At 42.5% G+C, this 122,835-nt stretch overlaps 4 protein-coding genes across 7 annotated transcripts; 1 reads left to right on the top strand and 3 right to left on the bottom strand.

Moving 5' to 3' along the window:
• Positions 1-213: 213 nt before the first annotated feature.
• On the bottom strand, positions 214-51,047 carry LOC133123749 (zinc finger protein DPF3). Of its 4 annotated transcripts, XM_061234262.1 has the most exons (12): positions 50,977-51,047; positions 34,492-34,652; positions 32,958-33,065; positions 28,325-28,461; positions 26,725-26,820; positions 25,215-25,287; positions 23,462-23,503; positions 21,801-21,941; positions 20,966-21,094; positions 5,449-5,561; positions 5,129-5,210; positions 214-4,942 (listed from the first exon to the last, which is right to left on the bottom strand). In XM_061234262.1, the coding sequence occupies exons 1-12, from the start codon at positions 51,006-51,008 to the stop codon at positions 4,875-4,877; spliced, it is 1,182 nt and encodes a 393-aa protein (XP_061090246.1). In that variant the 5' UTR covers positions 51,009-51,047; the 3' UTR covers positions 214-4,874. The 4 variants fall into 4 exon arrangements, 2 of the variants coding, with proteins under 2 accessions (XP_061090246.1, XP_061090252.1); XM_061234268.1 differs by lacking the exon at positions 23,462-23,503; XR_009708245.1 differs by lacking the exons at positions 214-4,942; positions 5,129-5,210; positions 5,449-5,561 and adding exons at positions 7,942-14,124; positions 16,059-16,944.
• Positions 51,048-54,676: 3,629 nt separating this feature from the next.
• On the bottom strand, positions 54,677-69,041 carry zfyve1 (zinc finger, FYVE domain containing 1). Its single transcript, XM_061217328.1, has 11 exons — positions 67,498-69,041; positions 66,619-67,123; positions 66,014-66,228; positions 64,341-64,447; positions 63,862-63,970; positions 63,657-63,754; positions 59,478-59,595; positions 58,362-58,532; positions 58,006-58,186; positions 57,802-57,918; positions 54,677-57,361 (listed from the first exon to the last, which is right to left on the bottom strand). The coding sequence occupies exons 1-11, from the start codon at positions 67,984-67,986 to the stop codon at positions 57,129-57,131; spliced, it is 2,343 nt and encodes a 780-aa protein (XP_061073312.1). The 5' UTR covers positions 67,987-69,041; the 3' UTR covers positions 54,677-57,128.
• Positions 69,042-81,949: 12,908 nt separating this feature from the next.
• Positions 81,950-84,927, bottom strand: LOC133127502 (rho-related GTP-binding protein RhoV-like). The gene is made up of 3 exons (XM_061240451.1): positions 84,592-84,927; positions 84,180-84,238; positions 81,950-83,707 (listed from the first exon to the last, which is right to left on the bottom strand). Exons 1-3 carry the CDS (start codon positions 84,788-84,790, stop codon positions 83,264-83,266), a joined length of 702 nt encoding a protein of 233 aa, XP_061096435.1. The 5' UTR covers positions 84,791-84,927; the 3' UTR covers positions 81,950-83,263.
• A 588-nt stretch (positions 84,928-85,515) lies between these two features.
• On the top strand, positions 85,516-92,203 carry LOC133134832 (vacuolar protein sorting-associated protein 18 homolog). Its single transcript, XM_061251308.1, has 5 exons — positions 85,516-85,919; positions 86,209-86,350; positions 86,779-86,870; positions 88,049-89,919; positions 90,307-92,203. Exons 1-5 carry the CDS (start codon positions 85,826-85,828, stop codon positions 91,033-91,035), a joined length of 2,928 nt encoding a protein of 975 aa, XP_061107292.1. The 5' UTR covers positions 85,516-85,825; the 3' UTR covers positions 91,036-92,203.
• Positions 92,204-122,835: the final 30,632 nt, after the last annotated feature.

Consider the following 122,835-nt stretch of genomic DNA (forward strand, 5'->3'; position numbering starts at 1 on the left):
ATGAACAGCTTTTTAAAATTATTGAATTGCAATTGTGGTTGGAAGTTGGAATGAAAACAGGGGTATTCCAGGACCAAGTTTGGGAACCACTGGGGCAGAAGGGATTATTGAAATACTGTGATCTTCTTCCACCTAGTGGCTTCTGTGAGAACAACAGGAATCAAATGATTTAAATATAAATTGTAAGAACTGGAAGGACAATAAGACACAAAATGTCAGTAACACTTTTATTGCATACTGCAGATTAAGTGATAGGACCATCAAATATAAAAACTAAGTGTAACAAAGAAAAATCCATAAGTATAAGTATGAATACATTTCACCACACCCTAACCCTTTGGAAGTATATCAAGAGCAATTCTATAACACTTCATCCACATAATTATGATCTGTATCAAAAACACATTTCACACTTCACCCATTATGCATCAGTGGCGGTTCAATGTTTTATCAGCAAACTGTAGGGGTTGCACTCAATAGGAAGGCAAACACAGTATGTTCATTCTGTTAAATTCTGTATCTGTACATGTTATTGTACCATGTCAATACTAACAATTTTCTCGACATTCTAGTACAAGTTTAGGAATGGAAGCTACACCTATCAGGGCTGAGGGTTTGAGTGTGAAATTGCCTTTCAACAAATACCAACACTTCTGTGTTGATGTTCTGGATGTTCTGAAATGACTTCTGAAAATCATATTTTATATTTGCATAACAGTAGTTGTAATGGTTAACTTGGCTATCTTACCAGACTATTTTTAGGTCATAGTAGAGACATTCTGTAAGATTATTGCTTTGGAAAATCTGATAATTGTAAACAATATACAAATTTGGATTACAATATAATAATGTTACTTGGTATGTGTCTAAACTGAATAGAATAGATGGTGACTAGATTGGTGGAAGCTGGCTCTGGTGTTCTAAAAAGTAGAAATATAGAAATATTGGCACTTGATCATCCATTTACATGAAATTAAATCAGACCTGATGAGGGATGCTGCATCCAGGTCTGATTTAATGTTGTTAAGATGTTCTCAGAAACAATGTTGGATCACAATGAAAGGGTAAGTGACGGGCTCTGAAGAAGGTAAGTTTACCAGTACCAATATTGACTGGGACCAGCCTCAACAACTTATGGTTTTTAAATCTATACATTTCCTAATTTCCTAATTGACAGAAAAAATATATGCATTTAATTTACATTTGTCATTTACCAAAAGATAAATATGTTCACCCAACTTGATTATTATTATTTTACGGAATCGTGCTTCTTCTAAGATGAGAACATTAAGCATCTCACTAATCATTATTTTAAATTAATTGCACCTTCAGGGTACAGTATTGTTCTCTTCTTGTTTTAATATTTTCTCCAAAATGGCTATGGCAGTCCCTTTCCTCCCACACAGACCACTGCTCGTGGAATTTGGAAGCTGCTTTCTGGTGCTAGAGTAATCCTTCATGAGCTGTCAGAGAATAGGGGTCAAAGGTCAGGGAGAGGTTAGCGGCATAGACCAGAGCTTGGAGGTTCACCCTTGACCTCTTCCCCAGATGAAAAACACCCTGCGAGCATCCATTTTGCTTTCTGCTGACCTGCACAAACTGTAGCTGAATCCCTCCCTCAGCAATGCTGTGGCTATTTTTACATAGTATAGTTAATATACTGATTAAGCTTTTGCTAAAAATTGATGTAATAAATAATTAAAGTCTTTAGTCCATGGATTATGGAATTAGACATTCTTGAAAAATTAGTGGAGAGGGGGGGCAAAAAAGGAAACTGCCATAGAAAATAGAGCCTACCATTCATTATTCAGACAAGTAGAACAAATAGAAATGTGAGAACGACCAGATGGAAAATACTCATGTAATATGTCAGAGAAACAAGGAAAGTATGAAAGTAGGGCAGGGATGTTACAGGCAATGTGTTAGAATTTGATTGGTGTGTTGCTTTCCTTACAGTGCGAGAGCCTGTTTCCAGACACTGCCGAGAACAGAAATTCCATGGCAGATTTTCAGCAGTAACAAGCTATACTGCACCTCAAACGGTGCTATTACATTGATAAACTAAAATATTTTTCAAAGTCAAATCTAAAAAGGTCCATGATGCAAATACACCATAATACATATTTCAACTCAGGGGTTGGTAGTTCAATCACCATTAAATGGGAAACACAGCTCTGAATAACTAAATACATCTACCACAGCATTCAACTACTTCATGATTGTCTGAAGAAGACAAATACAAAAGTAACCATACAAGTCTGCATATCCCCTTCCAGTTCCATTGCCACACTTCAAATAGTTACTTTAAGTTTCATTAAATATAAAAAAAAAACATGTTACAGACCAGGAGAGAACATTTTGGGCTACTGAGGCCACATGGTGTCACAAAACATCTTACCAAGTATTAGTTTATATTAGAAACTTGACTGTAAACAAAGATCCTAAAAATACAATGGCTCCAAACTACAGTGAAATGTATAATATCACAGCAAAACCTGTATGTTGCACAACTTAAATACAACAAAATATAAAAGGCAACTAATATACATACAACAAACTTTTTTAAAACATGGTTCATAAATTGGTTTTACATACCAAATAAAGATTTGTGAATTATCATGAATAACTCTGCTGTATGTAAGTAAGAGCCAAGGATGCTATATGGCATTTTACTATCTTTTGATGACACATGGGAAAGCTCGTCTTGGACATGTTCCCAATACACAGACGAGTATATAATTTCTGATATACTCTTACAGTACATATGTAAATCCTACTGGATTACAGTGTTACTATAAGATTGAAACATTTTGACTATACAGTTGTGTTCACTAGTGATTTATCTATAAGTTTGCAATACTTTGAAGACACATTAGTGATCACTAGTGATTAATGTATAAGTGTTCCAAAGCAGACAAGCCTGTGTCCCACCTACACATCACTGTGCTAAAGATTTGTCTCGTTATCTCCCACATAAATACAAACCCGTACACTGAAGACACAAGCTCTTATGCTGCCTAGACTATTAATGTTCTTGAGGATGTTTTTTTTTTATACTTATACCAAAAATACACATTTCAATTAAGCATGAAGATCTCGTGTAAAAATAAAATGCCTCGGGTAAATGGTAAAACATTTTTACAATGACATACAAAAAAAACCTAATAAATTCTCATTTTGGTGAATACGAAAGCCAAGGCTCACTGTTTCTAATGGAAAGCTAAAAAAAAAAAAAAACAGAACCTTTTAATAATGTGAATTATTTTTATATAATTTCATCAGTCCCATACAGACCTATTCAGTCTGGAATGTTTCATAACTGAAAATTAAATGTGCCTTCCAATAAAACTCAATAATTACAGTGATTTCAGGCTGGCACTGTCAGGTTTTTTGCACATGCTGCACAGAATGAAAAAGTGAAAAAAGGACAGTTTGGTTTGTCGTGTTATTGCTTTAACTTGAAAGCCAATGAGGTCAGGTGATCACAGTGAATAGCGTAGAGCTGTTTCAGTTTTGCTCTGGAATACAGGCAGTACATTTTATATCTCTTTAGAATTCTCTGTACATCAGCTTTGCATGGATAGTTTCAAAATTAGCCTCCATAGACTGTAACTGTGTACGATGACACCTGCCCAGTTCATGATTTCCACTGAGGCCCATTCATATAAAACCTTTTTGCATCTAGACAACATACAACTGAGTTATCATACGTTTCTTTCAGCAAAACAAGGAAGGGCAACATATGAATTCTGGGAAATTGTGGAAAAGATATTTAAAGTGGTTGGAAGTGAGGCTAGATTTAACTGTCAGAGAAAAATGGCAATTATTGTAGAAACATTAACACGGTTTTTACATAGTCTTAGCCTTGAATTCTCAAGGAAGTTAATGGTTTACGATATCAGCATGGCAACTGCTTCAAATTCCCTTCTTGTGTTTAATATGAACATGTTTGTAAAATGATATTTATGTTGAATATAAAATCATGTTACTGTTGAAAACAGGCTTATATAATCCTCACTTAACAGGAGTAAAATCATTGGGCTTAACTTTAAAGAAAATCTAGTTTCTTATTTGTTCTAAGAGAGCATGTCTCTCCACTACCATTATGTCACTCGCACATCTCACTAGATCACACCATTAATCAATTTAATTTAGTACAAAGATCTGAACAACTGAAGGTTTTCTACAATTTGAAGTCTCGCCTTCCTGCAATGTTTCTGTAACACTGTATCAAATTGACACTGTAGCAACAGTGCTAAAGAGGTGTGGAGGTTATGTGGTGGTGAAGACATTTCTTAATCCTCTGCTAAGCTATGTTTTTGTTTGGATAATTTTTATCAAGAATTTTCATAGCATTGCCTTTATGATTTCTCATACACTCAAATTCAAATGGCAGATAATTGTAACTGCACTCTACTGTACATTTCTTTGGATTCAGTGGCTAATGAATGAATTATGAGGTAGAGTATTACTGCAGAATCTAACAAATTATGGAATGATTTATCCTGTAAAGACAGATTATACAGAACTATGATGTATCACTAGTGTTCGGACCTATAGTTATCTTTGCTTTACCGATTCGTAAAGGTAAGGACTGTAACAGTATTTTTTTCCTGCAGATTTAGGTTTTAATTAAACAAGAGATATTACCGCAATGTGTGACTGTACCCATATACTGAAGGTGTGTTTGTCAGAAGGATTTTACCACTGTATGTGTTTTGATAGCTAGGAATGTTGCTGTGCTGGGTGTCGTTGTGTGTGTATGTGTGTTTCATTGGGAATGTGGTTGTGTTGTCTCTGTGTATGTGTGTTTCATTGGGAATGTGGTTGTGTTGTCATGTAGACGTTGGGTAGATGTTTGGCAACCCTTCCCTCTATGGCTCAGTGAAGGCTGAAGCCTTGTCCTTCAACAGTTCCAGACACAGATGACAACTCCAGCTCCCTGAAGAGAGAGAGACAGAGAAAGACAATTTTTCTAACACGTCCAATTGAACTGTACACCCCTTAAACAGCTAGATAACATTGGTTCCCTGTAAATACATCGAACTGAACTTAGGAGGTGAGAACAGCTTGCCTATCGGATTATTTTGGGATTTGTACGTAGGTGCAGTGCGTTGGCCGACAGTACCTTCAGGAGGCTGAGTCATGGGAGGTTTCAGGCAGTACATGTGGTATCCCCGATCACAGTCATCGCAAAACAAGAGCTGGTCCTGCCAATGAAGAGGCAACAGTGAGTAGGGCGGCGAATCAGGAAACAGAGCAGCAGAGGTCGTATTTGCATAACACGAGCCATTAGCCCAGTGAGCTTTGCAATGTTATCACATCCCCCATTTTCCCATGGGGAGATAACAGCCAAGGCACTGAGGGTAACTGTAGTGTGATTGGCCTAAAACTCTACCCATCTCCTGACACACAAAGCAGGGTGGGTAACAAGAGGGAGGGTCTTACGTCATTCTCCGAGGTGCCGCACAAGCTGCAGGACTTGCACTCGATGCACTGCCATTGGTAGGTGCGCACCGCCTGCATCATGTTGTCTGTGAACTGCAAGCAGGTGGGATGGCCTGGGAGGAGGTGGAGGAGGAGGAAGAAGAGGAGGTGGAGGAGGAGGAGGTGGAATAGCAAGATCACAGTCTGAACCGATTGACTGTGGAGTTGAGAGAAGTCTGCTTCACTGGGTAGTTTGAGCTTAACTGCATATGGCGAATCTGGGAGAAATCAACCTGTTTTAACATTGTCCCCGTCAAGGACACTTACTCAGGAATCACATACAGTGCCCTGGTGGTTTATTCATTTTTGAAGCTAGACTGAGTTCACAGGCTCTTTCTTTCCTTGCACTGCGAGCCTGCGATTGGCCTGTTAAACCAGTAAAGTCGGCAGACTCTGGTGCCAGAAGGCTTGGCAGGAGGCGACTGTTAGCACACCCCATTTTCTGATGTAATATGGAGATGTTTTCATGAATCTGATCCAGTGATACTACATTCCAAGCTCATGACCAATGTCCAGCCCCACTGAAAACATCAGTTTAGAAACAGAAATGGTCCAGAATGCTGATATATACAGTACATTTTCATCATGGTCATATTACTGTCGAACAGCTGCTTCAAAGCTTATTTTCCAGTTTTCAGTTCTATGTAGAAATGTAGTTGTCTCTATGTAGAAATTCACTCACCTGGCTCTGTGTGTACATTACTGAGAGGGGCAGAGATGCTTTCCAGGGAAAAATTGTCACAAATTAATCTGGCTAAATTAAGATTTCCAGGCTGCATGATTCATATCGTCAGGTGTGTGTGTGTTCAGCTATGAGGCAAACAATCGCTCTTGACCTGATCCAAGTCTTTTACACAGTCAAAGTCCAGCTCTCTTCTTTACAATGCCTTTTATGATCCACACAGAAGGTACTTTGCCTAAGAGTCAAAGTCCATCAATTAATCATTTCATTTCTCAATAAAGCCTGGAACGCAGCAGCTTGCAAGCCTGGCTCTGTGTACTGAATCAGGCAGACCAAGATTCTGCTTCCGTTCCCAGCATGCGCCATTTACTAATTGTCCAGGAAGTGAAGGAAACAAGGCTAAAAATGGCCTTCTAATTAGTGTTATCTGGGAGATCCAGGCGCGCTGTGGCCGCCTCTGATGAGCTTGGGGATCTGGAAGCATTTCCCAGGATGCCGTGCAGCATGAGCTGGGTTAGAACAGGAGCATGTTCTATTGTGCTCAGAAAAGCTTCACAATGTCGTAATGAACTGGGGCCTCTTGCTATACCCAACAGACTTGTCTACTTCCACATAGAGATACGTGTTTGAGAAAACATTGTGGTTTTATAACTGCTGTTTGCTTTCACAAAAATAAGAATTACACTTGCTGCTGTAATAAAATTTACAATAGCAAGAAAACAACAAAGAGCAAAACCTTTATGGATATTTCCATTTGAATTTATAACGTATGCATTAACAGTATGGTCAAAATCATGAAGAAAGCATAATTTGGTCACAATACACATACTATGGACAGGTAGCGATTCACAATACTTTGCATGAACCATCACTGCATGTCCCAGTGAAGTGGAATATCCAAAATGTTACACTAGCATGCACAAACGCACCCACTCGACTGCAAAACTGTTAGAAATTCACTGCAAGTGCAGTAACCAAATAAAATACAGACAAAAGTTAAAGGGAAATATAATCAAGACATTGCATGTTAATAACCTACCACACCCACCATGAAGCTATTGCGTGATATCATTGTGTCCATTCATACCTATGCAAACATCTGATATGCAAACACCAGCTAATGTGTCGCTGAGATAAATGACAAGGTCTGCTGTGGATCGCAGATTAAGCCTGCCTAATGCTGATAGGAAAATGGTGGGTGGATTGGTGGAACAGGTTTTAATGACAGTTAAAAGGATAAAGATAAAGACATTCACAGAAATGACAGTGATGTGGTCATAGTACGTTTGTTGTTGTTGTGGTTGTATAACTGTAATTAATGAACTACATGAGGTGATAGTTCAAGCTCAACTAACAGCTGCTGAAATCTTTCTGCATATGAAAAAAAGGTCTGGGGTAAGAGGTGAGCACTAGGGCAGACATGTTTGGGCTGTTGGAATTAAAAAACAAACCATCTGAACTTCATTTTGCTTGTGTTATGATATGATATGATTACCATTTATAAATATTATATGGACACAAACTTTTAATATAAACTCATTTTTACTTCTTCTTTCTGGTTCTGGCCTGTGTTTTCTTCTTCGGTATTTTAACAAATGCACCAGTATGAGGTCATGCCCCCACGTTTTAGAGGGCATTTAGCTTCTAACTGGACCTGTTCAGCCAGGTTCTGCGATTAGACAGAAATCACAGTACCAAGGTAGATCTGGCAGACCACACACACTCACTTACAAACCACTGACCCATTAAAACACCAATAACCCAGGCAAGAATAGGAGTCTCATTCTTTATTTCCTTTTGTTACAATAAAAATAGTTTCACTAACAAAGACTTTTTTTTTTTTACCATTTCAGTTATTTACAATTGAAAATAAAATCAGTTTACAACGGACATTCTCATCTCAATTCAGCTCCACTACAACTTGAAGCGGAACCACTGAGCTGCATCTTTCATTGACTCCTTTAAGAGGTATAAGGACTGTACAATATTTCATTGAAAACCATCTGCTACTGTTAACACATCCTCCGTGGCCTCGTTCAGTGAGGACAACTGTTGCTCACAAGTGCACTAAACCCAATTGTACGAGGTTCATTGAGATTGCTAAGAACCCAGAAGAGTTCCCAGTGCTGCTGCTTAAGTGTCTCCATGTGGGGTTAAATATTTGTGGGCTTGCAAATAAACACTATTCTCAACTGCAGAGACTGGGATCACCCCATTTTTTCTTAGCCAAAGATGACTGGTTGAAACACTTAAGCCCCCGTGGAAAAGTCATGGAACAGGAGAGTAAGAAACTTGGAGGTTCACTTCAGCTTAAGCCGAGTGAGGAAGGCCATGCAGTGTGTGCTTCATTGGTGTATTTGAGGAAACAGTCTGACAGCTTTCTGTGTGTATATGCGTATGTGTATGTGTGTGAGTACACGTGTGCATGTATTTGCATGTGTGTGTGTGCGTGTGTGTGTGTGTGTGTGTGTGTGTGTGTGGAAATACCTGTATTTTGATCTGCATGGCCTTAACCTTTGTCTTTACACAAGAGCACGCACAGTCCTGTGGGTTACATTCTTTACATGCAATTCCGGTGACAATTCAACTGGAAAACAGGTCATCAAGTACTTTTTTGAGTGGACATTTTTCCCCTTGTTTATATAGGATTGTGACACAGACCGTTGCTAAAGTCAAGGAAATAAAATAAATCGTGCAACTGAATGTCTTCACTAAGAATGCATTACACGTAGCCTGAATCTGGTTGATATAGCACATGTTACTGTGGACAATGCGGGGTAATGCCAGGGGCTATCACTGTTCTTTCCTCCCTTTCCTTCAGCACTTCCAACTTTAGGGCGGTTGATAACGCAGCCTGGTATTGCTCAGGATAACAAGCCTAATATAAAACCAGACTGGAGCACTATCATGCACATACCAAGCTTTCCACTGCCATACAAGAGGCTGAGAGAGAAGGAGAAAGTGTGTGCAAGCGCGTGAGCAAAGACGAGCAAACGGCTGCACACTTACAAACAGGCGAGCATGACCACTTCCTGTGGCGCTTAATGCGAAAAGCAGCGGTGCTGTGCTGCGCTTTAGCTTGGCAGCAGATCAACCTGGCTGAGCGCCATGGTGATATACAGCCCTGACAATACCTTGCAGACTGGAAGGCCACATGCAGCTTCCAAAGTGGGTCAAAACTCAGTTCCTGGCGCATATCTGAACTGACACGGGTTTTACAAACAGTTCACAGCTCGCATAGCACCTTGATGCTTTTAAAAACAATCACTAAAAAGCTTGCCCTGTCCAACTGTCACTTTCCGTCACCTCTGCCCACCTTTACACGAGCGATTGGTGATTCCAGATTATAAAGCTCTATAACAACTTAATGACTGAGGATTAATAAATGGGTTTGTTTGTTCCTGCTGTTAACAAGGCTAATTTTATTTGACCTGACAGAATTATGGAGCTCCGCATAGACAGTGTCCTCTATTGAAGGTAGTCCCCCATCAAGGGACCTTGGTCTTTAACTCAGTGTGCTAATCAGATCGTTTGTTATGACAAGGATGACAAGGGCCACTTAAGACATCCCTCCTTCACATTAGCATTGTATGTGGACAGGGGACAAGCTAATAACTGACATTTTATTTGGCCCACCAGTACGCTCCGTGATAGCCCGGGGCGATCTCATAACAGAGTGAAAATATGAACCCTGCAAAGGGATAGACTCATGTTGCAAGGTTTCACTATAACTATAGCTGCAACTGAGTGCTACAGACATGAGAAAACTGCCAAGTCAACTAACTCCTGCACTGTCAAAGCTCTAGATGAGATGTTCTTAACCTGTCCAGAGACGTGAGAAGAATTTGCCAGCCCTCAGCATCTCTTATTATTCATCCGTAAACTGTTTCGAGTCACCTTTTGTAATGCATCGCATAAAGGTTGCTGACATATGCAAAGGTTGTATTGCTTTTTTATGCAATGCTTCCACCACTCAGCTCTTACATGTCAGACTTTTCCCCTGTGTAGCACGTCAAATGGACCATGCCCACGCTGACTGGTCTACACAGGCACCAGGAATGGCTGCCCTGGAACCTGTTGACCTTTTTCCAGTGAATTAACAAGAGAATGTATTTTGACAAGTAGTCTGCAGTATCTTACAATCTTACTGATCTTTTTGTGGTGTGCCATCTCTACATTTCCCATGACTCATCAAAGACCAGATGTCAAGCAGAGGTGAAGACGCTGGTTTCAACACCTGTTCTAGCACCGCTTTGGCCACAAGCTTGTGTGCCGTTAGCTGAGGTGCATTTTGGTTTTCTCCAAAGAAAACGTTTGCAGTTTCCACCTCTAGCTTACATCGAGACAGAATGTGATGTCCAAAATGTTTTCGGCAGCTTTTTTATTTTATTTTTATACGACCATCAGCTGAGAAACATCTAGAATCTGTAAGAATCTGCCAATTACTGCACATTGCCCATCCTGCACTGGCATCCAACATAATCATAGGGTTCACTCCTCTCACTATAGTAAAAGACTGCAAGTAGCATAAGTAAAAATGCAATGTTTATGATCAAATAAAGACAGCGGTGTAGCATAGTGGTTAAGGAAATGGTCGAGTAAACAGTGGGTTTAAACTTCATTTGTCAAATATCCTTTAACAGGAATCCTTTCTAGGAATTACTTCAGTGTATGGGTATATGTAAGGTATGCAAGCCACTCAAGGACAAGCCAATACAGCATTAACAAATACAATAAAATCATATCATGATTTGCTTCCATAGCCACAGATTTAGCCCTTTCCTTCAGTGTCGGTGGGATAAAGTTGAAAGCCTTCAGAAGTTTCCCCACAGGATGATACACATTAAGTCCATTACATCTGTCATCTACAAACCAATGATACATGGATTATTCCTGTCTGAAAATGCAATCTTCCCCACCCACAGAGACCTCAGAGTATGTTGAATCTTAATTAGACAGGAGGACACCATCTGACCTGTCTTAGGACAGCACAGAACAATCCATTTATATCAAGCCAAGAAGTTTTGGATTTACTGGGGTGAGGAATGAGATAACAGAAATTCCGGCTCCTCAGCTTGATGCCTTAGAAAATCTGTTCCAAAAGAACGGTCCTGTTTATGCAAGGCCATTTACTTTCAATGAGCTGATATTTTACAGGGCTCAGAACCCAGAGAGAGAAAGATAATGAGCTACACTTTACTAATCCTGAGAAAACCCAAAACCAACATGGACAAATAAGACAGCAGCAAATACTATGGCTCATGTTGTAATTGCAAGTATGAATGCAAACCTTTCAGTGACTTACAGGCTATGACTCAAAACCTTAACATAACTGTTCATGGTTGCTCAATTAAGAAAATCAATACAGTTATGTTCCAGAAAATAATATTTGATTTGCAGGGGGTTAACAGCTGCATTGTAGTCACATTGCACATCCATTGTTATATTTGACTTTGGATTTCATTCCATGTCATTATTATAAGCACCAAAAAGAATGGAACAGTCCAGTGTTTTGACAGCAGTGGTAATTGAGGACGGATCCATACAGTGCTGAGTTTCCTCAGTTGATTTGTCTTGCAGTTTATCCCTATGGTGGCTTAAGTTTACAAGCTGTAGTATTTAATCATTCACAATGCAATATATGCATTTCCTGAGAGGAATACCCCTTGGTATTTGAATTATTTTCTTTTGCATTCACTCTCAGGATTTATAATTCACTGACTTAAATTCATTAAGAACATTGTCAATATATATTTTTAATCAACATACGGTCTTCCCCTTTCAAGTGGATGGCATTATACGTCCTTTTCTTTCCCATTATAATGGCTTATTTTACAGAGGGTTCAAAGGTGAGTAACCTATGCACTGTGGGGATTAGGATTAAATGTGAAATGGCTAACAAGAAAGAGAAAACCCGCATTTACAAAATATTGCAATTGTAATTCTGGACAGTCTACCAAGAGACAAAAAGAAGTCATGATGAAGTCCTATTGTACTTTTGAACACACAAGAGAACACTAGATTGAATCTATACAGACTGAATGGTAAACCTATTGGAATTTTGGAAGACCCATTTCCTTTTCAAGAGATTTACTTCTTTGACAATTGATTATATTTAAATCTGAGATACGGCACAGTTTACATAACTTCAATAGCTCTAAAATGCCTGAGTATCTACTGAGGTTGAGAAACAAATAAATGTACTGGGAAAACCTAAATGAATCTGGAACACCACGCTAAACAAAGTCAGCAGATCCAGTGTTGTAAGAGATCACCAACAAGAAAATAATTTTCAAGAGAGTTCCAAAATACAGGGTGAAAGACAAAGTGGGTTTGATGCTATTTTCCAAAACACTTCAAATCACTGGTACTCCTATTGTGAAGACTTGTATCACCCACATGGACTCCCCCACCAGCAAAAACAAATCTTTCCCCTTAGCATTATCATGTTTCACAGTGGCTTGGCTATTGTCCATATGTACCCGCTCACAGTCATATCAGAAATATGAACTACGATCCCCATGTTTGGAGACAGGGGCCATTTTCAGCGGGTTCTCAGGAGCCACTCTCTCTGTTGGACAGCTCAGTGACATTGCAGTTGCAGGACTTCGTAGAGCGGAGCAGGGGCAGATCCGGGTGTCAAGGCTTGGCTTCTTGTCCAAGGCGAGGCCAAGCCCAGCGTCAAGCCTTTTGACTCCGATATGTCAGGGCAGATGGTGCGGGCCCAGAGGAATGGGCGACAGCATACAATGGTGGGGGCACACGGTCCAGCAGTGACATTTAGGAACCGCGTCCTGAGCTGTAACCTTTCCTGATCGGGGGCAGCCAAAGCAAACTGCCGGCATTTATACAGTGCCGTGTCGGTTTGCATTTCCCATCTAGTTGGCATTTTCCATTCGGAAGAGACAGGTTGACGTGCCGTCTCTGTGGATTTTTATTTATTTATTTATTATTTTTAACTCTGAGCTGGTCCATTACTCGCTGAGAGGAACCGGAGATGGTCTCCACTTCTTACAACTACCATAAATAAGCCATTACTGGGAATCCTTACAGATTTTCAAAGCAAGATATTTTTCAAAACTCCTTCTGTCTCTTCTGAGAAGCTTCTGCTCACTGACACAATTCTACAAGCGTACACTCTCCCTCCCCTGACATTTCTGCTAGGGATTTCTGCTGTCCTTCTGGAAAAAAAAAATATTCTGGTAAGAATTTATGAGCAGGCAGATTCTCTGGAGGCGATGAGAAGAAGCCAAGCAGTTCACAAGAGGAGATCACAATATCGTATGGAATTCTCCATTTCTACACCATTTAAACAGAGTTTTTAAAGCAGTTTGACTGACAAAGGGTTGCTTCTCTTGCATAACGCTGAACAAAAGGTCTTTTGACTGGCTTTTTTTGCTATTCTTCGTAGCAAATAAGGATGTGGGCAAACAAGGAGAGAAGCATGCAATGCAGGAAATGCAGATGCCTACTGATCCTCTTACTATGGCCTTCCAGTGATGTTACAAAATGCTCTTCAGTGTCTCTTATTTTAACTAAAGATTTCTTAAATTTCTAGATCAGAAGGCTGAAAACAAAAGTGTTTAAAACGGCTGTGGGCATGGCTGCCTGAAACGTGCTCAGATTTATTTTTATAATTCATTTTTCTTTTGTCATAATTGCTTTAGTCATCTTCAAAGTCTGAGTCCCAACTCAGCCTGGGACGGGTAGGGGGTACACTTCTTCTAAATACCAGGGCGTCTGGGACTTTATTGCACGTGCTCGGGAAAGTGTCTGTCTGTCTGTCTGCTTATCTGCAAAGGCAGAGCAGGACAGTGGGAGAGTTGATCTGTACTGGAGGTTCCTGCGGTCCATGGAAGGGGGGTGTGAGGGGGCCAGGGCGCCAGGGAGCAGAGTCTGTGGCGGATTCCTGTTGATTCCTGTCCTACTGGCTGATCACTCATGAGTCAGCGTTCCTGGGAAGGGAATGGGCAGGACTTGTCTTTGAATGGGCAACATGACAATGCTAAAACAATTAGAAAAGGTGAGAGCAACCAGGCTGGCAAATTCAATCATTGCATTTGTCAAGGGACAGTTTACACTAGATATGCAGTAAACTACCGTTTGAAAATTAGTGCACATTCATATGAAGAAACTGGACTCTACCAGGCCTACAAATGGAAAACCAAGCTGACATTATGAATAAGTAACCCACAGTTCATTAGAGTAAAGAAATAACTTTACTCTTGACTATTTGGGTCACGTTACTGTCCTATTATCAATGACATTTGATATGCACTGCAAGTCTGTGTGGCTGATTATTTGGGAGGAGATGACAAAGCCCCATTCTGTCCAACTAGCAATCCCCTGGTCTGTTCTGAACGAGCCAGAGTGGGTTTCAGATCAAATGGCAGAGTTTGTTTGTTTCCCCATCTACACCACTCTTTAAGCTGACAGCAAACTGGGCATGAAAATATATGGTTTGCCTGCCTGGACACTCCTTGAGTACATGTTCTGATATGGACCAGAAATTTGTTGTGTATGAGAAAACACAATATCCATTTATTTATTTTTTTAGCATTTTCTCATAAATTACATTTCTGAACCGAAGACTTTCAGGTGAACTACATATATATGAGGCATGTCTGTGAAATGCTATGCAACTGGGCTTGTAACTAGATTGCTGCAGGTTCAAAGTTCAACAGCATCCAAATGTATCCATATGCATAACCATATGTTTAACCTATGTAAGATGCCTGCGAATAAATGCTAAAGGGTGAATTTGGTTTTTATTTTTATTTTTTTTTAATCATTATACTTTTCAAATCCTACAGTACATGTGGCATGTTTAAAGGCTCTAATTTCTGCTCAGAAAGCTGTTTTGTCTGGCTGAGTCGGCATTCCTCCCAAATGAAACGGCGATTATTTGTATTTGGCAGTCAGCTGATGGCTGTGTGACAGTGATCCACTTACGCAGCCTCATTCTGGCACAATGGCCACTGAAAGGGCTTTTTCAGCAGAGGGTTAAGCCCCGCTAATTAGATTGGTCAATTATATCGCATAGCAGCCTTATCACCCACAGGGCAATCCACAGGGAAAGGTACACGTTGCCGTGTTGACATAATTCGCTAACGCAAAAGACTTTCTGGCCGATTCATACATGCCGACTGGATCTCAAATGGCAGCATTCTGAGGAGAAACACTCATGGGATAGCCCTTGTGCAAAGTGTACTTCTCTTGTTTACAAGAGAAGTATGCAACAAATCTGCAAATACAGAGCTCCCTGGTCATGAAGTTCCTTGGGCTATTGTGTCTTCGCACATGCAACTCAGATGTGAGAACAGGATTTTGCCACTCTCAAGATACATGCCAGACTCCGCAAGAGAACAAACGGCTTCAGCTGTCAGTCAGACCCGGGGATTGAGAGTACAGAGTCATCAGCAGTCTCTATAAAGCTATCAGCTCTCTCAACTTCAACGAGGAGCTCATAGTGCTGGGTTGGGAGATTGATTTGCGGTTTGGGAATAAGCCCAAATCCAATATTCGTAGTTGTCATATTACATTCCCCCATTAGACAAATGAAGACGTGTACATTCTTCAGTCAGTTCTGGTTAAGACAATGCAATTTGCAATGAAACAAGATCATGAATGCTCATGCCCTGTTAAGACACTGGATTCCCACGTTCCCAAGTCTGTCACATGTAAGCTATGAAAACTTTGATAGGCAGTCATTGTGTGCCATATGGTTAGAGCCAATCAGTGGGCTTTACCTAATTTCAGTCAATTACCTCATTACAATGTATTGTCCACCATTGCAAAGGCACTGCTCTCCCCAGTGTTCCTCAAAGCAGAGGGCAGCTGAGCTGGCCCACACAGAAAGCATGAGAAGGAAACGCCGATGGGCTCTTACCTTTCAGCTAACTGCCCTCAGCCAGGCACGCCTTCCCTCTCTCCCTCCACCAGGACCCCCACTGCGGTTTCCCGCTCTCTCCATGGCAATGCCAAGCCAAAATCTCTCCCCCAAGAAGTCACTTATTCCTTCACTTTCACATTATTGCAATCCAGAGGTAAAGACAGCAGGAGCCCTCTTCTTCACCGTGTCAGGGGCCGTGTTCAAAATGGTTCCATTAAGCCTTGTTTTCTTCTGCCCAGACTTCTCAGTCGCACAAAAGAAGCTGGTTCCTTTTGACATTAATTACGTTTCCCCCGATAGTCTTTTTATTCATTGTTTTAAATTAAATCCCACTTCGCTGGCAGGTCTGTCCTACATCACACTGTACAGTTAAATCCAAATGTTCCATAGTTTAGTTTTTTTTGTGTAAAATAACTGCATTTCCCCCTCCAGGGAAAAAAAAAATCCAAAGTACAGATTCTTCTGTTTTACACAGTCACTGGCAGACACTGTCCATTGCTCTTTGTTTTTCAGAGTTTACATAAAAATAATGATATTCCTAACTTATTAAAAAGCAGAAGTTTTCCACTAAAGATAAAAATAACAATTGCTTTCCTCTTCTGAAGAGAACAGTTGTGCTTTCCACTAAAAACAAAAATCAATTAAAAAAGAAGCAGCAGACTTTTGTCAGAGGTTTCTGTCTTTTTTTTTTCTGTCTTTTTTTGTAAGGTTGTTTCTGTTTTCTATCTGCACCGAGGGGATGCCACGCTGCCGTTCGACAAGGGCTCATCAAATTCATCGTCGTCGAAGCCGTGAAATGTGGACGCGTCGCTTTCAGACGTGGCGCCAAACAATTCCTCGGCCCCGCCCATCTTCCTCTCGTCTCTCCCTCCAATGCGTCCAGCTGACATGCATGATGAATATATCAGCACCGCAGTATGGCAACACACAGCAACAACTACAAAGCAGTCAACTAGGCCTCAAGCTTTGTCACAGGCCTATGCGTCTTAATTTCCAAGGACCTGAGTGGCGATAGCAAAAGCAGATAAGAGGTAAGGAGTAGGGGATAGGGGAGGGAAGGAGCGGGGGCAGGGGCGCTGGTGTACCTCATGTGACACTTTGCTAAACTGCAGTTTAGTTATCCGGCAACACTCAGGGATACCAGAGTGCCAACTACTGTGTGTCATGAAGCTTTGAAAGATGTCCTTCCCCTTAAATTCACTGGTTGAGGCACAACAAGCAATAGGTTTAATGGCCTTAAGACATCATCAGCCAAGTCACGCAATGGCTTTTGTGTACTGTGGAGAACAGCATGCTATTTCCTCTTTCAGTTGGCTTGGAATGGGGATTGCAAGAAAACATGGTTTCCTGCAAGATTTTCCCTTCACACGTTTGGTTATAACTGCGAGCCACCAAATGTTGTATTGAAAATAATTTTTGGAACTGTTTTTGTCTCAAAAGTCACTAATCTGATAGCAATATTTAAACATGAACAATGAATAACAATATATCTTATGGAGAAATAATTGATAATAGGTGCAAACAATGAAAACATGAGGTGAAACACATAAAATGGTGCTTCTATCTATCCTATAAGCAATGCGATATACGTTCTAAATTTCTAATGTTATCTAGGGCCTATTCAAATTGAAATTCACACTAACTCAACACAAATGATGGGATACACTGAATGCAGGTGGAAAAAAAGCATTCTCTAGAATGTTTCCAAAAGCTATCAAATAACTACATGCCTTTATGCCCAAATTAACCCAATTAATGTGTGATCTACATTACACCAAACTCTATCTGAGAGCTAAAATGTGAGCAAATAACTCCTCAGATCTGAAAACATGAAATACTGCATTAAATGACTCGCCTGCAAGCAGTAGGGGGATATTAATTTAATTATTCATAAATTACACTGTGTAATATAAAAATTAAAGTTATTCCCACAGAAGAGAGAATTATAAAATGTTTAGTAATTCTATAAGGCGTTGACTGCAAACCGAGCTGAATGTCATTGTCTAATCCACAGGTGTCAAACTCCGTTCCTGGAGGGGCACTGTGTCTGCTGGCTTTAGTGTTTTCTCGGTGCCAGTGGTTAATTTGAGTCACTCATTGGCTAAAAACTTTTTCTCAAGGCCTAATTGGCAGCTGGTTGAAAGGAAACCACAAAAGTCCACAGACACCATAGCCCCCTGGGAACCGTTTGACACGCTAGTCTAACCCGACTCATGCAAAGCCGTGCCATTTTCGTTTCTTCATTTTGTCTGCAGCACACACAAACGCACGTACAGCTTGTTTAGCACTGCATTTCACTGCACCACGCGCTGGTAGCACACCTGCTTTCATTGAACAGACATACAAATGCACTCCACGTATATGTCGCTGTACTGTCCTCTACACAACAGCATACATCTGGATAGAATAGGTTTTATTGCCAAAGGTTGAAAGTTGCACTAGTTTTCAGACTAGAATAAAGTATTTAACCTGAAAGTTCATTTTCAACAAACAATTGGCAGTGTGTGGATAATGGGTGTGAATGTAAGCAAAGTCAGAGATGGTTGCCTGATAAGCAAATCAGTATTAATTCAGTCAGGCAATTCCCAGCAGTGACTCAACTGCAATAATTTAAACTGAATTTGCTATCGGCTATCTGGAAAAAGAAGCCACCAAAAGCGACGTTAACCTGCACAGAAGCCAGGTACGTCTCCTAAACAAGCTCCTCCCTCATCTCTGAGAACACACGATCCCTTAAAGTCACTGTAGTCTAAAACAAACTGCCTCAGGAAGACAGTGAAAGAGAATTAGTTCAGATTGGCCAAATTGAACCATTCCCACATGATTACAAATAAAATGCTATAATAAACTTTCTACAATAAAACATTACCCCTGCCTTCCAAGAGATGCTTTTAAATGGATATGCGTCACACTAATATACTTATCACCCACTTTACAACCGTTTCCGAGGTAACAAATGAGCCTTTGGCCCATGTTGCAATAATTATAGACTACGCTAGGAGCAGTTACTGATTAAAAACACATCTAGTGCTCTCCATGACAGCAATAGCAAGTGATACTAAACTGACAGTAGTCATTACGGTACCTTTGGGCCACATATAATTGAGTGAAAACTTCCCAGCGGCATCTCAAAAATGAGCTCTTACAGAATTGCCTCAGAGTTTAAAGGAAGTGGATGTGCGTTCTGTTAAAGGTATTTTGCATACAAGCTAGCTCTCAAAGCAAGCCAATCTGTCAACAGTCCCTAACCATGAAAAACACACCCAGCCTAGTAGCTCTAGTCAATGCTGATATATGGTGCACAGAGAGACAGAAACTGAGAGAGTCAGACTTCACACTACAGTGTGAACACAAACAAAAGGATGGAAAATGAAAGCGAAGAAACCGAGTGACAGGTGAAAACTAAGTTGCCAATGAGAAAGCCCGTTAAACAAAAACGTGACATGGCTCCCGAATCAGGCCTTTTGAGGCCTATAAAGGCCTATAAAAACCACTGCATCGTTCACCAGCTAATTTAATTTGGCTCATTAAAAAAGATTGCAGACTTGCCTTCAGTGCGTAAAAAAAGGGAAATGAGGTCACTATCAAGGTTTCCATTTTCCTCGCCCATGGATGCATAATCTTCTCTGGGTTAGGGGTTGTAATAAGACTCCGCTTGTATGTGTGCATTAAAATGTATGTTAAATGTTAAATTGATACATTTAGCACAGCAACTACAGAGCTGTAAGTCGTTTAAACATGGTGAGGTTCGGTGGGTAATACTATTGCAGGTGAAACGGGTCCAGCATGTGACAAAACTGCAGAGGCCAGAATACAGTCAGCCACCGAGCCAACAGTCCACACCAACAATAATATGGAAGAGTCTAGAACACATGCGATACACAAGACTCCTCTATGGAACAGAAACAAAACAGCCACTGAAGCGAAATCCACAACCACCATCATCATGCTGAACAAAAACAAGCTAAGCTTTTGAAGGACAATCCTTACATCTGCAGCCAACTGCTTTTGTAAGGATGGTGCATAAATGAATGCAATTCTTCACAAACAAAACTGCACACCATTTCATAGTACAAACATGTACAGATACTTTTGGGACTTTTGGGACTTCATGTCAAGAGGGCTGTGGCAAGCTAGTTGTGCCCCCCCCCCCCTGTCTTGTTTGATGCATGATTTCCATCTGGTGTTTTATAACTGAATCCTGGAGGCAGTAGTGATGTGCGTAATTTACTGAATTTTATCCAAGGATGAGTATTGATCTGATACCAGGTTAAAGGAATTGCATGGGCAACAAACATAAAATAAAAAGGCCTTTAAAGCAACTGTGTGAAACAGCCAATGCACCAGCCTTTCAGTTTGATACATTGCCACGCATCAGTGTAGATCTGACTCGCGTCTGGATGGCAGAGCTTGGACCCCCTGAGGTGGTTCTACCGGGTTCTTTCGGCTTTCTTTAGACCCAAGGCCCTGATTTATAAACATCCAGTAAGAAGAGCAAAGTGCTCCCTTGTTTGCCTCTTTATTACCACACACTCATTACACCTCTGTGAAGACTCCAGTAATAAAACTAGGTCAGTGTGCCACAGGTCAGTGGTGCATCAGTTCAGTTTTGTTTGCGATATCGGCAGCAGTGCTTTTTTTGGGGGGGTTTTCTTTGAACGTTTAAAAGCCAAATAAAACTTTAACTAGGCTGTGTAAACGTGGCTCGGCAAACAGGAAGCGGAGCTCTCTGCCTTCCTAATGGAGATCTCCCCCCTAGCTGAGCGAGGAGGGCTGTAGAGGCGATGGAGCAAATCAAAAAGCACTGGTGAGCTGCTGGCCACAGTGAAGCTGTAATGGAAGGGGGGTAGGCAGAGCTTGGGATGCTGGGATAGCGGAACGAGAAAGAAAACAAAATAACTCACCAGAGCGGCCGCAGTCAGAGCAGGACACCAGCTCCTCCGCTTGGCCCGTTTTCCTGTTGGAGCCGGAGTCGCCCAGGCAGAAGTCACAGTAGTTATTGGGAATAACCGTGCCATCGGGGCCCTTCTGAGCTGTGGGGAGCAGAGATCAGAACCACTGCATCAGCTGATGGGAACTGTTATGGGCACCATGGCTCAGTACATGACCATCTCCTCCTGAACATGCTTTAGCAAAAATAGCAATAGCAATATTTCATACTATTTAAGGTTTAAGACGTATAAAAGGTGGATGAAAGCTCCTTTTCAAAGGCAGCTCTTGCATGTGTGGTAGGGCTCCAACTAAGAGTCACTCATCCGGAGAGTGGTCTAATGCTTTGACCCAGTGTAGAGTTTGTAACATTAGGAAGCAACAAATTGCACATGTTTTACATAAACAAAATCGAATAATTCAATTAAAACAATTAAAACAAAATTCTATGTTTTGTCTTACACTGGATTGGACTAATAATTTACACACACATACACACTCTCTCTCTCACACACACACACTCACACACACACAGAAATACACGATTATAGACAGTATATTTTTATTAGGAGAAATTTCAAACAAAGCCTGGGCCCACATCCAAAATCGATGTCAATGACCTGAGGGTCATTGTCAGACACTACCTGTGAATGGCACAGGTAGATGGACACACAGGAAATGCCTCATGAACACACTGTCAGTCACCCTGAACAAAGTGGTCTGAATGGCACGACGAGCAGCGGCTCAAAGAGTCAATGCGATCACTGTAAATGCCAGCGGGGGAGCTGGCAGACATGGAGCCTTCCTTACGTTTGTGGTTGTCGGGGCAGTGAGCGGGTGGAGACTGGGCTGGCTCTGAGTCCCTCTCGTCCTCACCCTCCTCCTCTGCCAGGTGGGTGTGGGCATAGTGGTAGCTCAGGCCCGGACGGTTCTTGTAGCGCTTCCCACAGACTGAGAGAGAGGTAAAAACACACGGGAACTCTTCAGGACCATCTCCAGAAGCTTTGCCATTTTATCGAACCAGTACCAGTCCTCAAGACCTTAGATCTAGAGCTTTTATCTGGCCAATACGTAATATGGTAATAAAAAAGCAAATGGCCGATTTCTTTCCCAGAAATCCCCTGGTAGCGTCACGGGATCCCAAAATATTTCAACAGGTTTCCTTAAATGTTGCCTGAAACTAGATTACGTTTGGCATTGTACTGTGTTCGAAGATGTTAGTGGAGAGTTAAAAAGGCCATTAGTACTAATAAAAGTATACTGAAACTTAATATGGAGTTAGTATCTCCAGGAATATTTCTTTAAATATTGTGTGGACCAAAACATTAAAATATTATTTGAATGATGCCCTTAAAATGAATTGTAAAAGATGATGTTATAACATTTTCAGCGTTATTTTATAGCAGCTGCTACTCGAGAAAAAAGCATGAAGTGGTCTCAATATCATGCACAGATGATGGACCTGTATGTTTCTTTGTATTTTCTAGGACAGCCCTGTTTCCACCATTTTAGAAAGCTGCAAACGTCCATTGAACTTTGCTTAACCACTGCATTTCGGTCCAAGTGGACAGAGCCTTTTTGTTTTCACCTTGGAAAAAGTAATATTTCACCAAAGCCTGATTGTCCTGAAAGCAGGTGATGGCCCTGGAATGTCAGCAAAAACTATTTCACAACTCATTTTTCTATGACAACACATCACTACATACCTAAATCACTAGTTCAGATGCCAGGCTTTGTTCTACACCACACTGCATAGAGGAATAAGGTGGTTCTAAGCTTTTCTATAGGTCGACAATGGAAAGGGTACATGGACAATAATGATGATATTTATGAGTACAACAAATAACTATTTTAAAATGAATATACAGAACTATCACATTCTGCATCATATAGATGATATTATCTACCACAATACTGAACAAAAGTATACAATTATTTCTAAAAACAATTCTAGATTATTCAAGTTTAGTTGCATGTCGCTTCAATAGTGCAACTGCAATGTCAAGTCAACATTCTGACAGTTCCTGTCCTCTACCCCCTCATTCTGACCTACAGACTAATCCCGAAGATTTAGCCCAGAATAAGAGGAACTGGTTTACTGATTGGGTTGAGAGATTAGGGCCAACAGAAAGACATTAGTGAGGAGCAGAGGAGTGAGCACATGAGAATAGCAACCCACAGGACTTCGGACCAAACATGTTTGTCTCCACAATGGAATTTGATCTTTTCTGCTGGAATGACCAGTTAATCTACTTTGGAAAAAGTGTGGCAGCAGCTGAGAAACAATCACAAAAGCTCATTCTGTAGATCTGAATGGTCCATCGGGTGTGAAAATATTCCAGAATAGAATCATGTTGAGTGCAACCACGTTGATCTCACAGTTTAAAGAAGAACTATGGCAGTCTGTGATGGTGTCCTTAATCAAGCCCAAATTTCCCCACAGAAGAAAAGAAGGCAACAAGGCCAGATACCTGAGGCCGTAGTTTTTGAGTTATGCTTTTGTTTGTATCTGTCTGAAACAAAGAAGACACAAGCAAAAAAAAGAAAAGAAAAACAAAAAACAAGAGTAAGTTTCACTCAGAAGGAATTAGCATTACATGAGAGAACCCAAGCCCCTCCCCCCACCTGTTTTCAAAATGTTAATTGCAGAATGACAGGATCATTTGAACCCAAGGTGACCACAGTCACTTACACCAGATCCCTTTACTATGTGTGAAATTATGCAAAGCATCCACACTTCCTCAAAGTTAAGTACCCTTCTTCTCTAATGAAAAGAGTGAAAATGGTGTAAATGTGTTCAAGTCAGCCATCTTATATACTGTAGCCTGCCCTTTTTATCAGCACATAATGACAGAAAAATCAATCACCACAAACCAAGCCATAAATCAAGATTTTTGTAAATGTGTTTTTCTATCTCAAAGTAGTCTCACAATTCTCACAGTTCGGCGAGATTCAATTTGAAAGCGTTTTTGTTGGCAGATTTCTTGCAGACTTCCTCAACATCTCCACAATATTAACTGGACATTAAATAGAAAACACATAGTTTGACAGAAATGTTTAAAAAAAAAAAAAATATCAATGAATGTTTTACAAGCAATTGAAAATAGTGAGGTGAAAAGGGAATTTAAACCCAGAGATTTTTTTTGGGTTTAAGACCAAATAATTTTAATGAAATCCTGCTGCTGATAATTAAATATATTCTGATCAAGAACTTTTATCTGCAGTAAAACAGATATTAAAAATATAAAAAACTTAAGGGATTAAAGGAATGCCTTGAGTGGTGAAACATTAACATTATGTTCTGTAGCACTGTCTGTTCTCTCTGAGAAGCACTGACTACCCAGTTTCTCACAGAGAATAAAAGGCTGAAGAAGAATATATTTGACAAATTAAGCCTTATCGTCAACTGGAGTGCTGAGAGGAAACAGAATAACACTCAAGCAGGTGATTCCCTGTGTTGAGCTGCCTTTTACAATGCTTTAACCCCTAAATTAAACCAGTAAGAACGTCAGCTTTTTTAAACGCAAGTGCTTACATGGTAGCATGTAAATGCTCAACAAGCACACCAGTGAGACACAATATAGACTGAGAAATTAGGTGACTTAGAGATAACACAAAGGCTCAATGCAGCCTCCAAATAATGGATTTCAACTGGCAGCATAGGACAGTGTGCAGATAGCAGCAGCAGCTTAATTAAAGGAAGACTTCAACATTTTTAATTGGTGCGTTCAGAATATTGATGGGAGCATAAATCGTTCCCTGGGACAGAGAAAACCAAAGTGAAGGAATACCACACTGTGTTAGACTAGTATGATTACACTATTTTGAGAGGAAGCCACAATAATCCATACTTGATACAAAACATTGACTGATCATATTTCAGCAGTAATTCCTTAAGTGCAAATCTTACAGATTGTGGATAGTCTCATTTTCTGCATATAGAAAACTGACTTAAAATGTTATGAGAACTTTACAAAGGCATCCTGGGGGGCAAGCAAAGGATGGAATAATATTTTCTAAAAATAAGAATTACCATAGGATTCTAGAGCAGATTATTGTCCCCAACAGGGGTATTGTCTCATCAAAGTTGCATGTTTAAATAGGCTCCGCTTATTGTACGCTTTAATAATGCAATTCCACATAATGCACTGTTGCCGTCAGCTAGGACTGCCGGTGTGTTTTTGAGAGCATATGTGTTGTCCACCGCATGCAGTAGGCACTTACTGTCACAGACATATGGCTTGTCCTGATCATCCACAGCAGCTGCCTCCGCCTTCCTGCGTCCAGAGCCTCGCCCCTGTAGCCACAGAAACGAATGAGGACAGCGCCCCCACTAGGGACATGCATGCATTCACTCATGCATTCACACAGGGTGGCAAATGTCCAGTCAATACCATTAAGCTCACAGCGTTTGACAATGTTCATCAAAGGACACATTTTTGGTAATAACGGTGCATCTCAAAAAGCACTTTTTTTGTTCTTCAAAATGCATCGGATGCAGATTTGGAAAACCTCAGCTGGGTTTCCATCAGACTGAGGTACTGCACCAACCCTTATTCTGTCAAAAGGAAAGCAGTTTCAGTTTGGAGGAATTTCCCCTGGTGGAAACAAATGGTCACAAATTTCAAACTGACACAACAAAGGAAAAGTGCAAGTGTTAAAAACAACGGTGCACATGACATCTTGACATGGTTCAGTTTCTGCTGGTTCTGTAACAAACTGCAGGACTAAGTGCCCTGCATCCAGATGAATAAAGGCTTAAAGAAGGACTATTATAATTTTGTCAGTTTTGATTAATCATTGTTCGCCATGGATCTGATCTGGACAGAGCAGGGGATTCTGTAATGTGATAACTCAAAATTGGGCATACATCATATCTGCCCCTCTTATCTCATCCAGCTTGCTGGCAGTTTTTCCCATCTTTTGTGGGAGCCGTGTAAAAATGACATATAATCAACCGGTTGAGGTCACTGTGATGACTGAGCATTAGCCATGTCACCATTCCCTGCCAACAGAGGCCTGGGCAGAGATTCAAAACTGCAAGAAACGCTTCCAGTAAAACAGCACAGAGAAGGCAGAGAATGGACGGAGTGCTAATCACGCAATGATGCATCATTTTCAATTTGAGTCAGTGGCAACGGGCATTTTCCATTTATGAGACTGAAATTTGCCGTTTAAAAACAATAACAATGTCTTAAACATTCTCAATTTTCCCTACATCTTCAAACATTTTTGTATTTTATTTGTAACTTTTTTTTTTTTTTATACTGTGACAAATTCAAGGGTTACTTCCCTTGAAATTCAAAGATACTTCCAAGATATTTCACTGTACTGACTAAAGTGCCACAGGAAGCTATTGCTGTATGGTGAACAACCCTTAGCATCAATACCTTCTATACCAACTGGTGAATTCTGCATGGCTTTAAAAGAATGGTCTTCCATTATGGTCAATTGAGACTTCCATACTATCCCTGCCATTGCCAATACAGTGGCTTCAGAAAGTATTGAGACACCTGCACTTTATTGTAGAAAGTGAAAACATGTTTTTAGAAATTCCAGTATTGTCTTGGTATATACCACTCCTGTGTGATTAACCAACTTAACTTAACAACCCATGAACTGTCCTCTATATGAACTGAGCTGGATGATACTGGTATGGACACATGATGTGATAGATCCAAAGGGTATTTTCACAATGGGGACAATTAAAGCTGCTTTTTTCTGAAACATTTACCCGGCCCTTGTTTCTATGCTTCCTTTTCGGAGTGTCCACTTCAAAGTCTTCATCGTCATGGAAACCATCTCCATTTTCTTCTGCCTCTAGGACCCTCTGCAAGGGACCAGAACGATGAAGAAAGGAAGAAAATAAGGTATATACAAATACAAATACAATACAAATACAATACAAATACGCCACCTGTCCAATGGGCCGAGTCTAATTGTTATTAGAGGGCTGCATCCTGACCGGAACCAGAGGGGGCCAGAAGGCATGGAAGGTATGCTGTGCTCAGGACAGGCCTGCTGCCAACCCATAAGTATAAATATAGTAACATAGGAACCCTTCTGCCAGGTGTTCTGTAGTATTAAAACAGATGTATTTGACAGCACAGGATTGATAAACTTCCTAACAAAATGTTGAATGGAAGAAAATCAGTACTGAAGTCCACCTGTTCTGATCAATACAAACTGCGACAAATGTATTAATATTACATTTAACAGAAGGGAAAATGGCACAAAGCAAGCTGGCTAACCTGTTGTGATCATTATGAATACATACTGAAAAACACATATTGGCATTGCGTCTCTGCTGTTTGTTTTGTCTGCTGAGGTGCAAGCAACAAACTTCAAAGTCAAAGTCAGGAAAAACATGTTTAAAAAAAAATAAGCGTGCAAGTTCAAATACAGTGGCTTTAATTTGCTAGTAGAGCATAACGGTACTCTACAAAAAGCAGAAGCTTTGTTTTGCATCATTGTCAATCATTATTAACAGCTGGTAGAAATGTTGCTCACCCCCTCCACAATCACAAGCACCTTCACGAGCAGCTTTCCTGTGGGAAGCACTGAATTATTTTATACTGTGCCGTATGGTGTTGTTGGTTTGTTACTTCAGTGACCAGGCTCTATCTGGTTCAGACTTCAGAATTTAGTTTTAGGGAATTTGAGTTTTTCGGGGCTGGTTCGGGTTGGGCTATAAAGACTTTAGGCTTTTGGCAGGCTCTGGTCTCATTTATAGCCCAATGCAGACCTCTAATTGTTATCAAATGTGTTTTTCAGGGAGAGAGAGTCCCTCAGCCATTACTGCTTTCTACTGTCACTGGAGACTGTGATACTCTGAAGCTGCTTGAGAAGTAAGCGAGTATTTTGAACAGAAGCGCCTGTACATTTGAATCTGTCCTTTTACCATTCTGCATGGTCCAACGGAGGTACAGTATATACCATATTGAGGGATGGGCAACTCTAGTCCTAAACAGTCAAACTCAAATGTGCCCAATTCAGGGTTTGTCAACTGACAATTCCAGGACCAGATGAGGTTATCTGAAATCCAAATAGTGGTTAAATCAGAAAGATTTTGTTACCCTCCAGGAGGATATGTCTGGTGACTCAGAGACATTACATTGCATTATTGGCTCTTATCCAGAGCGACGTACAGACTACAGACAGGGGAGACAATCCCCTGTAAATGCAGGGTTATGGGCCTTGCTCAAGGGCCCAACGGCTGTGCGGGTCTTATTGTGGCTACAGTGGGATTAGAACCACCGGCCTTGCGTGTCCCAGTCATGTACCTTAACCACTACGCTACAGGCCGCCCCCAATGAGTAATCCCATGCCCCCACCTGGATCTCCAGCAGACTCTCTTCCTCCTTGGAGTTGTTGTTGCTGCTCTTCCTCTCCAGGCTCTCGCCTCTCAGCAGTGCCTCTAAGGTGGTGCCTTCCATGGGCAAGGGCTCTTTCTTGGGTGCCAGCTCCCCCTCTGTGGGCACAAGTAGCAGAGGGGGGTCAAAATCACTGGGGTAGTACTACAGGATGCAGACACAAGGGGGTCAACCCAGCCCTCAGTGCCCACGATGAGGCTGCCAGGCAGTCCAACTGTTCTCTTTAAAGGACAACTTTGTTTTTGTCCCCCAAATTAGACCAATTTCTCCTAAAATAATTTTGCTGCTTCTTTCTTTGTGGAGCACTGGTCACCCTGAGAACTGCTCAACACTGCTTTGCTAAAACGGTCTAATGGTGCCAAACAAATGAGCCTTGAAATTCCTTCTAAATGCAGTTTTCCACCAAATAAAAGCTTGATTAGCACATACAAATGTATTTACTAGATAACTGTGAGCAGTTATTGCTCCAAACTCCAAAAAATACTTTATTTGCAGTGTAGCACTTTCTCACTTCCACTGTGGCAGGCTGTATTCATGCACATGGGGGGGGTGTTGGAAGAGTTGAGGCACGCCGCTTCCTCTGCTTGCTGTAGTTCTCACTGAGAACAATGTATGCTTCCATTAAAAAGGCAGTCCGTCAACTGAAACACCAAATACCTGGTAATGGACTGTGGGAAGATTATGTGAATGAATATCCCCATTAGGCTATGCAGTTATTATTTTGAAGGAGATTATTTTACTGCCATTTAAAGGCGTGATTGTGTGGCCCCATTAGACTGCATTGCAAAGCGGAGTAGAGCAGTTTTTGGGGGTGGCCAAAGCTCCATAAAGAAAGATGTGACTAAATTATTATCCTAACTGATCAGCATGGTGGAAATCAAGTCCAAGTCCAAAAACGTTATACTTTCAAACGATTGGTTAATTATTTCTATAAAAATCTAACTGCTCTTGGCTAAACTAACGCACATTTTTCAGTGAGAAACGAGCAGCAATTGACAGACTCAAACAAGTCAGGAAATTTGTTCCATAAGTCTCTCCTGTCAGGCTGACATGGATGTCAGAAAGAATAAAACATGAAACACACCAGGTGCATGAGATGAAAGGATGGATAGGGTGGGGAGGAGACACTGCAGGGTTGGCAGGCTGCCCTTACACTTCTTTTTTCTCTAGTCATAGGGGTCAATTCCCAAACTGAAAATGTAGTATCAGTTTCAATACTAAGGTGCGTATTGTATTTTTCCCCATTCTTTAACACTCAGATGTTTGCACAGAGTTGAAATGGTTAGGAGAGAAACGTATATGAATGACCTTTCTCAGGCTGGAGGTAAGGGAAGCCCTTTAAACCCCAGCAGTGTTTCTAATGAAAGGAGGGCCAGTTCTCTCCTGTGATCTCTCATAACAGCAGGACGAGAGCAAGACGCGAGATGAAAAATATATGAGGTTCCTAGGTGAAGCCTGCAGATGCACTAAGCTGTGTTTATTGAGCACAGAGCTCTGCTGTCCTCCCTCCCTCCACCCCCCACTCCCCCATTGTGTCTGTGCAGGTTGACTTTCAGCTGTCAGCGGCGAGACGGCACATATACCCCCTCCTCCCTCTCTCCAACCCGCCCCCCCGGAGCTGGGGACTAAAATAGAGCTGCCTGTCTGCTAGCAGGTGATTCTGCATGCAGGCTGAGTCCCCACCCCTGAGCACCTCAACGTCCACCTCCACTGCCAGGAGTGCACCGACTCCCATACCAAAGAGAGGGATTCCAAAAAACCTACTCTTCAATCGGTTAAGACTGTTTACCTGCACTGCTCAAGTGTGGAAAATGTAAAACTGTAAACACACTCCAAATCCACCTGGGTGAAGAACAATAGCATAAGGGCAAGAAGAATAAATATTGGAGCAGACCCAGGCTATATTATAGAGGGGAAGTTCTCTTCCCCCCCCCCCCCCCCATTCCCTGTCCCCTGGGAGGAGACTGGGGGAGCAGCATCTCATGGAACTGCGGCCGATAGGATCGACTTCATGTCCGTCATTAATTGAGTGGGAAATGAAATAAAAATAAATGAAAGGCATGAGGCTGATCCTATCGGGAGTAGTTCCACAAGACTATCCTCTATGACAGGAAATACAGAGCGATAACTACTGTTCTGTAATCTATAACTGAACTGCACAGTTCCTTGATTATGTCCCAAAGATCTATGGCACTAAATAACTGGGGAGAGTCTGTGCAATATACTGTAGTGCAAAATCATGTGGCTCAGGTGATTGGTCTTCAGAGTCAGTAACATTTCTAAATTCACCATCAAAATCGGTTCTGTGCTGTGAAACCGATGTTTCAATTGAGGTCAATGGAGTTTATGAAACATTCATATTTAAAAAGTAAATTGGAGCTTAATTCTTTTCTTAAAATCTGTACATAAACATAATATTTTTAACATGCATGTAAGAAACACTGACTATTTATGTAAATTTTTAGTAAATTATTTTTGCAACCACTGCAAGAATTTACTGACATTTAAAATATATATTTACTGGGTTCTATTAATCATTGCTTATTGAGCCAAATGTAGTAATTTTTGATACAAATGAAAAAGTGTAAACAAGAAGGAACGGATGCATATAAAGATTGTATAAATGCTACATACCCAACTGCAACCTGCAATAAGCCTTATGCGTACCACTGTGGATTGGGTGTTTTAACACTATTCCCCTTCAGCCTAATTCGGCTTTGGCTAATGTTTGTTCACAAGATAAATGTTTTAACTTTAATATCTACATGTCTAGAGTGTAAGTGTGTAGGTACTCATTTTGTTAAGACTTTCAAACAGTGTGCCAATACACTACACTGCACCAACCCTCTCTGTTCATACCCAAGCATATCCCAAAGGAATTGCATGTTCCGAGCACGTCCAAGCTGACCGTGTGCAGTAGTTGTGGCTGAGCGGTCACCAGCCTCGTATAGAGGATCTCATTTCACAGAGCAGGGAGCAGTGACTTTTTAGTTGTATTATTACCGTTTTTTTAAATTTTTTAATGAAATGTGTTTTCTAAACAAAAGCTTGTAGGGTAACTAACACTTTGACATTTATTCAGCTGGATACACATGAACACTTGAACTAAAGCAAGTACAACAGCAAACTGCAATCTTCCAGCCATCAAGTCCACTTCCTTAACCATGAGGCCACAATGGCACACCACTCTACCCACCAAACAGATTCGGTTTCAGCTCCATTTTGTTACCTTCTGTTGGAGTCTCATTTTATTTCCTGACTCTATGCCTGAGAAAATCACAAAATATGACAGCACGGATACTAAGCACCACATTTAGGCAAGGAGCTGTGTTTTCTGTCGGTCTTGTCTGAGTGCCTGCCAGCACTTCGCTTACAACCTCTTCCTCTCAGGTTTGAGCTGGGGTTTGGAGCTGGTTTTTCTCCTCATGACGAGTTTGTCACTAACAGTCACTAGTGCTCTGAGGAAAATATATCCAAGGAAGTGTGAGAAAGAATGGTCTTCAGTCGTTCCTCTTATGAAACCCCTCACACACTCCTCCTAAAACCCCTTCTCAGAACCGATCTCCACTCCAGTGCAGTGAGAAAGCTATCGAATGAAGTGTTAGAGAAGGATAAAAACACCATTCTTCCAAATGAGACAATGCTTACATACCGGTTAACTTCAGCTTGGTACTCCAGTATCCTTTTTGGGGGATAAATTGTGTCCTACATGACAAGAAGGCTTAACTTCAGAGAAGTTCTTTTGTCAGGACTGAATTTTACATGTAAAACTTTCCTTAAAAAAAAAAAAAAGAATTGGCAAGCTTTTTGACTGGAGGTTGGAGCAGTTACATGACCTCTGCTGGGGCCAGATAGGAGGCACTGTTGCCAAGCCGACAGAGAAAAGGGACATTGATGAGAAGGGGGTGAAACTGGAGAGGTGGTAATCAGAGGCAGATGGGGCCCAGGCTGTGGCCTCGAGCTGGCCTCAACTGAACAGACCGAAGGAATGTGCAGGTTACACTGCACTGTACAGGAGAGGGGCGTGAGTGAGAGAATGAGTATGAGTGAGTGAGTAACAAGGAGTGAGGGGAAGGGTGGCATGAAGGGTGGCGAACGAATCACAGAAAGAAAGAAGAGAGGGATAAAAAAAGAAAGTGACACGGCAGGGACCGTGGGAGTGAGAGGCAAGACGGGAGTGACAGTATGGGTGAGCGAGTAAAGAAATGAGTTTTAGACAATGGTGTGTGTGGGGGGGGGCAGCTCTGCAGTGAGGCCAGTTCAGCTCTGTACAGACAGACAGGGAACATTCCTTACAGTCACTATTATACAAGTTAATACATTACATTGTGCCCTTCTCCTGACTACACAACAACAATTACCAACAACTTACCAGTCCAAAGGTCACAAGCTGAGTGACGACTCTGCAGTGACAGGTTACATCACAGGAACATTTGGCACGGTAACCTAATTTACTGTATATCCACACTGCACATAAATGAATGAGTAGGTGAAGTGCCATTTTCTTCAGATAACCCTTGCCAGTAAAAAGTGGCGTAAGCAGAGGGAGTGTAATTAAAGAGGGGGTATCCCTGGACGGGGGGGGGTATTTTACCAAGTCTGAGTTCACACAGTCGCAGCTGAGGGTCCACGGGGGTGTGCAACCGCCTCTTCTTTCTCCAGCAGCGGGCCGGATAGGTGTACATCTGTCCCGCTGCCAATCCTGCACACAGACAAACGGACGGCGGACTACTTTAAGGACCACCCTGACACTCTAGGCACCGTAAAAACGATCCCTCATTTCTGCCATTTAGCTTCAATGTGACTCACTCCTTCCCCCAACTTTGTATTATCTTCACACCATATAGGGCCTGACATGTGTATACATTACTTTGTTACAGCCAGGAGCACATTCAGACAGCGTGGAGCTACACAACGGAGTTTGCCTGTACTTCTCTGGCATCCCTCCATCCTTTGTTTCAAATACACATTTTTCATATTTTCTGTTTACAGCTTCCAAGTAGGGTTGATACAGTACATTGCAAGTTATTACTTTCAGTGGAAGCAGATGGTTAACTGAGAAGACAAACCAGCACCAATGTGTTCAAACAAGAGTCTGTCGGCCACAAAGTATAGGGTGGAACCAAGGACTTTGCAGCCTAGATACAGAGTCTATTTGCATCCAATTTTTGGTATGCACACTGTTGCTCCCTCCAGCAGCTGAATTTGAATTATTATCCAGCCATATCTTAAAGCCCTTCAGAAAGTAAACAGGTTCGGGGTGTAGTCAGATGGTAACATGACACAGTCTTTTGCAACCTGGGCACTCACAATGCTGAGGGGGAAAGTTTGTGCAGACTGTAGAACGCACTGCCAAACTGACCCGCCTCTGAGCCTTCAGAAACCGCCCCTCTAACCCTCATCCATGGAGGGGGTTGGGTTTCAGGTTTTTTTTTTTTTTTTTTTTTTTAATGAAGGGTGGACGCCAGGTTATTTATGTAACCTGAAAAAGGAAATTGGAGTTGAGAGACCATGCACAGTATACAGCCGCATACCTCTCCCAGAAAACTTCACTAAAAACTAATTACGGGTATAGGACGTTAAGGGACCAGATTCAGGAGGCCCTTTCACAGTGAAAAAGATTTAAACAAGTGTTTGACATACTTAGGCAGGGGACTTGGCAAGTACCTAAACTGAAATAAAAATTTGAGAGAATAATGCTTGCTTAAATACTGTATGTCCCTCAAAATTAAGCATAATGTCAATAGCATTAGTGCTGGATTCTTATGCTGAATCCTACAGTATTTGATTTGGTTTATCAGATGCTAGAATGGCTTTACTGGTAAACTTCATGTAGCTGGAGGTATCAGAATCATGACGGCTTCCTATGGCCTTGGCATTGTGCTCAGCCCAGCAGAAGACCAGGCTGTTGATTTCTGCTCATTTCCACCCACACCACTTTCTCACAAACAATACAATTTTCAGAACTCAAACAAGGGTTTGAGTTGTGGCAAAACTTTCAGTTCGCTCTCCATGGCAAATCAAAATAATCGGTTAGAAAACCCAAGTCACTAAGTCACCGTGCACGGACAGCTCCCCCTGCCCCTGACCCGATCCCCGAGCTTGACCAGCGCCCCGGCACCACCCACCTGGCCCCCGATGGCGGCGCTCCATCCAGATGTAGCAGTTGTTCTGCGCCACGCCGGTCTGGGAGTCCAGGAAGGGCAGGCGGACGCTGCGTTCGGCACACAGGCGGGCATTGTAGCTGCGACAGTGCTCAATGGCCTCCTTGTAGAACTGATCGCCAAGCCTGCGAGGACACAATGCAGGCCAATGTCAGATTTGGTAAACACAGCACTAAAAAAGCCTTCTGTCTCATCATCATTCACGGTCCCAAAGGACAGATGTTTTCAGACACTGCACTGAACACACAGTAAAGCAACGTACCAACAGACGTCAATGTCATGATTTCCCTGTGGGCTATGTATCGAGTTCAAGCCCTGTGTGTTTGGTACACATTGGCGGTACATATTGTGGACAGTGAAACTGAGCATATTGTTCATATACATTGCCATACAACTGTTTGCCTGTTTTATAACGCTTTATTGCCTAATTTGTCATACTTTTTGCGATACAAATGTAAAAGGACTTGCTGAATGTTAGGGGGAAGGGGAGAAAATTAAAAAAAGATGATCACAAAAGAATGCTTTATTCCCAGTATGTAGTCACAATATATTATTCTGAGATATGACACAAAATGAAGGGCACTCGGTTGCTGATAGTCCATCGAACACGGTATCTTTTGAATGCAGGATGTTTCAAAAGCTGTGTTTTACACCAATTCACATGGGTTCTGATGAAAATAATTATTTTTGCCATAAGCCAATAATGACACAATAAATGTATGTATGTACGTATGTATGTCACTCATAATTTTATTAAAACACTTGTAACAGAAGCGGGATTGAACAGCAGGATTAACGGGGTGAAATAAACTACAAATAATGTTTTGGCATTCTCATCAAATTTCTGTTTCAATTTAATCACATTGAGCAAGCTAGCAAATCACTTTTTTGTTTCATTCAAACACTTTGTCTTTGAATCTTGTAAAGCTACCAACAGCTGTGTAAATAATGATCAATAAACAACCTAAATCTTATTTGTTGTGGTTCAAGTGTGGGTCACTGCCCATTGGAGACTCAAAAAAAGACAAAATATATGTGTTTATAGAACACAGTCTATTTTTTCTAACATTTTGGCTCTTTTTTCAGCTTAGAAATGGCAGAATCCTGCATTAACAACCACAGAAAACCTGACTAGTTGTCTAATTAATTACACATGTAACTGCAGTTGTTATTTAAAAGTGCCTGCAGATTCTTGAAACGCTGAAGGTATGGCCATGTCTACTTGGAGCTGTTATTCTCTTGCCTGCCCCCCCTCCCCCCAGCTTCAGAAATGAGACAGACTGTGTCCTCAGCTGATCCGTCTCCTGGACTCCCGCGCACCCATATTTATCAGGCTTAGAACAGCTGCCACTCACGGCTGCAGTTTCCACCGTCTGCAGGAGAGAGCGGCTCTCTGCAGTCAATCGACAATCCCAGCAGGCACTGCTTTCCGCAGCCGCATTGCTGTTTTCCCCCCCACCCCCAGTCTGAGGAGGAGTGTCGGGCTCTTGCACCGAAAAGGGAAAGGAGGTGACCAGATCGGCTTGACCGGGAACGCGGCTTTCGTGAGGTCGACTGAAAATGGTGGAGCGGCCTGACTGACCGCGGTTTCCACGAGGGTGCCTCTGGCCTGTCCGGTCGCTCCCCGCTGACCGCCAAGCTTCTTCAGGTCTCCATGCCCCGAGCACAATGTGCGGGTAATTTATGGCTTTTAATCACTCAGACGCTGTGAATGCAGATCTGCCGAGGTGGTTTATCTTCGGTGGCATGTGGAAGAGTGGGTATTAAAAGCGGTGGGAAACTCGACCGGGGGGGGAGGGCTCCGGGCAGGATCCCTCGGGAACCGGGTTTGGGCCAGCGCCAGCGGCAGCAGCCATCAAACCGCAGAGAGAGGGGCGAAAGAGGCAGACGTCCTCTGCGAGCATCTCCACTTGTGCCGTTTGGCTGAATCGAATCACCTCTCCTGATTTCATCCAGGCCCTATCAGGCATCACTGAAGGGCGATAAAGTGGGTACTTGAGCTGTCACTCCAGAGAATTTGCACATGGTGGGAACAACACACGCCATTTTGTGGACAGTCTGCCAATCGCCATCCTACCAAAAAAGCTCCAAGGCTGCAGCTTTAAGGCTGTAGCAGCCAATGAACTCAAACAACCTTTCTTTGTTCGATTTATCTCTGTAGTGCAGTACAAAAGTTGAAGCTTTGCAGACAGTGGACTTCTTCAGTGTTTCTCCTGGCATTTCTCGGTGTATTGACACTGGGCCAGTCTGCGCTACTTCAACAATGTGAGTCGGGGGGCCGGGGACTAAACCTCAGCGCCAGATACCACCCTGCCCAGCAACAGCTCAACCCAAGCCTGTCTCTGTCTGGAAGAGACGGCTCCAGCTATAGCTCTGAACAGCATGATTTACCACCACCACCAGGAATGTCCTAAAACCAGTCCGCTCCTGTTCAGCAACCGCATACAAAGAAGAGCAGTGTAAGGGTGGTGTCAGAGGAGAGGTGCAATGTGAATCTCGTGGCAAAGCAGGAGGGAAAAGTGTGGCATTGTGCTAACCCATTGCCTTCTCCCCCTACCTGATTTTGCTGCACAGGCAGCAGAGCCCAGGCATCTTATTATTCACAGCGAAGTTGAGAAATCACACCTCTCTCACTGATTGGGGCAAGCAGAAAGCCTCACATGCCAATCAGTCTGTTGCGTTAATTGGAGTGAGGCGGTTGAACAGACGGGGTCTTCCGCAGATGCTAATAACCTGGATTCATGACAGCGAAGTATGAACTGAGCATAAAAAAAGCACAAAACTTTGACACCCCTCGCTTACCCTGTGCTCTTGCACCGGTGACCCGTGACAGAAAAGCAGACTGTGCTCACCGCCTCCGCCAACAACAGTGAGGTTTGTGGAGCTAATCAATTGGGACCACATGTTTTCAATTATAATCCCCACCCCCCAGAGCAGCAGGCGGCCATTTTGAACAAATGCTGCCCTATGCTCTGCTAGAACCAGAGGTCTCAGGGTCTCCGTGTCTGAACCCACATTCCTCCCCATACTAGGAACAGAGAGATACATGGCTATCAGGGGACTAGGGGTGATTCTGGCAAGCAGAGACCCTTCTGTCTCGCTCTCTCTTGGTCTCATCCCTTTCTCTATCTCTTATTCTCACTCTCCATTTCTCCCCCAAACTCCCTTGATTAGATCTGCACTCCCTCGCCCCACAGATACACAGAAATGTTTGGAATGCTGTGTGGGACAAAGGGGAAATCTCAGACGGGCAGGGGGCACAATGGAGCCCAGTGTTCTGCACCTTGAAGGAGGGAGAGAGAGTCATCGTTTCCCGAGTGAGCAAATGTTGGGCCAGGTCCACTGTCCATGCAGAGGGCCAGAGAGTGAGTGTGTGAGAGAAAGAGAAAGAAAAAAAAAAAAAGAGAGAGGGAGAGACAGGCCCAGGTATACTATGTCGATACAGTGAAAGAGTGTGAGTAAAGGGGGTAAGTCTGCTGCAAATGTGATCTCTAATGGCAAACACAGACATACAACCCAGGAATACAAGGCAGGGAGAGTGAGAGAAAGAGAGAGAAAAAGATGGTACAAAAGTAGTGAGAGTAGCAATTATGTTTTTTTAATGTCTGGAGTCGGTGGTTAAATGAGACCGAGAATATGCCTCAGGCTATGGTATCAACATTTGACAGTAAAATGTTTTCACAAACCCCTGACACACAGTATGTCCTTATAACAAGTGTCCTGAAAAAAAACACCTTGCATCTCAGGTGATAAAATGAAATTACCTGTGAAATTCCAAGATAAAAAGTAAACCTAAATACCAGCAGTACAAAAAAATCAACACAAAGGGCCAGATTTACGTACATGAAGTTCACAGCGCAAAATGAGGCCTGAAGAGGAGGGCATGTTGGTGTTCTGCCTGAAATTAATGTCATATTTGCGAAGACTACAGCTCATTATGCAATCTGGAACTGCCTATGAACTGGATTTTAAACAGCGCAGTTAAAACACGTGTTCAGTGCATTGAATATCTTTACTGCGTGTGGCGATATCCATGTATCGGCTGCCACGTAAAAGCGTATCCAGTGCCAGACAAAATGTGTGCATATTCCAGCTGTGGCACCTATTGTCACTTGAATCAAATGCAAAATGTAATGTCGCAATGAGCTTGAATATTGCCGGGATAGAATGGGAATGGAGGTTCCATGATATATTTTATTTCTCCCAGAAGTGTAATTATTTGTATGGCTGGTTGTTTGTCACAGAAGTCTTTCCCCGATTGTTTTGGAGAATAGCTAATAAAAACACACACAACCTTGTTTTTTATTTTTTATTTTAGCAATGCCAGTTGAGCATGCTCTGTTTCTAACACTGTTCTGATAAAGGCAAAAAGATGGATTAAAAGCAGCATATTAATGCATTTGAAAACTTCAAACACTTGTTACTGTCACTATGGTTGAGCATGTTACAGTCATTTCACACTGCTTCACATTAGATAATGGTTAATTTCATAAATTATTTTAAAAATATTTTCTGTGACAAACACCCAGCCTTAATTATTGCTTGGCTGCAATTATTAATTAACATTTAATATTAATAATCAGTTTGCTAATTTCTTGGGAGTTGAAATAGTGTGATTTTTGTTGTAATGATTATTTCAGTGCAAAGTTATTTCAAGATTCAGAGCCTGAATATCTGTCTCGCCTGCACCTTGGTTTACACCTGCTCTTTAGCGGCGGATCAATTTCACACAAATCGACCCTAGTTAATTGCGTCAACTTTAGTAAATTCAAATATTTTAGCAATACATAATTAGCCACTTATCTCCACCCTTTACTTGCACGATCCACCCTCAAATGCATATGCATTAAGGAGAGAAGTGCACCTTGCGATGATTCACCTAGATGGCACGCATACTGCGGTTCCAGCCCTGTGTGCCAGTTTCATACATAACACGCATGTTTCCTGGGCAGAATGCGTCATATGTGCGCCTGAAAATCGCCACAATAGGCTTAGTAAATCTGGCCCAAAGTCTCAGAGAACCTTTAATTACTGACAATATGTGTTTTAGCAGCTTTGTCTTGTTCAGAATGTTTACTGTTATCTTCACCAACAGATATTAAATTGCTAGGATGATTAACTGTAATTTCATACTAAAAGTCTTCTAAAAGCCATGGCTGACCTTTTAAAAACAGAGTGAATCAACATGTGATCTTCATCGAACACCATTTTGTAGCATATTACGGTAATTAACTTTTAAGTGCCTGGCAAAGAGGCTTTTATCAGCCCAATGGCATCAAATATGAAGAGGTCGTTTACACATGGTTTGGATTGCAGACATTTGAAGCCTCTTCAGATGCCCCTGTGGTGCATGACACACTCAGGGAGCATAGCTTAAAAGGTGTCCCAAGACTCCACGCACACACAAGCCGTAAAAACTAAGCAGAGCGGCCTACAGTTCCCAGGATGGCTCTATCTGTCAGATTGCCCCGCTGTTGTAACGAGATAAGAGGGCTTCTAGCTGTGTCAGGTAGCTTAGTCTCTTGTGGGACACGTTGCCACGGCTTTAGCGCCATTTCTGCTCAGCAACGGGTGCTCCGGGTGGGAAATCTCAGAAAAACCACAGCGATGGTGGCGGAACATACAAGAGACAACAACTGGAACGGCAGTCCCCAGCTTTGCTTCTGTGCGCGAGTTCCCATAGGACAGGCCTGCCCGTTTCCTCTAGGGCCCTGTCGGGTGTGCACTGCGTCTGCAGCGTGGCTGTTCTGTGCCGTGCTGACTACGGACCACTTCAGAACAGGTGTTATACTGATATTCCACTACAGTGCACCATTTCAAATGTGTGTAGAAGCTAGTGGTGTAACTTGCATCAGTTACATGAAATAGACTGACATTCAAAAATTGACTGAAACAAATAATATTATTGCGTCTCTAAGAAAGCAAAACTATGCGATGCTCAATCTCATCAAAATAAGGCCCTGCAAGTAAGGAGCATTGAGCCTAATGAAGGTAGCATGACCTTGATAGATTCCATATGCTGTCCAAATCAAATAGCTAGCTAATGTAGCTAACTGACACAGCGAACCCATTTTCATTGATTACTCTGAAAATACACCACAATGGTCTGGTATAAGTAATGAATAGGACTACTTCAGCACAATTTCAACACTTATTTTTTAAGAATGTTTTGCTTGATACTGTAAGCTTCCAGCCCACAGTAGGCAAACATAAGGTTGAACACATGTCAACTGTGTCAAACGGTTAGGCTATATTATTCAAAGCACCATAAATTAGCCAAACTGTGAATTTTATTCATCAAACATCCTTTCGCAGTTAACCAATAAAACTGGCCCAGCTAGCTGATAAGCACATTTGAGCCAAAAGCACATTGAAAGCAGGAATGAAGGCAGGCAGCAAATGGAATCTTGCAACGAGGTGGGGACAGGCATAAGTCTCTCATGGGTCAGGCATCTGACCTAGCCCTCAGCACAGCAGTTGCATAACAGGGAGCTCAGCATACTGGGAAATGTAGTCCTATCCAACAGCTTCCAGGAGGACAGTGAACCTGGATTTGTTGCCTCTCAAGAGCAAAATTATATGAGGGTGACTTGTAAAAGGCAATGCTGCTCTGACCCATGGTCACTGACTGGTTTGGGACAGGATGAGTTCAGATTGTAATCTAAACAGCCTCTGTTAGACATTAACAGAGCTTTATCACTGTCCTGTTGGTTCACAACAGAAAACCTCAGGCAAGCTGCATTGTACCTCGAAACACAAGCTTGTTGTAGTACCAGCAGGTCATGACATTTGTTCAGTGTCCTTCATTGACAAAACATGTTACCAAAGAACGGTATGTCTTTTAAAAAAGTGCACTATTAAGCAAACAATTACAGAGATCTGCAAAGCCTAAAGAGCTGAATTTCCAGATTTTTAAGGAATCAATGGGCTTCAATAGCAAAACAAGCTCGTGTTCCAGCAACCAACACAGGTCATGCTGTAGAGACTAGCTGCTCGGGGTATGCACCAGGACACAAGTAGCCTTAAAGCCCTGTGCAGGCCAGAGACAGAGGTGTGGCGCAGTGACCACGAAAAGCCCAGAAAACCAGCTCCTCCGAGGAACCAGGCCACAGCTGGAGGAATTTTTCCACATAAACAACCGTGACGTGAAAAAGCGCTGGACGCATCCAAAAGAGCTTTTCAGGCCGCTGTGCATGGAGTTCGACCATAGCAGATCCTCTCTCTGTCTTCGGCCTCAAGTTTAATTCAGAAGAAAGAAGGTAGTTTTGAAAGAGTGAGACTGTCCAGGGTGAGCTGCTCTGTGTTTACACTCCCAATAAAGGGAAATCCAAAACAGCAAAGGCAGCGGAACGCACCGGAAGGCACTTATCAGAGAAGCAGACAAGCTATCGCTGCAAACGTAGAGCCGGTCAGGTCAGAGTACCGTGCGCACAACACGCACTTTAAACAAAGGCGCTGTTTAGGCTATCTTCACTCTGTACTGTATTTGTAACTTCATTCTAATGACGTCGCCTGCAAGAATCGGGTTAAAAGTAGCCTACTTGACGCCATATAATTTCCTAAACGCTTTTTAGCTGTAAATCAGGACTACGCATCCAGCCCCGTCATTAGCGCTGAAGCCTTGTTCCTGTAAACAGACCGAGTCCTCCACCCAACAGGGAATTAATGTGCTGTACTGTACTGAAAACACTGTCATTGAATTGCAGCAACATGGCCGCACCATTCCAAGGTTATTGCAGTGTTAGGAGAATGCTCACCAACGCAAGACACTCCACATACTCCATGACCTTACCCTCTTGCACCCCATCCCCCAATCACCTACCTTCAACTTTATTTCATCCAGAATATATCACTCTTTCCCCCCTCCCACCATACTATATCGCTTTCCCAATCTCCCCCTTCCTCTCTTTGTACACGTGTCTCTTTCACTCCATCTCCCTTCTCCTTCTTCCATTTCCCAGTCTACCCTCTCTCACTCTCCTTGAATCTCTCTCTACCACTCCCTGTTCCATTCCTGTGTCCCCCTCCCTCTCTAGCTCGGTCTCTCTGGGGGATCGTACATGCAGTGCCCCTGTTACCTTCCCCCCCTAGTCTTGCCTGAGTTTCAGAGACAGCTTGGCTCTCCTCACAGTCAATCTCTCAGGCAAAGGGATCTTATCCATCAGTAATTGGCACTTCTAATTATACATGTACAGTGAACATTCATTATACATGCAAATTGTTTATTTGAAGAAATGGCTTTTTATTTGAGTACGGCACATGCCGTGAAAGCCGAAGCTTTCATCAGCACAATCTAATTTATTTTAATGTGAAGAAAATAAAAATATATACACAGCACGCACACGGTCTCCTCAAAAAGGAATCCTCAAAAATGAATGTGCTTTGCTTACTGTTACGAAACAAAAGCAAAAACAGCTGTGGCGTGACTGAAACCCTGACAGACTCCCCCAGAGTCCTCCTTCCTTCATCTCAGAGAGGAGCGATACACCACCTCTCAAGGCTCCACCTTTCCACAACTCAAACCGCTCAAACGACAGAGGGTTCCGTTTACCGAAAAACGCTGCCTCTTCTCAGGCAACGGGCACAACAAGCTTGCCTGCAAAGCTGGTAAAATAATTTTTGATTCTGGGGGCAGTGTGCGGTCACCCGAGGCAGGACGAGGGGGTGCTTGCCCTTGCAGCCCTTCGGACAGTGAGCAGAGTAGGAAGTGCGGGGGAGAGAGGGAACGGAGCGGTAATCCATCACAGTCCGGCCCCTTTTCCGTGCACCGGTATGAAAAAAATCAAAGAGGGAGAGATGGGGGGGGGGGGGGAGGAGGAGAGAGAGACGGGGGAGGAGGGAGGGGGGGAGGGGGGGGGGGGAAGAGGGAGAGAGAGTGTGCTTTCTCCACTCTCAGCACATTCAGGACAAGCAGGGAACCGCACAAACTCATTACACGCCCATTAATCCAATTGACAATTAATTATTTAGGGCCGATACTGCAAGGCAGGAGATGAGGTAAACTGGGCCCTTGAAACAGGCGCCGCCCTCCTTCTGCGTATTCGTTGTATCGATAAGGAGAAATATTAAATAGCAGTTGCTTAGAATTCGTAACTGACCACTGAAAGGTATGGCTTACCATTCTGCACCCGTCTTTAGCTTAAACCAATTTAAAGTCAATTCAACTGAGCCCTCATATACGTAGCAAGCATAAATTAATTAATAGAAAAGACAACAACAACAAAAAAATCAATCGCTATCAAAAGTCACAAGAATAACTCTCAAGGCGAATCGGCAAAAACAATGCCGGACTGCATGTTGACTGTTTGATAAGCAGCAGTTAGCCTGTCTTTTTACTTCATGTTAATCCAGTAACAGATAGCATCTGAAGAGTCTTGTGAATGCGTACCACAAATCTTTAACGCTGAGATTCTATGAGAACTCTAGAAGCCACAATTGCAATGCAACATGTATATTTGAAGGATCTTATCCCACTAAATCAGTGTGGTAAAGATACACGGTCTTCTGATGCAACAAAAAACCTAATTCCAGGGCACAAATGGCTGGATGGAATGAGAGCATACCTTAGCAGAGGTAACTGCTATTTAATTTGCTTTCATTTGAATCCTGGGTCTTACAAGACATGATGGAACTGCAGCATGTCAATAAAAGCCTGTCCCATTAATCTCGTCTCCATTAAGAAATGGCAACATTATTGATTTACTTTTTCCAATTTTTCAGATGGAATTTGAATAGTAAGGCCAGTGAGGAGATGGGGGGGGGGGGGGCATTGTTTCTTGTTTCATAGCTAAGACTGCGGACAATGCTGTCCCCGTCCAGAATAACAAAAGGCAGACTGACATGAAAGTACTTCCCACCGCTCAACTTTTCATTCTGACAGTCAAAGAAAGGCTTGGCAGTCAGTCGACGTTTACATATCGTTTCGTTGTGTGTTTCACAAGTCAGCTGTTATTCTCCTGTGAATGACAGGACATCACGAAGGTAGCTGAAGAACAGACAGTTTGTCAGCGCCGTTTAGCTTTTATCGCCCATCATACAAGTAAAGAATATCCTTCCCCACATGACACAGGGTTACATAAGTGCCAATACACTTGTCCAACAATGATTGAGAAGGAGAGTAAGTACTTTGCCTGAAACTATTCCTTTTACAGGCTGACAGTCTTATCCTCACAAATCACTGACCGTTTAAACCCGAATGTGCTTCACACAATGTCGGTCGCTCCGTCAATAAGCGTCGGCAGCAAACGGTAATCAGATTACTACATCCCTTATGATATCAAGAGCAGTGTGTGAGACGCCCCACTGACAGGCATAAAGGTGACCAGGCGAGGGGTCAACCCTAACATGCAAGAACCATGAATCCAGGCCCTTAGGGGTGGATAAAGTGTGTAACAACAGAAAGAGCTCAGTCTTTTGTGTGTGGGGCTTTTCTCAGGGACCCTCCAGAGCCACACATTTCCCTGGTAGACTAACAAATGAGCTTGACAGAGGGAGGAGGGGTTTGCGTGTTTTGGTAAGGCTTTTTGTCTTTCTTTCCATCTATTTTTCATTTTTCACACGTCACTGCTCTGATATTTGCATGATTAAAAACAGTCATCATTGTTTCGCTGCTTTAATTTATTTCTTGTTATCACTGTGTTGTGTATTACACATCCGCATCCCTGCTCCGGCAATACAATTCATTGGGAAGTACGAGCAATAAAGAATCATTTTAATTTAAATTGAATGTAATTTAATTGTGAGAGAGAGATTGATAGAAATAGAGGGAGCACAACAAGACTAGAGAGAGAACATAAGTGTATGTCTTTAGACTTTCCTCTGCTGGTGGTGCTGTGCAGACACCCATATGTCTACCCAGGTGTTAGTACAGGGGAGTTAGGATGGGGGGGCACCGGGGGCTCCGGTCTCTCTCTCTCACCTCAGGCTGCATCACAGGAAGCCACTGCGTTGGCATGGCAACACACTGGTTTGTGAAGCTGGCTGTATCCTGACAGTGCCCTGTCACTACCAAAAGCTCAACAGTGCCACATAGTCTGAGCTCAAGATAAGACAGTAGCCTGAGAAAATGTTTCACAAACATGGCTTGCCAGCCATAGGTCACTCCGGCAGGTGGCAAACAGACTTACACTCCACTGTAGATCAAAGTGAGATAACTGAAAGCTTCACGGAAAAACCCATCAAACCCCCATCCACAGGAAAAGACATGTCTCAGCTGCACACATCTGAACAAAGAACAGGGACTGCTGGCTCCTCAACTGGGAAACACTGTTGCACTGCCAAGTCATCTTTACAAACAACACACTAACCATTTATGAATGCAAGCATACATAAGACATGCAAACATGCACATTATACACACACCAACCCATAAACTTGTCTGAAATAAACAAATGAAAAACACAACTAGTGTGTGTGTGTGTGTTCATGCACACACATGAACATGTCCACATAATCATGTAGCGACACACTTGCATTATCCATTCATCCGTCCATCCATTTTCTAAACCACTTACTCCTGGTTAGGGTCACAGCACTTAGCCTCCATTATTGAACAGACATGAACAAACAAATAAAAACACATACCAGTGCACATCCACGCAAACATGCCTAAACACACGCATGCATGCAAGCATGTACACTTCGTACAGGTGCGCGCACACACACACACACTCATACACACACAGTACACTTGAGACACTGCACTTGATAGGAAAGAGCCAGCACAAACCGATGGACTGTGCATCACACCTTCATCTTAATGCCTCTGATGCAAAAACCATCAAAGTGGTCCACATGAGCAGGCAACATCCAATTAGTGTCAAGTGTGACTAATTAGGATCTAAGAAATGCATGAAATTAAGTCTGAAATGAAAGACTGTGGCTAATTATAGCCGATTGATATAGTTCATTAGTCAAAGCTTTTCATAGGGGCACTTTCTCCTCCCGCATACTCCAGTATCACTGATGAAAGAGCACCCAGAGACTCCTTGTAATGAAAAAGGAGGTCTCGCTCCGTCCTGAAAGATGGGCCCACGCTTAAGGGGGAATCAATGACAGAACACAAGAACAGTCCTCCCACTCACAGAACCGCAGCAGACAGACAGTGGACAGACATGCACTCGAAGGAAGTCTAAGATTTGTCCAAAGTGGGATTTGAACCTAGGCCTCCCACTTGACCAAAGACATCTTAACCAAATATGTAACCAGTCAGCTAAAGGCAAAAATCGCCCCTAGCCAAGGGCAACGGCGTTATTTCGAAATTGTCGGGGTAACCTGCTACGAAGCCTTTAGCGCATCTCGCTGTGCTTCACTAGCGAACTAGCCCAGCTACGCCCGCTACAGAAGCGTGGCCTTAAAGCACCGTCGCACGAGAGCTCGCCGCACCGAAGTCCCCGCGAGCCTCTAGCGACACATATGTGGCGAGAAAGCAATAACCGCACCGGCAGCGGTATGGGGGCGAATCTGGACGCGCGCCTCCACCGTGGGAGGAAGGATTCTCAGTAAGCCCCTCGGTGGCGTTGGGGCGGCTCCGCCTCACGTCGGGAGCAGATGGGACTCCCGCTCGCGCCCAGCGCCTCCGCTCTGCCGCTGCGTCTCCTGACAGATGGACCGAGGATCCCGGGATTCAGCTAATCTGCATTTCTCCCTCGCTTAAAGGCCCAGCAGCCCCGCTCCGCTCCCATCCCGAACGTAACAAAAGCGCCATCCGCCTCCCTCCTGGCCGAAGAATCGACGACGGACCAACCGTGTTATTGTGAGAATGCATGCGGTCATCTCTACACGGTCATCCCACCGTACACGTACACGAGGGTGAGATACCCTCTCTAGCCAGTGGCAGACCACTCGGCACGTATGACGACTCGTGAAAACATGCTTCCTAATGGCACTTACAGAGACCGCTTCCCTACAATGCGGAACTTATTTAATTCTGCTTGTTGTTAATCAAAATGGACACTGTGGTGGTTAGCTCTGCGAGGCTCTTTGTCCAGGTCAGGTTAAACATGAGCAAGAGCGGGAGCCAGGCACACCAACTTCACCGGGAACAGCAACAGCAACCACCTCGTCACGTAGCCCCCCTCCACAGGAGGTTGCTGTTCCAGGAAGTCTCTTATGTAGGAGAACCCCCCCCCCCCCCGTCTGGGGCTGGAAAACAGCTTGGGCGAAAATCGGGAAAACAGGAGATTGAATTCTATGCCGCGAGAGCGGTCTTCCAGTCCAACACCGGCTGGGCTTTTAAAACCCTTTTGGTCGGAGGGTTTTTTTTGCCAGATGGAAGACACTCAGTAGAGGCTCCTATAGATGCCAGATCTCATTCTCAAGGGCAAAGAGCCCTCTGCTCTCATTCTGACAGTGAGCTCTGATAAGGAACATGGATCTCTCTCCCTTTTTCTTTCCTTCTCTTTCTCCCTCTCTCTGCCTCTCTCACCCTCTCCGCTTCCCTCCTTTGCACTCTCCGGTTCAGCGCGAGGCTCTGGAATTCTGTAGCGGTAAAAAGAAAAACTCTCTTTTGTCACGGCCCTGAGAAAAAGCTCTATCAGTGTGGTGGTAGTGGACACAGCTATGGAATGCTTGCCAACACACAAAGCTCCCACAATGGAATCGCTTCTTCACCGAAGACGGTGTGAGCTAACACCATAAATTCCACAGGCTGAGATGGTGAGAGGAACTTGGAGCAGGAAAAGAAATATCAAACTCATCTGGTGCTCTTTGATCACTGAAATGAGGTTAGCTAAACAGTTAATATCACATGACTTACCATTTCACCAATATAGTGGACACCACTGTGCAATAACAAAAAACATTGGCAAACTAACTGTATTCTGAGAGAATCAATCATCGTTATGGACTTTTTATCTACAATATCTTGTCTTTATAATTCCTTGTCATTGACTGAATGTGTAAAGCACTTTGAGCTACATTTTATGTTTATTTTTTCTTATGGACCCTAGAGTGATATCCGTGGAAACGGCACATAGATGTTGATGGAAAAGCTAGCATTGGTGCACCGTTTGAAGCACAGAACCCAGTGCACAGACAGGCTGGGAGCTGTCTTAAACATTCTCACACGCCCTAATCGGTGCACACCACAGGATCGTCTCTGATCTCAATCTATAATCCACTGACTGTTTCTTCCCGGTATTTGCTTTCCTGCAACATGAACAAAAGCAACTTACTTCATGCAATAGTCGAAGAGCAGGGAGGGCTCTGTTCTCAATTATAATCTTTTGTTCTTTACAGTATACAACATTAGATGTATGACATCCATGTGCATTCTTAAAACACAATACTTCAGCCTGCCTCAACAACACAAATAACATTCTGGAAAATACAGGAACCGGTACAAGAATGTTTACCTATATTTTAAAAAGGAAAGCATGTATTTATTTATTAAGATAATGCAAAGGTGTTCAACAATGGTTAGGTACTCAAAGTAGTAGCAACAAATAACAAAAGTGAAGGAGCAGACACCACAAATAGGTGCTTTAGTAAATGGCTTGTAAAAGATCCCACAAGGTAGAAAACCTCTGCACTAGTTCAGCTCTCTGATTAAATGGCTCAGTAAAAGAATGTCACGGTTGCTGCAAATTTGTTTCCTTTTTAGATGATCTTGTGACAACTTAGTTTGCGACTTTACAACTGCTCTTTACAGATTTACAGTCTTGTTAGTCACAGGCACAGCGTCGGCCTATAATATTCTGCACTTCCTCACTTCATTATTTTAAATGTATGAAGCTGATAATGAGCACACTAAAGCAGACTGTGCTAAAAATATAAGATGGAAAGAAAAGAAAGAGCCTCAAGCAGAACATTGAGACCACAGGTGCCTAGCCTTTATAAGTCTCCCTGTTTATGTTTTTCCCCACGTCACTTTAAACGTAAAGAGGTGTCAACTCATGCACTGGCAGTCAATATATTCGTTTACATGACGTTGCATTTTCAGTGTAACTTGAAGAGTAGTTTTGGGGAATTTTTTTTTTTTTTGAATTACCAGTAGAGATCAGCTACTGGTAAATCAGCATTAGACTGTTCAGTTATAACATTCTAATCACATATTTGTGAGTATACACTTTTAACAATAACACAGCAAGGGTTACTTATTGTTAAAGCGTGTTAAAGTAAGTGATCAACATTTTCGATTTGTCAAGGATTCATACAGTTTGAAATTGATAAAAGATACCTTTACATTTTATAGCTATAATCACGAGTCTTGGTTAGCCTATTTGAAATAAGCTATGTAATAATTTAACCCAACGCTTCTCGTGAAATAGACACTATTCAAAACTGTTTAAATCTCAATTGTTAAGATGTCGTTATCTAACACCAAAATGCGCGTAGTAGGCTACTGGCTACTCTACACGAAAGGGAATCATGGAGCCTACTATGTTGCGGACGTCTTATTTTTATTCTCATGAAGTTGTCCCATAAAAATATCGAGTATTAGAATCAAATACTACTCCAAATCCCCCGTCTGTTCCCAATGGGCAATCACTTCCTCACACCAACATCATCTCCGTTTGATGCCACGTTTTGCCTAATGAAAGAGAAGAGCACCAAACTCGTTCGACAGTAGCAAATTATTTTAGCTACGTTCACTTCCCGCATACATACCTTCTTACAGCCTTGCCTACGAATCGCGCTACCGTTTTTCGCGAAATGCTGACAGTGAGCAAGCCACTGTTAATCGCGGTGCATATCGCTACCTAAACAACACTTTTCTTGTTCGGTTGCTTGAGTTGCATTTAATATAGCTAGCCAACCAACTTTAATCAAACGTTTCTGAGAAAAGCATTGATTTGTGCAAAAATTGCAATACAGGCGAATTCAGTGAAAGAGCTGGAGCTGGCAATAACCTTAAAGATTAATTAAAATGTAGCTAGCGCTAGTTACTCCCTGCTACAATATAGAATGAAAAATAAAACAATGCATTCATTTCTGCGGCTGGCGCTACATAAAAGCATTCGGTACTGACAACACTAAACAGCTCGTAGTGCGAGGATACATTAATGCATTTGCAAAAATATTTCAATATGGGACCGTCCTGAACACCGCGCACTGTGTGGAATATACTTTTAATCTATTTCCAAGTCCAGTAATATCCAAACACGATTTTCACTGTTACTGCAGTGCAACCGAGAATAAAAGCATCGAACGAACACAAATATTCTTTCTTCTGAACTCACGGTTTAATTTGCACAGTGCATCTTTATTGCATTCAAAAATAAAAACTATCTGGGTATTAGCTAGCTATCTAGCTAGCCAGACAGCTAGCTACCTATTTGCCCAGATGCATGTGGAAGAAATGTATGCATGAAAAAATATCCAAAAAGATAAAACAACTGTAATCGTCAGCTATACTCGTTTCACATGTGTCCTCTTCGAAGGTTGATCACAAGCATAAACACAAAAGTCTATATATTAAAAGTGTACTCAATTTTGTAAATTACTTACGCTTTGAGTGGATTCTGAATGACAGCCGCCATTTTGCCACACTGTAACCCAATATAGAGCAACTCCAAGTACTGAGGGGACCCTACTAAAAAAACATCCAATCAAGTGTAAGGTGCCCGGCTTGTTGGCCAATGTAATTCCAGTATTCTGAGTCGAGGCGTGGCCTGTTGGGTAAACTGTCAAAACCATTTTAAAGGCTATCTCTTTTGTACAGTACAGTGTGGCAACTGGGTGCCCATAGTTCTTAAAGAAGTAATTTACTCTTTTCTGCTTAGTTGCGGGTTATTATTATCCACGAAGTATCTAAAGCCAGGGACCGCCCAAACAGTTTACTTGGGACCAGTGGAGGAGGGGTCTCTTTTGGCCATTTTCATGCTTCTCTTGGAAACCCACCATAATCTAATTGGAAAAATAAACATGACAGTGCAGTTGAAATGACAGTTGTAGAGACTAATTAAAGTACAAGCAATAAATTGCACACACAGGAAAAACAAAATGAAAGGCACATCTTAGATAATGTATTTGTGTGTTTTCTAGTCATTTCCAGGACTAAAATAGAGTGTATGTATTACTTGCTACCGAAGGCACTAGAAAACTATGAAGTGATATGGTACATACATACCAACTTGTGCTCTCTACTTAAAACAGAATAGTTAATGAGACTTGCTGGAATTTGTGATATTGAACAGTGTTGCTAAATGCGTCCACATATTGCTGGTGGACGTATATGAAGATTTTCAAGAATGAATTACAAAATTATGTTGTAGCCTACAATTGTTTAGCATGATTGCTTAGTTCTATTCAAACATGTTGCAGTAGTATTTTCGAACTTTTCGGAAATTTGTTACATACACTGTAACAATAATGTTGCATTAAAAAACATTTAATCATACTTGGTGGCTGGTATTCTACCTCCTCATGGGTTAATCTACTACTTAAATGAAGACAGAGAACTGATTAAAAAAGCTGTGATGCCATCTTCTCAGACTGCCAGAGGGGCAATTTAGTCCACTGGGCCGGTAAAAATTCTGCCTTTGCAATTATCACCCACACAGATCTGGTCTTGCACCTTGTCTGGATGGCACACACATACTGCTGCTAAGTAAAACCTGTGAAGGCACCAAGTGAAATGCAGAAGGAACGGCCATACATGAAGAACGCTGCAAATCAGAATATATAAGGCAGACAGGCTTCTAACTGGTAGTGTCAATGCTAAATGCTGAATGACTACAAATACTGTAGATAGTACCTGGATTAAAGTTGGTAGATGAGGTGAGTACTGAGACAGAAAATGGAACAACAGACTGTTTTATGAGCAGGTGTCCATATGTCAATGCAATGGATTGATATTTCCTGTCTGGTTTGCAGTATGTGTGTACACCCACTTTGACAGCTAAATTTAGAATTTAGTTTGTGGTTTCTCTCTGTGAGCTCCACAGGAGGTGTGCTTCTTAAAATAAATGTCATACTGTAGATTCACTAGATAAATAGCAACAAAGTTATCCGTAGTGCTTGTAATTGTAGCTAATAGATCAACCTGAGCCAGCCATGTTTAATTCAAGACTGATCACACAGCTCCCCCTACGTGCTTGCTTTTTTCCAACTTCATTTAATTAATTCTATGGGAGAAATACTGTCTCTTGGTGATATGAACAATGCTGCTTTCCCAAAATAATTGCTACGGGAGGTTCCTTTAAAACATGTACAGTACATTGGCAATACATTGGTCATGACCCTTGCCCCAATTCCATTCTTTTGTCATTCCAGGAGTGACAGAGAAACTTCAATTGATTTAATCAGTATATTATATTTGCAACAGCTCCATAATTCCATATAAAAAATGCCCTTTATTTTTAAGTTTGAGAATTGCTGATACAGAATTCATATGAACATGATGTGCAATGTGCATTTTATAAGCTAAGTGAGAAGCCACTGTCCCTGTTTTAATTTTCCCTGAACTGAACTGAACTAGTACACTAGTCAGGAAATTTTATCCAGGGGTAACTTCCACAGGTGCAGGAATGCTACTGATTCTATGTGGCTCCTGATACGGTTTCAGGGGAAGAAGCGGTCAGTCTTGAACTCACAGAGCATTTGAAGGAAAAGCATGCATGGGTGACATACACTCAGTGACCACTTTATTTGTAGACATGTACACCAGCTTGTTCATGCAAATATTTAGTCAGCCGACCAAATGTAATGGAATGATTGTTGGTGCCAGACAGGGTGGTTTAAGTATCTCAGAAACTGCTGGGTTCAGAAGGGTTTGAAGTTTGAGTTTTACACAAGACCTCCTTTTATAAACATGTTTCCTACCGCTTATCAACTCTATAATAAGGTGGACATTTTCATGACTTTTTGTGGGTTGTTGAACAGCGTGTAAAAAGATACTCTATGCAGAGGCAATGTGCTTTTCCCACATTTTTGGTCTTCAGGTCCTACATTTCTTTCATTTCATTTACAATAAAGCTGATGACATTGTGCATTGAAAAATAACAATTACTGAAATGTGTCACAGTTAACGTCAAAGTGTGATGCAGTTGGACTGAAAGTTCTAACTCAAAGTTCTCAGTAAATGTAGAGTGGACCAGTTGGGTTATTTAGGTCGTTAAGGGGCTAGTTTAAAAAGTCTGTAGCACTTTCACAAAATTTGACAACAGCCTCCTTTTACCAAAGGAAGCAGAAACAAGGCAAGAGAAGCTCTTTTGACATTTTGAGTAATCCATCTGCCAAGACTATGTGACCCTTTCGGACTGCTACGTACTGTATACTTTTCCTCTGACAATGCAGGGGTATTGACAATTTCTAGGGCGATCCTTATCACCTTGACAAAACGTGTGGTTTATGTTGCAGGTGGATATTTTGAAATAGTGAGCCCAAAATGTCCCCTTTAGATTGTGCAATCTGGTGCAGTAGATAAAGGCATTCAGCTTCTGGAATGTTCCGAGCAGTGAAAGAGTATTTGTTCTCCTTACTGGTCCCTCAGACTGTTCCTGGTTGGTGTTGCCAAAGCGTCTGGCTGTGCACATACCCCCAACACCTCCACCTGCCAGTCCCATTCAGCCAGTCCAGCCCAGGTAAAAACATCCATTCAAATGAGTGCCATTCCTGTGTTGATTTAGTTGCCAACTCCTTGCATTCCCTAGTATAACCTGTCTTCCCTTGACCTCATTATATAATTTACCAGTGTAAAGTAAAGGCTTGTCTTTTTTATTCATTTGTTTTTATCAAGTGTATCATTTGTCATACGTGTTTAAAGCTCTTTGGCTTCCATTTTCCTCAAAATAGTAGTGGGTGGCACTACAAATTGGCAGGCGTTAAGGTTGTCCAATGAATGCTAACAGGATTTCAACCCTGCCAGAGTGAAAACAAACACCAAAATGTGTTGGATGTTCCTGTATGAGAGAGTCATGTGATGGCTAATGATGAACTGGTGCTGTGGGTAGAATACCCTTGGTGTGGAAGGCACGTTAGGTCTGTCTGTTGCCTCTCTGTGCACATTAGGAGAGGCGTTTGCCACTTCATGTCAAATAAGGAATGCTCACAAGAACCGCAAAAACATCCACAGGCGAGTATCTGCTCAGTTATTAGTTATTAGGCTCAAGCTCCACACAGTTGTAGTAGCCACTGAAATGAACTTGAACAAGTTAAGAAATACAACTGTGGATAAGAATGATTTGCCGTACACAACCCACAGACAAACAGTATTGAAAGGTTTAATATATCAGCATACATGATACAGACATGATAAAAGTGTCCTATGCTCTGTCAGTCATCCCTTCTCATTTCTCAGCCTGTGCACAAAATCAGTCCACGTGTAATTTCAGCTTTCATTTCGCATACCATCTGCAACATGAGACCAGGCACAATGTCTCCTTAACACCTGTGAGCTCACAATTGAGGCAAACAAAACTCAAATAGGGTGTGCAGACAGACCTTGGTGCTAGGTTGGATGGCGAAAGGCTACCTTAAAGGACGGTACACTGACTTCCCAAAACTGTGTGCAATCCAGTGCCAGTGGAAGGTTAACCCATTGAATAAGGAAAGTTCATAGATGTAAAGCAATCCTGGCACAAGTCAAGTAAAATGCTTTGACTCTACTCTCCGTAGTGACCCCATCACTTTGCGGGCAAAATAACCAATACACTGACTGCCGTTTAAAAAAAAAAAACTAGTTTGAATGTATCTCCCAATTTTTGGATCATTCCCGCTAAAATACACAGTAATACAGACTATATGCAAGCAGCTTCCTCGGCCGCTCTTGCGATTCACTCACTTTATTAATTACATACTTGATCACTCTGGATCACAGCTTAGTAATGAGAACGATCATGGCAATGGAATGAATCTATAGGCTCACAGTAAGAGTGTACCCTCCCTCTGCTTCTCCAGATCCAGAGCATTGGAAATTAATGCACAACGAATGCAGTTTGGTGGAAGGGCATGAATAACTATACTGGCATTCACATGGGAATTGTTGTCCTGCAATCAACTGTTTTTTACCATTATTTTACCAGATATCAAACTCTAGGTAGCCTCCATACGCTTATTTTTTTACCTATAAGGACACTACTTGAGGGTAAGAGACAAGGTTTTAAACATGCAACTTTCATTATGTGAGATTCCGGCAATAGTGTCAGGAACCTTTGGAGACTTCAGTGAAACTTGAGTGGTACTTATGTGACTCCTGGAGCCCTGATATGGTTCTCAATTCACATGTAAACCTCGACAGTCCTACATTTAGAAGCTACCACATGAATGCCAACTTTATTTGAAATCTTTTCATATTTGCTGTCTGCCTTTGGTGAATATTTGCTAAAGTATTTAGAAGCTCAAAACTTCCTATTTCCTTTTGGATTTGATTGCTGAAGACAGGAATTAACTGATGATGAGTGGCATCTCTTTCCACATTTCTCAAAACAACACACTTTCAAGTTTCATTAATCAAATGTCATGTTTTCACACACCACAGGAATAAAATTGCTTGACTGGTTCCACCAATTAAAACAAGTCTATGGTGCTGAGGCATGGAGTTCTGCTAATGTTGCTTTTTATATTAATATTACTTCTTGATTCCATTGTGAAGATAAATGTAAGATTAGTTGTTACTGCTGCACTCATCGAAGGTATTTAAAACAGAGCCCCTTTGACAATGGAATTGCAAGAGAAATACTTTTTCAGTCATATTACTTTCAAAACATCTTGTGTAATATGGAGATGCTATTGGCAGTGAACTCAAAGGGTTTTGAAAGCGGGCTTATAATGCAAGCCAGTGATCAACCCACACACTGCCACGCAGATACTTAATCTACATCAAACCAGTGAGCTGGACCGAAAGATAGTCATCTTAATCAAATTATTAATTCACTGTTAATTCAAAAAGTACCTTTAAAAGTACTCCAATTTTACACAGATTGGATACTTTACCTTCTTTTGTGACTATCTTTGGGAACAGCATAATTCAAGAAATATTCTACAGCTGAATTCTAGAATATTTGGTTAATATACTATGTATGTCCCATTACTGGTCAAAGCTAACCAAGAGATCATTTGGCCAGTCTAGTAATTCTATATCTGCACTATTTCACTGCTTCCCCACAATTTGCACCATCCAAGAACAGTCTCAGCAGTATACAGGAGAGACTTGAAGATACTGCACTAATTCTGTACCAACACCTGCCAATTGCAATAGATGACATCGATACAGCGCACAAACAACTCATTACGCTTGGTGGTAATCACAGACCGTATGGCAAAATCCCTGTGTGGTGTGAACTAATTAACAGTATATTATTCTTATGAAAAGGTCAGGTTCCACAATAAAAATTCTTAAAAACTCCTCCAATAAAAAAACGACAGTAATGAAAACTTACTGAAAAAGGCCTATGATTGGGGCGGGGGGTGCAGATCTTTTAACCACTCACTCCGTTATGCTACTTTCCTTTTCTCTGTGCTGGAGCAGACAGACAAATGGGGCAGGGCTTATTATCACTCTATAGAGCCCATAGTCTAAAAATGGTGAACAGTGAAATTCTATGTGTACAGAGGAAATCTCTGCTACACACTGGGCTGAACCATTCTAGCTACAGGAGAGGGGGGTGGTGGGGGGATCACTCCAGTGTTCCGCAGGGAGAACTAAAGGGCCAGCCCTGCTAGAGGTCCCCCGGTTTCTGGCTGCAGCTGGTACAGATGCGTACAGGGTGGTCCCAGCCTCGGGAGGGGACCGGACGGCGGTCGGGGGAGCACTCATCACACACGCCCTGGCCACAGGCGCGGCAGTGGTGCTTGGACAGCTTGGCAGTGAACTCGCGCTGGCAGTGGTGGCAGGAGAGGATGTCCTGGTCGGGCACCCAGTAGGCGGGGCGAGCGGCGTCCTTCACCAGGCCTGAGGGCCACACGCAGCGAGGGATCGAGTGAGTGACAGCCAGACAACCTATTACTAGCCGTGACCACATAGCCCACCTCCAGGTGATATAATATTGTGACGCCTTTTTAATATTCTTAAAAGAACAGTTCACCATGTTACTCATGATTATACATATTAACATTAAAACATTAAAGCAGTATAATTCCAAAAATATATTTAGATCTGTAAACAAATCAATGTCAAAAACTCCCAGAATATTAATACGGTTTATTCAAGCAACATTGTTTTGAAATTATATGAGCCACAAGAGGGGGCAGTATTTCTTAAACTTTTTCTTAACTTAGCCACCAGGTGGCAATATTTCTTTGTCTCTGAAAGCTTTGCAGGTAATCAGAGCACACCGTCACCCTCTCTAGCACCAGTGTCCCTAACACAGGGTCACGGACACACGCACTCACCCAGGGGGATGTCTATGGCTGTGGCCACCGCTCCCAGTGTGTTCTGCACAGCCTCTCCCACCTTTCTGGCGATCAGAGTCCCACCTTCCTCATCCTCCAAATCAGCATCCAGCAGCTCTGCGTGGAAAAACCAGAGAAACCCGTGGTGTAGACATGGTGCAAAAGCGCTGGGATGCTGACAGCTGCTGGCTGGCCGGCTCGTACCTGGCCTGAGGCCCCTCTGGTCGAAGCAGGCGTCGCACACGCGCACAGGGGCCAGGCCCCAGCCCCTCTCCGGCACGGGGCGGCTCTTGGAGGAGCAGTTGTCGCAGAAGCCGTCCCCACACGCGCGGCAGTGGTGCTTGGTGTCGTTGTCCTGGAAGAGCTCGTCGCACCTGTGGCACGTCTGACGCGGACAAGGCAGACAGGAAGTGGCGGTTAAGCCCCGCCCACCACTGGCAGCGCTCCAGGACCGAGCCTTATCAGTTGTTACGGGCCGGGGCCACGGAGCCGGTGAACTTGAGCAAAGGGCAGTAAACAACTCCCAGAAGTGTCGACTCTGCTGTTCCCCCCCCACTCACCAGGATGAGGGAGTTGGGTTTCCAGTAGGCCGGAGCGATCTGGTCCGTGAGCCAGGAGGTGACGGCTTTGGCGGGCTTGACGCTGAGCTCGGACACGGACTGCGCCATGAAGCTCACCCCGTCCAGCAGCCGCTGCGCTGCATTGCTGTTGTCCTTCAGGAAACCGTCCGACTGCAGAAGAGATTACGGTCCTTAAGGTCGCAGTTACAGACCTACAGTGTCTGAGGCTAAATAAACTAGGCCAACTGGAACTACATTTTACTTCATCTCTGCAAATAGAATATAATGCTATAGATACGACATGGAGCCATGTGAGCCATTGCAACACATGTAGGTTGTTATCAGCCTTTGGTTCATTGATCTGGTGTTGTCTAGCTCATCTTTACACTAGGAAATATGACTGTCTTGAAAAGAAAGAGCACGTAAACATTTGCAGCAGTTTATCCGCAGAGCGTATTACTCCATAAAAAGCTAGCTGTAGGACATCGCAGGAAATATATTTATAGGCATTAATGACCTACATAATGCAAGTTATCAGCTGAAATTTATAGTTTACAGATACTTTACCTTCATTCAAATGCATTTAAAAGAAGTAAATGATGAATGAATTCCGTTTTTTAACACGAATGTCTGTAAACAAGAGTGCTGTTATTCACGCTCATTCAGGGTTCACACCCTCACAAACAAATAAAGCAGATTTTGGTAGTGAAGCCAAGTGAAGTGAATTTCCATTTCCTGAATTGACAGCACAAACTCCATGGATATAAATGGGAAACCCAGGGTAGGGATATACATTAGACTATACTTAATATACTTAATAATACACTTATACTTAATATACTTAATACTATGAATTGAGCTATTTTCAGGTTAGACCGCAGTAATTCTATATCTAGCTCTCTCCCTCCCTCCCTCCCTCACCAACTATACAGGCACGCACACACACACACAGGCATGCGCACACACACACAGGCATGCACACACACACACGGGCATGTGCACACACACACACGCACACACACACTGCACTCAATAGTACTTTAATTTCAAAGTAACTAAATCAATATAGAACAGAAATGGGGCAGGACTGGAAGTCTTCAGGACGACCGCTCTTACCCCTGGCCATATGTGCTGGATCTCCGTGCGGACAACTGTGTCCACAGGGTCCTGGTTCCCGTACCAGTACTGCCGACTCCGGTAAATCACGCCACAATTAGGACACTCTATCACATACCTGCAGACACACCTGGATTCAGTAACAGTGCTGGTGGACTCTCAAACACAACATACTATTCTTTTGTAGCTTGCACTTAAAAGTGGAAAATCTCAAAATGTATATGGTTTCCTGAATGTTTTAGGATAGTAATGTGTACTGAAATAGTCTTCATTTGTCTTATTAACAAATACAATTTTCTAAACATAATTGTTTTTACCCAGGTCTGATATTGGTGCCCTCCACAATATTCCGGACAAATACCCATAATTTATTTATTTGCCTCTGTACTCCACAATTTTTCCTTTTTCCCGCAGAACTGCTGCTCACTGGATGTTTTTTTGTTTCTCGCACCATTCTCAGTAAACTAGAGACCGTTGTGCATGAAAATCCCAGGAGATCAGCAGTTACAGAAATTCTCAAACCAGCCCATCTGGCACCAATAATCATGTCACAGTTGAAATCACTGAGATCAAATTTTTTCCCTATTTTGATGGTTGATGTGAACAATAACTGACGCTCCTTACCATTACCTGTTTCTGCATGATCTTATTCATTGCACTGCTGCCACACGATTTGGTGATTATATTGCATCGCATGAATATGAAGGTGTACAGGTGTTCTTAATAAAGTGCTCAGTGAGTGTATTTTAATTTCACCATGTAGATTACAGCAGTGTTTATACATAGTCCCTCCATTTCAGGGCACCATAATGTTTGGGACACAGCAATGTTATGTAAATGAAAGTAGTCATGTTTAGTATTTTGTTGCATAACCTTTGCATGCAATGACGCTTGAAGTCTGCGATTCAGGGACATCACTAGTTGCTGGAGGCCTTCTCTGGTGATGCTCTGCCATCTTTAGCACATGCTTGTTTCAGGGACTAGTCCCCTTAAGTTCTCTTCAGCATATGAAAGGCAAGCTCAATTCGGTTCAGATCGGGTGATTGACTTGGCCACTCAAGAATTTACTATTTGTTTAGCTTTGAAAACATCTTTGTTGCTTTAGCAGCATATTTGGGATCATTATTTTGCTGTAGAATGAACTTCCGGCCAATAAGTTTTGAGGCATTCGCTTGTACTTGAGCAGATGCATCTATACACATAAGAATTAATTTTGCTACTACCATCAGAAGTTACAGTATACAACAGAAGTGAGTAAACTCCCGTGCAATAGCACTTAAATGTCAAATGATTCAATATTGTATCACCTCTCAATAATTGCATTATTTCTAAGTTGAGAAGTAGAGAATTTCCTATTATGAACAATCAAAAACAAATACTTTAGATTGACTATATTGAAAATACAGGCCTCAAAGTAGAAGCTCAATGCAACAAAAGTGAATACACCTGTGATCATCGAACCAAAATTGAGTACACCTGTGATTTCCAATGAGCCTAATTGCACTAATTGCATGAACATGGTTATAAAATGACCTGTGAACACCAGAACTTTTTAAATTTTGGACCTACCTTTGGATACAGGAAGATTGGTGACCAACTGAAAATCAGTAGAAACACAGTAGCAGCAGTAATCAGGAGGTATGGAACAAGCCATAGTACCACTAATCAGAGCCGCAGTGGCCATCCTCCTAAAATGACACCACGGACAACTTGTACAATCTAGCCCTGAAAAACAGACGTTCAAGTGCTTCAGACTTGATACAGAGGTTATCAATGGAAATCGGAGTTTCTGTGACAGCTCAGACAGTGCGAAGGACATTGCATCGCGTCAACCTCAATGGACGGTGTCCAAGAAAAAAAACATTGCTTGCTCTTTGGCACAAAACTGAGACCAAGGTAAATTTGTTTGTCTCAGATGGGGTCCAGCATGTTTGGTGTGAACCTGGCCAGGACTACCACAGTGAATGCATAGTCCCGACAGTGAAGCACAGAGGTGGGGGTGTGATGATATGGGGCTGAGTGAGTGCAAAAGGTGTTGGGGAGATTACATTTATAGATGGCACCATGAATGCCTGTGGATATACCAAAATACTGGCTGACAAGATGACTCCCAGTCTCCAGAAGCTCGGCAGAAGAGGATTATTCCAGCATGATAACGATCCCAAGCACACTGCCAAAATCACGCAAGAGTTTCTCAAGAAGAAGAGTGAAAACTATGACCTGCCGAGGTATGTTGCCTGACTTGTATCCTAAAGAACACCTTTGGGGTATTTTAAAGCGAAAGGTAGAGCAACCCAACCCCTCCAGCAAAGAGCAGCTGAAAAATATTGTCTCTGAAGAATGGCAGAACGTCTCTCCAGAAATTTGGGCAACACTGCTATCCTCCATGCTGAGGAGAATTGAGTCTGTCATCAAAAATAAAGGTGGACATACCAAGTATTGAAAAAATAAAAGATTTGGATCTCAGTAATGAAAGGTCTACTGACTTTTGTTGCATTGAGTTCCTACTGTGTTATACAGTAAATCTAAACTGTTAGTTTTAAATTTTACATAAGAGCAAATACCCTAATGTTCAACTTAGAAGTATTGAAATTACTATAAGGTGATACAATTTGAATCATTTCACATTTAAGTGATATTGCACAGGGGTGTATTCATTTCTGTTGCATACTGTATATCATCAATAAAAATAAGTGAGCCTTCGGCAGCCATACATGCCCAGGCCAAAACACCCCCACCACCGTGTTTCACAGATGAGGTGGAATGCTTTGGATCTTGGCCAGCTGCCATCACTCTGATATAAGTTAATCTTCGTCTCAGCCTGTAGTGTAGTGGTTAAGGTAAATGACTGTGACCCGCAAGGTTGGTGGTCCGATCCCCGGTGTAGCCACAATAAGTTCTGCACAGCCGTTGGGCCCTTGAGCAAGGCCCTAAACCCTGCGGAGGACTGTCTCCTGCATAGTCTAATTAGCTGTATGTTGCTCTGGATAAGAGCATCTGCCAAATGCCATACCTGTCCACAAGACCTTTTCCGTACTCTTTTTAGTACTTCTTGGCAAACTGTAACCATGCCATCCTGTTTTTGCAGCTAATGAGAAGTTTGCATCTCATAGTGCAACCTCTGTATTGCTGTTCATGACAGGGGTCATTATGAAATCCACACCCGACTTTCTGATCTGTCAGACAGATGTTTGGAGGTATTATGGTATCAGGTGTGGAGGTCTTCCTTGGCCTGCCAGTCCCTTTGTGATCAGTAAGCTCAGCAGTGCTCTTTCTTCTATTATGTTCCAAACAGTTGATTTTGGTAAGCCTGAGGTAAGCCTAACCATTTTATTCTTGTTTCTCAGTCTCATAATGGCTTCTTTGACTTTTTTACTGGCACAATTTTGGTCCTCATGTTGAAAAACAGCAATAATAGTTTCCAAAGGTGATTGAAAAACTAGAGGAGAGCCCTCTTATACCTGCATTAAGGAGGCAATTAAAAACACCTGAACAATTCCAAACTCCTGTGAATCCATGCGACCCAAACATTATGGTTCCCTGTATTAGGGGCACTATATATAAACACCACTGTAATTTCTACATGGTGAAACCAAAATGTAAAAAATACTCTTTAATAAAATCTGAGAATGTGCACTTTAACCACATGTTAATTGTGTGATTCCAAATCTAAAATTGTGGCAAATCAGAGGCAAATCAAGACATAATGGGTATTTGTCCCAAACATTATGGAGGGATCTGCCTTAACAGGCAGGCATGATGCAGGCAGGTTCACAATCCATCCTCAGGAATATGCACAGACAGACATTGTGCAAGAAATACCCACAGTTTCAGTAAAAATCTAGTAAAATTAAAATGGTAAAATGTTTACATCAGTCATGGATGAGCACTTTAATCAAAACTAAGATTGTAAAACAAGGATCAATTTCTCAGTAATGAATTAGGCAGGAAGAAGATCACAGCTTCTCCAGAACATGGGCTTTGTGGAGAAAGAAGAGGAGAACTCTAAACTTTCAATATTCCGCTCTATTTAACTGTTTGGCAAGGAAAAGCATATTAAATGTTAGATTCTCAATTAAATTGAATTTAACTGCATGAAGACACATGAAGGTAAAAATTGCACTACTCCAAGCCTGACCTCTGCGTACTCATGACCTCCCGCGTCTCAGGGCTACTCACCCCGACCAGGCGTATCTGGCCAGGCCTAGCCACGGCGAGTCAGAGGAAGCGGACGTCTTGGGCACCACGATCACCTCCTTCCCTCCCTCATAGCATGCCTGTGGGACCAGCAGGGACACTCAGTTCAGAACAAGGCACGTGGTCACAGAGCCCGGCCGAGGGTCTGAAGAACCAGTTCTGTTAACTGAAGCGTAGCCACCCTCACCTTGCAGGTGAAGACACGGTTGTCGTAGTGAACGGAATAGCGGCAGCGGTGCTTGGCTTCGTGGGTCACTCCTTCTTGCAGGTGGTTCATGCTGTTCCGGCAGCCAGAGCTACATTTCCAGAAGAACGGAAAGTGTGATAAACAAGGCCTGCGAGGCAAGGGCAAAGTGCACTGCAAAAAATGTCTGTCTTAACAAGCGTTTTTAGTCTTAATAATACTTAAGATCTTTTTCTCTCAAGCAGAAAATATTAGCTTGTTTTAAGTTACCGTTTGCTTGACAAGTAAAATCTTCTCACCTCATTGGGAGTTTTTCTTTGTCTCACTTAGCAAAAAAGCAATAGCAATAAGCTTTAAGTCTAAATATAAGACTAAGATATTTGTTAAGACTGACTTATTTTTTGTGTTTTTTGCAGTGTGCACAGGGAATCGTCCCCATGTCAGGAGCCTCAGAGGACAGTGCTTTAGAGCGGGATACCTACCCACAGCTAAGGCAGAGGCTGGAGCAGGTGAAGTACTCGTCCGGGAAGAAGGAGCTGTGGGCCAGGTGCTCGTCTGGGATATCCCCACTGAAGCGATTGCTCAGGGCCTGAACAGAGCAGGATAAAAACACCCAGCACTGTGTTACTACCAGAGTACAGGAGAGCACCGTCCATAGAGACCCAACTGCGGCAGCAGTTCAAAGGGTTGCTAACATCAAACCAGAGAGTTACAGCAATAGGTCTGGCTGCACATTGTCAACAGTGTTTTACTGACATGGGAAGAAATACTCTAAAAGGAGGTCAGGATTCTAGACATACCGCGGGCTCTATACCGCTCCCATTTTAGGAGCATTTGCTCCTGAAAATTGATGTGCGCTAACTGGAAAAATAATTTAATAATCATTTTATCACTGAATTGGGATGCATTAGGATGCATTAGTGTGCTACTAAGGTCTTAAACTCAGGAGCACATGTGCTCCTTGGGAAAAATGTTAGCGTAGAGTCCTGCTGTGCATGACATCATAGATAATATACTGTACATTTTCATGTTACAATTATTACGGTGCAGTGCAACCTGCGATAAAGAATTGCATCTTTCATGGATGATTTTAATCTTGCATGCTTCATGTTTTGCCTGAGGCAAAAATCATTCTGAAAATCTAAGTGCATTACTGCTAAATGTGAAATATTTGTACAACAGATAACAATTAAAAATTCCATTCTAGAGATTTTTATCACTGCATCCAGATTATTCGTTCAGCCAAAATGCTTAGAAGTGGGTTGATCAGTGATGCAATAATAATTTCCCTTTGAAGACCACAAAAATATTCCAGGGATGGAAATAGAGCTATATAAAACTACTAAGTGGAAACCACCAAAGTGAATTTTTCATTCATGTATATGCGTCTTCTTCTATTAAGTCACTATGCTGCATTTTGAGGAATTTGAATTCCGAGAATTACATTCTGTCCATGTTTCAAATAAATATTGTGTAAAAGTTCCCATGAACACATGCTGAATAAACAAGATGTGAGTCCACCTACAGTGCAGTCCCTATAGTATTTGGACAGTGGCATCATTTCTGTTCTGCTGGCTCTGTACTCCTGCACGTTAGATTTGAAATTAAACAATGTGAGATTAAAATGCAGACTGTCACCTTTAGCTTGAGGGCATTTATGTCCATATCAGGTCATCAGTGTAGGAATTACATCCCTCCATTTTAGGGGACCAAAAGTAGTCGGACAGTTGGCTTCTCAACTGTTTCTGATTAGTCAGGTGTATGCAATTGTTCCCTTTAAAAGTTTAAGAAAGCTTTCAGAATCTAGTTTTGATTCCGGGCTTTTGATTGCCCTTGGGAGTCTGTTATTGCCATTTGTCAACATGAGGACCAGGAGTTGTACCAATAAAAGTCAAGGAAGCCATTATGAAGCTGAGAAATGAAAAAAATAAAGACAGGCCGAACATATAGGCTTAAAAAAAATGGGAACATCATTAAGAAGAAAGAGAGCATATTAGTTTCAAATCCAATGTGCATGAGTACATAGCCAAAAGAACAGAAATTATAATACTTGTCAAATATTTACAGACTGCACTGTACATTTGCCGAGACAGGCAGAGACATGCTCACACACACACCTATCCACATACACACACAGGCTAATGTATGCTCCCACCTGCAGGGCTTTGTAGACGACTCGAGGGGAGCGTGGCGAGCGAGTGGTGTTGTTGTCCAGCTGCTGCTCCACGCTGCGCAGAAGGCCGCTGAAGTCTGTCGGCGGGTTGTAGGTGCGAGTGCCACGGTACTGAATGGAACTGAAGGCCTCTGGGAACCGGCCCAGCTTCCGGAAGCGCTCCTGCAGCAGCCGCTCCACTGGCTCAGAGGGCTTGTCTATTGGGGGGGGGTAAAGAGGATGAGCGATGGTCGTATTATACCAGTGAGGTATAATGAATTATAGCACTGGTGACACTTTGCTTTGAGGGTTAGCATGGTCTTTAACGTGAAGTCTTTAACTGGATAAGACATGAGATCACCAAGGATATGATGCCTTAACTAGCTTAGCGTTAGCTTAAAACCAGATTGTTTTTAATCCTAACCCTGGAGGTCCACAATCCAGCAGGCTAAATTGGTTAGACAGCCGCTTAAATAGCCAAGCCTATGTTCTCACTAAAGAAGGCCAATGCATCCAGTGGATCCAAATGTAACCAGACTTTACCTTCAGGTGATCTGATCTGAACATCTGAAAACATGCGTATGCCACACAGAGCCCATCCCACTGACCTGAGCCAAGGAGCTTGGTATGGACGGTCTCATGGAAGATAATGACGGCCGGCCCCAGAGAGGACAGAGGCACATCCAGGCCACAGCGGGCAGTGGTGGCCTTGAGCTCCCTGGTGAAGTGCTTCAGATAAGCCTCTGAGGCGTCGCCGAGGAACTTGAAGAGGTCATCATGCAGACGGTCGGCGTGGGTTCGGTAGATTACCAGGTCAGAGACGGCCAACACTTTCAGCAGCAGGCGGGTGCGTTGGCCCTGGCTGGAGCTGGCCCCCAGCAGGCCCTCTGTGTCGATGACCACCACCATGTGGACGGGGTCCAAAGCCGCCCACACCCCCACTGTGCAAGACTCCTGCGTTGGGGAAGTCTTGAACACCTCCCTGCCCAGGAAGAATGTGTGGTTGAGAGTATGGGATTTACCCTCACCCGTGTTGCCAAAAATTGACACCACCTTGAGGAGCTGGTCAGGATTGCAGTCTAATTTCTTGACAAATACGTCTTCATCCTTCACCTGAGCAAGGACCACAAGAACATACTAGTGTGAATGTAATCTAACAATTAATCACAGAAAATTAGAAAGCCAAACAAGTTCAAATGAAAAGATTGGGGTACACTGTGAGGTGTACTCTGTAGGGTGGCCAACTCTGAACCCACATACCCATCCCCACCATGGCACTGTCGCATCATTAACTAACCCTCTCTGCCTAACCCTGTCAGATTAAAGTGAAAAAATAAGGGCAGACTGTCCATCTAGCTCAGTCAAGAAAATGTACAATGTATCATGTACATATTACTATCCTGTGCAAAACATGGCGACGAAACAAGAAAACCACCTACTGGAAAAGCTACATTAATCAACGAATCACACCCAACCATAGCACACACCTGCATCTCTTCATTCTCGTCCACAAGGAGAAAGCTGCAGACCTTCTCCAAAACTCTGGCTTTCCATGCCTGGGCTTCATCCACCTCAGGATCAGACCTTGCCTCTACAGGTTTGGGAGGAGGGTAGTTGGTGATTGGGTGCTTTCTTTTGTTCACTCCACTGTGGGTGCGTTTCTGACAGTCCAAGCAGAGGTTGATTTTGCAGCCCTGGCAGCGGACCACCGCCCTTTGCCGACCGCCGCTCGTATGGTTGCCGTTACCTCCCTTACAGGAGTCGCAAAAGGGCACGTGCCCCGGTCCAATTCTAATGCGTTCGTGGTTTGCCAAGCGCTCCTGGCGATGAAGTTCCAACTCGCAGCGAACACACTGCAAGCTGCCACACTCATCACATTCAAATACGGCCTCCTCGGAGCCCCCACAGGCATAGCTCTCTTGACAAACTAAATTGGTGTTTACTCCTTTTTCCGAAGACGGACCCTGGCCACTCATTTTCTCACTTTATTAATCTGTACAGACTATTTCACAATTAAGATGGCTATTATGTATCCGCTATTTACGTATCAATATTAGGCTACTCTATGTAGGAGTGGATATATGCGATATGCTATATACAGTATATAAATATATAATTTTAAAGAGTCTAATGCATGATCCCTTAACTCAGATTTTTCTTAGACTTATCAGTAAGGTAGTATGGTGTGCATTTAGAACCTTGCAGATCGCAACTATTTACTGCAACACTTAGACAGTACTCACTCTTTCCGTCTACTTAACCCCACCGTTTGTTTACAACAAAAATAATAACAAATATACATATATTTCTTAAATTATGGCACAGTGCAAATGTTCTTTCAATCGCTGAGTGCAATTGGGGTGAAAAGATAATATCAATGTTTTGATGCTGAGTTTTGTCCCTAAACATACAAGATTACAGCTAACGTAAAATAGTTTCTGAAATGTCAAGATAAAGAACAAAGTAACATTGCTAAACCACTCGGTTGCCTAACTACCCATCGTTTTTAATGCAACCGAATGTCCTATGTTCTCACAGAAGTACACGCAAAATATTATCGTTGTCACATACCTATCAGAATTTCCCTGAAACATTAAGGTTACTCGATGCGACGAAAAAGCATACAAATGACATTTAAAATATTTTATATTTGAAACCAGTGTTGTTTACATGCAACTAAACAACTGAATCGTACCTATTTGCTACACCCCGGTTAACGTCGAAGAGAGAATCGTTGTTTTTTCAAGTACTATCTGTAAAAGACACGAGAAAATCAGATGTTTACCCAACAACAAAAACACAGTCGCTCGGTTCAAGATAGTGACTCAGTAATCCTAGCTAGCGAGCTAGCTAGCAGTTGGTTCTCAAAATATAAGCCCGGTTTTCCCTAATAATAAACTGTATCACCCGTTTTAAGAGTTAAAAAAAAATTGAGCATTGTATTAAAGTGCTTTCTTAAATATTAAAGGCATTGTTTTGTTAAAGGTTCCCCCTCCCTGTAAAGAGCTCTCTGAATGTTGTTGCCAGGTCAGATCAGCTGATCAGATTATTTTCAGTCACAGGCCATAGGTCATGGAGGAGAGAGGGTATGCGGTTGCATTCTGGGACTTGAAGTGTTTTATCTTGTTTCGTTCGTAGCTTTCAAGGTGGTGTGGTGATGTAGTGTTGTTTTAATTTACAGCGACATCTGACAATGCGGATATTCCGAGGTAGTAAAATGAGTAAAAGTTCACAAATTGACAAATTAATTACAATAATTCGCATTTACGTTAAGGATATTGTATGGTAGCGATTTGGCTATCTAGCCCTCTATGCTAATTTGCATAGTTAGACCTTTTTAGGTAAGTAGCCTACTTGGTAGCAATACATGTTTAACCTCAGCATTAAGCCAATCTTTATATAAATAAAATATTGTCTCATATTGTCAAATATTGTTCGTTGAGAGTTCTAGGCCAGTGTAAACTGTTCAATACTTTACCTAGGCTTTTTCATATTTTTTACCCCAATTTTTTTTTGGAATGGATAGTTTCAGGCTGTGGAAAACAAAGCCTGTCTATGATTAGTATTGAACGGATACATTTTTAAAATTTATAATTTTTTGGAAATGTCCATTACAGAATATTCCATATTTCATGTTTTGTATCGAATGGCCTTCACACTGTTTAATAATGATCCTTTCCTCTGAAGTTTGATATAGAAAGCAATAAATGTTTATTGTTTACTTAATACACTTATTATATTTATTATTTATTTTTTTGTTGTTCGCGTGTTTTCACTGTGCTTCATTTCTTTGTTAAACAGACTGTTGGCTTCAATGTGGAGACACAAATCATTTTCTAACATGAAATATTTATTTTAACCAACAGAGGGCATCATATACCAAAAGTGTAACTAGTCCTGGAACTGCAAGCCCTTTCCAAGCAATATAAACCTTACAATTATCTGGACCAATTCCAAAGATTTCAAGCATTACAACAGATTTCAGTGCTTCCCATAATAGTGGGCTATCTTTCATCTGTATTGTAGTACACTTTTAATGCCCCAAAAACATGTATGAGGTATTATTGTTTTTGCAATAAAGCTCCATGATCGACATTCATGTCAGAAAATTGTCTGAATGATTAGTGTTGTCCACATTATCAGTTTGTTTACTGTTATCAACATTACCAAGACAGATTCTGGCTACATTATACTATATTTGCCTTCAGTAGCAGTGCTAGTCCTTCTTGGATATAAAATATTCTGTATTACTCACTTACTCTCCCGAATATCATATGAAATCAAATACTAATTGTGGTTGCATTTTTACAAAATAGCTTGCAGTCAGTGTTATCTTTAAGGACATTTTTCTTTCCACAGAACCACAAATATGAACATGATTTTTCATAAGAACTGTTTGACATAAGCATGTGCAAACAAAATATGTAGATATAAGCCTTGTTCAATTAGAAACTCAATAAGTACTTTTAATAAATTTACATTTGTTTTACCTGTTGGTAGCGAAAAGATGGCAACCAAATTATTGAGGGTTCTGGAGGAAAAGTATATTTTATGAGTCAGAGGTTGTACCTGAGCGGAAGTACAGAAGTGATGACTTCATGAGCCTGCTTGAGTCATAGTCTGACAGCACTGCATTAGTAACATAGGGGTCTTAGGCAATCTATTCATGGATATTTTGTCGTGAAAAGCCTATATGACTGCAATTATTACACATTTAGTAGACTTGGTGCTATTGTGCAATGAAGCCCTCTTATGAAGCCAAATGTGTCATGGGCTGAGTTTCACAGCAGTGTTGACTTCAGACTTAAAGTCAATTTCCTCAGCAGCCCTTAGTTTACTTAAATATAAATATAGGTCCTTTCAGATAGAAACTGCTGTACATTATGACAAGTGGCAATGAACATGTGCCCAAATGCAAAAGTCAGAGAGAATACAATGGAACCATGTGATTGCTTTCAATATCTTTTGAACAAAAATAGCCCAATTTATGTGTTTGATGAACATTTTTTCACAGCTGAAAACATGCTTACCTTCAGTCTATTTTTATCATGTCTCACACATAAACAGTGTGCTGCTTGAATTTGTTGCTTCCTTGTTTATTGCCCAAACTGTTCCTCATTATTGTGTTTGTAAGCTAACAGCACTTGTTATTGTTCTCCAGATCTTCATGGCTACATTAAAAAATAAAAAAGGATTTAAGCTTGCTTTGAATATATATGTTATGCTGGCAAATCTGTTTGCGCTAATGGAGAACAAGATTAGACACGGAGAACAAGACTAGACCTACGAAAACCCTTAATCGTAGGTCAGAGCTCATAAACCCCATAATTTCTCTGTCTCGGCGACCATTTGAATCTCCCAGCATGCGAAGCTCCCCTCTGAAGGCTTATCAAAATGCCAGAGGGGTGAAATTTCACGGGGCGGTCTTGAGCTGCCCATCACGGCGGTGCGAAAAGTCCCCCAGCGGGATAATGACTCCACTCCGGGGTGTGAAACGGCCAGGAACTGGGCCAGAGGCGCCAACGCGGGAGTGTCCAGGTCCACACCTCATCCCCACTGAACAATCGCAATAAACTCTCTCCTCTCACCCTGCTAAATCACTGTCGCCGAGTGGCTTTTCATCCCTGGAACGTGCTTGTTTATAGTGCTAATTCATCCTTATTTGGTCTTTTCCCCATAATTTACAGGATGATTTTACACAATCTTCAGCTGTTTTTCCTCTTTAATGCTTGTTACTTGTCAGAACCTTTGGTGTCGTCGATGATCAGTGAAGAGATAGTGATCTTTGGTAAGTAACAACTGAACTGTGACAAACTCTTAGTTGTGCTTAATACATACGTATATAAAATAACGAAATATTAGTTGTGTCTATTATATTTCCATAGCATTCCAAACATTATGCTTTTACATGATTGCGGTTTTCATGATTCTAGAAATAATCTTTTTCAGGAGCCTTAGTGGTTCTTAGTGTCTATGGGTGATTTTATGTTAAGTAGCCCTGATCTGGGTGGATTGATGGACCGGGGCGCTGTGTGCCCCAGGTGGGGGTGGGGCACCCTGCTGAGGCTCTCCGTCGGAAACGCCCCCTCCAAACTGGGAGTTTCTCTGCTCCAGGGGAAGAAGGGTAAAGGAGGCATGCCTTCCCTGCCTAGACATCCACAGGCAGTGTGATTTGTCATGAGAACACAAAGCAAGGGAAGACCGGAGACAAAATGGGGTTACAAGTAACTCCCAACTGCAACTTTGTGAAATTTGAGTGACAATGTCATTATAATAATGATAACACTACACATTTCACACTTAAGTTCTCTTTGTGTCGTGAGCTGAGAATTAGAAGATTCTATTTGTGTTCTGGGAGTTTTAGCTTCAAAGATTCCAAAGTGAATGGGCTCCAAGCAGATATGACTTTTACATTTTGCATTCTTCATACCTGTAAACAGTATTTTTGTATAAAACCTCACCTGTATTTAGTGCCCTATAAACAACATATTTATGACAAAAAAAAAAAAGTCAGTTAGAACCTTACAATTCTCAGCTTATGGTGTTATAATATCCTAGTTAATTCAAAAGGCATGGATTTAAATGTACAAAAAATATTTAACAAAGAAAGATCACTCATTTGACTGACAGTCGTTTATATAGACCATAATTTGAACAAGAAGCAGACTTTTTTTTTAATTGCCTCTACTATGTCTGCAGCAAAACTCTTGAAATTATGTCCTGAGATGTCTTGAAATGCCAGTCGTAAAGCGATACTGAAGCTTTAATTATAGGCGGTTGCATTTCAGTTTGCAGTTTGGCACTGAGATTCTCTTCATTGCAACGGCTCATGTCTTGTTTAGGTGAAAGCATTGTTTCAGTCTGACAGCTGCTCTTTCACTCTCTCAGCTTTGGAAGTCACCTGAGCCAGCCTTGGGGACTTTTGGCAGGTGCAGTCCCTCTCCCTTCTCTTTATTTGCCGTTGAAAACACATGCTGGCTTCGGCTGGTCTTATACCCTGCGCCACTCTTTATCTATTGTGAGCGCAAACTCAGCCTAAGCCTGGATGTGGTTTTATTATTGACCCCCCCCCCCCCGCAGTGACAGAAGCTCACCGTGCCATGGAGTGGCCACGCACTTGTGAAATCTCACCCAACAAAGATCATTTTTCATTCTATTCAAATGCCAATGCCATACTCGTTGGTCCGTGCACCTGTGACTGTGGGGAGGTATATTTAGTACAGGAAGCAGCAGTGTTCTGGGTTTTGAATATTTTTGAGGGTTGAATGGCCACCCATTTTAAAACGAAAACAAAACAGTCTTTACAGTAATCAAAGTAAAATAACATTATAATAATGGCTGTTTACACTTTGAAAGCCAATAACTTGGCTGCAGCTATAATAAAAACTGCCTACTTATTTTAACATTTCACACAATTCTCTTTTGAAATGCAATGAAATTAATTTGTTTTGGTGGAAACATTTTTCCTGCACTGGAAGACATTGTGCAACAGATTGAATTTGCTCCAACATTTCCCCAGAAACTCGCAATCTACGTGTGGTTTAATTAGCATAATTTATATACAGTATCAATCATTACTCAGACATGGAAAACACATCTCATTTGTGGACTGAATTTGATGATTTGCAGATGCAAGAGTTTTTTTATTTTTTATTTACCAGGGACAGTGCACAGTAATCAACGTTTCAGTTTCCACATCAATGTAAATATGCTAGTTAGCTAATGAGCTAATTCTCATCTGTCGTCCCTGGACTGGTGTGACTGTGGAAATAATCACACATTTATAACCATGGGTATAAATAACAGAGAAAATTGAAATGAGCCAATCAGGGCTGCGACGATAGAAAAGACAATAGGCTATTAGGATGCTGAGGCAACAACGTGAATGACCGGTGTGACCAGATACTGTCATGCCTGTTCTGAACTGACCCAGATCAAATCTTGACTGCAGCAGCCATATGTAGCCACTTATACAGAAGGTCCGATGAGGCATTATCTCCCGGATCAAGATATTCATGCATTGCAAACTGCTGACGTGACTTTTGTGTGTTGCTGCATTCATATTTGGCTCTGTACAGTAAACACACCCATGGATCAAGGCACCACAGTCTACCATACCATAAAAGGTCAATTGACTATTCAGTGCTAGAGAAACCATTATCTCATCCTTCAAAACATAGTTATAGTAAGAAATGCCCTAAGCATAATGACCTCACATGGATACACATTATAAGGATCTGTCAGAATTTATGGTATGTATGAGTGTGTGTATGTGTGACATAAAGCTAATATGGCAGCTTTGCATTGCTGTGGATCAGTGCATGTAAACGACACGTGCTGCGCTGCATATAGGACTCAGTGCTAGATCAGTGAGAGCAGAAAATAGATGTTACTGTATATGAGACATTACTGTGCTAGAAATATCAATGCCCTCATTATTTGACACCCTTTGATTTGATGACAATTTTGTTTCTGGGTCACATTAACTGGTTACAAGCAGTGCCTTTGATAATATAGCAAAAGGCAGCATAGCAGGTTAACACTGTCCTTCTGCTTTAAGATTTGCTTTCCCAGGACATGTGTAAGGACAGGTAAAAGAAATAAGAAACTTCAAGCTGAATTAGCTCTGAGTTAATGTCTTCACCAGGTAATGATGGACTTTGCATGCTTAGCTAGATTTTAAGCCTGTCATAATAGTTACCAAAGGGCAGCGGTAACTGAAAGGATAAAGCAGGATTATTACGCTTAATCTCCCTTTCATACCAGGATCCCAAAGGCCAGATGAGCAGGAGGGCATTTTCAATGTAGCTTGTGTCCTAGCAGGAGCTCTCTGTAGTGACCGATATGGTGATTACAGACTACATCTGCTGGTCGCAGTGTTCTTTATACGGATGACATCACTTCTAATGTAAGTGTTTTATATCCCTATTTCATCAAGCTTCCATTGACCCTCACTGATTTTCTGCGGACAGTCAACATACAAGTGCTTCTCAAACGTCGCAACCTTTGTTCACTATAGAACTGGCATTAGTGAGAAGCCAGAGACACTACATTGAGACAGCACACCACAGTGCTGCCTGCCATCGCTTGCATTAGGACCTGTCTGGCCACTGTCAGAAGAAGAGCCAGCTTTAAAAATGCTAATGCTTTCTTTGAAGGAAGCGTACTGATCCGGTGGCATACTGTTTAAAAGTAGCTCAGGTGATCAGTTGGGTTTCGTTTGGGACTGATGTGGCTTAGCAGGAAATGCCCATCCAGTCTTACAGGCTCTTGTGACTCACTGACTAAAGGCTCTGCTCTCGTCATGCCGGTTGGATGAGAAAGTGACACACAGGTAATCTAGGACATGAGCTAAGATATTTTAAGCACTGTGTACATTTCTCATGCTTTAGCACCAAGCCTCAGAACTTCTCATTGCCCCTGGTCATTATGTGATTACAACAATTTTCTAAAAAGGACAAAGTTGTGGACAACTTTGACAATGTAATGTAAGGCACTGTTACATTGTTTTATATGATCACTGTCCACCGTGCAGCTGGCTTTAAAACAGAGCAATGGATAATGTATATCATTTTTAAAGTTGGCTCCAGCCAGTTTAGTTTGGTCGAGCTTAGTCTCTGACATCTTTCTTCAATCTGAAAATAATTAATTCACAAATATAGTATTGGTCACTGTAAAATAAAGTACAGATGGTTTTTAGGGGACACATTGGAATGCTATGAATGTCTGCACCAACAGTTTCTAGGTTAAAAAAAAGAAGTGTATTTTTGTATATTCAGATATTCAGCACTGATGCTGGATATACAGTGCAGCAGTGTAGGATTTAGTCAGTGGTACAATGTATGTTCTTTTGTCTGTGTACTCCAGAACATTCAAATTGAAATGCAACAATGAATATTAGGTTAACACGCAGAAACAGGGAAATATAATCAGAGGAGATAGGCCAAATAATAGCCTTTCTCAAATAAATTATTTGGAAGATCACTACAAAGAAAGTAAGCAATGGTAAGCTCTGTTATTGCAAAGGTTATTGCAGGTTATTGCAGTCTGTTATTGCAGTCTCAGACTTTTACAGTTGATGACTGATGAATTCTCACCATAATGAAGAAAAACTCCCAAACACCTGTCCAACAGATCAACATGATGGCCAGGTTACACTTTGCTAAGTAGTACCTAAAGAGCCAACAGAGTTCTGGAAAACGGTGTTGTGGACACATGAGACCAAGATTGACTTGTATCAATGTGATGGCAAGAGCAAAGTGTGGAAGTTAAAAGGAACTGCCCAAGAACCAAAGTGCATGCATGGCTGCCACTTTATTGATAATGTAACAGCGGAATAAGTTCTGAAGTGTTCAGAAGAATATTATCTGCTCAAGTTCAATCAAATGCCTCAAAATGGTGCTTCATCTTACAGCAAGGCAATGATCCAAAACATACACCTGTGCTCTGTTTCTTGTTAATGACAGTTTTTCCAAACAGTTTGTTTTGATAACTTTGTTGTACGTCGCTCTGGATAAGAGCGTCTGCCAAATGCCAATAATGTAATGTAATGTAATGTAATGATAAGCTTATTGTTTGGCCTTTGTGTCTGATTGTTTTTGTCCTTATTTCTCAGCCTCATAATAGCTTCCTTGTCTGTAATTGTGACTCCAGTCCTCATGTTGATAAACGCCAATTGAACGCCAATTAAAAGCCTAGAACCAACACTAGGCACTGAAATCTTTCTGATACCTGCACTAAAGAAGCGAGTGAATGCACCTGACTAACAGCTGAAATTACATTATAATATGTATAAAACGGATGTAATTCCTATATGGATCACCTGATATGGATGAAATTACCTTCAAATTAAAGTTGACTGTCTGCACTCCAGACGCATGTTCATTGTTTCATTTCCAATCCAATGTCCTGGAATACAGAACCAAAAGAACAAATATTGTACCTCTGTCCAAATACTTCCGTATATTTCGCTGTATATTGGCTTTTCTAATAAATCTAAATTGACTTTCTATTTAAATGAAATTTGTTTATTTTTTTCTGATGCATATTTACTGATTCATTTGCACTGATAAACCCTAGGTGTTCTCATTTGTTAAGCACAAATCCAGCCATCTTCAGAGTGGGGAGCAGCTTTAATTGAATGGAGCTTTTATGGTTTAGGAACTCATTTAAATGGCTATTCTCTTGTAAATGGCTTCCTCAATACAACAGTAGGTGACCAACTAAAATCTCTCTGTGTAGAATGACAGGATCCTGGGGTGCAGCTATTGTGTGACCTCTGTGTTTTCCCTCCATTCTCTCTTTGTATGAGGACTATCTTCGCTTCTTCATTTCCTCTCTCTCACTTCTCAAGCTCCCACAGGAAACCTTCCTTGACATCTAGGTTCTCTTTAACTGATGTTCATTTCCCACTCCCACATTGATTAATAATGAGATGGCAAATGTGTACACAAGGAGTGTGGAGATACATGCTATATCCCACGCTTCTCTTTCTGCATTGTTTTTTTCCATTCAGTTGCAATATATGTGAATGTCCTGCCCACAGTTTTTTTTAAAACTCGTCTTGCAACTTGTTTATGAATGCATTTTTCTCTATGACCTACCTGATAAGTAGGAGCTAACTATACGATTTTGGCAGATCTCGCCCACATGGCATTAGCCTATAGTTGTAAAGCATGCAGTGATAACACAGATTGGCTGGAAAAGCCCCACATGCCCTTCTCAAGTGATGTGGATTCTCCTGCTGCACTGCATTCTCAGCCTGCTCAAACTTCTGTTGGTATGATGTCATGGTCTAAGCAGAGTTTCTGACCTCTCTGCTAAGTGTTCTTCTGTGAAACGTATTCCAAGGCCATGTCGTCATTCCATCTGAACACATACACAATGTGCTCCTGGCCTACCTGGGTGAATACCATACCTAACTTTTAATATATGGTCAAATGATTTCAAGTATAAATATATCAAAATAACAGCATGTACACCCATACTAGCTGTTTCATTTGATGTTTATGATAGGGGTATGCTGTGTAAGTGTTTATTTTTTAATTTTTTAACTTATGTCCCAGTTCAATCCTCAGGTAATTTTTGGAAAACTACTGGGACCAGAACCAGCTTGGGAACTATTGATCCACAGGTCAGGCCAAATCATTATGGAATATAACAAGATAGTAGTACTGCTCAGATATGTCTGTGGCCCAATCACTTCACTCTTCACTTTCTATAAGGTTTCATCAGGGTTTGCTTGCTTCTTATTTGCTCTGGTTTTACATAGCATTTTTAGGCCTGGCTGAGGTTCCAGATACTTTTGTGTAAAAATAATGTTATGTCTTTAGGCCTAGCTGAGGTTCCAGATACTTTTGTGTAAACATAATGTTATGTCTTTAGGCCTAGCTGAGGTCTCTGATACTTTTGTGCTTTACTGGTTGTTCTTGTGGTCAGTAATGTTGCATTATATTACCGTTATTATTATTAGTAATATTACTCTTTCCCTTCTGTGTTGTAATTTGGATTAACTGTCTTGGGAAACTAACTGCTCATATTCTGTCTCGTTAGAGGTTTTGTGACTCATGCTTTTTAAGAGGCAGTAATTAATACATAAGAAGTAAATTATTGTTTTTACTGAAATGTTGCCACTGACAAATGCATTGTACACCATATATTTCACAAGGCAATTTAAAACAAGACCACATTTAATTGAACTATACATGTGTTCTAACTTCTCAGTGTCTTGCACATGACACACCATAGATTCTCTTTGACATAATAACCATCTCCTTTTTCATGTCCAAAAGTTTTTTTACATGAAATAGGAAAATTTTATAATAAGGCTCCTAGAGACTGGAATAACTACTGTTGAGAAGATAAATATTTCCTCTAATATTGGTGCTTGCAAACCACGGACACAGAAACACAAGGCACAAGTTAACATTGCACTTCATTCATTGGTCACTCTGCTCGCACTCTGGGGCGGAGTCTGACGAGGATGGTGGCGACTGGTGGTTCCTTGCCCCTACTTGCCACTGCGCTGTTGTGCTGGAATCATCTCATGTCACAACAACAACCCCCCTCCTCCCCTTCAATCACTGTGAGAACACACCACCCCCTGGATTCCCAGACCCACACCCCCCCCCACACACACACACACACACCATTGCTTCCAGCCAATCACAATTTATCCCTTTATGCAAATTTGTCCACAGTACAGAGTTGTTCGTGAGCCACCTTGCTTTGCATCCTGGTTCACCCGGGCCATAATAAAAAAGAAGAGAATAACAATAAAACAAACAGAAATCTGTGCATACAAGTCAAAACATGATTGTAATGTGTACATTATAGGTGTTTATCCTATGCTGTTATCCAGAGCAACTGACGCAACTTTTTTTTATATAGTTTATTTTTAGATCATTTATACAGCAGGATATATACAGAAGCAATACAGGTTAAATACCTTGCAAGAGTACAATGAAGTGTTTAACCTGGGAGGCAAACCTGCAACCTTTAGGGTTACAAGACCAGTTCCTCAGCCATTATACTACACTGCTGCCTGTCTGCAATGTTTTCTTGTTGCACAAACAATTTACCATGCGCATGATGATGAGGAGTCCCTACACAGACTTTCCACAGGCGACTCTGGTTTGTTCTGGTTGGCCCTGCAAACAGATCAGAAACATATTGCTAATTGATCAATTTGTGGTTTTGGTTAAATTTGTTGCTGAGAATATTATCTTTCTGCTAATTCTGCATTCACACTTTTTACATGTGTGAAGGCTTAAAGGTGCTATAAAAGCATTTTCGCTAACACAATAGGACTTGCATTTTTCATTGCACGTGAAAATTAAAGGGAAGCTACATTAATCTAATCACATCACGTGGCAAATGTACATTTAGTGGACGTGGATTTAGGTGTGACTCCAGGTAGAATTAGATGAATGTTTCAGGTGATAATTGTTCAGCCTTTTCCCTTTGTATTCCTTAATGTGAAAGTGGAACTACTTAATTGTTTGACCTTGAGTTTACAAAGAGAATGTTAATAGTTTCTGAGGGGCAGAATTTTCCCAACTGTCATACAATGGTTTTCTTCTCCTTTCTCACCTTTCTTTTTTCTCAGATAATGAAATTAATGAGTAATTTGTGTAAAAATATTGCAAAAATTGCACATTAGTTTACCTAAATTAACTCTAATCTCTAATCTAAATATTTTGGATGCAAAACATGAGTGTGTGATATATATGTGCTTTGAAACAAATTAATAAACAGAAAATAATATGAAAAATAAAATAATAATCAGATATACTACAAAATATACACAAAACTGCCAAGTGTCAGTTAAACTATTTGCAATACTCCACTAAGGGGATATTTGCATTCAATGATTTTAACAACAAGTGGCTTCCTTAGATTTATCATGTGGCTGCTTACATCAATAAAATCATTTGGTGGTGATGTGTAACCAAGGAATACAAAACACAGAATACAGAATATACAAAGTGTTCCACAGGTGTTTAATTTCTATGTTTGTTGGTCATTTGTGTAGGATTTCAAAAATATTATTTAATTCACTACTGGACTGAGAATTTACTCAGGACTGAAGCACCAGCCACATCAAAAGCACAGAGAAAAGAAAGCCCATTCACTCAAGGGTGGTAAAAAAAGGAACAGCTGCTGTTATTAAATAATTTGCTTTTAGGGACAGGATTTAAACTAAGTGGAAAATCTATATATTCCAAATAGAATACATTATATCCATAAATAATTCAATTAATGCTGACTGGATGGCGGTGTACCCACTGAATATAGGGTACTGAATATGAGCATAAAAACCTCTGGTAATAGCTCTAGCTGTTGATGACCAGGGCTAGGCAAACAATAAACCCTGAGGTGAGAACAGACCTGCCGGTTCTCATGTACCTTGCCAGTAAATTACATCAGTGAAACTCTGCAACTCCGAAACTGGCAAGGTGCCAGAAACGGCACCCAGTAATTTCTCCAGAGCCCTGGGAAAAAAAGAAGAGTCCTCCTCCTGAGAGAGAAAGAAGACAAAAGATGACTAACCAAACCCCAAACCACAGAGTGAGAGAAACACTTCACTGCTCATAGGAAGACCAACCTGTCCAGTGGGGCTTCTATTGCTCAACGTATGCCTTGTTCTGCAACCGCATACAGTCCTCCTGCCAAAAAAAGGACCTCAATCAAGAAACTTCCTGTTCTGTGTAAGGGAGTGGGCAGATAAAAGAGTGAATGAGAGAGTGAGTGTGTTCAATGAGTGGGTGAATGAGCAATTGTTGGAGCCTGCTGTTCCGTTTTTTACAAAAGTGTTACTAAGAGATCATGAGTGGCTGCAAATATTGCTGTGGGTGAAGTTTTTAGGCACTCTATAATCATTCCTTCTGTCTTTCAAATGCTATTTGTTCCATGTAGATTACAGAATCAATACCCAGGTGTGGCATTGTCTTAGTACACTTGAGCAAGATACCTGATAGGGAAAGTACCTCATCTTCCAAGGCAAAACATTACTACAGTACAAACCCAGCAATGTAAATAGACAATATCTTATATCTGATACCTAGGGAATATAAAAAGGATAGCTGCAATTTTTTCAGAGTCTGTGCTTGAGATCAAAAGCTGTTATCACTGTGCCTGTACTTACCAGTTGTTTCAGGGGCTACATCTAAATCCAATTACTATAGCTCCTTTGAGCTGTGTGACGTTACCCTTTTATTTAATCTTCATTTTATCTAATGTATCTGATAATCGTATAGGACTTCTTGAAGTTATAATGTCATCACCCCCACATATCTTGAAAGGATGTTCAAAGTGTACTGGTGATATTTGAATGTTATTGTCACCCCTCTCACCATAAATCCAATGTTGACCTGGCCTATGAATATTTCAGCATCAAATTTACAAGAAATGTGATAGCTATATGTAAACACATATGACTTTGTCATTTTCTTACATAATTTATTTGTTTGCATTTCATATAAACATACACCAAAAATGCCATTCCAAAAAATAACCCATGAAAAGTGAGAAAATCTTTTGCAATGAAAAAAAAAACCGAGTGTGTGAAAGAAAAAACAACAAAATGGAATGTATTAGCAAAAAATATAATTTGGCATTGTCAAGTTTGCATCAAAAAGCTACATATACCAATGTATGGTTTACAGAAAATACTGAAGACGCTTCTACAAGAAGCATAAATAGAGTGTTTTAATTCAAACATGTAAATAGTAGACTGCTAAAGTGTGCCCAAATTTCCCTATTATATGTGAATCCTGCCAGAATTAATAGTGTGATAATTATCTATTAATTGACTCAAAAATAATGTGCCTATAGGACTTGTGTAGTGTTTGGATGGTGGCCTTTTTAGTTACCATGGGAAATGCTTTATTCTCAACAAATGCTGTTCAACAGACGCCTTCTGCAAGATATTAGATTACTAAATACGCATACTACTGTACGCTAAGCAAAGGTGATTAATGCAAAGCAGTAGTTCTGGGAGTATTTCATTTGGAACAGCAGAAACTGCATTGCAAATAAGGAAAAGCTTGGCTGGCAGACGGGCCGTGATTGAATACAATGTCTGTTGGTCAATGTGTGGCCACTTCACATTAGTCATTCACACATGAACTAAAAATGACACCTACCACAATCCTGTGTCTCTAACTGGTATGTTTCAATAAGAGAAACCTGGCCCGGCGACACAAGTTTGCACGTTGTGAAATGGCTTATAGTTCTGGCACGGATTACATCTTCTCTTAAAATTTTGGAGAACGGACAAGTGGGCAGTAAATAATCAGATTACATTATAAACTGAAGTGGACTCATTTTGGTAGACTCATGTCATTTTAAGAAGGAGAACTGAGAAATCCAAATTTGATATGCCTTTCCAACTCACCCTTCAGAAAGTTAAGATTCAAAATTGGCTTCCCTGTCAATTATAAATCAAGACCTTTTTTATGGAATATTCCCAGGGGCCCTCCTTAAAATTTGGCAATCGCCAAAACAAAAATTCATAATCCACTTCACCCTTAAATAACATGACAATCAAGTACACTTGCCCCCCTTCATTCAGGGATTCCCCGATTGACTGAATCCATTCAGCAAGAAACCACAGAATGGCTCCAGCGATTATTTCTGTCCTTCACCAAGAACCCTCTGCTGGAGGGCAGCATACCCATCAGGGAGGCTCAAATGTTCACGTAAGAATAAATAAATAAATAAATAATAGTTTTTAACCATGGTCTAGCCCGGTCAGACAAAGCAGAAGAACTTCTTCCAGCCGCACTTGGAAAACGCTCTCGCGCGGTCTGAAAATCGTAGCTTCCTGGCCTTTCGGGCCTTGTGCTTGATACCGGCAAAGATGGCCGTGTCAAAGGCCTCTTTCAGGTTCTTCTGCGTCAGTGCAGAGCACTCCACGTAATCCTGCGCTCGGATCTTCTCGGCCAGCCCAAGGGCTCGCGACTTCAGGATCGGCTTGACCTTCAGACTGTCCAGGTTTATGAGCACATTGACATCATTCAGGAGGTCTGATTGAGTCCCAACCAAGATAATGGGAGAAGCCGGATTGTATGCCCGAATTTCCGGGATCCATTTTTTTGTGATGTTCTGGAAGGACGTGGGGTTGACGACACTGAAGCAGAGGAGGAAGACGTCGGTCTCAGCGTAACACAGGGAGCGGAATCCATCAAACTCCTCCTGAAAATTTACAAAATCCGGTTTATTCACTTCTGGTTGCACAAGTTTACAAGTCTTTCATCAACTACAATGAACAAGATTAAACCCAGAAATAGCCTATTGAATGACAGCTTTTGATTACAGGGGCCTAAATGACAGGTCATAGAAATAGAATACTTCCGTGGACTTGTATTACACTTCTTGACGATTGTTGCTTTTATAGGTATCGCTCGCTCATGTTGTTCATAAACTATCCTTTCAAATAAAAAATAATTTTGAGCTGTTTGACAAGGCTATAACATGAATTCAATCTCTATTCAAAATATCTTAATTCAAAGCAGTGGTGACTTTTCACACAATCTATCACAGTTGAAAACTATTTTAGTCATGCCAAAGGACTATGCTAATTATACTTTCAGTGATCAGTTAAGGCATTCTGCTTTTTAGTTTAGAATCATTAGAAAGGAATTAGAAATAAAAGTTTTGCACAAACCTGTCCTGCAGTGTCCGTCAATTGAATGCGTACTGGTGTCCCATCCACTTGAACCTGCCCTGAAAAAGTAAAGAGGATTATTTTAGTATTTTATAATTTAGCACAAATTTAGGAGCGATGAGATTTGAAGAAGACCTCTACGTTTAAGCCAATGGTCATTATAAATGTTTACAGGTGGCTCCCCAACATCAATTTAAAATGAATACATATTTACATGTAGCCATATTTAAATAAAAGTCTAATACTATTAAATAGCACTCTTATGACAATGAAACGTCAAGCAATTCGAATTGTCAGCTGGGAAAATTAATCAACATTTCATGAGCTGTGTTCTTATTTGTCACCTGTTTTTTGTACTAACAATTCCTCAAGAACTGATAGAGCACATAACTCTAGATGTAGACCAGCTTACCAGAGAAGACATCAAAGGCAGTCTGTTTATATTCCGTGGGATATCCGTTGGTAGTATAGCTAACAATCATGCTGGTCTTTCCCACGGCGCCATCTCCGACCAACATACAGTTGATAGCCGGCTCCTGAGTTTTCTCATCTGCCATGTACACGGACGGAACCCTGCTCTCTTCGTAATTGTACTCCATTTGAGGTGGCATTTCTCCAAATTCGATGATTTGAACCACCACAAAACGTCCTCTGCAGATAGTAAAAGGGAAGATGGAACAAGTTTGTGTGGCGTGGTGAAACTGACTAAGGATTGATGCGATCTCATCACCTCAAACCCTGAGTAAAATCTGTCACACCCCTTTCTCCGTTCTCACAGTAGTACAATCTTTCCAAGCCACCATGGTTGTATTTGCATGGCCACTCCCTCTGACCAATTGTTGGCACGCTCTCAAACTTTGAAAGTTTACGAAACTGCTACTGGAAAGCCGCGATGACATAAACGCATTTTAAAAGTTTTCTACAAATGCATACATTAATCACATATAACAATAGTTCTATAATTTCTAGTATTGTATTGATAAGTCCTTCCAAAGTATAAGAATGTATTAATACCTTTAGAGGTTGCAAGTTAGCAAGTAATGATATGAAGTAATCCTTTCCGAAAGGTCACTTCGGACAATTACTATAGCCTATAAATTCTTACCAATGAATTAATACTAAATATGCAATCTGCATAAATCAAATATACATTCTTCTTCTTTTTTTTATGTAGCAGGTCAGATATTACAACGGGGCTACCTCGTAGATGGATAGATCAATAAATTCATAGATAGATAGATAAAACTCAACTCCGCCACCTGGTGGAATATTAAAGTTAGCGCTCCATCTGTGTCATGTGACAATAGGTCACATGACCACTCTTGTTTCGCTTTGTTTCGCTGCATGTTCTTCCTCAAATTCCGGAATAGCATTACATAACAAAAACTCGCTGTTCGTAGATATTAATTTATTTACCACAAAAATGGTAAATACCATATAATAACCATCCAGTAACACGCCATTGGGAGAACTTGGCGATGGAGTAATTCAAGCTATATGCACACCTAGCCTGTAAATTGACTAGAAAGCGAGTGCCGATTCTTTATTTTAATTCGACGTAAAAGGACCGACGGGCGGGTTTGATCCATAGAAAGTTCAGTGGTTTGATCTGTTCCTTGGTTGAAAACCGTTATATAGCGGTCACAATGGCGTCTATACTTGATGGGTATGAGGACTCGCAGAGCACTGCTCAGCGACACACCCGCCTATCTGCCTGTAATATTGGGATTACTCACTCAGGTAAAAGTGGGATCCAAAATGCAACAAGGGAAATAGGGTGTGCCATTCATTTTCATATGACTTGTACTTTGTTCTAAGCTGATACTTACGTGGATTTGAATGATATGCATCAGCATATCAGTATTCTAAATATGGATGTATTTTGCACATTATTCAGATTAGCTGCTAATCAGATGCCAACATTGCCTAATAATTCGGATACTAAACTGGTTTTTGAACAGAAACCTCTAACTAATGTTCTACTTTTGGAGAGCAGTTTATCACAGTCATTGTATTTCTACTTTTTCAGGATTCGTAAATGTAAGACTGGAAGAAGAAAAGCCAATATTCAACAAGCAAAGGATCGATTTCTCGCCTCCTGAAAAAATAAACCACTTTGCCGTCTGCAACAGTCAACTGTGCATGTGTTTGGGGAAGGACACGGTATTCAGGTATAGGTGCTGTTATACAATAACCTCATTGTGTCTAAGGCTTCAGTGAACAGAATATGTTTTGGTATTATAATAGAACGTGTTATTGAACGTGAGAGTTGACGGATTATACATTTGTCTTTATGAATGATTTAGGCAAATTATCTGACATTGCTATGCTGAAATTTGCAGTTCTAATGTCAGAAGCTTGGCATGTTTGCTTGTTTGTATTTCTGAGATCCTAATGTAGGGCCAAATGCTGACTGCTGTATGTATAACAATTTGACTGTAGATCAGGAATGAGAGAGACTGAAATATTCTGCTTATTCAGAAATATCAAAATGACGATAAAATTGTTTCTCCAAGTGTCTATTTTTCATTTATGATTAGAGAATAGAAACATAGAAAGTAAACAATTTTGAGTCTAATACCCTTTCTCCTTTTTTTAGGATAGATCTAGGAAAGCCTGATCAACCAAATCAAATTGAACTTGGTCGGAAAGATGACAGTCGAGTACACAAGCTGTTCCTTGATCCTACAGGTATTGTAAAGGTGTTGATGTTACTAGAATGGTCCTATTCGTAGAGGATTATGTTATGAGTGGGTAGGTCCTTCTGCCTAAGTGTGCAATTAGACCGCATCTATTGTTGCTGTCACCAACGGCACCTCTGATTAGATTTTCACAGGAATTTAACAGCAAAGTAGTCACTTTTGTCTCTGACGTGTAAATCCTTGAATTGAATTTCAGGAGCTGGAAGCATACTGTCCAGATTCAGACCAATTCATTTGTTGTTAATTTTCACTTTAATTCAAGCCTCATGGAATGTCCAAACCCAGATGCACTGGGATACAACCTATGTAAAAACAGTTATGCTTAGTGACTCAGTAAAGCACAGACATATTACTGGTAAGATTGAACAAAAGTTTACCATATGCACAGTATGCAGGGGCATCTGATCTGAAGTGCCTGTGATGAGGCTCTGATAAAAACACCAAAATACATAACATTACATACAAAGCAAAGAACCAAAGTGGAACAACATAAGGACCTAAATATAGTACAACTGAATTTTAAATAAGAGATTTATACATTTAAAATACAAATTATTAAAAGTGACAGAACTGCTAAAAGAGTGATGGCAGTTGAAAGGAGGGGGGCTCGGATATGTTCAGTATCATGATAGCATGCAGGTAGAAGGTCTTTGTTAGTCTGTGAATTGATGCTCCTGTAGTGTCTTCCAGGTAGCAGTCTGGAAAATAGATTGTGTGGAGTTGACTGGAGTCCACAGTGATTTTATTATCCTTCCTCAGGCATTGTGACTGGTAAATGTCCTGTAAGGCTGGAGGTTTATATGATGAGTCCTTGATTATTTTTTATTGATATAGATATTGATGAATTATGTTTCAGATGACTTAAAATTATAATTTAGATTTTTTTTTTCTGTCGTTGGATGAACATTTTTATTTCTGCAATGGCACTGTTACAGCAAAACCTGGTGATCGGTATACTTCTTCCCTTATTTTTGAATTGAGCACTAACCATTTTGGTGGTTTGATAATGCATATGCCCCAGTGACTAAGTTAGTTGCCATTCACAATGTTTTCATACCAGTAACAGGGTCTGCATTACAGTTAATGAGAAACTGTCTTCTATTTATATGAAATTAGATGTATAATTATGATGCTAATGTCTAATGTGTTTTGTAATTTTCCCCTCAGGATCTCATTTGGTGATTTGTTTGAGCACAAATGAGTGTCTCTACCTGAACAGGAACACACAGAAAGTGCGAGGCTTGTCTCGATGGAAGAGCCACCTGATTGAGAGCGTGGGCTGGAACAAGCTGCTGGGTACAGAGGCTAACACCGGCCCTATCCTGGTGGGCACCAGCCAGGGGCTTATTTTTGAGGCAGAGATTTCCACCTCGGAGGGCAGCATTTTCAACAACAACCCCGACCAGTACTTCAGGCAGGTGCATGCGCTGGAGGAAGATGGCAAGCCAGCACCTGTCTGCTGTCTGGAGGTTGAGCGTGGAATGGAGTCCAAGTACTTCATCATTGCCACCACGCGCAAACGCCTGTTTCAGTTTGTGGGGAAGATTCCGGAAGGCTCAGAGCAGCAGGGTTTTAGCTCCATCTTCAGCCAGAACCAGGACCTCCTTCCCAGCTTCCAGGAGTTCCCTGTCAACATGGGCTACAGTGAGATTGCCTTCTACACCTCCAAGCTACGCTCCAGCCCCAAGGCCTTTGCTTGGATGATGGGTAATGGTGTCCTTTATGGCCAGCTGGACTACGTCCGCCCCGATTCACTCCTCAGCAATGTGCAGGTCTGGGAGTACACAGAGGATATTGACTTCAGCTTTAATAAACCGATATCCATAGTTTTGACACAGTTCCATTTTCTGATCCTGTTGCCAGACCGGGTCAAAGCAGTGTGTACCTTGAATGGTCAGGTGGTCTATGAAGACATGTTCCCAGAAAAATATGGTCCCCTGAAGAAGATGGTCAAAGATCCCATTGGTGGTCTGGTGTGGATCTACACAGAGAAGGCAGTCTTCCGGTATCACATCCAACGGGAGTCCCGGGATGTATGGCAGATGTACATGAGCATGAACAAGTTTGATCTCGCTAAAGAGTACTGCCGGGACCGTCCAGAATGCATGGACATCGTACTGGCTATGGAAGCTGAGCACTGCTTCCAGAACAAGAAGTACTTGGAGAGTGCAAAATGCTATGCCCTCACCCAGAACTACTTTGAGGAGATTGCTCTCAAGTTTATCGAGGCAAAACAGGAGGAAGCCCTGAAAGAATTTCTCCTGAAGAAGCTGAGTAGCCTCAAGCCCAGCGAGAAGACTCAGACTACCCTGCTGGTCACTTGGCTAGCCGAGCTGTATCTCAACCGTTTGGGCCTCCTCGAGGTCGACTACTCAAAGTACTCCCTCTTTCAGGAAACTCGTGAGGAGTTCCGCTACTTTCTCAGCAGCTCCAAGCACAAGGAGTGCCTCTTCAACAACCGCAGCACCGTCTACGATCTGCTGGCTAGCCACGGAAATGTGGAGGACATGGTCTACTTCGCTGTCATCATGCAAGACTACGAAAGGGTCATCTCCCACCACTGCCAGCATGATGACTTTGGCGCCGCCCTGGAGGTTCTCTCCAAGCACTGCGACGAGAAGCTGTTCTACAAATTCTCCCCGGTTCTCATGCAGCACATTCCCAAGAAAGTTGTCGATGCCTGGATCCAAATGGGGAACAAGCTAGATGCCAAAAAACTCATTCCGGCCCTGGTGAACTACAGCCAGGTTGGCAGCACCCAGCAGATAAATGAGACGATCCGGTATATGGAGTTTTGTGTGTATGAGTTGGCTGTGAAGGAGGAGGCTATTCACAATTATCTACTGTCGCTCTATGCGAAATGCAAGCCAGATTCCCTGCTGTGGTACCTGGAGCAAGCAGGAACACATTCCTCAGACATCCACTATGACCTGAAGTATGCTCTGAGGCTCTGTGCTGAACATGGCCATCGTCAAGCCTGTGTCCTTGTCTACAAGATAATGGAGCTCTATGAGGAAGCAGTGGATCTGGCACTACAAGTACGTTTGGTCTCTCACTTTCATCTTGAGTAATGCTTTGCTGGGAATGCAGAGCTGCTGTACTTCTCTGTACAAGTACACTTTTTATTTAGTATTCATATCGTTAGATTCTGTATGTGCCTTGAGGATTGCTTGTGATTCACTGAAATTAATGTGAAAGATGAACCATTCCATTATGTCATGGTTTAAGTTCAGATAATACTTTGTGAAGTAAGTTCAGCAGAACTTCTGAGGAAGTATAAAAGTGTATATATAACAGTACTCCTTTTTAAATAAAGTACAAAATGAGGAGATTCCACAAATGTCCTTGAAGTGCATCTGAATATCCAGCTAAATATTGTATTTGAAAGTGCTCACTAATATGACTGCTTGTGTCCGGATGTTCAGGTAGATGTTGACCTGGCCAAGTCCTGCGCGGACCTACCTGAAGACGACGAGGAGTTGCGCAAGAAGCTGTGGCTCAAGATTGCCCGTCACGTGGTGCAGGAGGAAAAGGACGTAAAGAAGGCCATGAACTGCCTCTCTAGCTGCAACCTGCTGAAGATCGAAGACATCCTGCCCTTCTTCCCAGACTTTGTCACCATTGACCACTTTAAGGAGGCTATCTGCGGCTCCCTGGAGGAGTACAACAAGCACATCGAGGAGCTGAAGCAGGAGATGGAGGAGGCCACGGAGAGCGCCAAGCGCATCCGGGAGGACATCCAGGAGATGAGGAACAAATACGGGGTGGTGGAGTCCCAGGAGAAATGCGCTGCATGTGACTTCCCTCTGCTCAATCGCCCTTTCTACCTCTTCCTGTGCGGACACATGTTCCACTACGACTGCTTGTTCCAGGAAGTCAGCCCTCACCTGTCCACCTACAAACAGGCCAAGCTGGAGGAGCTGCAGAAGAAGCTGGCAGCTGCCAGTCAGCCCACCAAGGCCCGGCACCGGCTGAAGGAGGATGAGGCTGTAAACCTAGGCAAGGGTCAGCTGAGCCGTGAACAGATCAAATCGGACATTGACGATATTGTTGCCGGAGAGTGTGTTTACTGTGGGGACCTGATGATTAAGTCCATTGACAAGCCCTTCATCGACCCACAAAAGTATGAAGAGGAAAAGTCCAGCTGGCTATAATTTAGATCTGTGTGACATTACTGTGGTGAGCTTTAAATTGGCATGCAAAGTATAGCTGGTCCCTGAAAATGGGGTGTGTGCCATTAAGTAACAATCAGACATCTATAGCATGATTTCAGTGATGGTTGCCCTCCATTTTTGTGGACTAGGTTTGATTTTGAGATATCCATATGCATACTGATTGATGTCTGCAGCTGTCCAACTTAGAAAGAGTGTACAAGCTAGAATTCAGGATGCAGTTAGTTTAGTAGTTAAAACATATATGACAGGACTGATGGTGGTTCCCCTATTTCCAAGGAACAGATTTACATTTCAGACAATAACCAGAAACTGTCCTTAATCATTTTTATCTGTATAGCGATGTATTAGTGTATGATTTGTGCCTACTGTCTGTCTTCTTGTTCAGTCACTGATGATGAATGCACTACCAAAACACAGGTTTGGCAAGGCTTCAAAATGGCGTCTATTCCTAAGTGTTGCTAGTACAACAGTACTTTTGCTAGCTCGGTTGGTGTTACAGATTCAAATACAATACAATAGTATACAAATAGAAATGCAAAGACCAGAAAATATGAAGCATTTTCTGAAACTTTCAGAAACTTTCAGTGCTCAAGTTCAGCCTCCTGAATAAAGTGACACCTTTTTTCATTAGCTAAGCAGTCAGCTCATTGTACCATGTCACTTAAGTCATTATCTAACTTGAAACGTCTAGTATGCACTTGGTCAGATATGTAAGTTAATGTTTTTTCACAACTAAGTGGCACTACCAAACATTGTTCTTACATTGCTTCAAGTGGGACTGCACCACAACCATAGTTTAAATTGGTTAAACATAACTTTAAAAATGTAAATGACAGTTTATTGCATTTTCTGTTAATGCTAAATGTGTCTTTTCTACCTTTATGATGCAATGTATACGCAAGTTGATTTTATTGTATTTTAGGTGTGTTGTGGCCTAAAGGTTTTTTTAAAAGTATTTTTCAAATGATTTTGCTATTGCTATATCAGACCTTATTTTTAAAATACTTTTATAGGCATTACATGTGGCACCTTTTAAATTATTCATGTGAATCTTGTTTAATTATTGAAGTTGACAAACTGATTTTAAATGTGTGATGCATACTGGTTTGCTTGGCTTGCATTCCGAAATATTAAAGGATTAAACAAACATTCCACTAGATTATTTTGGCTTTGACTGCTGCAGATAAACATGGTGAAGACAGAGGAAAAACTGTTGGGAGAAATGCAAAATCATTTGTGCAGTCAAAATAATAATCTCTTCATAGTTCTATTTTACCAATCAAAAGATAGCCCATACTATTAAAAACTTCTTACTTTGAGTTTTCATCCTGAAAGCAAAAGCATTATTTTAGTGCCCTCTGCTGGATGATTTGGTGTTGTTCTTTGTGACAAGATGATTTACATAAAATGTTTACTCGGCAATAAGCTGTGATGGAAAACCAGAAAATATAAAAATGTTAATGTGCCGGCTCAACTCCACATCCTGTGGGCCGCAGTGTCTGCAGGCATTTGCTTTTGATTTTACTAATGAGCTTATCTGAAATAATCGGTAAAATCAGGTGGTGTAGTGCACAGTAGGAGCAAAATTTTATAGAGTATGACTGACCTGCTCTGGGAGCATATGCAGGACATTTTGTGACTGCACATATTCACTAAACTACAGCAGGGTAAGTTAGACTTTAACAGTGAGGTAAGGCTCAGCCCTCACCTTTGTTGTATCTTTTCCACATGATATACTTTGTCCTGCATACATTTTCTATTGGTCCACAACACTCCATAGCTCTGGTCTTGTTTTTTTTATATAAGAACAGTTCAGGTGGTACTGCTAAATTGATGCAAATTGAATCATTTCTATGACACAGTCACTATGTAATATAGCTTTACTTCCAGCCTGGTCAATTTTCAGGCTTCACCTGATCACACATCGCAGTGACTGATAGTAAATCACAGGACATCCACTGGTGGCCATTTTCTACTTTATTAATTTTAGTATCTCCTCAGATTATAGCCGAATGTGTGTAGCAGAAACAATAATGGCTTAAAGATGTACTTAAAGAGAGAATTAGGTCTTATCAGTGGAAATGGACAAGAGAACACTAATGTTCATCACTTCCAGCAAGCAGTCTTTGTGAATGTAATGACACGTGAAATAGCATAATGTACGGTAATAACAGTTATCTAGTACTTGAAGTGCATCAGTAAAGTACAGTGAATTTGATTCTTTTTTGTACTCTGAGCTATAAAAATAATTGCAAGGAGGTTCATTTCTTAATTTTGGAATGTTTCTTTGCTCTCCCTATTAAGACTAATAAATACTGACATATATTCGGTTTTAGAGAAAGACAATGGGAGGACCTAAAGCTCTAACAGTGATTAAGAAGGCAGCAATTTAGGTAACACAGTACCAATAGAGTTATTTAACTTTTGAATAATTCTCAAGTGTTCCACTTTTGTGCCACAAGTAGATAGATTAGCTTTACCCTTCAGTATGTTTGATTTGTTCTTTGGCAACCCCTCTAGCATTTAATAAGTGTGTTAATGTTTTTTTGAGTTATTGCCTTGTACTTTAGTCAGACTTGCTCAAATTTATGTGAAAGTCTCATATCCATTTAGACTAAAACTTTTCTTGTCCTTGATTTTAGACTCAATCAAGAACAAGAAAGAAGAGAGACTCCGGGCTGCTTCAGTTAATAATTTACTGAATGACGTAGCAAACTTGCCGTGTTCGTACTGCATTATAGTGAGAATTGAGTAGCTGATGGCTGGCAATTGTATTGTGGCAGTTTGTGTGGCTTTCCTGCGGCAATTGAGCCATAGTGTATATCTAGAGCAATTGAAGTAAGGATTTGGCATAGTTAAATACAGTAGCAGTGGAAAAAACTGGAATGAGTGCTGAACATAATTTTGAGTGTGGTTTTGAGACATCTTGTAGTGCATGCATGGTGATTCTCTATACATTGTACCCTTAAGCAAGGAACTTTGAGTTGCTCATATGAATTACAAAACTGACCCGGTCATCATGCAGTTCAATCTGTTTTACCTTTGCCAAAAAGAACAACCCGCAATGCATGCTGGGTATTTCCAGCAGATGGAATGTTGCCTCACTTGCCTCGTACTTTCTTTGTTCACTGAAGACACATTTATTGCATTGCGTTTTCCTTCTCTTTATAACCATTCAAGCAGGAAGCTTCTGCCCAGAACTTTGCCCTGACCAGTGCCAAAATGGTAGCTTGTTTTCCCTCTTGTTCATTTGTCACTTTTGAAACATGCCACACAAATCATTTTAAATGACATTAGAGGTCATTAAAATCTATATAATCATGCATTCATGCTACAAATAATAGCTACAAATGAATAAATGCAGCAACATTGTAAATAAATAGTGAAATAATTATATAATTAAATGATACTCAACTATTTTAAAACTTTTAGTTAAAACCTCTAACTTTTTTCAAAAGACTTTTCAAATACTTTTTTTCATAATGGTTTTTTTCAAAATAGCACATTTCAGGGTAGCTCTTTTGTCAGTTCATGGCCACACTCTTTTCATTTCCAATTTTATATGGCCTCTTTTCAGATTCAGGTATAAGCAGAGACTCTTATTTGTCAATGGGCTCTTTTTTATTAATTACATTCATTCTGGGTATAAGTTAGCTGTTAGAAAACATGGTTTGTACATATGTACGCTCAGTGAGCAATTTATTAAGTAGACCTGTACACCAGCTTGTTAATGCAAATATTTAATTAGCCAATCATGTAGCAGCAACCAAATGTCAGAGCGGGGAAGAAATGTGATCTAAGTGACTTTGACTGTGCAATTGTTGGTGCCAGACAGGGTGTTTTGAGTATCTCAGAAACTGCTGATCTCCTGGGATTGTTAACGCATTGTTAATGAGAGAGGTCAGAGGAGAAGGGCCAGACTAATCAAGGCAAATAACCACACATTACAACAGTGGTATGTGGAAGAGCATCTCTGAACACACAACGCATCAAACGTCTAACTGGATAGGCGAAGACAGCAGAAGTCTAATAAATACCTAATAAAGTGCTCACTGGGTGTATATTAGCTGTGTACATTACATGTAAGTGGCAGTTCAGCTGTCTGTTCCTGTTCAGGCTGAGATTCTCCTCAGCTCCTCCAGAGGGCAGTGTTGCTCCAGGGCCGGCCCCAGGCTCCCTCAGCGCACCCTGCTCTGAGTGCATCTGTGCAGGCCTGCCTGCTGTTTCCTCTCCCCAGGCCCGATTGTGAGATGTAAATAGCGGCAGTGTTGAGTGGGGCATTGTGGGTCTGTCAGCAGCTGGCCAGGGACTCCCAGCTCGGCTGTCAGGTGCAGGGACTCGCTACTCCACTCCCCCGGCCCACACGGCAAACCTTCAATCTGCTGCGTTGGAATTATTTTATGCAGTGTGGCTTCCTAATCTGACAAACACAGCCCACCTGCTTGTATGGGGGGGGGGGTCTGCTTTTGGTCCTCAAGGTTTCTGTCTTTGCATGAGTTGAAACGGGTGTTTACTACATACTGGTAAACCAGAGAGTTTAGTTTAGTTATGTATTCCATGCTAGGTTCCTTGGGGTCGTGAGACTGAAATTCAGACCCATGTGGTACTGTAACAGTTTAGTGTTCTTTTTCTCAGACAGGGAACACTACAAATCTCTGAGAAAGGGCCTGAGAAATGCGGAGGAGGCCCACCAGATATACCAGGCTGGAGTATGTGTCACTCCCCAGATGATGCCTCAGTGCTCCCTTACATGCTGACCTGATGAGATACACATGCATCTATGATGTCCAGAATCTGATGAATGTAGCCCCCACTGGTGGCAAATGTAAATCTACATGGCGGTATATATGAAAAACAAAGAGATCTGTGTCTTCATGGTAGTAAATGTGAGAAGCTCATGTGAAGTCTCTCATGTAATGGGTCTGGTAGAATTATAGGGTCAAAAATGGATGCAGGCACCACTTCTTAATCGTTGAAGAGATATTAAACTAATTAAACAAACTAATTAAAAATGTTGAAAGGCCAAACAACACAGGCATTTCTTCAGCTGTGGAAAATTAAGCCAACAGATGTGACATTTGTGATGTTAATTTAGTTTTTAATCAACTGAAATACCTTGTGGTCGCCATCATAATCCAGGTCGGTTATCACAGATAATCCAATCAAAAGTCAAGAGAGGCACAGAGGGGAATTAATGGCTGTATTATGTGCCTCACAAATAAACAGAGTAATTAATGAAGTCCTGTGGGATAAGGGAGACAAACTAATGAGCAAATAGGTACCATACAGTGTGTGGTTCTTATAAGAGGAATCAACTCCTATAGAATGTACAATTTGTACAGAATGTGCTCTTTGAAATAAATTAGTTTTTATCAGTTAAATTCAATTATTTGAATTTGAACACCTTCGCAAGTGTGAGGTCTCAGAAATTAGGCGCATACATTCGGGTCCGTCACTGGAGTCTGTGTTTACTGAGTTGGCTGCATGCCACATTTGCATATTGTCTGTTCGTCAGAATTAACGTACCAGTAGAATGCGTTTTATGATCGAGGCTGCTCAAATTAGATGGGCTTTCAGGCACCGTCCCCCACTTCCTTTGCCTCAGCAGGACGGCCTTGTTAAAATCATTGGGAGAGGTATGTGATGTTTACACAGGACCAATAAAAATAATGATCAGGACTTCCATTTAGACGGAGACCCCATGTAGTAGCGCACGGTGCTAATTTAATTGCGCGGGGAAATGAGCTTTGACTGCAGACCGATCCAACAGGAGATCAGCGGGGCTTTCCGCAAGTCTTTGCCGTCCTGTCAGATGGCGACCATTGATCTGACAGGATTTCAATTAGGGACCTGTCGAGACCCAGGACGTCCTGGTTTAAATTAAATTTAGGGAGAGTGTGGAAAACTGTGTGAGCAGCCTGTGGGAATACCGCGTGTGTTCTTGTGTCTGTGTCTTATTTTCGTCTTGCATTAATCGCCTGTGATTCAATAATCATTATACATAATCACTGACAGAGATGACGTGCGAAGCAAGGAGGAGGAAAGACGATTTTTATATTTGTAAAAAAACAATTTTGCTGGTTGAGATGAAGAAATAAAGAAACGATGAATTCCTGATAGAATGGAAATATCATTTGTCACACAGGCACCTCCCAAAATGTTGTGTGCTCTGAAAAATCACTCGATGCAAATGTTGGTATGCATTTTATTACATCCTTCCAGGATACTCTCCAGGAATATCCAACTGAGCAAAATCTCCATGAAGCTGTGTAGAAGTTCCAGGCTGGAAGTTGCCTCTTTTAGGTTGGGACAGATTGGCTCTGCCCTGTGTGTTTGAACTCCCCTCACATGAGGTTGATTGAGGAAGAGGCCAAGGACAGTGGCTCTGCCTCGCTGCATGTGGCCAAGGACTTGTGTTGGAGCTTTGGCAATGGCTTCAGCCTCTCCATTACTGCTGGAGAAGACATTGCCCAGTCAACCCTCTTCAACGGCAAGCTCAAAGGCTACCACCCAAAGGGCATGAACTGGCTTAGCAGTGTTTACATGCGGGCCTCCGTGCAGTTGCCTTGATAACAGGAACTGGGCACATGGCGTCTGTTGCAACTGCGCCCCTTGCTGTCAACTCTAAGGGCGTCGGTGAGAGATGGGATCGGGGAAGATGATCCGGGGCATCGCCCTGTCGGTCCACCTGCTGGAGGAGTGACAGCAATGGCGGTGGGGATGAGACTACCTAAGGGAAATAGTGAGATAGCAGTGAAAGAGTGTGATTGCCACTACGGTTTCACGGTCTGTGTAAAGTATAAGCAGGAACATTGTGATCTTTAGCAGGTTTAGCCTCCTTTAGAAGAATTGAAAAATCACATCTTTACAGTAATTCAATTCCAATTCAAGGAATACATTTTTCTTTTCAGTTTTTTAAAAAAGAAAAGACTGGAATTTAATCACTGCCTCTAATATTAAATGTCTGCTTTTTGCAGTAGTTTTTTGCAAAGATAGATTTGGGTTTGTAGCTAGATTTCCGTTGAGTCATTTCACGCTTGTTCAGTAGCTTCGTTGGAATCTGCCTACAGTTGTGTCTGTGTCTTTGCAGGAAGGACCGAAAAGTCCTTTCCTCGATCCTTGGTTACGGAGCTATTTCTAAGGACAGAGGAAATGCATTTAGGGAAAATGTAAAATTAGATGACTTTATCTGTGAGGAGCTGCAGGAAACATGGTGGACTCTGAGTGGTAAGGTCAGGACTTCCTGTTTTCCTTTGTTTCTCCTTTTCTCTCTCTTTCCCACCTGCTGTGTGATTAATTGGGGATTTATTCCCTCTTCCACAGTGGGACAACATCTGTGGCCCTTTCTTGATCATATCCCCCTGCTTCCACGAAACTGTCACCAGGAATTCACCCCATTTGTTCCAAATTCAAGGTAACACAGGAAGTGGCCTACTCCCTTTCAGAGCACTATTGTTTCCACTCTTTTTTTCTTTTTTTTGGGTAATTTTATATTGCTTTCTGAAATCCTGCCCACTCTGACCAGTTGACGTGGAGGCATCTGCATTTCTGGGTTTAAAATTTTTTTTGTTTGTGCTTTAAGTTTTATTTGTATATCTTGTGTTAATGTTTGTAGTATGTGGGGGAAAAGTTGACATAACATGTGCAACATGTTTGACTTTGCTGCAATATTTGCATCACTGTTTTTTGTATCTGAAACTTGGAAACTTGGCCAGCACTCCCTAGTCTAACCTGCAGGGGGAAGCAGTGCTCTGCTCTGTCCTGCCAAAGACTTTACCACTGTTTGTGCCCATGAGCTGAGCAGTGTTCCATGTGCATGATCGACAGCACGTCCAGGCTGTGTGTGTGCATGCGCGCGTGTGTGTGCGCATGCTTACTGTGCATGTTCCAGATGCCCCACCATTTTGTGGCCCACCCAGCTCGGAAGAGTTGTTAGCAGCCACTAGGAGTGGACGGCTCTTAAATCCTCAGACACAGAGAACTGTATCCTGACATGGATTTGGAGGATAATCTTCTTAACTGCCCCATGTAATGGCCTTCCAGCAGATTTCTGCAGACTACCAGGCCAGTGCTAAAGCATCCTCCAGTATCACACAAACTCACAAAACCCCCTGGCATACAAGCGTCTTACCTGGAGACATATTTCTGACACCCTATGCGTATTTTATAGCTTCTGTGCACTGTTGTTTCCATCCATGCAATTTTTGTTGAAAAGCAACTGAAAGTTCAGTGGAAATTACTGGGTAGAGTAAGAGGAAGAGTAGGTTTTTTTGGAATGTTTTTTCAATTCCATGTTGCTATTACAAGTAGTGAGTTTTACATCATCATTATGTTCAGTTACAAACATTGTAATCACATATTTGTGATATTAAACCTTAAGGTTAATCATTTTTTTCAACTACATTTCCTGCGCCGTTCTCTCCTTGCTATGTTTTTACCTTTTCAGCTAAAGAAATGAAATTTTCTAACATCAAAATAACAGATTTTCTGTTGCGCTAGAAATTTACTTCAGTTCTAGATTTGTGTGAGCTGTATGTTCCAAACTGTTGGTTTCAGTAAGCCTATTGTTTGGCCTATATTTCTTAGCCTCATAATGGCTTCCTTGACTTTCACTGACACAACTCAAGAACTCATGTTGACAAACACCAATAACAGAAATGAAATCTTTCTTATAGCTAAGGAAGTAATTGAATACACCTGACTAATTGGAAACATCTGAGAAGCCAACTGTTTAATTACATTTATCCTCAGATTATACCCTCAGATTAAAGGTGACAGTCTCCACTTCAACATCATATTCATTCATTCATATTTCAAATCCAATATTCTGGAGTACAGAGCCAAAATAATTGAAACTGTCCAAATATTTATGGACCTCACTGTAAGTACCTTGGTGGATCATGGTAATCATAGTTTTTAACTTTGTGCACTAGCTCCTGGTAACCATGGCAACAACTTTGCTTAGCCCACTGAACTCTATAATACTCTGATCTGATATCATTACTGTTGCAGTTCACATTTGGATACTGTTGCAATATTAAGTGCATCAGCGGTTGTTAGGCATGGTTTATTTGGCAGAATGGTAGCTCATTATTCTTTTCGATACCTTACCTGACTAGTGCGTGATCAGTTTGTTTCCATGGCGATGAACTGATCAAGGACTCCATCTGTTATTAAAAACAAAGAAGAAGAATAAAATGGGGAAGACTGAAGATGAACAAAGAAGTAGTGTCGGTCAAACATGTTTTTGAATACTTATTTTTACTTTTGATGTGTTTTTCTATGGGGATCTTTGCCATTATTTTGATTAGAATAATAATTATATACTATTGTATCATACACTCAGTGAGCACATTATTAGGTATTTTTTGGACTTAGTTTTTGTCACGTTTCAGGTCTGTCTTGCCATGTTTTATGTTTATTCATGTTGTCTTAGTCACGTAGTGTCTTATCATGTATTATGTTAGTCTAGGTTCGTCATGTTGTTTAGTTAGGTTTCGTTACGATTTATTTTCTTGTCATGTTTAGTTATGTTTCGTTACGATTATATTACCTTGTTATGTTGATTGGTTATCGTCTTAGTTTCGCTTTGTGTTATGTTTGGATTTATGTTTATTGTTACGTTAACTGGTCGTTGTTTATGCATACACTTTTACATGTCTTTCCGCAAACCTTGCGTTCCGCCTTTTCTCTCTCTCTCCTTCTGTCATTCACTCCCTAATTGTTTCCTTTTGTCTATTTACTAAAACTACTAACGCTAGATCAGGATTGGGTAGAAACTAACAAACTAATCATGTGTTCATGTTACCTTACGTTTCTCGTGCATGTCATTTACTAATTTACTAATGCTAGGGCAGGATAGGTTTATTACTAACGATTACTAATCTCCTTGTTAAACTTGTCATCCATCGCACCTGTTTTCCATTTTCCTAACTAATTGTCTACGCCTGTCTACACCCGCATTTATAGCCCAGTCGCGCAACTGTTCTCCTGGCGAAATTGTCTGCCTCTGTTTACCACGCAACTCTTGAGCATTTTTTACTATTGATTACACGTTAAGATCCAAGCCTGTTTTACCGACCATCGTTATTGATTTCTGTTTCGTTGACCATTGTTTGTTTTTGACCACGTCCTCGCCTACCGTCTTTGTACTTTTGCCTCGCTGATTGTTTTATGGTTTCGACTTCCGCATCGCCCTCGACTACGACTCTGCCTGCTGTCCGCCTGTACATCTGCCCCGCTGACAGCTCTCCTGCTACCGGACCTCCCTGCACGTTTACCGACTACGAGTTTGCCTCTTCCCTCGGCACCGTGCTGTTTGTTTGTTTAATATTTGTTTGGCTGGATCTACGTGTATGGACATTGCTTGTTTTGACTACTCTCCTGGGATTCGTCCCGAATAAAGCCCTGACGGGACTTTATCTAACCTTTGTTTCTGAGTCGTGCATTTTGGGTCCAACCCCCACGCACCCGTCTCAGAACAATTTCGCCAAGATGGACCCTGCTGACTCAACCGCTATGTTCTACGCACTCGAGGAACAAGGCGCCATTGTCCAGCAACACTCCCAAGGAATCTCCGAACTTCGTCTGGAGATTCGGGAGCTGTGTGCGGAGATGAGGAGACTCGCCATCGCGGTTCAGCCACACCCACTGGAGGAACCTGCCAACCCGCCTGCACCCAACCCACCACAAACCCCCAAGCCCTCCCTGGAGACGGTGCCCACCCCTTACCATGACCTTGGCACGGTCTTCTCCAAGACACAGGCACAGACGCTTCCCCCTCATCGACCCTACGACTGCGCCATCGAGCTGCTACCCGATTCCACACTCCCCTCAAGCCGTCTATACAATGTCTCCAGACCTGAAAGGGAGTCCATGGAGAAATACATCCGGGACTGCCTAGCCAATGGACTGATTCGCCCATCCTCCTCACCTGTGGGCGCCGGATTCTTCTTCGTACAAAAGAAGGATGGCTCCTTGCATCCCTGCATTGACTACAGAGAGCTAAACAACATGTAACATGTAACACGGTAAAGAACAAATACCCTCTGCCCTTGATGGACTCCGCCTTTCATCCCCTACATGATGCCACCATTTTCACCAAGTTGGACCTACGCAATGCCTACCACCTGGTTCGTATCCGAGAGGGTGATGAGTGGAAGACCGCCTTCAATACCTCCCTCGGACACTTTGAGTACCTGGTCATGCCATTCGGCCTCACCAATGCACCTGCCGTTTTCCAGGCACTAGTGAATGATGTTCTTCGGGACTTACTGGGTCACTACGTATTTGTTTACCTGGACGACATCCTTATCTACTCCACCAATGCCAAGGAACATGAAACACACGTCAGGCAAGTTCTCCAGAGACTGTTGGAGAACAAACTGTTCATTAAGGCGGAGAAGTGTGTCTTCCACACAGACACGGTCGAGTTCCTGGGCTTCATCCTGGAGAAGGGACAGATCAGGGCGGATCCCAAGAAAATTCAGGCGGTCACTAACTGGCCTACGCCTTCCGCTCGGAAACAACTTCAACGCTTCTTGGGATTCGCTAACTTCTACCGCAGATTCATTAGATCCTACAGTCAAGTGGTCTCCCCCCTCACCAAGCTCACGTCTACTGCCATGCCTTTCCGTTGGGGTCCCGAAGCGGAGGGGGCATTCGTCAAGATTAAGAGACTCTTCTCCTCCGCTCCTATCCTGGTGCACCCCGATCCCACTTGCCAGTTTGTGGTGGAGACTGACGCTTCCAACACTGGGGTGGGAGCCGTGCTTTCGCAAGTTTCTTCCTCTGACAATCGGCTGCACCCTTGCGCCTTCCTCTCCAAGAAGCTCTCACCAGCAGAGAGGAATTACGACGTGGGGAACCGAGAACTTCTAGCAGTCAAACTGGCTCTGGAGGAGTGGAGGCACTGGCTGGAGGGATCTGAGAAGTCTTTTATCGTCTGGACCGACCATAAGAACTTGGCATACCTCCAGACGGCCAAGAGACTGAACTCACGCCAAGCTAGATGGGCGCTGTTCTTCGGAAGGTTCAACTTTACCCTCACGTACCGCCCGGGGTCTAAGACTGTCAAACCAGATGCCCTGTCCCGACAATTCGACACCTGTCCTGAGCATGAGGCGCCTGAGAACATCCTCCCAGGTTCCTGCATCGTTGCTTCCGTAACCTGGAAGATTGAGGCAGTGATCCAGAGGGCTCTACGGGATGAACCCGATCCCAGGTCCAACCCGGGAACACGTCTCTACGTCCCATCTGCTGCCCGGACACCGGTGATTCAATGGGCTCACTCGTCCCTCTTGTCTTGCCATCCCGGCTTTACCCGCACCTTGGCAGTACTTAAACGAAAGTTTTGGTGGAGCTCCATGATCCCTGACACCAGGCGCTTCATCAAGGCTTGCACTACCTGCGCCAGAAGCAAGGCCTTCCACCAGGCCCCTGCTGGTCTACTCCAACCGCTGCCCGTACCCGGCCGACCCTGGAGCCACATTGGGGTGGCGGGACTTTATCTAACATTTGTTTCTGAGTCGTGCATTTTGGGTCCAACCCCCACGCACCCGTCTCAGTTTTTAGATTGGTCTTCTGCTGTCGTTTTGACGCTGTTTAAGGTTTGATGCATTCTGTGTTCAGAGATGCTCTTCTGCATGCCACTAATGTGTGATTATTTGTCACCTTCCAGCCAGCTTTGACCAGTCTGGCCCTTCTCCACTGACCTCTCTCATCAACAAGGTATTTGTGCCCAATGAACTGCTGCTCACTGTGAGACGGGTGCGTGGGGGTTGGACCCAAAATGCACGACTCAGAAACAATAGTAATATAAAGACCCCTTAGGGCTTTATTCGGGACGAATCCCAGGAGAGTAGTCAACACAAGCAAAGTCCATACACGTAGATCCAGCCAAACAAAAAGTAAACAAACAAAAAGCACGGTGCCGAGGGAAGAGGCAAACTCGTAGTCGGTAGACGTGCAGGGAGGTCCGGTAGCAGGAGAGCCGTCAGCGGGGCAGATGAACAGACGGACGGCAGGCAGAGGCGTAGTCGTGGGCGAAGCGGGAGTCGAAACCATGAAACAATCAGCGAAGCAAAAGTACAAAAACGGTAGGCGAGGACGTAGTCAAAAAACAAACGATGGTCACAAAGCAGAAATCAATAAACAATGGTCGGTAAACAGGCTTGGATCGTAACGTGTAATCAATAGTAATAAATGCTCAAGAGTTGCGTGGTAAACAGAGGCAGACAATTTCGCAGTGAACAGTTGCGGGTGTAGACAGGTGTAGACAATTAGTTCGAGCGTAGCAAGGAAATGGAAAACAGGTGCGATGGAAGACAAGTTTAACAAGGAGATTAGTAATCGTTAGTAATAAACCTATCCTAGCATTAGTAAATTAGTAAATGACATGCACGAGAAACGTAAGATAACATGAACACATGATTAGTTTGTTAGTTTCTACCCAATCCTGATCTAGCGTTAGTAGTTTTAGTAAATAGACAAATGGAAACAATTAGGGAGTGAATGACAGAAGGAGAGAGAGAGAAAAGGCGGAACGCAAGGTTTGCGGAAAAACATGTAAAAGTGTATGCATAAACCGTGACCAGTTAACGTAACAATAAACATAAATCAAAACATGACACGAAGCGAAACTAAGACGATAACCACTCAACATAACCAGGTAATATAAACATACGAAAACATAACTAGACAGGACAAGAAAATAAATCGTAACGAGACATAACTAAACATGACAAGAAAATAAATCGTAACGAAACATACTAAACAACATGACGAACCTAGACTAACATAATACATGATAAGACAATACAAGACTAATACAAAATGAATAAACATAAAACATGGCGAGACAGACCTGAAACGTGACAGGACTCCCCCCTTAACAACCGACTCCTGGCGGTCCTTGGAATTTATCAGGGTGGTCACGATGGAAGTCTCTGATGAGTGATTTGTCCAGAATGAGACTGGGAGCGACCCAGGAACGTTCCTCAGGGCCCTAGCCCTCCCAGTCAACCAAGTATTGAACCCCACGGCCCCTCTTACGAATGTTCAAGAGTTTGTTAACAGTAAATGCAGGGTGGTTGTCAATAATGCGGGGGGGAGGTGGTGGGGGATCCGGGGGACATATGGGGTGAGAGGATACAGGCTTAATACAGGAGACATGGAATGTGGGGTGAATCCTAAGGGAAGCAGGGAGTGACAGTTTAACAGAGGAAGGGTTGATGATACTGTGGATCTTAAAGGGACCAATAAAGCGGGGTTGCAGTTTGTGGGAAGTGGCTTGGAGGGGAATGTCCTTAGTGGACAGCCAGACGGAGTCTGGTTTGTAGGCCGGAGCTGGAGTGCGGTGGTGATCAGCAACACGCCGATTACGATCTGCCGTGCGTAAGAGCGCGGCCTTGGCGTCCCTCCAAATCTTGGCACATCGTTTCATGTGGGTGGCGAGGGAGGGAACAGCGATCTCAGCTTCTTGGTCGGGAAACAATGGAGGTTGGTAGCCTAGAGAGCTCTCGAACGGAGACTTTCCGGTGGCGGCGCATGGAAGGGTGTTGTGCGCATACTCAACCCAGGTGAGCATCTTGCTCCATGAAGCCGGATTCTGGGCAGAGACACAACGTAGCGCAGCTCCCAAATCCTGGTTGGCCCTCTCGGTCTGCCCATTGGATTGAGGGTGGTAGCCGGATGAGAGGCTGGCTGTGGCACCGAGGGCCAGGCAGAAAGCTTTCCACACTTGAGAAATGAATTGTGGGCCCCGGTCGGATACAATGTCTGAGGGGATTCCATGGATGCAGAACACTTCCTTGATAAGTACGTCCACAGTCTCTTGGGCAGTGGGTAACCCTGGCAGGGGGATGAAGTGGGCCGCCTTACTGAATCGGTCCACCACAGTGAGGATGGTGGTGTTACCTTCGGAAGGGGGAAGTCCGGTAACAAAGTCCACGCCGATGTGGCTCCAGGGTCGGCTGGGCACAGGCAGGGGTTGGAGTAGACCAGCGGGGGCTTGGTGGGAGGCCTTGCTTCTGGCACAGGTGGTACATGCCTTGATGAAGCGCCTGGTGTCAGGGATCATGGAGCTCCACCAGAATCTCCACTTCAGCACCGCCATGGTGCGGGTAAAGCCGGGATGGCAGGAAAGGAGGGATGAATGGGCCCATTGCAGCACCTGTGTCCGAGCAGCTGAGGGAACGTATAGGCGTAATCCGGGGTTGGACCTGGGATCGGGATCCTCCCGTAGAGCCCTCTGGATCACCGCCTCGATCTTCCATGTGACAGATCCGATAGTGCAGGAGACAGGAAGAATGTTCTCGGGAACCTCACGCTCAGAACAGGTGTTAAATTGACGGGACAGGGCGTCGGGCTTAACGTTCTTCGAACCCGGGCGGTAGGTCAGAGAAAAGTTGAACCTCCCGAAGAACAGCGCCCATCTAGCCTGTCGAGAGTTCAGCCTCTTGGCTGTCTGGAGGTATGCCAGGTTCTTGTGGTCGGTCCAAACGATGAACGGCTTCTCGGCCCCCTCCAGCCAATGTCTCCACTCCTCCAGCGCCAGTTTGACTGCCAGCAGCTCTCGGTTTCCAACGTCATAGTTCCTCTCAGCCGGGGACAGCTTCTTGGAGAAGAAGGCGCAGGGGTGTAGTCGGTTGTCCGCGGCCGCCACCTGAGAGAGCACTGCTCCCACCCCTGTGTCGGAAGCATCCGTCTCGACCACAAACTGGCGGGTAGGGTCGGGGTGTACCAGGATGGGAGCGGAAGAGAACAGTCTCTTGACCTTGGTGAAGGCCGTCTCAGCTTCGGGGCTCCACCGGAATGGCACCGCAGGGGACGTGAGCTTGGTTAGGGGGGAGACCACTTCACTATAGGAACGGATGAACCTTCGGTAGAAATTGGCGAATCCCCAGAAGCGCTGGAGTTGCTTGCGTGAGGTGGGTGTGGGCCCGTCGGTGACCGCCAGAATCTTCTTGGGATCCGCCCTGATCTGTCCCTTCTCAAGGATAAACCCAAGGAACTCAACTGTGTCGGAGTGGAAGACGCACTTCTCTGCCTTGACAAATAATTTGTTCTCTAGAAGTCTCTGTAGAAATTGTCTGACGTGGTTTTCATGATCCTTGGCATTAGTGGAGTAGATCAAGATGTCATCCAGGTAGACGAACACATGGCGGCCCAACAAGTCCCGAAGAACATCATTCACCAGAGCCTGGAACACAGCAGGAGCATTGGTGAGGCCGAATGGCATGACCAGGTATTCGAAGTGTCCGAGAGAGGTGTTGAAGGCGGTCTTCCATTCATCGCCCTCACGGATCCGGACCAGGTGGTAAGCGTTGCGAAGATCCAACTTGGTGAAGATGGTGGCCTCGTGAAGTGGGTGGAACGCGGAGTCCATCAGGGGCAGAGGATACTTGTTCCTCACCGTGATGTTGTTCAGCTCCCTGTAGTCAATGCACGGGCGTAGGGAGCCATCCTTCTTCTGAACGAAGAAGAATCCCGCACCGACGGGAGAGGAAGATGGGCGAATTAGTCCGTTAGCCAGGCAGTCACGGATGTATTTCTCCATAGCCTCCCTTTCTGGTCTGGAGACGTTGTATAGGCGACTAGAGAGGAGTGACGAACCGGGAAGGAGCTCGATGGCGCAGTCGTAGGGTCGATGGGGCGGCAGTGACTGAGCTTGAGTCTTGGAGAACACCGTGCCCAGGTCATGGTAAGGTGTGGGAACCCTTTCCAGGGAGGGCTTGGGAGTCTGTGGTGGAGCTAGTGCTCCCTCTGCTGGTGGTGGGGTGGAACGCAAGCAGGACAGATGACATTTAGAATCCCAGGCTTGAACTTGATTAGAACTCCAGTTGATCGTGGGGTTGTGTTTCTGGAGCCAGGGTAATCCCAAGATGAGTTGGTCATTAGGGGACTGGATGACGCGGAACTGGATCATCTCCCGATGGTTCCCAGAAATGATCAGTTGTATGGGAATAGTGATTTGCGTCATGCGGCAGAAAGTCCTTCCATCCAGCGACCGCGCATTCTCAGGGTGGGGTAGAGGGAGGGTGGGAATGTTCAGTTCAGACACCAGAACTTCGTCGATGAGGTTGGCGTCCGCTCCAGAATCCACCAATGCGTTAACCCGGGTTGTTCCGTCGGGAAGAATCAGCAGGGTGGTGAGCGTGGGACGATGGTTGTCTCTGTCAGAACCCTCATGCCTGTCGACTGCTCTCACCTCTACTGGTCGCCTGGTCCTGAAGGAGCACCGAGCCTGGGTGTGACCCGGCCTCCCACAGTAGAAGCACGAGCCGGTGGTTCTGCGGCGTGCTCGTTCCTCGGTAGAGATCTTGGTACCGGCCCGGGACAGGTCCATGGGTTCGGGTCCCTCCGACTGCTGCTCCTCTTGTCGAGGATTTGGCCCCTGTCTGGGGTACAGGTTGCCGGGAAGGATCGGTCTCTCCGACCGGCGTTGTCTGGCACGGTTGTCCAGGCGGATCGTGGTGTGCACGAGTTGGTCGAGCTGGGTGATGGGGTCCAGTCGCGCCAACTCGTCCTGGAGCGTCTCACTCAGGCTGGCCAGGAAGAGATTCGCCAACGCCGCATCGTTCCAACTAGTGGCCGCCGCGAGGGTGCGGAAGTCGATGGAGTGGTCTGCCGTGGTCTTCCGTCCCTGGCGCAGAGCAATCAGTCTCTGGGATGGCTCCTGGTCGCTGGATGCATGTTGGAAAATCTTCCGAATCTCCTCGACGAAGGCCGGGTAACGAGGAGGAGATGAACCCCCGGTCCACACCGCAGTAGCCCAGTCCAATGCCCTCCCCTTCAGCAGTCCCATCACATAGCCTATCCGACGGTCGTCGCTGTTGTAGGTCTGGGGCTGTTGCCTGAATACGAAGTCACATTGGAGTAGGAAAGCCTTGCACCTCTCAGGTTCTCCACCGATCCTCTCCGGGGGGGGGGTTGTTGGGGCTCCCGGAATTGCCAGGTTTCCATGGGGTTGAACGCTGGGGATGCGGGTGGGTGGGTAGGCTCCTCCCATGGTTGTAGCAGGACCGCGACAGCGAGCGTCTTCATCTCCGCACACAGTTTACAAATCTCCTGGTGAAGCTCGGAGATTCCTTGTGAATGCTGCTGGACGATGGCTCCTTGTTCCTGGAGGGCGTGGAACATGGCAGTAGAGTCAGCAGGGTCCATTGTGGCGAAATTGTTCTGAGACGGGTGCGTGGGGGTTGGACCCAAAATGCACGACTCAGAAACAATAGTAATATAAAGACCCCTCAGGGCTTTATTCGGGACGAATCCCAGGAGAGTAGTCAACACAAGCAAAGTCCATACACGTAGATCCAGCCAAACAAAAAGTAAACAAACAAAAAGCACGGTGCCGAGGGAAGAGGCAAACTCGTAGTCGGTAGACGTGCAGGGAGGTCCGGTAGCAGGAGAGCCGTCAGCGGGGCAGATGAACAGACGGACGGCAGGCAGAGGCGTAGTCGTGGGCGAAGCGGGAGTCGAAACCATGAAACAATCAGCGAAGCAAAAGTACAAAAACGGTAGGCGAGGACGTAGTCAAAAAACAAACGATGGTCACAAAACAGAAATCAATAAACAATGGTCGGTAAACAGACTTGGATCGTAACGTGTAATCAATAGTAATAAATGCTCAAGAGTTGCGTGGTAAACAGAGGCAGACAATTTCGCAGTGAACAGTTGCGCGACTGGGCTATAAATGCGGGTGTAGACAGGTGTAGACAATTAGTTCGAGCGTAGCAAGGAAATGGAAAACAGGTGCGATGGAAGACAAGTTTAACAAGGAGATTAGTAATCTTTAGTAATAAACCTATCCTGCCCTAGCATTAGTAAATTAGTAAATGACATGCACGAGAAACGTAAGGTAACATGAACACATGATTAGTTTGTTAGTTTCTACCCAATCCTGATCTAGCGTTAGTAGTTTTAGTAAATAGACAAATGGAAACAATTAGGGAGTGAATGACAGAAGGAGAGAGAGAGAAAAGGCGGAACGCAAGGTTTGCGGAAAAACATGTAAAAGTGTATGCATAAACTGTGACCAGTTAACGTAACAATAAACATAAATCAAAACATGACAAAAAGCGAAACTAAGACGATAACCACTCAACATAACCAGGTAATATAAACATACGAAAACATAACTAGACAGGACAAGAAAATAAATCGTAACGAGACATAACTAAACATGACAAGAAAATAAATCGTAACGAAACATACTAAACAACATGACAAACCTAGACTAACATAATACATGATAAGACAATACAAGACTAATACAAAATGAATAAACATAAAACATGGCGAGACAGACCTGAAACGTGACACACTGGATGTTTTTTGTAGAAACTATGGTGCATGAAAATCCCAGAAGTGTCTGAGATACACAAACCACCCTGTCTGGCACCAACAATCATTCCACAGTCAAAGTCACTTCTTCCCAATTCTGACATTTGGTCTGAAAAACAGCTGAACCTCTTGACCACATCTGTATGCTTATATGCATTTAGTTGCTGCCACATGATTGGCGGATTAAATATTTGCATTAACAAGCTAGTGTACAGGTCTACCTAAAAGTGGTCACTGAGTGTATAGTCATCTTGTTTTCTCATCGCAAGCCATTAGCATTTCTTAGCAAACAAAAATACTGAGTGAGCACTTTCCTGGCACTGGTTGATGACTACCAGCTGTCCCAGGAAATGCTTTTCTGTGTCTTGCTTCGAAAAGACTGGAACCTCCACTCCTGCTGCAGCAAAACTGGTTAGTTCTCACGCCCATTTACCTCCTCCCAGAATCCTGCAGGATTTGCAGTGCAGGCTCTAACAAATCAGACAGGTTACAGCCTCCTGTGGGACCTCCCACGGTGCCTCAGCGGTCTGTTACCCGCTTGCTTCTGGGGACGAGCAGCAGGATTTGGGCTCTCATGGAAATCCTCTTTCCTCAAGGGGGTCACGCGTGGGGCTCCCCCTCGGCTGCAGGCCTGGCTGCAGGTGTCGCCCCCACGTCCCTCACCCAAACTCAGGGCTTTGTGTCTCCTCTCTCCCACCTCTCGTCCCATTATCCCCCAGCAGAAAGGATTATATAACACTAAGCCAGGAGCAACTGCAGTTGTATGGCCATGACTGTAAACAACATTTCCCTAGCACGCCCTGTGAAAGGTGATTGGCTATATTGGTAAAGACTGCAGTGTCACTATAGCTTTAAACACTCTTCTCAAAATGGAGGAAAAAAGTCAGCTTACTGAAAAAGGACTTAAAAGGCATATAATGTTATAACACTAGCTCTTAAATAATTATCAATGTGGCATACTAACTGGACATTTTATACAGTTCTGTCTTTAGAGAAGTTGGAGTTACAGTATGTATTGTAGTGGTCAGAATATTGGTCTGAATATTGAATATTCACATCATTTGCAGTGTTCTATTTCAGCCTTAAGGGTACAATAGGTAAGTTCGGACTTCTAACGGTTAAGAGAGAAATAGCAGCAACAAACTCCTTCAAACCACAGCACTGTTTATCCCTCCCCTTTCTCTGTAAACGCACTGACGTTGAAACGCCATTGGTCGTTGCAATTAGAACCAATTTTCAACCAATAAGCTTGAATTATTGTGTCGTGCCATCAACTGTATCTTTTGAAACCTGAATTTAAGGACTATAAACATAGGCAGAGGGTGAGTCAACATGTCAGTGAGCCTTTATCGTTATCGTACCTTTAAATAGGCACATTTACTCCTGAATTGCTGGTTAAAGAAAGCATGAAAATACACTGCCCTTTTTCATGAAATCTGTTTTCAAGGTGATTTATTATTATTGTGCATTTATACAGCTGGACATTTTCTGCTGAAGTGTTCTACAAAATCATGTATTCCAGGATATATTCTCACACACACATAAATTGGTTTACATGTACAGAATGGCAACACATAAGTGATAGTGTCAGCATCTGGAAAAAACAATACTGTGTATGAGGTAACATAAATATGCAATCCATCCAATGCAAGTTTATACATCATGGTTACAAAGAAAGCCTTTCCTAATCTTGTAGTATTTAACAGAAGTATCTAAAAATAATCACAGGCACAAAATAAGAGCCTCATAACCATAACACAACATCAGGCTTCAATCTGGGCTTGATTTGATGTGTCAGGGTGTCAAATGTGATTTGAAGGGGGCCTTTCTGTTAGTGCAGAATGGAGATCTGGATATTGGAAAACTGCAGATCCATCACAGTGTGTTTTTGATTGCGGTTTTCGCCATACCCACCTTATTCAGCTCCCACAAGGAGTTCAACGAGTGGTTCTCCAAAGCATATCAAGAGCCAGGCCCAAAACAAGTCTGCTGCCCTTGAAAAGAGTGTTTCCAGGTTCTGCCATGTCAGAATATGATGCAGTGCTATATTCCATAGTTTTAGTTGTGAATTGTTATTATCACAAACAATGTAGGAATAATATTTCTATATATTCTCTAGGAGCACAAATTTGTCACTGTACTTTGTTAACTTAATGAGAAAAAAAGTATTGGTCCCCTTCATAATGCAAGAGGAAAACCAAATGTGCTTTTCAGTTTTTTTTTGCTAACTTAATGGTAAGTTATGAAATGATTTGTGTTGTGCTACCATATTTGTAAAGCCTTTTTCCTAAAATGACAGGGAAAACCAAGAAGTGGGAACTGGGGTGGGCCTTGAGATTGGAACATTTGCAATTCTTACACAATCTTTTGAAATCAGGATGGCCTATGCGATTGCAACATTCTTTCAATTCTTATTGTACTGTTTAGCTGCCCCCCAAACAAGCTGTCCCAGTTGCACATGATACTGAAGGCCATCGTTCAGTAGCTAATCAAGACAAACATGAACAAGCTCTCTGATAAGGGGTCGTTGTTGGAGGATTGTAGAGTAGGAACGCACAATGTGTTTCTGACTCTGGAGGCTTATTATGATGCACATGAATACTGAGAGGTCGTACACTTATGTTCTCATAAACATTGCCTGTTTTTGTGTAAAGTAACAGTAACACTAAGGCCATGAAGAAAAACGGCTCTATAAATCTTGCACATTTGTAGCTCTCTGAAATATTTATTGAGATCACATTGGGCCACATATTTCTGAGCCGCCTTATTTGTTGTAAAAGTGGAGAGCGAAACAATGAAGCATGATGATGCCAGGCTTTGACAGATCCAGAATGGTGTAGGCAGCCCAGTTCTGTATTTCATGGCCAACCCCTGGCGCTCTCTGACCCCCGGAGCCAGGATACAGCCCTTTCCCAGGTTACCAATTCTGTTGCCCTGGTGCTGAGCCGGGGGTGGGTGGCCTTCAGGCAGGCCCTTCGGTCAGTTCGCTGATGCCTACACGCATTCCCTCGTCAGGTTGAGATCCTGACATGCTTCATCCAAGACTTACAGTAGTCCTCGATAGGAGACTTACATAGTCCTCCAATACCCCACCAGCAGCCTCAAGGACCTGCAGCTCCAGAAAGTGGGGAGCGCTCTGCTGTACTTCTGAGGGACATATGAGTATGTACGGTAAACAAATTCCTTCCTCCAAAATTTGATCCCTGATCAGAGATCAATGAATAATGGCGTAGGAAGTAGCTCCAGATGTAGATTCAGAAACTTCAAATTCAAATTCTGTCAGGGAATGGGTCTAAAGTTCAACTGCCTTTCAGGAAGCTATTTTATATGGTTGTTTTTAAACCTGGTTTTAAATGTTGCTGTTGCAGAGTTATTATGACACATGGGAGTAACTGTTACTGGATTTGATTTTCTGGAATTGGTAATTTCCTTGGTGTTTTATAGGGGGTGAAAGTAACGCAAGTGAAATGTCATTTCCACCTGTGCCATACCTCAGCATCTGCCTAGAGGGGTGTAGCCACATTAATGGTGGCATTGCGTGGCCCTGACATGATAGCAACAGAAATTTGTGAGCAGGTGCTTTTCAGAAATTTTGCCAGTCTGGGTTGTAGGCTGTTCTGTAAGAGAAGAGTGGAACGTACCATTGACCAATATCCTCCTCAGCCTGCCAGTTAAGAAATTAGAAAATGAATAATGAAAGTGTGTTCAGCTGGGTCTTTGGTGTTTCTGTGCAGAGAGGATGGCTTTGCTCCTCTGTTTAGGGGCTGTGCAGCCAGTAAAGGCTTATGTGAGAGGGAATTAAAACCCTTCAGTTTTTAACTATTCTGCCAAATTACTAAAATGTAATGTCAAATGTATACTATGTTTATTTATTATTTATTTATTTATTTATTTATTATTTTTGAAAGAATCTTATCTGTACAGAATGTTATACGGGTGCCTAAGACTTTTGCACAGTTCTGTATGTCACGTTAAAGGGCTCGTTTTGATGGCTGGAAGTCTGGAGCTCCACAAAACGGACATGTAATATGTGTACATTCTGACAGGGTGATCCCTGAGAATGTTGGATGAATATAAAGTCACCTGACATGTGACTGGTGGCCTGTAGTGTAGTGGTTAAGGTACATGACTGGGACGCGGCGGCCAGTCACGTGTAGGTGTAGAGCCCTACGATGGTCACCACGGCTCGAATCCGCCCTTTGGCAAACCATGTCATAAATAATGGAAACTACTTCCTTGAAGAATTGTCTCATAATCATGTTTATTGTGTCATTAAATCTCCAGCTCCATTTCACTATGGATAGGAAATCCTTTCTGCCACCTATCTCCCGACAGTCAGATGCTGCCACAACTGCTGGGTCTCCTGAAGTACTGGTATTGTTCCGATTTTGCCAAGGACTATACAAATATAAAATATACAAATATAAAATATACACGCCTCCACATGCTGATCACCAGGAGATATCAAAGTAACATTAGTTATGAAATGTATGAAAGTAACTACGAGACCTGTACTAATTATACTGTGTGCCTAATTATACTGTAATGCCTGGCATTACAGTTATTATTGTCCTAAACAAAGAAAAAACAGAACAATAAGTGTATGTATTTTCTGTACATTCATATAATTTAAAGTAACATGGGTGTAAATATTGTATAATATAATTATTGTGGAAACTGCTCTATTATTTAAGTACTTAGCTGGGCAACTACATAATATGGGCAAGTTAACAACAACAACAACAACAACAACAACAATAATATATTAATGGAAAATAAAGGAACATATACCAAGATGTCTGAATGACAGTAAGTTAGGCCTATTTCAATAAACATGTCATTGGCGCTACTTATTGCTTTTACAATAGCAGTGAAATAAGAGCAACAATAATACATTTTATGTCTAAACCTTGAATGGAAACGCGTATACAAATTGTCAATACTATTAATGACGGTGATATTTTAAACCGTAATGTGATAGCATGTTAATGTAGCTGGCTACGACGTTGAGAAGCAGACAAGCAGAGATATTATCCCGTTTACCTGTAATTTTCCCACATAAAAAAACGAACAATTGGAACATTCAAAATAACAATAATACATCGCAGTAACTGATTAAAGTACAGGCAATTTTATTGAAAATATTGCAGGAATACCTCAACAACATAAATATCATTCGAGGACCCGTTAATAGGAAAATAATTATCTAGATAGACTTACCGAAACGTGCGTCGGAGCCCATGAAAATGATTCGCGCCAGGCGATTTCGAATAGTTAAGGAATCCGCACTGTAAGGACGTCATTCGTTTATCTCGGAACAGCGCCGTGATATCAACGTGCGGCCAAGAATAAGAACTTCCGTTGAAAAGGAATTGGAAAAGTTAAGGGACACAAGGTCGGTGGTTCGATCCCCGGTGTAGCCGCAATAAGATCCGCACTGCCGTTGGGCCCTTGAGCAAGGCCCTTAACCCTGCATTGCTCCAGGGGAGGATTGTCTCCTGCTTAGGCTAATCAACTGTACGGCGCTCTGGATAAGAGCGTCTGCCAAATGCCATTAATGTAATGTAATGTAATGAATAGTGCCATATGCCTGCCTTCCTTTCTCAAACCACATGAACGAACATCTATAGAACTGTCTAAATATATTGGCCACATGGAATAGCTGGGAATGTGTTCATCGTAAATATTTTACACAAATATGTAATTCCAAATGAAGCAAAATTTGACATGAACAAGTTAATTGATCTGAATTGCGCACCATCTTACAAAAGAGGTAAACGTATATGACAGACATGTTGATTACATGCCCTTTCCAGAGATAAGGTGAGGCATGGCCTTGGCACAGTTTTCTGGGCACTCAGCTGTCAGTGGAGCTGAGGTGGTCTACACGTAGCTGGCACCCTGTCAGGGTCAGGTCTCCTGCCTGCTCCAGCTTTGCTGTTCTGCTCCATTAAGCCCTGGCACAGGTCCACTTGGTGCACAGCAAGCAGTTCAATCCTGCCCTGGCCCCGCCAGGCCAGGGAGGGGTAGAGGGGGTCCCTGCTGTGCCCCTACTAGGCCCCTGCTGGCCTCACGCTGAGCCCTGATTCCTGTTGCGGTGTGATGCCCTGAATATGCTCCAGCCAAGTCAGAGTGCACAGAGTGAATGTGGTGACACAGTGAAAGGTTTTATTTGTTTCGCTTTAACACTCATTTTTCATATACAGTGGCTGAAGATGCACCCATTGTGTATCAAAGATGGCTATAAAGGCTAGTCTTAAGGTATCTTATTAGTCTCACTTGTCTATTCGATGAACAGTCTCCTGCAGGTCACCTGTCCCCATTCTCTGCTGGGATAGTTAGCCTCCACCAGTGTCTGTATGTTATCTTCTTCTCTCTCTTCTTCTCCTCTGAATTTCTCACAGGGGTCTTGTCTCAGGCTGAATTCCCTGTACCAGCTCTGGCACTACCAATGCTTGGGGGCATAGGGCACTGTGTCTCTCTGGGACATGGTCCTGTGGTTGGACTTGCCCTTCCTCTATCCCATTACCCAGAGTAGCTTTGTTTTACAGGTAAGTCTGTGCCACCCCTTCGTCCCTCCAATAGTGAGCAATCAGTACATCACTACTTAATGGAGTGCTACGCTCCTCCATCCAGAAGTTATCCTTTAATTGGCTTTGTTAACCACTTATCCTTGTCGTCACTGTTTGACCCTGTATTGGTGTTATGAAGAGCCATTCTTAAGATCGACATCCAGTGTCACATTTATAAAGGATGCTGATTAATTATTTGTACAACTGCCTATCCTTAACCCTAAATTAGAAAGCATATTTCAACTATTTTAGCTTTGACAATTTTGGGATTTAACACAGAATGGGTTTTGGATGACTCCCAATCTCCAAAACAATTTGTGGTAAGGCTAAGGTTAAGAGTCTGTACAGAATAATATAGGTCCTGTTATTAATGTATATATTGCCTCCAGAAGCAGTATTTCAGGGTGGCTTTAACTGACCTGCAGAGTTCCCATAAGGCATCTGGAACAGGATCCCAACCAAGTTTTAACAAGGGTGTCTTCACCTTGAAGCATCATATAGAATTTCTGTTGAACATGGCTGAAAATCAAGCAGAAACCACAAGGGTTATGAGTGTGCCATAGTCCTCACTCAGCGCTCAGAAGATGGACTGAGCCTCAGGCTGTGGTGAAACTCTACCCTGACAGCCCATCATTGTACACTAACCACCCCACCACCCCTCCCCACTCCCGGAGGGAGCGTCTCCCAGCTCCAGCCTGCCGTGTCCTGCGGGGAACCCGACACCCCTCACATGTGGCTCCCTTGGCAGTTGGCAAGCCTGCAAGCCAACCAGTTCTGTGCAAACACGTTTGGGACAGCGAAGCTGAAACCAGACCCGGCCGAGGCTTCCCAAACGTCCCCAAAACCAAACAAACAATGGAGGTGGAGCCGCATGCTTCCAATCCTTCCAGCATCCCTAACCGTGCCAATGTTCTTCAAGCAGCTGCAGGCAAAAGTAAAGGAAGGTTTCGGGAATAGTACAGGCAAGCAAATCTAGCTGGACATAAAATGAAAAATCCAAAATGGTGCTGCTATAGCTATCCAACTAGCATGGTTATTGGACATCAGCATTTTGTTTTTGGTTGAAATAAATAAAGAATTATACAAATGATGGAAATCTTTATTAGCTTTTTCTGTAGAGCATCGCCTGAAATCCCTTGATCCACCCTAACTGCATCTACTGGTAGGGATCTCAATCCTTAGACTTTCCCATTCTCACATTCAAGTCTGAAAATGAACAACCACCATTAGTCCCCCCCCCCCCCCCCTCCCCCTTTTGGAAAAAATGTTGGTAGGAGGTGAACTCGGGCCTGCCCCAAACTCTGGTGTGCGGTGTGGTTTTTCGACCGGACTTAAGGCGCTCCAGACTGTCGGGCTCCCACCGAGATCCTTCGCGTCTCCAGACTCCCCCGGCCCCCAATCCCATCTCCCCACAGCTCATCCGTCACTTCTCCGCTGCCTCCCTCTTAATGGCAGGAGGCCTCCGCGGGATGCGGCAGGATGAGCCGGGAGGGGAGTTCATCCCAGTTCAGCCTCTCTTAAAGAGTCAATGAGCTCTTGTTGGGAGTGAGTAGGATTATTACAGCTCAGTGTTAGTGATTTAGCGCTAAAGCCCATTGGCCTGAGAATGGTAGGGTCCTTTGGGGGTCAGCGGCGCAGCACTGTGGCCCCTCCCTACAAATGTCCTGTCCCTCCAATACATTTGGGAAAGCGGCTTGTTTACCGATTTGCCACTAGGTGGAAGTGTACCTCCATGTGGATGCCGTGCTGTCTATTTATCCCTTGTGGATTTCACTCAGTTTGAGTGTTGTGAAGCGCAACTGCACACATACACAGGTTCACACAAACACATGAGGGTTGTGTTGGTTTTCGATACTACTGAACGCCAACAGTACAGTGAAAAGGTACTCCATTCTCCAGTGGTAGCACTTCTGTGGTCGTAAGTGAATTGCACAAGTATTTGATATAGTCAGTATGTTATGTCAGTTTTTTGGAATTTAGTGGCTTTTATATTTATGTTTTTTTCAGTTAAGACTGCTTATTCCTGCTACAAACAGCAGGAGTTGCTCCACTGTTGTACCATGTTTTTACCAAGGATTCTTTGTTACCCATTTTTCAGATTTAAATAAAAAATAGATTTTGAACCTGTGATGTATTGTTCTTTAATAGCTGCAAATGGCCTGCTAAGCACATTTGAACTGGATGTGGGTGTTCACCGTCTTACACTGAGTAAATGGTGGTAAAAGGGCTATGGTTCATGAATTCTGAAAAAATGGGTTAGCCCAAGAATGGGTTAGCCCTTCACCAGCCATTGGCCTGGGTTGGTCATCTACATTGATGTGCACTACAGTCACCTCTGTTTGTCCAGTTCTGTCTCACTCCATTATCAATCACGACTGATCTGGTATCAGGGGATACACAGGGACAGAATGAGAGGCATCTGCCAACCCTGTATGCTGTTGAGCCCTTGGATCAGGGGTGGGCAAGGTGAGCTGTATCTCTTTCTGGATTTCAAGATAACTTCCACTCTTAATTATGCTGCTCTTGTGTCCCTGTATGAAAGGTCCTCTAGTTGAGTCCAAATAGTTAACTAGCATTGGTACGTGCTTTAGATGTCTTTGGGCCCCACTCATCTGCATTGAGGGTCTCTCATTAGATACTCTGGCCACCTCCTGTGTCTCCAATAGAAAAAACAGTGAAGTACAGAACAGTCCTGCGGGTAATGCTGTCTCTGATTTGGTGTTATTATGAATGTAATCCCTGTTTAATGTATGCCACAGCGCGGGTCTGCACCAGTCGCAGATGGTCTTATTCACCAATGTAAGTGTCGGTGCCACACCTGGCAGAAGGAACGGGCAATAAGGGGCTCATAGGATCTCCACAGATGCCTCCTCTATCTAGACCAGAACCTTATCATCCCTGCTGCAGTGATTACATGTTAAGAAGACAAACAGCATAATGCGCCTTATAGCTCTGCCGCTGTGGTGAAGGTTAGCGGCCGGCCCATCTGTTCTCTATTCAATTGCTGCAATCAGGTGCTAGATGAGACTACATAGACGGGGCCGTTAGAACCAGTCAAGCCCAGATCAGGTTTGCTTAGCACCGCATGCTGTTTGTCAGAGCGGGAAATGGTACCCTATAATCACAGGCGGCGTGTGGCAGCCCGGGCCATAAAAGCCAAGATTGCAGGTTTCCATTGTTTGTCATTTGCTGGGTTGCTACGAGCTGATGGTGGCCGCAGGTGAGTTTTATTGCTTCCCAATAGCCCTGATTTGATTGTTGCTTGCAGGAGGACACCATCAAGCGAGGCACTCTGCCTGAGTCCCGCTCCCAGAGATGCAGAACAGTGGTGTTCTTATCAGGCGAACATGTGGTGTTTGTTTGGCGAACGGGCTGCTGGATCCGCGCGGAGCTATGTGGGGCACCGCTACAGCGAGTCCCCACTGCAGTCAAACAAAAACTTGCGCACAAAGCTGAAAAAGGCCCTCCTTATCTTTGGCCCCATGTACACCCTGTTTATTTCGTTTCCTTTCCCCCCTACTGCCATTTTCCTGATTTTACTGATTGCCATTCTTCTGTAAACAAATGTAACCGGCCTATAAGGCAATATTTCAAAAGGGATTATGGGCTTCATGGTTATCATCAGACTTATCGAATCTCTAGTCCTTCTTGTGATAAAGCTAATTACATGATAAGTTTGGAAAAAAAAGTCAAAAGAATCCTTGCCAACCCTTCATAAAGATTGTGATAATACTTGTTTTGAATACATTTGCTATTGAATAATTTTGTTTTCCTTTCCTTTGAGATTGGCTTCAAATTTTGTGATTGCTGCTTTACATTGCTAATAATTTATGTTGACTAAAGTGGTGCTGAAGAACTAAAGAGACTGAAGAACTTTGCATGTGCATCAGTGCAGTGGTGCATTCTGGGAATATGATAAGAAAGACCAGAAAAAAGACAATAACTCTGAACCAGGGGGCAGAGCCATGTGAATTTGTTTAACATTAGCCTATTTAAGAAGAAACATCCAAGCACAAGCTACCACATCTTTTAGAAGCATGATTGAAATCAATAAAAAATGGACAGGAAATCTCCCAAGATCGCTGATCGCTCCAAAACTATAAAAGCTTCTCTTTTTTAACAGGGGAACAAAGAAGTTAGAACAAAAATGGCTGGTGGGTAATTTATTCCTCCGGTGAAGTGGTGTCTGAGTTTATTAATTATTGCGGGAAACAGCCTGCTGTAATTCACAGGGAACGAGTCAGTTATGAGGAGGCTGTATTTCTCTTGGCAAGCTCCCTGTTGGAAAGTGGATTTTGAGGTGAAACTATTGGCTTGTGATGCAGGAAATGTGAAGGGGGGAGTGTGACATTGACAGATCAGACTGGCTCTGCCCATCCAAAACAAGTGCAAGTCAGCTGGAACCATCCGGGTATAATAACGCTGGTTTGTATAGGGCTAAGTGTAGGGGTGGGGGGTGATTGTTATAAAACTGGTTATAAAATCTTCATTCTTCAAAGCCTTGCATTTCCAGATGTATGCATGTTTGTTTGTTCTTTCACAGAAAAAAAAGGTACACATAGTTTTAATAGCGCTACACAGTGACTACTAGGTCTGCATGTTTCACTAATTATTTAATATATTTTGTTTGACAGGAACATTGGGCAGCCACTCAGAATTAGCTATCATGGTAAATTTGAATCTGTTGTCCATAGGCAGGTTACAGTAAAAGGTAGTGTACATTGAAGGTCAATGTGAAAAGACAAACCTATCACTATTATTTGTAAAAAAAAAACTTACTACATTACAGTTTCAAGTTTGATTTCAACCACGATTTCAATTTAGATTTTCAGCTTTTAAAACTGATATTTACTTATACTGCTAGGTGATGTGCAATGTACTTACGTAATCTCCTCTGGTGGACGGTCTAGTTTTTCTAGGCATATCGGAAGATTGTAAAATGAATTTTGTCATTGGAGGAAGAGGATCATGAGTTATCTTACATCAATCAAATATTTGCAAGTTGCACAAAGTTATCAAAAGTTAGGAGACTTCCTGAGTATGTGATGGTTAGCCAGAGCTATGAATGTAAAAGGGCTACTTTGCTGCCTGATTTCGTTTTGTTTCTTGTGAAAGGCTCCATTTGAAATTTTCCTCACACATAGGATTAATTGATGGCCACAGACAAAGGGATAGGGACACAAGGCTGCTCTAAGCGGGGAGGATTCACTGAGAAAAAAGCCCACGGATCAAAGAAGTGGTTCACCCCATTCAGGTACCATCAGCATGACATGGGAAGGGGTTGAGCTGTGGGCGAGCGAGGACTGCTCCTTTGACTTTTAGCACCTTGACTCCGGACATAGCGGCTTTCATTTCAAAGCACAAGGGGGAAAGGCACTGTCCTCTTGGTGTCCAGCAGTTCCTAGTGGTCTGTTTGAAGTGGGATTTGTTTAAGCAGCCTTATCTAGAAGAGCTCATGTGACCTGTGTGAGAGAGATAGCAGTAAACCAAAGCCATCAGTCCTCTCCTTACCCCCAATCCCCCAACACGCTTATCACAGGCAGGACAGACTGTACAGTCCCTGCCAGGGCTCAAGACTCATAAAGACAAAAAACAAACCGTTGAAAGCTAACAAACAATGCATCGCGTGCCCTCTTCCTATCAGGGTTTTGTCAGTTAAAATGAGGCCTAAAATGAAAATTTAATTTGTTGACAGGTTTTATGCATGGCAACATGCAATCCAATTTGCGGTGTTGGTCGGGACCTTCGCAATCCCACGATGTTGTTCTCTCTCTCTCTCCCTCTCTCTCTCTCTCTCTCTGTCCTGAGACATCCGCGCACCACAACCGCCGGCGACTATCAGTCAGTCCGCTGAAGACAACGC

The sequence above is a fragment of the Conger conger genome, chromosome 1, assembly GCF_963514075.1.
Source record: "Conger conger chromosome 1, fConCon1.1, whole genome shotgun sequence".
Lineage (NCBI taxonomy): Eukaryota > Metazoa > Chordata > Actinopteri > Anguilliformes > Congridae > Conger > Conger conger.

Excerpts from the sequence above, each read along its gene's own strand:
- LOC133127502 (XM_061240451.1), bottom strand. The coding sequence starts at position 84,790 with ATGCCACCTCAAATGGAGTACAATTACGAAGAGAGCAGGGTTCCGTCC. Across the intron at positions 84,239-84,591 it reads TGCCTTTGATGTCTTCTCTG|GGCAGGTTCAAGTGGATGGG; the intron begins GTAAGCTGGTCT and ends TTACTTTTTCAG. Across the intron at positions 83,708-84,179 it reads TGACGGACACTGCAGGACAG|GAGGAGTTTGATGGATTCCG; the intron begins GTTTGTGCAAAA and ends GTAAATTTTCAG.
- LOC133134832 (XM_061251308.1), top strand. The coding sequence starts at position 85,826 with ATGGCGTCTATACTTGATGGGTATGAGGACTCGCAGAGCACTGCTCAG. Across the intron at positions 86,871-88,048 it reads GCTGTTCCTTGATCCTACAG|GATCTCATTTGGTGATTTGT; the intron begins GTATTGTAAAGG and ends TTTTCCCCTCAG. Across the intron at positions 89,920-90,306 it reads CAGTGGATCTGGCACTACAA|GTAGATGTTGACCTGGCCAA; the intron begins GTACGTTTGGTC and ends CCGGATGTTCAG.
- zfyve1 (XM_061217328.1), bottom strand. The coding sequence starts at position 67,986 with ATGAGTGGCCAGGGTCCGTCTTCGGAAAAAGGAGTAAACACCAATTTA. Across the intron at positions 66,229-66,618 it reads TACCAAGCTCCTTGGCTCAG|ACAAGCCCTCTGAGCCAGTG; the intron begins GTCAGTGGGATG and ends CCCCCCCAATAG. Across the intron at positions 58,187-58,361 it reads AACCCAACTCCCTCATCCTG|ACGTGCCACAGGTGCGACGA; the intron begins GTGAGTGGGGGG and ends TGTCCGCGTCAG.
- LOC133123749 (XM_061234262.1), bottom strand. The coding sequence starts at position 51,008 with ATGGCGGCTGTCATTCAGAATCCACTCAAAGC. Across the intron at positions 34,653-50,976 it reads ATTCAGAATCCACTCAAAGC|GCTTGGCGATCAGTTCTACA; the intron begins GTAAGTAATTTA and ends GTGTCCTCGCAG. Across the intron at positions 25,288-26,724 it reads AGCATAGAAACAAGGGCCGG|GGGCGAGGCTCTGGACGCAG; the intron begins GTAAATGTTTCA and ends CTGTGGCTACAG.